Genomic DNA, 144,179 nt, shown 5'->3' with positions numbered 1-144,179 from the left:
TTTTTGTCTAAAAGTAATGTTATTCATCGACTGAGACTTTCCGTGTAGAGAAGTCACAAAGTTACAAGACCAAATTTAAACATTTTACGGCGAATTTTGTGTACATTGGATGATTGTTTCGCTTCCTTTAGTTGGTATACTTCTGCTCGCATTTGACTTCTCGTTTCGGTCATGCAAAGGTGCGCATTCATACATATACATGCGTACAATTTCTCTTTGTGTTCATTTGCGATTACTTCGCCAGAGTGTGAGTACAATCTCGGCTGTTCAGTTTGACCGGTAATGGCTAACGGCATACAAAGCCCTATCATAAATACCCCGGGGGTTCGTTCAATCTTGCATGTAACTTTTGGATCAGTCGAAAACACCAGGGGTTGACATAGAGAAGATTCAAAATGTCTAATACAAACGCATCTCGAAAGCATCTCGAACAGGTCACATAGTACTGAACAGTTCCTCACCTCTAAGAGTCTTAACAAAACCAGCCAATTGCATTGCGCACAGCACATTTCGCACAGGTAATACTGGTACTTTGCTTTCAAATGCAAATTAGATGATGAAGACACACTTGCTGAATGATGTATATACAAGTATTATTGACCATGGACTAAAACTGGATGTACAAGTCGTTAGATTGAAAAATATAAGTTACACGTCATTGTAAATGACACAGTCCCCCACCTGTAATGGTAGTAGATTGCATTAGACATAATTGAATAAAAGTTAAAATAATGTAGCCTTTACAATGTGTGACTAGTAAGTATATAGGTATATTAGTCATAGCTGTATGTCATCGCATCTTGCCTTTGTGCCATTGGTCTTGACATATCTGAGTAATGGCTCCAGCCAGACAAAAATTAAAACAAACTGATCGCCAGGCGGCCATACTGGAATCATATCACATAAACCAATCGGTTAAACCCAAAATTCGAATATACCACAATGTAACGTATGCAAAAGCGCACAGAAATAAGTATATTTCCATACGCGCTTGTACACTTGGGTCAATTTGTCCTGCCATCATGTGATATTTTGGGGGTGCTGAGTCTGTAGACCACCGCGCCTCCTTATCTGTATTTCCTGGTACTTTGCCCTAGTCAAACTCCCTCCCCAAATTGTGAAGGGACCGTGCCCTGGTGCAAAGTTTTATTGAAATCGATCCTAGAATTTCTTTGTGCCTTGCAAAAGGGTACACAGAGAATCAAGACCTGGAACACTGCCGCCATCTTGTAATACAACGAAGACATTATTGGCATGATATGATTAATACATAGCACATGTTCGGTAAAACCATTGCCCCAGTATTGCTAGCTGTATGGCCTATTTAATTACAGCATAGGTAGACCTATTAAATGATGATCAATGTTATATGTCTTAATTTCAGAAATTCATTAAATATGCAAATGAGCTCATGGATATATCATTATGTTGTGCTTATCAAACTTACAGAATAGGTGGGCCTTAGTATGATTAATAAATAGCATGAGTTTAGTCAAAATCAATGCCTCAAGTATTGTTATAGTGCCTGGTTACTGAAATTCATTAGATATGCAAATAAGTTTATAATCAGAGTGTTGTGCTTACCAAACTTACAGCATATGTACACCTAAGTATGACCAACATACAGTAGGGATCTGGTCAAAATCGATACATTACTTGTACTGATATGTGGTTTAACCCTTTAAGTGCTGTAATTTTTCCCACCAAAATTTTACTGCCACATTTTGCCAATTTTTATGAATTTTTGTGCAATTTTTTGATAACTTTGGACCAAATGGACGTCACATTTCATCGGCTACAGTTTGTTATCAAAATTTTGACCAAAATCTGACAAAAATCGACTGGAGTATATTTTCTGAAGGTGACAAAAATTGACTTGTGGCGCTCAAAGGGTTTTAATTAGAGAAATAATTGAATATGCCAGTGAACAAATAATCACACTTATCAAACATTTTGCATACTGTAACATGTACATAAGCCCAACACACCTCACGTCCGATGAAATTTAGTGCATAGAATGTTGATATACACCCCTTTTCCAAACATTTAGCATAGTAACATCATAGAACAGCTTGAGTGCCTGGACAATTACATCAAATTTCGTTTGGCATTTCTTGCGATTTAGCTAATTGCACGAATTCATTAATTTTGCAACCAACACACCCAAAACTAATGAGATCCAGATCTTCCCGTGGATATGCTATGAACCAATTTCCATGACATTCTGACCGTTTTCAAGTTATGACTTCGAACAAAATGGCAATTGGATTGGATGACAAAATAAATTGATGTGCATTTGTATACTTTCCACACTAGCATGTCCACCCTTGGATGTACCTGTATGTCAAATACTAAAATAGTAGGTGGTGCGTCAGTTTTCAAGTATTAGATGTCGATGGACAAACATACATACATATCACAGACGCCACAAGCTGACCATACACAAGCCCACTTTGAACATACACCAAATGTGAGCTCAAAAAAGAAAAGAAAGCAAAATTTTTTTCAAGTATTTACATGATGAAACTTTTATTGTATCTAATAGTAAACCAAGAAGTTTCCCAATCTCATTTGTGGAAAAATAGAGGTAATTTATGGTATGCTGTGACAGTGTCATTGGTGTGTCCGTTTAACAATTTAAAATTTACATATATTGGAAATTAATACTGATGCTGTGTTTGTAGGAGTCGTACAAAATAATCCATCACTTAGTGTCCAAATTGAGTTTAAGAAATTACAATGCAAAATTTCTTCGTTTCAAAACATACACAAAGACCTTGTTTTCATGGGTCAATATCTTTAACCCATTTGTGCGCCATGATAATTTCTACAAAACTTTTGAGATCAAATCTTTTAAGGCTAGGATTACTTTCCTCTGAACGATTCAGAATGGAAAGCGAATTTCACAGTTTAATGGTTTGATACGTAACACATGGCAAATGTCACAAGATGAAAAACACTGCAGTGGATAAAGTTTACATTTGACATTGTAGCTGCATTACAGTTTTCTGTTTCAGAGACTGAAGTTAGAATGTCAAAAGCAAATACTCTACAAATAATGATTTCACTACAAAATATGTTTTCATTTTGTTCAACATGGTCAACTTGTGTGACATATCTTGGAAGATGTTAATAATCTTGGAATGGTGATTTTTATATCCAGTTTCAGATGATGAAGTCACAAATGCCCCTTTGTGTTCTTGTATATTGGATAACCCCAAAATGTCATGGCAGGTTGTCTTGAACCTACTATCTGACACACACAATAAATAGTCGAAGTCTTATCAAGCTATTTCATATAAAGTACACAGAATTCAATTCAAATATTTACATCAATGCCTATATTTGTAGGATCTACAGCAATTGAAGGTTCATGTCAAAAAGTGTTAACTACTGTGTGGTGCAGTAAAATTAAAAATATTCTTACTACATATACATGTTTTCACTACTAAATGCCGTTTTCAATAACTTTAACTGCAAATAAAAAATAAAACGCAAAGAAAGGCCTTCTAGTATACTGGCTGAAACCACAAAAGCTATGGCAACAAAGAAAATCCCATAATGCATCTACAAAGTGGGTTAAATTATTAGACACAGTATTTATGCGTCAATATCGAGAACAGAAAAAAAAAGAAATAAACAACATGGCAGTACAAAGGTTGAAACAAAAATAGAAACAAACAGTTGACCAGACATTTGTTCCTGCCACGTGTTCAAAACTGTCACTAGAAACTACATTTTGAATCGGCACAACATACAATTTTCTATCTCTATGCCATACCCTCCCGTTGCATTGAAAGTTTGCAATTTATAAAGCAGCACTCAAGAAACCAACTTCCTTAAAAAAACAGGTATTGAAGTTGGATACGATGTGACACAGACGACTCTGAAACGCACATATTTGTTGCATTGAAATGTTCGGTTCCCATTTTACAATTTGCATTGGCAATTGCATGTAATCATTCAACCAACATGACAGAGAACAAATCACAACACACAGCGACTAAACGAAGGATTTACAGTTCTTCAGACAGATTCAACATAGTGTCTCCCCATCCCATTAAAAAACTTCACTTTATAGTACAAATACATCATATTCCGATATGGTTTATGGCAGAGTAACAAAATACAACAATGTATAATGCCTCGGCTTTGGCTTAAACAATGAGCACAAAGACTGAATGGCGGGCTCCAACTCAATACTAGCTTCATATACTTGTGCGTCTGTGTTCTACCACTTGCAAGCACTGTTCTCATGTCACCTAACAGACATGCTTTGGCTAATGCCAGCGTTGGAAGAAATTCGCAGAACTTGCATGAATTATGACCTCTGCGAAACTTTGAACCAGAAAAGCTGCTAATATTCACCAAATAATTTGCTCCTCTGGCAGTCTCGCGGTGGAGTGATAATGGCAGAAGCAGCCATACGTTTTCAGGCTTGAGACTGAGACAAAGCCGGCAATTCCACAGCTTTCATAAATTCACAAGTTACCGATAAACCTTCATCAGATTATTCTTCCTGTTCACAAGCAGTGTGTTATCTTGGCAGTGGTTCAGAACGCCGCGATGAAACAATGCATGGTATATCCAACCCGCGCAGATGAACACACACATCTCTCGGTGTGAAATTCTCAGATCACGTCAGAACTTTGAAGCAGAAAACTACGACAGAATATGCTTCAGTACTTTTGAGATTTTTAAACATATAAAGATGCCACTGGTGTGATGTGAAAGAATTTTATGATTCACTTGAACTACCCTGTCATTGCATATTTTTGAACTTGCTTAACTCATGAAATTTTCACGACCAATGTTTTATTTTGTTTAATCTGGGCATTTTGAGAAGGCAAGTAAGATAATTTAACATATTAAAAAAATTGACAATGGCTACTTTTCTTGTCTTTGTCCGACATTTGAATCAGTCTCAATTTTTTAAATGTCAAAAGTATTATCATACTGTTTTTTGAATGGGGCAATAGTTTCAACAGTTTAACAATAAACTACTCTTCAGGTATTTTGTGGAAAAAGAACTTCAATACGTGATCACGTTTTATGTGAATCCATCTCTCTTTTGACATAAATAAAAATATTTTTTACTTCTCCAAGGTAAGACATTTTCAGGACCTGATCTGAGCAGTAACTCTTCACAAAATGCGTCCTTACTTGAAAGGTCAACAACATAATTTAGACCCATTATGAAAAACTTCGATTTTTAAAAGACAGTTCGGAAAAAAATTTTTTGTTCTTTTTCAGATAAATTACAGAATATAGACTTCATGTAGTTTGTTATATCTCTTTCCTGCAATCTTGCGGTCACAATCCTTAAGAGGACCCCAATCTTTGGTTGGCTTGAGGGAATTCTTTAATCTCTGAAATTGAGGAAGAACGAAAGAAAATTAACATCTGAAATGCTGACACATGACATCATTTTCAGTACAGAGTTACATTGAGCATGCAATCTGGTTATCCATTGAAGGTGATTAATGATGAGACCAAATTTTACATGAACCTTTCCTTACACTTGTCCTTTTTTACACAATAAAATATTCGTAATTTCTGAGGCCAACCAGTCTTAGTAACATGGCACCAACCCACCCATCGTTAAAGGTTGTATGACGATTTTAGAATACATTTCAGGCAGAGAGATGTAAGTGTTGGCAAATACTTACTTCAATAAATGATCCTGATTCTTTGATGATAAGGTGATAAACCATGTAGAAGAAAATGCATGACACTGAGGCGAAGGTCATTAACCAGGCGATACCGGGGTCAGCCCAACTTGGGTAGATGTAGTCTCCATGGGTGATTGGTTTGTAGTCCACCAGGAAATAGAACAGGATAAACTGTAACAGACACAGATGTCTCAATTTTATTCAAATGAAAGTTTAAATTCCAATGATTTGCTACAATGTATGGATGTCTGCACATACAAAGGTGCAAAACTACTGTCATCCTTGTCTACATGAAGAAAACTTATTACAAATCGTGTTTGAAAACTGGATTGTGCCATCCTCCCCATTGATCATCTAAATTCAACGAAGAAATACAGAGTAATGTCATTTTTTACACAAAATTTTCATTACAAACAGGTTTTTACTGTGGATTTAAATCTGATTGTGAATCACTGTGAGAAGACATGAAAACTGGCTCTACTAAACAAAGTATTAGTACTTGCATTTAACATATTGACCTCCTTTAGAGAAATTGACAAAATGTGCAAAACTAATTTTTAAACATTTGACTCACCACGAGCAGAACAGGTGCAATAAACATGGGAATGACAGCTGTGATATAAACCATTCTCCAGAACAGGGGTGACCTGTCACCAACCATTATCCTTACATCATCCAGCAAGTTTTTGTAACCTGTTGGCAGAAAAAATAAAATAGTGAGTTTTGGTCAGTGTTTCTCATGTACATTTAAAGCGTTTCCAGTTCACATTGTGGTAAATACTTGGATTAAGATTTCATCAATGAACAATATATTCCACTATAAACCAAGATACATGAAGTCAGAAACATGGAGTGATGATTTGGCATTGTGTAAAAACAGCCATTGGCTCAACACGACAACAGTCTATCAAGTTGAAAAAAAAGACTTGCTGGTATAAATAATAGCAATAATATTTTACTTAGTATACTTTTGGGAATAACAAATAGATCTCAAAACAGGCTGTCAGCACATTCAACCCCCTTCCCTTAAATTTGCTTTTTTTCAATATTGCACTATTTTTCCCTCAAATTTACACCTTTTATGCTGCCGACTTGCATGTCCATGCAGCTACGATTAAATTTTTTTTTATTTTTGCTCTTTGAATTTCCCCAAGTTTTGACCACCACATTCAAAAATGCTGTTAAGCTGTCCCTTATTAATACAATATTATTGCTTTGAAAGAATAACTCATGTCTTATTCTTCCAATACAGACCCACAGAGTTAAGCAAACTTTTCTTCATGGCTTTCGTGGTGAGTAGTGTTACGTACAGAATACACAAAAGCAGTCTCGGCATTGGATATTCTATTGCTAGTCAAGACTGTGGAAGGCAGAGGATAATCAATGCTTACCATAAATGTATGTGATGGCAAGGAGTTCTACAAGACCAAGAATTATCATAGACAAACCAGCAGCATAGGAATCCTGTAGCAACAACCAGTAGATACCACCCTAAAATATGGATAAAGACAAAGAATGCAACGTTAAAAATCACGTAACACGCATGGTTGAGGAAATGAATGGATATAAAAAGACGTAATCTGTTGGAAATATTCCACATCGCAGTTTATATCATAGAACAATTTTGTTTGAAACTGGCAATACATTTGGTTTTATATTTACCTCGGTAACGTGTGGAAGTCCAAGCAGGAAGAATACGAGAACAATAGTGCCGGTTAAGATCCATCTGCGATCCTTGATAAATTTACGGATGACAGCTAAGTCATCGTTGAGTGAAGTTGCCACGGTTTCAACCATTACAACCTACAGAGAGAAAACGCTCGTCATTCACCGACTAAAAGCAGTGCATAATACTGAATAGTTCAAATCTGGTGTGGGAGGTAGTTTGTGGTACAGATTCCAAATCAAACTGACGTAATAAATCTAGAGGTTTTTACAGGTATTTCACTTGTCATGGATTCTTTTAATTTTTTTGTGAGAAGAGACAGTCACTTCAACTTACCAGTGAACCAAGACCAAGGGTCATCAACATGATGAAGAACATGATAGCCCAGAATGGAGATGCTGGTAGTCTTGACAACGCTTCTGGGTATGCAATGAAGGCTAAGCCAGCACCTGTAATGCAAGACCAGATGTCACAACATGAACATGAAGTAAAGACACGTTGTTTGTCAACTTCCAGGATGTCTTGGAAGGGGCAGGTTAGTTATCGACTTCATCTACAAACCAAAATAACCAACTTGTTGCAAATTTGTCACGTAGGAATAGCACTCTATGAATACTGAATGTCAACAAGGACAGATGATAGGACCAGGGGATTGACTACTGCCCTTTTAATCACACACTCTGCCTACTGAATGACAAAGGGGAATTCTTGCTGCTTCCAAGTATCACTTGTGCCGTTACACGATTTGTGTAATTTTATTTAATTTTGCTGAATGGGATTCCTTGCAAGTTTTCCCAATCATTCTAAAACTAATTCCTGGAGTACACCTTCAAATGAATGGAATGTCACTCTCCCACTAATGAGTACTTCCATGGACAAACATGATGGCAGTATAAACATATGCATGAATATACTTTCCAATGGAATTTTACCCTCATACAATTTCATTTCGGATTTCATTCTTAGGAATGCAGTTTGACCTTCAAAGTATTAGAAGGGGAACTGACCTGAGGTAGCCACTTCACTGACTTTCTTGCCGGTTTCGTGGGCCATGAAACCGAGGATGGAGAAGATAGCAAACCCAGCAAAGACACTAGTGCCGCAGTTCATCAGTGGAATAATAACTGCATCCCTAGAGAGAGATAAACGGAGAAAGTTAGGTCAGGCTGTAATACGGGGGGAGACAGACGCTCACCGTTATGGTAATGTTACTGAAACACTGCTTTCAGTTGGTTGACAGTTTGTTACAGTAGGAAGTACTTAGCGGACTGCAAAGTTTGACAATTTCAGAAACCGTCAATTGGAATGTACCAGTATCAGCAATGTCTTTAACTAAATAATGCCATATTTAACCCTGTTCCTGCCACACAAGATCACTTCCCCATCTGCACAGTCAGCAAACAGCAGTATTGCGCCAAAATAATACACATTTTCACCGGTTTGGTTTGGTATGTTACAGCAGCTTTTGTTTGTTAAAAATAATATTTACAGCATCTCAATTATTCAGGGCCTTCAAATCTTCAATTTCTGGTTACAATGCAGCATACCCGACTAGACATGTTACGCTTCACTAGTTTTAACTAACTTGACCTGAAGGTGACATATGAACTTGGCAGGAAAAGGGTTGACACCGCAATATGTGGAAGTTGTCACCAGATCTCATTGGAGAAGTTTGGATTTATGTTGCAACTTCCACTTCTGCTTCGTAACTATGATGTCAACTTCCTTCTTCCATCCCTCTAACATTTACAATTTACAGAATGATTTTCAAAAAGTAAAATATTTAGTTTAGTCTGATCAGAGGGGACAGTGGTCTGATAAATTGGGAGCGTAGCTGGATTTTACTCACATGTACACATTGTTCTTAAATTTGTTATAGCTTGAGACGACATGAAGTCCACCGTTGGCTGCACTCAATGAGAAGAAGATCTGGGCAGCAGCATCCTTCCACACCTGATGACAAAGAAAACATGCAATTAAAAAACTTTCAGCCACAACAATGGATAATATAGAAACTTGTCTCATCCAGTGAAAGAAGAAAAGATATTGGAAAGCATGCTTTCAGAAAGTATGCTTTCTCTTTAGAAGAGGAATTTCACAGAAAATTGTAAATTATACAGTAAAACTGAACCGTTAAGGGACTGAGAAAATTGTTCAGTTTGGAGAGGTGTTTGGTTTATAGAGATCTTTTTAACATTGAGTTCTATTGGAATGGGACTGGGAAAAAGGGTTCAGTTTAGACAGGGTTCAGTTTAGACAGGTTTCACTGTATCAAGAATTGGCATTAGCACAACCAGAAACTCACCCTGGCATTTCGGAGGCTGGACCAATCAGGTTGCATGTAAAACTTGATACCTTCGGAGGCACCCGGAAGAGTCACTCCCCGTATAAATAAGATGAACAGCACCATGTAGGGGAAAGTTGCAGTGAAATACACAACCTGTCAAACACATCACGGGAAGAAAAATATGATATCATTAAAAGAGAAAAATAATTCTATTTTGGCACTGTCAGATTTACGAAATATCAAAACTACTACAAAATATTGGAATGCAAACTTTGTTTTCATCAAAACTACTGAATAGAATTTGTATACTAAGTACTGCATACTGACATTTGTGACATTGAGCAATTGTTACAAAATGTTTGAATTTGCAGCAATTGCGAATTTCCTTTCTCTGTAACACTCACACTATTTTTTTAAAACCATGATTGATTTCCGTTCCCAATCAATGTACTCACCTTTCCGACAGACTTCACACCCTTGACGAGAGACAAGAACGCCAACAGCCAGGCAAAGAGAAGGCACAGACACAGGAACCACACAATGGAACCAGATTCTCCAATATCGGGCGATTGGTGGAGGACAAAGCGTCTGTAAAGGAGAGAGAGTACAGGGATAGAACATGTCAGTTGACACGCCATCGACAAATATCTCTAACAGGAGGCTGCCGAGAGAGCTACATAAAAGTATGTAATATAACTAGTCATGGGTATAGCGAGTGCCTACCAAAATGTGCAATTTACATATATAACATTTTACTCTGTTCGGCTATAGTGGTTTACCAGTTGTCAATATACTGTTATATTTTAAGTGATACATACGTGTAATATTCTTCGCTGGCACTGGTGACTGTGATATTTGTATCATTTACAGAGGGCAAGGTTGCGTTGATGTCTCTATCGTCGTAGCAATTCTCAGTGTTCCATGTATGTCCACACCCGACCCAGGGAAGACTGGGCAGTGCGGAGAAGGAAGCAAAGGTGTAGAATCACTGCCCAGGCCATGATGACATTGTAGTAGATAGCAACCATGCCGCTCAGTATCACCATACCATAACCAATTCCTGAAAAGGGTTGGGTAAGAACAGATTCTTTATATTTATGATTCGTTTACAAACTCTGCAAGCAGAAATAACAAGCAGTACATTGTCGCAAAGATAGGTGTTTTTTATCATTTTCGTCACCATACTCTAGAAACCCCTGCTTGATAAAATGGATGAACCTTTATGCAGGGCCAGGGGAGGGGGCTGAAAAGATTTACAAGGTGGGTAAGACCCTGCCACAGCAATGCAATTTATTCACATGGGACTCGAAAACATGAGTTCACCAATATACGTGTGACATTGCTCAAAGAAAACAAACCCAAAAAACAAATTCTTGTATCAGGAAAAAAGTCACAATTCAACCAGAACTGAAGGATATAGATTCTTTGCTTTTTAGCTTACCTTTGAACAGGGGGCAACATTTCCAGACTCCGATACAGCCCTGACTGGCAAACTGTCCCAAGCTCAATTCCATGAAAAATACTGGCATACCGACAAAGAATAACATGATGGCATATGGTATAAGGAATGCCCCTGTGGTAAGAAAAATGCAGAAATGGCATGTTAGGGTGGAAAAACAGAAATCACTGCAAGTACATTTACAGATGAAATAATAAAATTCAAATAAGTCCTTAAATTAAGTTCTATCACCTAGTCTGTTTTGGCAAGTGTCCTACATTCCATTGAAGACCATCAAATGTACAGTCAGTGAAGAAAAGAAACAAAACAGTATTTTAACTCGTATTCATGTTATTCAATGGCCCAACCAAACATACAAACTGTGTATGCATGTTATCTGAGATGTGCTCCATAGACCTGGTCTTCCCAAAATGAAGCCACTGAATTATAAACAGAGTTGCTGTCAGTATTATGCAATTACTTACCACCTCCATTGGTATAGCAGAGGTACGGAAATCTCCACAGATTACCTAAACCAACTGCATATCCCAAACAGGAGCAGATAAATTCTGCCTTGCGACCCCAGCTTCCTCTTTCCGGCTCTTCACTTGACTGACTGACTTTACTGGCATCAAGGAGGTTGTTCAATTCTACACTATCCTTACTCTTGTCCTAAAGAAATAGAAAATACGTAAATGCATATTGGATAAGTTTTCTACCACAGTACTGTGAATACACAACTAGTCGAACTCGCTGGTTTGTGCGCCCTCAACGGTATGTAATGGCTCCCTAAAGACTGTACTTATGTACATGTCAAGGATAGCAATCATTTCAAGTTGGATATAACCGATCCCATAAGTACTTAAGTCTCGTCTGTAGCCCTTGCCGTCTTTGCAACTGTATGTGCGTTCGTCAGTAAAATTACTAGTTTATTGTAACAGATCACGGCGTGTTTTTCCATTCAAGAAACAAATAAACTATGCATCGTGACAAGGAATGTGTTGTGTTCGTTGTAAATTTCATTGTACAGGGTGAATGAGACGATATGTTAGCGTATGGGGAAGTAGAAAATTCATGAAAAAACCAAGAGTTAAAATAACTCGTAACCCAGACTAAATTGTTATCATTTCGTGTCAGCAACGGTTTAAATAAAATGTGATCGAAACCATGGAGGTAGTAGCTGTAAGCTGCCACGGTTTTACTGCTGAGAGGGGCCGGGCCGACTCCCAAAGTAAAACATAACTAGGTGAACTCCCTTGAACGGGGCCTGTCTGCCATCGCGATCATGAAATGTGAGAGCATTATATATACCGCTAGACTGCCAACACAGCCGTCCTACTTTTGTTCGGGGGCTTGTAGTGGGTATGCGTGGCAATCAACCCATGAAATAATACCCTTTCTCAGCAACGCCTTAAAGAGACCATTTTGACCTTCCAAACGACCGCACGGTTGGATGAAAGTAGGTCAAGTCAACGTGTCACTATCATTCCTTTTTGGACTCTATAATAGAATGAATCGTATCTCAATGCCATGCCGACGTGTCTCGTAGGTAGCAAAACGGCAGTGAACAAGCGTTGCATTATTTCCACTCAACTGAATAAGCCTCTTCTTTCATTGAAGATGAGAATTATGTTAGAAATTCGTGCACCTAAACTAGTACACGCCTTGTCGGCTATATCGACCAGTATATATCGCGTTGCTGCTATAGATCAGAGGAGCTAACTTCAATACTAGTGACACTAGTATTGAAGCTAGCTCCATGCTAGTAACAATATTACATGATATTCGCTGTGACAACAATACTACGGTGGAAATACGACGGTGATTACGACTCCGTTAAATGCAAATACCGGCATTCTTCTAAGCGTTCATGTCCGGTCGTTGAGACAAAGTGAAAGCACCGCTATGCTAATTGGCACAGATCTCCACAACGCTTTCATTCGCATGAGGCGTGACTGAGCACGTGGCCGAGCCGGGCGGGACCGGGTTAGGAAAAAAAACGAGTCCGCCATTCCAAAAGATTTTCCAAACTTGGAATTGACCGAAGCGTCCGGTACATCTGGCAAAACACCAACAATTATTGACAAGTCGAGGGACGCGTTCAGAGCATCGAAAAATAATTTCACAGCATTTCTGCTATGGAGCCATGCATATACAGTCAAACTTTACTCAAAGGGCGTAGATTATTTAAAACTAGAGTGTTTTTTTAAGTTCTGGAATATGAAAAGCAGACGGGTGCCAGACCCAACATGAACTTTAGCACACAGGCTCAGGCGGACCCACAGGACGGCAATAAATTACACTATCCATGGCATTTCTTCGCAGCATCCAAAGTATCCTGCTGGCCAGACAAGGATTCAATCGGCATTTCAAGGTCGAACTCACACGGCATTGCACCCAGTGTAACTTACCATACATATATCTCGTGAACTAACTTGCAAGTTCTCCCGACATTTTTGAGGTTTTACTTTTTTCCAACTTGCAAGGCCATGCATAAAAAAGATTTTTGTTTTTGGAGCGAACCTGGGCGACAAATCTCGACGGACGGGCAAGTACAGATATTTCCAATCCACTTTACATGTAAAAGTTTTCATAAATTTCGAATATTATTAGGGCGACGAGATAACAGCCATAAAATCCTCTCAAACCTGTATTATTTAAAGGAAGGGAGAAAGGTCCTCGCATAACAATTTGAAAAAAATAAATGTCTGACGAACACATGCCTATATTTGGCGGTGATGACACTTGGGATTGGCGAAAAGTTTCCCTTGGCTCTACGGAGGCAAATCAGCTTGATTCATAGAGGGGCCGGTCTGTATCCAGCGGGCCGGCTAGGAAGCAAACCCGGGGGTTTTCGCCGAGCTATTGAAGCTTTATTAAATTACAATGACAACTGAACACTATCGTGGTTCCTTCAAGCTGGTCGAGGAAGGCCAACTAAATTTGATGCTTGTTTGTGGAAAATTTCATTCACATTCCTGAGTCACGGATTTACGCAGGGTATTTCAGGCCTGCAGGAGTTCACGGCAGAAGTAAACGCACTAAAATGATCTGTATTTTGATCACGTTCACGAGGGACCGATCGAGGTTCACACACAGTGATACCCATAATGTGCACAGGCCTCCGCTATTGAACTTTAGGCCAAACCTTTTGTGATGCGACTGAATTCTACAACACAGCAGCTTAGTTTGTGCCAAACAAGGGTTAAATTTTTTCTTCAGTCGCTTCTATTGAATGTGCACAATACAGCCCTTCTCTGGCAGGCAAAGAAGAACCCGAACTGGCCATTTTTTGAAACATGTCGCATATCTATCTCACAATATTCTTATCGACACCATGATTGGCTAGTACATCTTTGTGACCGCTGATTTCAAGGACACCGTTGTTAGTTCTCACAACAGGTGTAACATACTCGATGGCTAAAGCTTCGTTTTCACGCGTTTGTACTGTCAGTGGAGCGCTTAACGGACACGTTAAGCGGGAAACTTTCCCACGCTGTCTTTTATGGCAGCGACATAATTTTACCTCTAGCTTTCTTCCTTCATCCGTGAGATTGACTAAATCTCCGTTCATCATGTCGCCAAGTTCCGGAAACAGTAATCGGCTACTTCTATTCTTCAAAATAGAGTTGGCACAGAAAGCGCATAGGATATTTTCCTTCCAAGAACAAAACCAACGGATGTCTCCGCGTGTCTAGCGTCTTGTACGGAAAACGGCCTACTGAGTCGGGTCAATGCGTCGTATCATAGCCGGATCAGGCAAAAAACTTTGTGATAGTACGAAAAGGCACTTTTTTTTCCATTTGCTTTTATGACTCGATAAAATAAGCTTTGTTAATTTTTTACGTGAAATAAAAAGCTGTTCAACATTAGATAAGAGCAAAACCGCAGTAAATTTTACTTCATACCCCTCCCCATTGAATTCCTCACCCATCTATTTGTGATGCAAAGAAGCCCTTTTATCACTGGGTTGCGGGGTTCTTGTTTTGGTTTTAACTAAAGTGCCCCCACCCATTTGAGAGAGGGTGAATCATCAGCGTTTTGAGTTTGAACTTTTTACATTCATTTTAGATATTATGAGTACTTACTGATCAATCTTGCTGAAATAACAGAATACCAAAACGTGAACTTTGAGAATGCACCTGGAGTTTGTTTACTTTTACATTTTCTCATCTGTAAATGGCCGGCTGTCGTTTGTTGTTGTTGTTGGGTAAATAAAGAATTCACACCTATTCAACTAAGTATGTGGTTATAAAATAAATAGATTTTGTTGTTTCTTGTGAAACACTTTAGTACGGGAGTCACGTGGACTCGGGAGTACAAACCTTGAACTTGAGCAGGTAAGTTTTTGCGATGTAAAGCAGCTATATATATGTAATTAGTGTAAATAGCCTATTTCATGTCATTTGACCCACCTTACGAGCAAATTAACATCATCCTCGGTCCGGTACATTTGAATATGAAGTGAATTTTATTTCACCATAAATATTAGACAAAATGTATACATGTGCGAAAGAGAAGACAAAAATAAGCTTAAATCTGGTGAGGATTACAGAAATAGTTCTCGGGGAACTATTCGAGTCCGTGACCCTAAAACCCTAAACAATTTGTGTTCTTCTAGTTTTTTTTTATTTTCGATTGAGCTGTTTCGAATAAATCACTTGTGCCGTTTATTTATTTATTTATTATTATTATTTTTTTTTGGGGGGGGGGGCATCTACAGTAATTATGTATCTATCCATGAAGTTACAACCTTACGTACGGAAAAGCTGATGCAATATCATAATTTTATATCTCACCCTTGACAGCCAGCTTGGCCAACATGAGATATGCGAACTATGCCAAGGTCTATAGATGCATACCAAAGTTTCTTATGAGACCGCATATCGGAGTTCAGTGTCCGGCTTCAGTATATCGTTGAGCAACTTGTACTAAGCGGCAACTCGGTATCTTTGGTAGAAGTATTTTGGAACACGTGAGTATACAAAACTGGCTAACATTGATGAACCCACGCAGAGTGACCGTACACCCTGAAAAGCCAAACGTCTGTCATCAATGTTTAATATTATTGACTTGTCAAAAAGTATTGACATCTTCGTGACCACGGTTTCCCTTGGTTTCAATTAAACCTTTGCGAAAACATTATTGACATATTAACGAAAACATACAAATTGTCGAATCAACAAGGCTAATATGTGAGACAAGCTTCAAGTTTTACACGGAGCAGACGATTTCCATAGCCGGTGAGCCATTGCTCGTGATCTTGGCAGCGTGCCATTATTTTGTTTCTTAGCAATAATACAAGCACTGCACGTCTGACCTTTGGCAGTCAAGTCTAGGCATTTTGGGAGCCACATGGTAGTAAAAAGGGCCGGACCATATGGGCAACGCACTTTTTAAAAATAACGGCAGACATTTATTGAATTACAGATGTTTCGACCTTTTCTTGACCAAGAACGGTAAAAATTTGTCTTTTGGACAGTTATACGTAAGGACGGGCGTCCTTGTCTCAAAACATATCAGTATGCCCTCTGTGCTGGTATATGGTATAAAATTAGATGAGACCTACAAAAATAGAGAGTTGCGAGTGCAGAACTGAAATATTTGAGTTGGCAGGTCGTAACTTGAATCAAAACATACTTGAACAGACCACTGAGCGACACACGAGACACCCTGTCATCGATAATTCATTTAGGAAATAACATGAAATTTTATCCTTCCTACACATCCTCATCCTGGTTATATTCCACGAATACCTGACATCAGTTACATGAGAAGATGCGTGATAAAAACTTCCTGTTACGTTGCTCAAAATTTTCCCATGACAATAATGGACGCCCAAGCGAACAGCAACAAAGTGTCACTGTCCATGAGAGAAGCACGTGTGCATGGTAATGTTTATTTACAAACATTCCGTATAATCGTCTAGCTATTGGATGGTACATTTCTGACAGCTGAGCCCCGCCCATCAATGTGGGCGCCGTTCGGTCACATGACAACTATACATACATAATGATGGGCCATGGCCACCGCATGGTTTTCCTTTCTATCGGAAAAAGGTTGTAATTTTTTTTCCTGTAGAAATGTTTCAAATTTCAAATTCACGACACTTATACGTTCGAAACATCCAACATTGACAAAATGCATTGCTATATCTGAAAGACTACAACAATTACATTTGTAAACAATGGTTTCTCATTTCGTGAACATTTTTGTCAAACGTAATGTAACATAACAAAGTACACACTGCGATTTTTCTGAAATTGAAGCATATGGGAACGTTTTACAATAAAATCTTCCCAAAGACCACATGGTTTTACTGAAAGCTGAAAATAACACATGACGGCAAAAGGGCAGCCCTCGGTAGACAGCGACGGGTGCTGGAGAGAACTAAATTAGGTCCATAGGCTAGTATTTATGTTGGGAGCCGGTCAACTATGGCGGGGCCGGGTGAACATTCCCCAGTCGGCATTCCATGCGGCGTTTTCCATTCCATGTATGTCGTTTGCCGTAGAAGGTAAAGTGAGACTGAGAGAATGTCTAAGAATACTTACAAAATCGTTCCCGATTTTTTTCTCTTCAGTGAAAGTATCAGGGTTGTCAAACTGAATTGATTTAACCATCGTAGCTATGGATGAAAACACCGGCAATGTTGTCTCGTTGAGAGTGTATACACAAATTGTCGAAATCGCGCCAAACACGAACCACAACAAAGTGGGGTGCAATTTGCAAATTAAATGAGTCAGTGTCATTTGAGAGGTAATTTACCTATTCAACGCTCATTGGCTGCCCCGGCCGTAATGAGCTTAGTCATCAATCAATGTCAGCGGCAAGGTTTCGCGCGTATATGGTCAGACACCGCCCCCTTCCTTTCATCGAGTGACGTAACTAATGACTCGCCAATCACACGAAGCAAAAAAGAAGCGGGAACGTTTTCACGGAAACAAGCTACTCGAAAAATGTGTGCTGGCGCGGTGTGATGAAAGAACGCGCGAACGCGTACAGTATTGGGTAAGACACACGCGCAGTGTTCGCAAGAAGAAGTGTTTCTGTTGTTGTAATTTAGGTCACCACGCGAGGCGTTTCAATACCTATCTCGAAATTTAATGTTATTTTAGTGTCTGTACTGTCACAACGGTTGCTTCCGAACGCGATTGTTGGGTGCCAGCAGCATGATCACGATAAGCGCTGCCGCAGATACCTCTTAAATTGCTTGTAAATGCTTTTTCAATACAAGTTACAGGTGCAGACAACGTTCAATGAAAGTTAAATAATAAACCTTTTGTGGAAAAAACAAAGACCCTTTCAAAAAGAATGTTGCGGGCTTTTTTTTTAATCAGTGAACTGTCAGCGTATTCAGCAAGATCAGCCACAGAATGCGTGATCACCATAATATTAACCATTGTCTGATTTGCATATGCGTGACGCAGTTAGCGCCGTGATGTAAAATATATGTTAAAATGTATCAACAATGTTTTTAATAATTCAATGCATTGACGTCGTCTATGACTTCACAACATTAGCTATACACAAAGCATCATGCAAGAACATATACGAAACGTTTCGACCTATTTCACGAAATTAAGAATAAGGAATGAACTGTTCGTCAGATTTTCGGTGTAAGGTATCCAAGTCCTTGTCTAGTACCATGTATACACAATATCGACTTACACACTTGTTCATTATTAACCACAATAGGAGTTTGCTTTCATATTTTTATTTGAACGTCATGCAGTGTATAACTTCATATGGGTGTAAAAAAGAGATCCATGATGATAACCCCGCAGAAACTGCAATATACCACAATAAGAACTACGTTTTTCTCGAGGGTCTATGGTTCAAGGTTGTGCATGCTCCCCACTCACACATACACATAGACTTGGTTCAAGTCGGCGAATTAAAAAAATATCACTTGTAATAGTTTCTCTTGTGTCTCTCTTATTTCATACAAACCTATTTGGAATTTCGCACCCCGGGCCAGGTTTTCTTTGCGATCGCGACTGAACGCGGTACCTTCGAGTCTGCGCAATATAGTGAGTAAGTCCGGGAGAAACTCCCCTGTATAGCATTCACCCCACTCATCGCGTTCGCCCCACTCACGTCTTTCACATGAAAACAGAACACAAATCATCGCGTTCATCCCACTCAAACATTCACAAATCACAGACTTGAACCAAGTCTAACATACAAACGGCAATCCGGTGAGTAGAGATACGGAATCGTTCTGTGCATTGCTATAAATCACAATTTCTCTATTTTCAACAACATGATATAAATAAGTGACTTTTATAAAAATTCGAAACTACTGAAAGGAAATGAGTTAAGAGGTAAACTGATTTTTTTCTCGCAGAATGGAATAGGTATTCACAGTTTTGTGGGGACTGAGATAATCATATGTTTGCAAGTCTAAAGCTGACCTGATATCACAGTCCCTGTGATATCACACATACACATATGGAATATGTTTGAATTTTTAATCGTTTTGATAAACACACAAATTTGCATCACGCTAATCGTATCTGCTAGAGCTGGATTATAACTTAGGAGGTGTTACGAGCAACGGTTTCCTATGTGTCTGCTTGCAATAGTTGTTAAGATCAGTATTAGATATCGAAAGTAGATCAAACCCGTACAATATTCAATCCATTCAGTTGGATGACCGCAAAATTTACTTTTTCCATGGCTGGAGTTGCCATCCGACAGTTAAAATGCTCATAATTTAATTGCGACTACTTGCGAATTGCGGCGACAGCTCGAGACAGGATTTTTTTCACATATAGACTATTATTTCTGACCTAGCTCGTGGCTACACGTCATCACTGTGTCCACTGATTACGTAATGAGTTTTGCGACTGACGTTTTTCACACCTACGCAATTCTCATTTCGCAATTTATTCTCCATCTTTCGTATTTCTGCTTCCTTGCATTTTCGGATGATCATTTTTTCCACAGTTGACCGCCCCAAGTGTTTAGGGCTAGGACGTGTTAAAACAGTACTGGTCTCTGCCGCAGAGTGCAATAATTCAATATTTCGTTTCAGAGTAAAATCGAACACACAGTGACCGGTTGTCATGGTAGTTCTCGAACTTCATTATACCGACCGCACCATCATCATTCCGAGCATGTCGTCATGGAAACGTGGCTTTTCAAGTCGACTGTCAACACAGTGGCATTTGCGTAATTTTAGATCTGTGTGCATGGATGAGTATGTAAACAGGCTAAAGATGCGCGCTAAATGTAGACCTACACGTGATCCGCAGTGAGGGAAAATTAAACATGATTAGCCTAAAGCTGTCCACACATAAGATATGCGAGTTAAAACTTAAGAGGATTACTGAATTCGCAAAAGTTTAATCATTTAAATCGTAAACTATTATTACTAATCTTCATTTTATCAAATTAATAATTCCTCGAGTCACACCTGTTTGCATGTCAGCGGAGGGACTGAGGCGGTACATAATGATGGTGCTTGAAGACCTATTTATGGTCTATATGCTTTTCCCAGGAAAGGATTTTGAAAGAAACTAAAACAGATGCGTAGTGCAAACTAAAACATTCTAAAGAAATGGCTCGATAAAAAGAGGAAAATACATTTTCCTCAATAGGATAGCTCAAAGTGCCACCACCATTTTTACGTTTCAAGTTCACCGATGTCTCAGAAAGATGTATACAAGTGAAGCTCACTTGCTTTGCAACATCGCACACCAAGAATATGTATTCACTCCATTAAAAGAAAGGCACCCTCTACATGACGAAAAACATAATGAATTCATTTATATAAATTCAAATTCCATCAGAGACAAAAATCCTTCGAATCACTACTCCCCACACGCTGACGGCTACTTTTGTTTTTCCTTGTTGGAAGCTATTAACGATTTTCCATTGTCATTTGTCAACAAAATATGACAACCGGATATCGACAGGAAATCAAATTGTTTCTACTTTGAAAGATTTTTCTTATGTAAACCAATGTAATTTACCCATTGAAACCCTTTTACACGCCCGGAAAGAGAAAATAAAAGCAGAACAAAACAAAACAAAAAAAGTTTTGTTACGTAATTTAATAATTGTATTCAAAGATAATGACACACATTGTGGAAATTGAGGTTTAGGGCAATGACCCCTTCGACGTGTATGTATACACAGTAGCCGTGCGGGCAAAGTGCCGAAGGACAGTGGCGATGGAATCCACGCAACAATTGAATAACCGCAGTTCCCAAGCAAAACAACAAACTGGGTTTTCTGTCGTCAGGTAATCGTGTCCGACCACTGGCAGCAGATCAATTAAAGCATCAACCCAAGGACTATCGCCAGTTTCGCCACAAAAACTGTTTGGAAAGCTTACGGCCCCCGACTTAAAAATATGGTTCAGCGAAATGGGAACAACCTGTCTGTTTCAGTTTATGCGATTGGCCAATAGCCAAAGATTCAGAAAGCGTACACAATTTGATATGGGGGGGGGGGGGTTTCAAAAAAAATCACTGGCCAAAAGTGAGAACATAGCAGTAGATCCTGAAAAAATTGAAGGGTGAAAAAAATTGTTTTGATGCACATATTATCCCCTCAGGATCGGTAGAGTTTGGATTCAGCAGGCTATCACCTGTGGGGAGTTGCCGCCAAAAGCAAAGTAAACATTAAAGGGAAACGGTGGTCGGAACTGCGCCTGTGCGAGTTTCTTGTTTACAAACAATGTATTTCGTGCACGATATCTAGATGCACCTCATCATCATAGCTGCACTTGTACAATGTAGAAATGTAGATTATGACAGACATGTTTTAACTTTCATCAATTTCCATCATACCTTTGATACAATGTTTGCATTGATCGTATGGGTCCCATACTACCTCTGAGCGCAGTTCCGACGACTGTTACCCTTTAAAGTATACTCGATTGAACAGTACATGTTTCATCCTTTTCATCCTTATGGCCTGACTCTCAGGAACCAGTTCATATAACGATGTATGTCATGAATGGATGTATGAAAACATAATAAGTAATTTGTCATCTGTATTTGCAGATTGGTAGAAGTGTGGAACTTTTGACACTATCCTGTTGATCGAATGAATTATGTCATTTATAAAGTAAGGTATCACGTTCCCGAGAAAAATCTAATGGTAAATTCAAGACTCCACAAAAGTACAATGAAGAATGGCATTTTCTCAACTGAAAATTTTGAACTTTATTGCATATATACAGAAGCTGTTGGCGCCAACTCCATGCATGTATGTTACAACAGCAAAAAATCAGTTTCCAAACAGCATAGGCATGCAGCAGTGAATAGCGCATCAAATTAGACTGAGCTTGGTATTCTTTTGTATTATGATTGCGAACACATTTGAACCAATTTCTTTAATTAAACTTTTGCCATGGCTCTACTGAACAAGTGCTTCAAAGGAGAAATTTGAAAAGAAATAATGCCGTCAAATATGTAAAAGAAAATGTTAGATGGGACCACTTCCCCAGGATATGCAATGTTTAGTGTTGCCTGGACGTGGTAACTCTAACAGGATTTGCCCTCAAGCACAGCTCTACTGCATATTCTGGTCTATCTTGAGCTTAGAAATGCTTTCACAATAAAAGCCTGCATGAGTTCATAAACCTATGGTTTCGACAGACAAATTGACATCAATAGTGTACCCATGCACCTGAAAGCAGCCTTTTTTCTGATTGTTCAAGAGGCAGAGTTAGTTTTACGTTTAGTTTTAGAGTTAATTAGAAAAAAAGAACATTTTCCATCGCTGGCTATTTACTGACAAGATCACGTGCTTTCTTTGCAGATCAAAATCCATGCCCTTCATCTATAGCTGTTAACCTTGTACACATGAGTTCATCGGAATACAGGGAGCGGGTTATGACTTGCTTGTATCTCAAGAATTCCACAACTAGACTAGACCTACATATTACATACAAAGTGTCTTCAAGGACAGGTCTCGCATTGCTTTAAAAGAAAATAAATTCTGCGTAGACTTTTAAGGTTACTGACTGTACTGTTAGCAAACAATGAGCTAGAATCCATGGTCAAGTAGGTCAACAGACATGGCCAAGCATACGAAGTAGAAATGGTCAAAGTAAATATTCATGGCCATATTGGTTTTCTTGCGATCGTGAACAGTGAAGGCGGATTAGGCAACATGCAAATAGAGAGTTACGCGTCCCATATTGACGTGGGAATTTTCTCTTCGAGATAAATATGTTGGTAGGATGCGGTCACTGCTAATCGTTTTCACCGACCATCTTTGTTGTTGAGTGTTTTAAATATACATAGCTATTGGGTAATGTCAGTGAAATGCACGTTTTATATGCGTTTCTTAAACCAACGTGCTCTGGGCATCTTTGTAGGCTTGTCATGATTACTATTATTATACCAAAACTTTGTTGGACCATAAGCATTTCGCAAAACTGACAACATACAAATAGTTTTGTGGCACGGTACTAACACCTGTTCGTTTAATTTAATTGGTGAAATCCGGAATTGGAGTAAAACAAACAACACCACGTGCGAAATATACACATATCACATGTATCCGTTTAATTTCTATTGCCATCACGTGGTTTCTCTTTTAATATGTTTGTCCACAGAACGCTGCGATTCACGGAAGCTGTGTATATTTTACAATATTGTACAGTCAGTCAATTCAAGTGCATCGAAGAAATGCCTTGCAAGAATCTCACACTTCTTGAAGAGTACAAGAAAGAGTAAAGACAAAAGCTACTCGTACTGTCTGATCAACCTCGCTTCTACCGCCATATCTATTCTAGTTTGACCATCTTTTTTTGGCTCAATGGTTTGACCTTACGTTCTCGAACTCACTATAGCCAGCACAAGTAAAGGTCAATGGGTCAATGACTTCAGGTGCCATCTGGACCGAATACATGTACAACGTTACCCATCAGGCTTTGAACAGACTACGTCGCGTTGGAGCATACGTAGGCAGTATGGTTGGAGGCGTGAAACATTGCAGTCCTCATTTAAATTTCAAATGTCATCGGGCAACAGAGTGTGTGCAAACATTCAATATTTGTTTGCCTAGTGAGCCACGCAATGTACAGCACCAAAAGTCACAGTGACACAGCAGTAAATCATCTGACTTTAGGTACACATTTTTTTTAATTTTTAAACTGTATTAATACAATATATTCGGATTTTCTGTCGTTAATTTCTACAACAAAACACGGAAAGACGGTGAAGAACTCTATGTTTTCATTCGCCGATCGGAACACTAAAAAAACTGACGATAAAAATACCAACCAATGGCAAGACCTCAAGTGGCGACCGGAAAATGGGAGTGGTGGCGTTACCCTTGGCTGGGCTATTCAGGTCCTACGGATCGGAAATCATCGGGATTGAAACGTAAAACGGTTCTGTACGCCACGAAATACACTGGACTCGTATGTCTTGACGTAATAGGACTTCACATTTCACAACGAGGCAAATATGTGACGCGAAGTGAGAAAGCGTGTATGAAATTTTCACAACAGTGAGTGTTCACAAAGGTCAAGCACGCCCACACAGTCACATGACCATAATATTGACAAAATTTAATGTATGCTAGTCAAATACTGATCAGTATTTACATTCTCTATCGCAGTTCGTGTATTTCATGATGCGAAACTGGGATAGGTACGATTTTATATCGCTATTAGATTAAATCGGTCATTGAAAGTGAGTGTTCTCGCGTGACAATACAAGTCTGAACTCATCACCATCATGTTGTGCGGAAGTCCTCCATTTCGCTGGTATACAACTGGTTGTGTGAGACCTTCATGTTAAATATAAACAAATGTGACCGCTGGATACCCTCAACAGGAGAAACAAACGGTACATCGGATTGAACCACACGGAGAGAGAGAGAGAGAGAGAGAGAGAGAGAGAGAGAGAGAGAGAGAGAGATATGCATAAGATCGGTAGCTGTATTACATGATGAAATTAGGCCATAAGAAGCCATAGTAAATCATTCAAGATGGCCGTGTCGGTAGATTTGACCAAGTGGTCATGAATGTATCTGAAAGAAATCTGAATCTAACCTTCAGCGAGCATTTGGTTTCACATATCATGCATATGTTCAACGGTGAGCTTGAGGTCACATAAGTAAAATACCTAACATTTTTAATGATCGCTTAATAGCAATATGACTTCCTTCAACGCTGTTCATTTTACAGAAAATCGACTGAAAGTTTTGTCACATTGAAACAGATTCAAAACTGGAAAGGAACAGTCCTTCCTTTTCGAATAATTTAGAAATATATACCACTGCGTGTATCATCCGTTGCTAGGTTTTCATGACACAAACATTTATTTAGATCCTGCTCTTGATCGTAACTTGTTTTTATTCAATAATAGACCGTCAGGGGATGAACAACACAAGATAACTATGAGAAATATCCCTTGTACAGAATGGCAAGCGGACACCTTGAAAGTATGGCGGAGAAACGTTAACTGGACAGTCAAAGATAAACAAACCTGAAAAAAATTTGGATCAACGTGATAAACTTGAAACGACAGGGCTATTTTCAACGCCTTTTCGTCCTGCATGCAATCGCGATGATACATACGCTGAAAATATTTAAAGTATGTCAACGAAGAACATATGATCGTTATGAAGTTTGAATTTAGACCGAAATTGCGGACATATAGGAATGATATATGCATGTTCCGTACGTCTTTTGTCCTATGACCAATCAGTGTTGGCCTTTCGTTCGGTTGACCATAGCACAGTAGAACCGAGACTGCTTTATACTTCTACCTCCATTTGACATAGAGAACTAAAGGGAAATGAAATTTTTCTGAAAATCTTTCTACTGATAAAGTACGCTTTCGGCCTCCAAGGGAGAACACTTTCACTTCAGTTTTTGCCAGTATATGGAATCATTGGGCAAACTCTGACCCGTACTCTAACCGCCAAAAAACATGAAAGCCCGCGGTCGCCATGATATAAAGAAATGAAATATACCGGTTGGTTCCAGCTATAAAAAGACTGTGGTGCTGGCCTTGTTAAAATAATAAATCCTAGAGTTAAATTTATGCAAAATGGTTGCCACTGTTCCAGTGTCTCCAGTTTGTGTCCCCCTTTGGAGTTTCTGCCTTTGAAAGATAGACAGACGTATCAGTTCGGTGCTTTCATGTTTGGCGATGCATGGGCGCATCGCATTGAAACTTATCAGTGGACTGATTTTACGAGTTGCCCCTTTGAAAAAAGTAGGAGGTTACCTGTGAGTATTGATGAAATATTTCGTATGTAAATAGTAGGTACTCGGCGATAAACCCATAAATTCACATTCACTAATAAATAAAGGTATAGTGTATTCTTCATTATCACAGGAAGACATTTCTGAAGCTTGGTAAAAGACTGATTCTTGAGATATGCTGTATGCCCTATACTACACCTATCGAATGGCAACATGCGGGCTGCATACAAGGATGGTCCATGACAGCTCATGTGACAGTATCGACAATTTCAAGTTGCTTGACTCCAAAGGCAAACTTTCTAGTTCTTCCCTTTGAACCAGACTCCATGAGCGAAACCTGTCATACTCGCATCGATAAAGACTACTTTAATATGAGAGGGAAATGAAGATTCTTACAACCCATTCGTCATTATTTGTAATTATTTGAGTCAAGAGCAACAAATCAACGAGTGAGGGTGAAGAGTGGGAGAAGGGCCAGCCGAATTGGTCATGACTACGTCGTGGCATCATAGACGAAATGTGCTCAAACAACACAGTGATTGCCCAAGACTGTACGAGACTGTAGGCCTACTGTACGATTGCCGTAAAATGGTCAATGGTCTGTGCGCATGCAGCTATTGGCTGTCCTGCAAGCCTATATTTATTCAGTCTCTGCTACTTGAATATTGTCGGGATACCTTGCATTTACTGCCAAAATTCTGTCATTTCTAAAGAGCAATGGTTTTACAAGGTTTATAATATCATATACAGAGATGCGGGTCCACACAACTAAGCTGTTTACCCTATACCTGCACGGCGAACTTTGCTACGATAAAAGTGATTGTCTACGAGAAAATTGATGTGATTCAGCGACCTTACGGTGGATGGTTATCACAGACAAGAAAGTAGAGCAGCAAAATGTCAGATGCAAATGAGCCATTTGAAGAAGTTCCAGACAGAAAATTATAGTTAGTTTGTCAACAGTTTTAAGACACCTGGATTTTTACACAGACAAGTGTTAAATCATCTTGTAAGTTGTAATGTTAAAAATACAAAATGTGGACTAGTCTACAGTGCTTAACAATTGTAGCTTTCCAGCAAATCTTGGATTCTTCACTTTCAGCGCACAATTTGCTTTTTCTTTGTCAACTTGGCAACTGTCAAAAAGCGGGTACCACATACGTTATCTAATGATCAAGATTGTTATCGACTCCTTGCTGTTTTCATTTGCACATTATCCAACCCCTGACATTTAAGATATAAAAAAAAACTCGAATAATGTTTTTGCCATGAGTTGGACCACAAGAAAGGCGAAAACATGGAGGTGGTTACTAGACATGTCCGAGGCGAGGCCAACCTCAACCGTCAGGTCACACCATGCACGCGGTTGTACCAAAGCATTCACATGAAAGCCAAACAAAACATTCCAAACGATACTCTATCGTATAATACTATGATGTCCCTAGCTATAAAATGAAAAGAGTGGGGAGAAAGTTCGAAATGGGCCACTTGCCATGATTATTGAATGTATCGTAACTGACAATCCGATAGCATGGCTGAAATAGGCGACAAGATTCTTGTTCAGCATTACCTTGACATTACCGCAGTAGAGCAAGTTCAACGAACTTTAAAGACAAATTCCCGATCCTTTCCCGTCCTTTCCGTTTGCCGAAGACTGTACAAGGTCATACGGAATGAACGTCGCTATAACTTTGTAACACCAAAAAAAGAAATCAAACGTGTTGCCACCAGGATACTTTACCGATAAAATTGAAATGGTCATGCTTACATGAATCGCGATACAGAGACTAAACCTGGATTACCTGATTCATCTTTGCCTCGTATACGACCTGCACTTTCTTCGTCGACTCTCGGCGATGAAATGAATAGACGCCCTCAGACGTAAGACAATTTAATTGCATAAAACCTGTCTTTTAGTTTACCTTGGATAATATCTCACCAACGAGCCGAAAAATGATTGATTTACGGATTTGTGAGGCAGCTTGGCGAGTATTTTTCTGACGACCGGGACTTGTTACCACGAGCAACCCCACCTTTACGTAATTCGATTTCAACGTGAAGTTTCTTACTACATAGAATGTATGAGCAAATGAGGGGAGAGGATGGCATAATTCGGAATGTATGCAGGCTCCGACAAAAGTGCTTTCGATAAATCAAATGTGTCTGCTTTGTTTTTGTCATTAGTCACTGCATCACAAAGTCCATTTGCCAACTCCTGTCTAATATTTTTTATTCACTTGACACGCTATAAAAAACCACACATTTGATCTAGTTACAGCATCAGTGAACCTAACAAGGATCTTAAGGGCAGTGAGACAGAAAATGCATTCTACCTGCGCAGCGGCAGTTACGGTGGCAATTCTCCTTTTACTATCGAATGCTAATTTTGTAAATTTGCCAGAAATCATAACGCCATCTTACATCATAATTAACATGTCATCGAACTTAGCTCCCTTACTGCCATGTGTACGCCATTGTGTTAAACTGGAACATTGGATTTAGATTTTAGCGTCATTCATTTTATCGAATGACTAATGACAACGTTCGAAACTGAGAAAGAATGAAACTATTTGAATACCACGGTCGGCCACAGAGTAACATACACAGAGTGGCAACACCTATTGTTTAAGGCGTGAAGCGGTTACGTAAGCAATCCATGTTTGCCTCGCCTCACGAAGCTCTTGGCTCTCTTTTCCGAAGAGTGCCGACCATGCACCCTTCGGTAATTTTCGGATTTTCACCAATTGTTAAGCGAAAGTATGTTCGACAAAGTTTGTGTTGTTGTTGTCGTGTGGTGCTGATCGGAATTGATGTGCTGGCAAAAACGGGAATGTTTTGAGCTTCAGGAAAGTGGGTTTTACCGTTTTAAAAATTCCTCTCATATTTTTATGAATATATAATGAGTGTGTTTGAACCAAATTTGAAAGTCTTTTATCGATACTGTCTGGTTTTACTCAATGGCTTACGGTCAGTCATACCGTCTTTTACACGTGCGTCAAGAAAGGACTGTTTATGAAACTGCTGGCGTGTTATGTTTTGATTGGCGTGAAGCAGTGTTTCTGGCCTGAGAGCTCACAAAGTAACTATGGTTGCTACGCGACTGGCAGTACGATGCCATCTCGTCGTATGTTTCGCATAATCTCGTGTAATTATCAACCACAAACAAAGCCTCCAAAAAGTTTAACACCTTTGAAGCTCATTTTAATATGAAAAGCCAATAGTCTACCGAGACGACCATGGAACAAAAGGCATGCAAGTGTTGCCACTCTGTCTATGATACTCTGTGGGTCGGCCAACATCGCAACTTATATGCTCGATTTTCTTCCATTCTTGCATGTAACATGAACATGACTTTTTGGCCTCTCCATGTTGTCCTCACAACTATAAGTCGAGAAAGTTTCGCAAATTTTGGGAAATCGGAAAATGATGACGTCTTATTTATCGGGCTGGACGAATAACAACAACCCTTTCTCGTTATTTCTTAAATGTAGTACAAACATATTTTATTTTGCCTGCAAACACTATAGATACACATAAACTTTGCAGATACATAATTTCATGCGCACGAGTATGATGACATGTAGCGTCAAAATGTCGATACTGTGACCTGCTTTCGTCTATGCTCTGTGTGGAACTATGGGAATCTCGTGCGTAAAATAGAGAACAGCGGGACAAATTGTATGATGAGAACTTTAGCTTGTGACGCCAAATAATGTGATTGTTAAGTATCAGTTACTGTAATTAACAATGTTCTCATCTTCTATTCGTTTAAAGAAAATAAAAAGGTTCTATAAGCAAAACTACTTAAACATTAAAGTTTAAGATCCCAAGCAGGGTAAGAATCCTTATCGTCTTTCTCTCAGCAGTTTCCATAACCAGTTGGCGATCCCATGATGTGGCAGCATCATGATGTCCAGAGTGCGCATGCGTCGCTGGTCACTTCTGATTCCATAAAGTACAGATCAGGAAGGTCACTACTATGAGATATAAGTCTTCAACAATACAAGTATGTAAGGAAAAACTGGTTATTAAATAGGTAACTGTTCAGGGTAGTGAGTGAGTGAATCTCCTGAGAGAGAGAGAGAGAGAGAGAGAGAGAGAGAGAGAGAGAGAGGGGGGGGGTAGAGGTTACATCATGAAAAAAACCCTTTATCATCAGGTTAAAGTTTTAGAGCAAGATACATGTATGCCTATATCTGACAGAAAACATATTTGTGGAATACGTCATGCCATAACATCGGTTGGGAATATTTTCTGTCATTCCTGACTGATCTAAGTTGTGTAAGTTGAGGGGATAAACTTACGATTCATTGGGAGTGAAATAAACTTTGCGGGGGAGGGGTCTAGTGGACGACGTAAGATTTTATAATCACAACTTCACCGTTGAGTAAGGTTTACCATAATAACTGCATAATAACACGTGTGACAATCACGAAGCTGTTTTCGTAACTATCTTTTCTTAATTTGAGAGACAAAGGAAACGCGAATGTCTGACTAACTCAACTTCATCCAGGAACTACGACCATCTACATAGCCTACTCTGTCAACAGACTCTAAATTTCGCCGTAGGCCGATCTCGAATCTCGATCAACGACCTTGTCTAAGGTCGCAGAGTGTCCATAACGCCAGCCAAAACATTCGCGATAACGCTGTGACGCAAACAGTCGGAAGCGAGATGCCTGCATGTTATTTGCATTACTACTTAACCTTGCCTATTGATATTTATGCAGGGTAATTCACATGAATGTCCAAGTTCGCCTTGGAAATTTAAACATTTCTGTGATTTGAAAAGGCCTAAATTATATATCATTTGTCCCTATAGTTTCGTGATGGTTCACAGAGAACTTGTCTCGCACTGCATAGAATGTATGGCGCAATCTGCAATCCTATAGAATTTGGTACGAAAGTGACGTCACTATGAGGTGAAATACTTTTAATAAAGGTCACTGTAAATACAATTTTGATCACTCTGAGAAACTGAATAAATATAGGAAACAAGTTACCTTCATATATCACTCTATATCATGTGAAAATTCCCAGCCCGTGTCGCATTATTCTTGTAAGCCTACACCCTGTATGCATGTCAGGATAAATTACTGATTGGTGTGAGTCAGGTAACTCCACCCCACGGATAGACTAACCGTGGTATAAAGTGCATAGCATCATGCAGCATGGTGAACATAATAACCCCTCTGTGCGATTCATTCAGCCAGCTCACATCATACTGGAGACTCATTATGCATACAAACGTCAAACACACAAATATTCTGATGCAATCAAATCCTGCCCCGATCAGTACATGTACATGCCGGTACGGTCAACGAAATGGCGACATTCGTGATCTCTCGAATACCGACAAGGACATTTGCATAACACGGCTTTCGAAGCAATCGAGCAGTTCCTTCGTTTTTATCCTCCGCCTTGCGACAGAATCGTCAGAAACTTGTAAAAAATGGGGTCAGCAAATGAACTAATAACAGGGCAATCGACAAGCATGTCCTTCGATAACCTAACTTGTTGTCAAATAAATCTTAGATTGACAACACTGATAAATGCAGGATGATATCCTGAGTTGTACCACAGTTCGATGGGTCGATTACGTACACTCACTGAATACTGGTCAATCCCTATGTTACAGTGTGTGTGTGTATGTATGTATGTATGTATGTATGTATGTATGTATGTATGTATGTATGTATGTATGTATGTATGTATGTGTGTATGTATGTATGTATGTATGTATGTATGTATACACACATACATACACACACTGTAACAGAGGGATTGACAAGTATTCAATAAATGTGTGTATATATGCCTATATATATAATTATGTATACAAATATATACTAATATATATATATATATATATATATATATATATATATATATATATATATATATACACACACACACATACATAAATATACACACACATGTAACTATACCCTGTATTGGGTTACGTCGTAGTTTATAGGATAGTTTATTATAAACATTCTTAGGAACAGTCTTTTGATATTGTGCATAGAGACATGGTATTAAGAATAGACATAGCTATTTCATCACATCATATGGACAGACTGGCCGTTCAATGACCTCTGTACAATTATAGAAACCCTATTCCAACCATGCCAGACTGCTACATGCATGATTACCATAACTGTGTTTTCATGATCTTCAGTTTTATATTCCTCGCCCGCCCTATAGCCTCAAACCTACATCCTCTCCCCCTCTTTCATTTCTCTTCCCTCTCTATCCACTAAAATCTATATCTATCAATCTATAATATTAATAATATATAATATAAAATTCTTACATATTAGTATACACAACAGAGAAACCTGTTGTTTAATACATCTGATTCATGTTTATTAGCTGCAGAAATCAACACAAACCCCGACACGCGGTGTCGGGACCATGCCTGACAAACCTATACGGCAGGATATTCCAAGTTTGTTTGTTTTTTTCTTTTGAGATCTCGAACTGTTTCCATGAGGCAGGTCCTGAAAACGGTTTTGCTTTTATCAGAATCAACACTGATACGGATGGTGGCGTTACTCAACATACGTTTGAATTAGACTACAAGAATATTATAAGTACAAATGTATGTCCTGATAGACGTACAGGCATTGCCTGCTTCTGCCCCGGTCCAAGCTGGGTTACTCCTGAAAACGACATAGAGTATGTAACATGGTCGATTTCAATGTACAGCTGTCATAAAGACCGTCACTGATGTCAAATGAAACGTAAAAATACCGCCATCATAATATCAATATAGTAACCATGTATTTACCATGTATGGAATTCATGCGCTGGCGAGGTCACCTGTTGAAAGGGATTTCCGAATTGATAGTTTTAGTGCAATGACTTCATCAAGGCTGAAACATGGGATAGGGATTAACTGACTGGATTATTTACTTAACCCGGTTTTTCTGTTCGTGCCAATTTCCATTTGTTGTTGTTTTTTAAGGTACACATAAAAGGCGTGCACTGAAGCTGACCTTTTCATATAATTCCATACGCAATAAAACATGAAAAAAAAGATACCAATTTAGAACATCTGTTTCCCTGCTGTGCACATAAAGACATCAAAACTATGTTATCTAAATTTAGTATTTTAAGGAGATAAACCAAACCACAACTTCTCGTCATTTTTCATGAAATAATTCCTTCTAGTGATGCCATATGGTAGGGGGAACACGCTGACGAGTTCAGTACAGAACCATAGTTTCGCTGTTCGTTCAGGAAATTCATGAGAGCATGCGCCGCACAGAGGAGTGATTATTTTCGCATTCATCATAACTTTGGATCTATGCCAATTATGTGTCATTTGACTTCCGTCTATAGATAGCCATTCTTTTGTTTTACGTGTGGTCCAAGCAAGATAGTAGTATAGAGCTTTTTAAATACATAAGAAGTGTCCATCGTACAAGTCAATTTTTAAACTCAAATTTTGATAATATGACAAATGAAAAATCGCAATTAGGCTTAATCTAGACACTGAAGTTAGACGAAAAACGAAAATTAAATTAATGTCATCCCATGTAAGTAGATCTATAAATAAATACACAACTGTTACAGTGAAGATAGTTTGCTGTGCTCAAAACGTTATGCATCCGCACGAATATCCTTTACTGTCTCAGAGAGAGAGAGAGAGAGAGAGAGAGAGAGAGAGAGAGAGAGAGAGAGAGAGAGAGAGAGAGAGAGAGAGAGAGAGAACAGAAGGTTTGAGCGGCACAAATGCTCCAGACAGGACAAGGGGTGAGATGGGGGTGGGGTGAGGTGGTGACAGAATGGAGGTGGATTGATGTTGATGTTGCCATACACTGACCGGGACTCGGAGACATCGGGGTGGGATTTGCTTGAACGATATAATACCATTATGATTATAAATATATCCTTTCATCCCGAAGTTATTCTGATTGCCAAATCCAATCAAATATTGCCTGGTCAACCACTCGGAATGTAAGCTGGTCTTAAAATGTATCTACACAATTATAGAATACACCAATGTGTTTAATGACGTCAGCTCAAACATTCATAATTCTTTCAACGTATCACTATATTCGTCTGTCTGTCAATTATGGGTTTAAAAGAATATGTTTTGTCATATAAGTAGCAGAGAAGGACTGTTTGCTGGTATCAAATTTGTATAAAACGTTTTCCTTGTCAATGAATATTCCTACTTGGGACATTCACATTTGACCTCGTGAAAGTTAACATATGTTTGAGAGAAGGCGTTCGCAGCAGCACCATGAAACAAAGCACGGCAATCAACCTATCGCTGGCTATTAAATAAAAAAATCACAAATTCCTAAATATGGCAGACCGTGATCATCGTCATAATAACAATATGGAAATCAGCATGACAATAAATTTTACTTATCGACATGGATTATATGTATTTTGCATCTGCGTATTGGGCTGGTGACATAACAGATGAACAATCACCCTTTTTGGATCACGAGTAGACTTAAAGCCCCTGTAGCTGTAACTCTTGAAATTTGTCGACCTGAAAAAGGCTTTCTTTTTTCTCTGATTTTCTTTAAATTCTGCAGATTTAAAGGATATAGTCTTTTACCAGTGAAAAATTGGACAAGTAAATTTGAATTTTAACCGTTATTTTGATTTCCCTCCATTTTTAAAAATCGGTAATATTACAAAGAAAACATAGCACATGGTGTCTCAGTGGAAAACATTCAGCACTATGCATTATATTGGACTACTCTGTTGTTTCTGTGAAGATTCCAATGCATATATGCACTGCATACTGTGTTTTTGCTTTATTTGCATGAGGGCGCCATTTTATGTTTGGGCAAACATTTATTATTTATCTTGCTCAAAATTGCACATATAGTCCAAGTGGACAGTTTCTTCAACCTGTATAAACACCCCTCAATAAGTACATTCCCATGAACTTGTTTTAGTTTGGAAGTAAAATCACAAAAATAATGCGAAAAAGATACAGCTATCGGGCCTTTAAATGTCATTATTGTGGGAAAAGAACGGCCTCTGCTAATAATTAAACATTAGGCTGTTGCGGAAGCGAGTAATAATATGCTTATTGACAATTATGATATATTTTCATAGCATAGCAATGGTTGACCGAGATAACATTTCGGCGCATGCGTATAGCGTGTGGATTATATGTCATTCCCTAACCGCATTCTTTACATGCTTGTGACTCTTCAGTGGCATGTTTCCATTGAATTGTCTTCTTTCTATATGGAGTTGAAAGACTGTGATACGTGTAATAAACTCAAAGCAGCTAGAGAACGCGATGATTTGTTGTAATAGGCCAACGTATGAGTTGGTCGAATGAGACGAATTATATCCTAGAAAAAATAAATTACACATTCCCCAAGTTGTACTACCATGGTACAAATGTTAACTCAGTCCAAGTACGTCTATCACTAAATCACTCAGTGGAAACGCGTATTTACTAAATTCGTTTTGCCAATAATTACATTCGCTATGGTTTTTGTAACTTGTGGGACAGTCGACACATAGTTCTTCAGAGCAGAGGGGACGTTTACATTGGCTTCGCTCCAGTGTTTACAAACATTGAACAGTTGTCAAGAAGGAGCGAGTATCACAGTGTCTTTTGTTGCTGATTTTCATGTTCCGGCTTGTTTCACCCGATGTGTAGGCGGGTTTCTCAATAAGTTGAGTTGACGAGAGAGAGAGAGAGAGAGAGAGAGAGAGAGAGAGAGAGAGAGAGAGAGAGAGAGAGAGAGAGAGAGAGGCGGCGCCATTTTAGCAGGGCTTGTTGCAGATCAGTTACTTTCATAATTTATGTCAAATATTCGTACAGTCGATGCACACTTCAAAAATTGTTGAACAGTTTTGTTATCAACACCAGTTTATGTTGTCATGTAGCAAACGGACATAGGTGTAACCATGGAGGTCTTTTAATTTGGTACCTCCATGATATAACTAATGACCAAACACACGATAGAGAAGCTACTCGGTATTTGAACTCGAAAAATACACGTTTATATGACTAAATTTGAAAATTTGGGTTACCAATAACTTATCTTCACGCTTGAAGAAGCAGACGGAGACATGTTCCTATAATCCCCTCCAGAACGACATGGGAAATTCGTCTTGTGTCAGCATGAAAGCCGTCACAAGTGTCACGGAATCACCATGAGTGGCTTACGGGAGACTAAACGTGGCTAGAGGGACGGTGATCCCAATCAATCACTAATTACACGTCAGACAATTTCTTCTTGTTGTCCGAGGTGTTAAATTTGTTACCTCATAGAGAATGGCTACTGTCTATGGTTTCTGTCACCACAATAATAAATGACATACACTGCGGCCATGTTTAGCATGTAACGGTGTCACGATATAAACGTTCAAAACTGGTTTTGCGACATCGCGATCGACACAGTCACGCAATCGAAGGCAATTCATTTCTTTCGTACACAACTAACAATTTTGAATTTTTTGACGATTGTACGAGGAAGTCAGTCGTCATGGTATATTTTATTACGAGTAATACGACCGAGTATGTCTCGGGGGCTCCGGGAGAAGGTCACTGTAAACCAGAGTGCATTCCATTCAGCGCTCAAGCAAATATGTTGATAGTTCCCAAGGATGCGCCTTTAAAACCTTGACCCAATCCAATCATAGACCCTCTTTTTTAGGATCTATGATCCAATTGAGCAAAAGAAAACCCTTCAACATGATCTAAAATCATTCTTAACAGGCACCCCTAACATTAAGTGCAGTATGGGTAAGAACAATGCCCGAAATTCGCAGAAAGTTTAATTTATTGCAAATACCAGACATTTCGGTACGCGCCATCATAGATCCACGTCCTTTAGTGTTACGTAATTTTTCAGTGATGATAGCGGCGGGAGATTTCCGAGGTCGAATTGTATGAATGGAAGCAGCACTAATGCCACGAATGGTCACGTCCGCACTTACAATTTTGCCCCGCCCCTATTCTACCTATTGAATATTTAAATTAATTAATGTTTGCGCAAGCACCATTACGCAGGTAGGCGTTGGCCAGCGTTTAACCAATCATGTCCAACCTCATTTACAACCCCCGATACAGTGAATCCGCTTTGTTTTGATCCTATGTTTGGCGGGTTTTCAACGTCCGGCACCGTACCGATATACGCAAACATATTGTTGCTAGAAACTGTGTACCTATCTGAACGACAATGCCAAAGAAATCCATAGATTTTTCCGAAACCAGTCGAAGCGGGGAGAAGCACTTCGGAAACAATATAGTAAGTATCTAAATGCCATTCATTTCACAGGTTCCAACTTTCTGGAGAGAGAGAGTTATTCACAAATTCAGTGGTAGTCTCACTGAAAGCGAAGGGGAAGCTTGCCGAGTTGCCGGTATGTTCAGCGTACTTGACCCGTCCATTTAATCATGATTGTCCGGCATGTCATTCGATAGACACAGCTTGTCAGTTTCTGTACTGAATACAACTGTTAATATTTTCTCGGGAACTTTCCGGGAAAACTGGTATTTCACACTTCGACTTTTGTATATTCAACGTATAGAACATTTGCCCTTGCTCGCACTCTTATACGTTAAACGTCGTGACACGCTTCCTCATGAATAGCTGATGTATAACAGTCTTGTAAATGAATGATGTTCTTGGCGCGCGGCGCTGTCATGTTGTTCATGTTGAGGCGGACTAGCTTGCTGTGCTGTGCCGAATCAGTGTAACTCAAGACATCAAATAAACGAAGGTATTTGAACGCCGCCGAGCTGTAAACATAATGCTTAAAATGCTGTCACTGTGCACTATTGTCTGTTTGTAGGATTGTTTGATGTAGAATCAAGTGAGATTCTCAAATACTGCATTATTCTCTGGCGCACGTGTTTTCTTCGTGAATAGTGGATTGTTGCGTGCATGGCCAGGCAATAGGGCCATCTCAGAATGGTTTAGCCTGATTTGTAGGTTTACTGGCGCGGCGTGTCGCTAGCGCTATGGGCCAACGACAGCGTCGCATGGCCAAATCGGTTTCCATGGAGGAGAACAGACACCGAATTTAAAGTTGAAACTTCGAATATTTGTAAAGAGATCATATATTCGGCGTTTGTTAGTTACCATTCTTCACCCTGTACTAACCCTAGTAAAACAACAATGACAGACAGACAACACCGGTTCAGCATCGCCGGGGCTCAATGCTCAGCTGAACCTGAAGGTGTCTTCTCGACCTCCTTCCAAAAATCGAAATTTCAAATAAAAATGATAAATTATCAGACTCAGTAGCGTCACGACCAAATCGTTCAACAGCTTATATCATGAGAATCGCTGTTAAATGACATCCCGTTATGTCATACAGTCCGCTCAGGGTATTCTCGCTCGGACTCCCCTCCCCAACATCTTGGAATAGTCTTGATCGAAATGCAAAACACAGTCTTGCAGACAGAACATGAGTTCAAGGCATGACTTGTCGCCTGTCGTTGGCCGACATAAGAATCTAGAAGTTGGTCATCTCATTCAAGATTATTCCGAGGCAGGAATGAGGACTGAGAAGAATTTTCATTGTAAAATGTACTCAGACACGCAGAGGCAATCAGTAAAATGTATCTGAATGCTTTGCGAATAATATTTTTATAATGGTGTGTTATTGATATTTTTATAGAGATTAATTTCATATTCTCTATTAGAAAAATTACGTTTAGTTATTATTTGGGCCGAGAAAGGAAAACTTATTGTTTTGATGTTTCAACTGAATCAAAATGTGTAGTCCCAACCTGTCCTCTTCCGTATATTAACTTTACCTGTGAAACTTTTAAAAGTAAAGCTACTGAAAACAATCTTCTTCATTTACGATAAAAATGAATTCCAAACAAGCTGTTTCATGTTTGCCATAACGAAACAAATGTCCTTTGTCCTTTCTTACATAAAGTTTCATTCATTATGCCGATTTAGATAGTCATATAATATGCTAATGATACCTATTAGAATCCTTTCTTCAGTCGACCTTGAATTGTTTTAATGATTCTAACTCAGAAAATTCGGCTCTTTTAGCTATTTATCGATTCCAGACTGACATATATGATTTAAGGAAAAAAACTGTTTAACTGTCTTCAGAAATACTAGGCTGCCCTTAAAATACAAACAATGAATTGTGAATGATACCAGCATTTTGCATAGCAGTGACAATATGAAAATACATTCAACCGGGTATGACAGAATATATGGGAACGAGCATTATTAGCGGGGGGGGGGGTGAAGAGAAAATATTTCATCGGCTTTTTTCCCCGCGCCTCCTCCATATCTTTATCTAGATAAAGACTCATCTTTATCTAGACAAAGACATGTATGGATGTATGTATATATGATGGATGGATGTATTACACAGACACACAACAGTAGCTTATAAAGCTGTTCATACACATGGAATTAGCATATATATATATATATATATATATATATATATATATATATATATATATATATATATATATTTATGAGATCACCGAATTTCACCTGAAAGTGTAATAAGTGTAATTTTATTTTGTGTGGTAATATATATATATATATACATATATATATATATATATATATATATATATATATATATATATATATATATATATATAGATAGATAGATAGATAGATAGATAGATAGATAGATAGATAGAAGATATTATATATATATATATATATATATATATATATATATATATATATGAGATCACTGAATTTCACCTGAAAGTGTAATTTCATTGTGTGTGGTAGTCTATAGTGAAATCTATGACTTGTGTTAAAACAAAACAGGCAAAATCTGTGTAGTTATGTGTCTTTGAAAACTGATATGAATGTACTATACTAGAGTATAGTGATTGAAGGGGCAATTGGCGAACTTTGATTTCGGAATTTCTCATACACACAAACCATAAATGACCAGCAATTGAAATACAGCTGTTTTATTGGATAACCTAAGAAAACCCAGAAAACTGGTTTCTGAAAGATTTGTGTTATGTCTTGTTTAGATTGATTTATTTTGAGTGAAAAGTTGGAGGCCCGCTTATGGTACTCTGGAATTTTCAAGCCTCCCCCCAAATACCCTACTTTTTCCGTGCCCCACCCCATTTTCTCTTCCTTCTCCCCCGTCGTAAACAATGCTTGTCCCCCAAATAAACTATCCACGTCTTACACAATGATAAGAGGACTTGCTCTTCCCATAGAAGATTACAGGAACTTGTTCTGTTTAGATCACATGATATATCTTCTTCTACAATCAAACGAACAACATATTCTGTCGAGTTCACCCTTTCAAGTCCCTTATAAAAAAGTCGGATTTTCTTGAGAATTTAAATTCACACGCACGTAGATGACAGGAAAAGAGCTGCTACGTGTCACTTCGACAGATGTACTTTAAGTGAGATGTGTGTGAGTTGTTTTCCTCTTAAGAAACTATCAATCTTTTGCTCTTTTGCATTTATTTCACGCCTCATGTAATTGTGCTGAGTCTGAAAAACTTACCTGTCTGGGCAAATTCACTTCGAATGCGACGAAATTGGCCTACACACACAAACACACATACAAATTTTAACTTAACCAACTAGCCAACTAAATGTGATATTATATATATATATATATATATATATATATATATATATATATATATATATATATATATATATATATATATATGTATGTATAGACACACATACATTTTAACATAACCAAACTATATCTGTCTTATATGACAGTGTCAGAAATGGCCCTGGACAACAGGCATAATAATGCTTCATATTTAGTGACAATCATCGTACATAGCATAAAGAATTGTCAGAATGCAGCACGACATGCTGCAAGAAGGACATTCAAATTGAATAGCAACGGGTTCATCAGGTGTTTACAATGACGACTAGTTCAGGGATTTAAAATAAATATAATCAGATTTTCCTGGTTCCTGAGCAGTGCTGATCTGACTCCACCACAGCTTACTTCAAGCCAGCGCTGAATTTCTGATGATATCGATACATATTTACTCACTGACATACAGACAACACTCTGATTGATTTCGACTATAGATTTAGTCACAGCACTGTCCCTCCGCCCACTGGGGTCACAGAGACCAAACGGTCCCCAGGGATGGGTTATCAAGATTGTCGCAAATTTAAGTCTTTTTAAAGCAAATATGAGAGTTGATTAGGGGAGCATAGCAAAGAATAATTGGAAATAAAATGTTGAAAAAAATAAAAAAAGAAAACAAATATGTAAATGAATTCACATATAAAATAAAAATAAATAGAAATAAATAAAGTACTGTTAGTTGACAGCGTACTTCCTTTTAAGGCATTGACAATTTCGCAATCTTATTGAATAAGTTTAAAAGATGCAACTGCTGTAGACATACACCCACACTGAAGCCAAGTTCTTTTCTTGGCTTGGTGTAAGCGGAAATGTCAATCTTGAAACCAAAATCCGCAATTAACGGTTATGAGGATTCACCTTTTTGAGCTGGTTATTGACACATGGTTGCATTTTATCGATCCAAAGTGCATTTTAACCGTTCCACGAATTAATTCCACTTCACATCTTGATGACGTCACTATTGGCTGATACACTGGTTTACCGATGTCGTTAAGGTTTGATGATCGGCAATCGGCGCAGATTCGTCAATCTATGTCTCACATTTCTGCTTATAAATATTTCATTATACGTACTCAGTCAAGGAAAAGCTAATTCTTTACGCCATCGATATTTCGAAATATCAAAATCAAAGCCATATAAGGGAGTTATATTGATTCGATTGTGACGTTTTAACATTAAAATTGCCGTCATAAAACCTTTACTGTTCTTAGAAAGGTTTTTACATTAATAAATAATCAAAAGTAGTGGCAGACATTGAGAAGTGGGACAAAAGATGCTTAGATGTTGATATGAAGAGTAATTTGCTATTTCCCTGTTCTCCCATTTTCCATTTCTTACAAGAAAATTGTTTAAAAATACGGAAGCAGGATCGTGGTCTTAGATACTCTTGTAGTCGACCGAATGACAAAAAGCCCCTCAATTCAGTGCTTCCCACGGTTTACCTGTGGCACTGGGAGAACATAGTTTTGAAAATCGGCGGGCCTAGAATTTTCATTTCTTTGAAATTTTTTTATTAATTAAAATTATAATATTTTAGGTTTAATCAAATCTCATGGTGCATGTGATAAAGAGGATAGCAATACTTGAATATTTATATAAAGTCTGCAATATTTGTTATTTCCCAGTTCACCGATTTCCTTGAACTTACTTACTACTGATAAGAAAACTACTTAAAACTACGAAAGCCAGATCACGACTTTACATGTTCTGTTCAATAGTGGTTGGAATGAGAAAAATATTCAAGCCGGTAGTTCTTGCATACGCCTTAGAAAATCGGAGAACTCATTTCTGAAAAAATCGGTAGGCCTACACTGAATTTTGAAATTGTTTTCTTGTTGTCACTGAAAATAAAGTAAATGCAACTCCAAGTACATATTCGGTCATCAGGGGATGTGACGTAATCGACAGTGATACCATGGAGACGAGCATGAATGTGGATGTCAATTATAATGATATGATGCGGAACGGATGGAGGGAGTGTGGGTAACGGTTAATATTCCATTATGCATGTGCATGTATGCATATTTGCTTAAATTTAAGTGTGTTCGAACTGCGTAAGATGTATATTTCAACACTCTGAATGGCAAGAACACCAAAAGTTCAGTGTGGGATTAAAAAAATATTCCTCAAGTTTCCCCTCAAACTCACCAGTCCTTTTCCAAACTTAGTCTTTCTTTCCCATGTCTCCTTTCGTTTTGACTTTGAAATCTGTTCTCACGGAATCTAGAAAATCAGTTTTGTTTCACAGAATCTAAAACTTCTTAAGGTTAATCGGTGCTCTCACAATCAAAGCAATCTATTACCTGTACTGTTGTTTCTTTTGAATATTAAAGATGTTGCAGAAGAAAAGGATCTTTTGACGTCAATCCTGAGAAGCAGTGTAAGCTCAGGCTGGTTTTCATCATTTATGTATGCGCAGCAAGCATGTCTCAGACGATGCCCTTGATACCGTGTGGATGTGTCCTTTTGCACGTCTACGTCTACCCAAAGTCCATCAATGCGAATTTTGATTTTTCTCGAATTAGAGCTACCTATAGAATTTTATGCCCCATCTATTTTCTACCTTCTAGATATTGAAAACTACAATCGGCTGTGGACAGTAAATTTTATTCACATACAGTTTCATTGTATTGAGCATTGGCAACATCTTGCTTTTTGTATTGTATAAGCTTATATCTGTACCTTTAACGTACGCGCCGACGGTTCTCATGCATTATGGCTTGAAGTCAAGACGGTCGTTTGCGCAGCGGTGTCACTCTGTCGCCAATGTACCTTGAAGATTTGTCTGATTTTAAGGATTTTTCTTTCGGTGTATTCATCTATGTTAGTACACCACGTAAAAAGCAGCAGTCTTTGTCTTATGTGACTTCTATGAATAAATTTCTAATCAACTTCATCCCTTTGCGAATTGCAATATCACCCACGCAGCATACATAGCGCGCTCAGTTGAATGACCCAGACATTTCGCGCGCCTTTTGTGCGACTCAACCATATTTTGTGGGGTGTGTCGTGTACAACAAGAGGAAGAAAATATACCTTATATTTGATTAAATGCAAGTAGATTATACTATTTGTATTAGTATTTTCCATGAACACAGCATCTTCATGTAAAAGAATTTTAAATATGTTAATATTATAAATACGAATCGCACTGGTTATTCCAACGAGCATACGAATATCACGCCCAAAATGGTTTCGTCCAGCGAGTGCATTGCCGGCCATAACTTGCACTTTGACATGCGCAAAGACTATGCATAGAAGACGTTGATAATTATACATGGAATCAATCGTAATATACGTGTTCTTGTTTGAGATGTCTAACAGAAGTGATCGATGAATTTGATAGACTTGGCGTTATTGCCTGTCAACCATGAATCCTCCAGAGTCAATACACACAGATGATGAAGAACCTTACGAACAGGTATGTCTCGTGATAGTCGACGGTACTCAGATCGATAATCGATCATATGCAAATCATTAGGATGAACTTGAGCTCGAAAGACCTATGACAGCACAAATCATTTGTTTGACGAATTTCGTCAGGACGTGTCTTTCACTCACAGAAATGGCATCTTTTGCGACACCCAATAGTCAATCCGATCGGAGTCGGAAAATTGAACGTGATCAAAGCTAGCAAACAGCGATGTCTAGGCTTTCCAATGCCGTAGGACGCGTCGTAATGTACCTCCCCAGCCCTCTTGCATGTCTTGGGACTTGTCTAAAAATGAAAAACAAAACAAAACAAAAACACAGGCTTCTGTTGGGTTTACTTTTGCCAACCGTTCTGTCACATGCATCGGGCATGATTTCTTCAAATTTTCTATATCATACTACAACTACTAGCATGCATTCAATGATATGCTGCACAGAACAGCCCAGCCTGCAGAATGTATTGCCACCAAGTTCACTTTAGGTCGATCATAATAAAAACAATCTCAAGTGCTCAGTTTTTAACATGTTGTTTTTACACCTGAATTTTACCATACCACACTCTGTTAGTGTACGTTGAGTAATAAAGAGATTGATTGTTTTTGCATATGCATGGACTGCAGTGCAGCTTGTGCAATATCGCACGGCATCGTCACTGGATTTCGTCATTGGCGTCGTCGATCGACCTTGTCAATGAGCATGCGTAGACGTATTAGATTGAGTCTGTTGGATCACAGGGCACGATCATGACGATGAGTTACTGGAGAGAGGGTTGGTTTGTCGAACTCTGTCGTTAGAATCGCAGCGAATGTGACAAAAGTATGATAACCGTATTACACACTTGTAATCCGCTGCTATTGTCGGTTTTACACTTCATGAATTTACCCCCATTTGGCAGTTCGTATACTGTTACAGTCCATACCTGGAGTCAGTTCATCGTGAACTGCCGAAGATTACCGAGTTGGCCTATATCCGAACTTCTATACAAATGTACAGTGTACTTCTATCCTTAAGCCCAGTCGGTAGAAAGTGATGTTCAGTTTAATTTTGCAACATTTTTATTTCACCTCACCCCAGCGCCTGGTAAACAAATTAAGTTTGCCGTAAAGTAGGAGGTAGGAAGAAAGAAGAAGTTGAAATCTGCAATGTTTTCTGCAATGTTGGCATCTTTCCTATACTTCCGTCTTTCTGAAGAATTTTTGGTTATAAGCGGTTGGTTAAATCGTTCATTTGGAAATCCATAGTTGACTCTTGAGTTAGCTTTCTCTTGTGATTGAAAGATGATCTAATAATGATTTAGCCTTACTTTCCAAAAACACATGTAACTGAAGCATCTTGCATAATTGCGGACAACGGAGCATCTACAATCTACGTTTAAATGGTGTCAGATCTTATGTCGTCTTTGCTGAAGTCTGTTGAGTCAACGCATTTCTTCGGATATTTTATCAAATGTAAATCAAATTACAGCGTCGACGCGTCGTGTTATTTTTACATGCATTTCAAAAACGCCAGGCTAGGTATGACTGTAGGGTACTTTGATGTATACAGAGGGTGCCCTATAGAATAGATATGTCACCCCGTTCCATGTACTCAGGAGTTCATTACCCGGTAAAAAGTGAAATGTAAAATGCTTTCCGGGTAGTTTCATTCCTTGCACAGCTTCCCAATTTTCTGGACGGACTCGCTCAAGCACGAAGGGTTTTGACTTCCCCTTAAAAGGGTAACCGGCGTCGATTTCCCCCCGAAGGCCGCACACGAGGGCCGGACGCAGCTAAGTCCGCCAGTCTAACGGATGCCAGATCTTCATATTTCACTGTTAATGGGCCAATTAACGATATCCTTCTGCTTCTCAGAAAACGGCCTTCGAGTGAAGGAAATACACACGATGAAGAATGCAAACTGGAAAGTCGACACGAAATAATTTAATCTGCAAATTTTGAGTTTTACTCCATTAACTTCCATTGTTTTGATGGCTCAACCACCCTCCCCCCCCCCCGAAAACTATCGAGCAGAATCTTAACGTCAACGATATTTTAAATCTTTTTAACTTAATTTATATGATTTTTATTGAACGCAAACACGTTTCTGTCTGTATATTTTTCTTACATGAATGTACATAAATGTGTTCGGTGTAACAGTTACGCACTAGCGTATGTGCATGTGCAGTTTCGAGCAAAATAACAAAGCAAGTCTTCAAAGGAATTGGTGATCGTCAGACTAATGATCATATCGATTTGGCAAATGAGACATTAACTACAACCGGTAATGACGTGGGTGTACGTGGCTGTATTGATGTCCGCGTTTAATTAAAGTATCCTCGGGGGCAAAACGATGCTTGTTTTTCTTATTGATAATGAGGACCGGGAAATTTAATTCTGTCACCAATACAGTAACCCGTGAAGACAGGTGTAGTGCGATGACTTTAACATCACAAATTACGTTTCGGAACAATCTGATTACCCAAACCTCGCCACATAAATTGATTATTGTGGTCTAATAGCATGTCTCCCCAAGGCTTTTTGAAGGGAGGCGAATGTTTACTCTGTTTGATTGTTGCTTTCGGGATCATTTACAACTTTGCACCTCTTGTAACAGTACACAATGTCCATTTGACAAACGTTTAATTACATTACATTGAAGTAGGTACACCACTACACTCAGGCTGGTCATGTAATTGTTCAAGTGTGATGCAGTCAGAAATTCTACTTGTACAAAGACACAACCAACAACAAACACTTCGATGACCAGAGGTGTAGTTAAACCATACTTTGAGTTCTTGATATAAAACTGAAGATAAAGTCTCCCTTATTTCGCTCATGAACTTTTTGCTCTCTTTCTATTTGGTCGTTGTTTGCCCGCGCACGCGCAATGCAGTACGTGTACCACACGTCTCCGACAATTTGTTTACGTGTATAACCATGAAACCTTTCACCGTGTTGCGAACGATGTAGCTCGTCATACATATACGTCTGTCCATCGTCGATTGACATGTCTTTGTTCAACTTTGTTCTCTTTTTTGGCTATTATTTTTGTTCCTTCTCCGCCATCTCTCGACCTCGTCCACTACATCTTTACGGCCCCTTTCCCTTCGTCGTCTTTCTCTAACTACATCTTTGACAAAGATCATCTTCCTGGTAGCCCATATCTGATCAGTGTCTTTGTCTGTCTACCCTTTGAGTGGCCCTTAAAGTTGCCATCTCTTCAGCTTGTCGGTTACGCAGTGAACCAATCTAACATTGAATGACGAAACTTTGACGTCACGGTATACTTGTAACAAATCTGATTATATGACAAGATTAGTGTTTCTATTTTGGGAGTTTGAAAGCCGTCTCCTGTTTGTCTTCGAACATTGAATGGAATATTATCATGCAGGGCGTAAAGTCCGACTGCAAATAAAGCGAATCGATCGTTGGTTTATAGATTTGCGCGCGCAATAAAATGTGCTACCCCATACGGATTTATTCAGCGATAAGCTATAATGACGTTTTAACAGAAATGGACGTGATGAAAATTTGTTTTCAATGAAAATGCTAGCTGTTTGTAATGGAATCGTGAGTTTTTGCTTTTCAAATGTCCGTTCAAAGACATCAACGTTATTCGACAATACTTTCATGCATGCCACGAAGCCGTAAGACTGTAAATCACAGTCGCCGGTTTTCTTAATTCCGCTCTGCGCCTACTGATCATACGTGTGTACAAACGTCTGTACACATGTCTATGGGGCGCGTAGGCGCAGAGCCGATTTTTAGGGAACAGCGACTGTGTTGAAGGTTTACTGTGTTGTAAATGTAATCACGGCAGTGATTACAGCAAGCCAGAATGACTTTCTATCTCGTGATTTCAACGCTAGAACTAGGCGTGGTATCAATCCAGTGTTTTTTGAAGAACCTATTAAAACACGACCGGATTCCAGACTACGTCTACTATCACACTCTTCTGGCCAATCCAAAGACCACACGTACATTCGGGGGAGTCATAACAACAGAGAAGCAAGGCCAAGTACACTAGAACTTGAAGATAGTTTCTTGACCATGTTCTCTTCAAGATTACACTGGTTTCATGAAAATATATATCGTGCCCCTGCCAATTTATCTTTACGAAGCTTCAGCCAGTTTCCTCCCCGGCCTAAACTTGCTCTAAGTGTGTGAATAAATATTTACTAAATGCGATGTGGTAGACTACTCGCCCCTGTTTTTCTGATCACAATGTAGTGTAGTTATCGCAAGATTCCGGCCAAGATTCCGGATATGAGATTCCAGGAGAAACTTACCGCCATGCCGATCGCGTTCACTCCACGCATGCGCAAAACCACTACTCAAAAGTTCACTCCTCAGAAACGTGAAGACGGCATGATGAGGATCGTACTGCTCAATCTTATTTCAAATAAAAGTAACATTCATGCATCAACACTTGCTGAAATGACTTTATTTTTTACACAATCACCGACTTGAACCAAGTCTAACCCCGGCTCTTCGTGACTGTAAAAACCACATAGGTCATATACATTGCTAGTTGGTCCCGACGGAACACATCTTCTTAACTCCCACGTATAGAAAGTACAAAATTGAACATTTCTGTGGATTTGATGAGTGGGAGTTACCTGCGCATGTTTACAAAAAGCGAAATTTAACTTTAAATTTTTACGCCCCCCGCTTTTGACGCGTTGTAAAGTTACTTCATGACAACAGCTTGTCTGATCAGACAAACGTCAACTGATTGTTCAATTGTTTCTAATTTTACGGCTGCTGTCACATCTGAGCGCCAGAGTCTCTTATGACTATTGCGAGACCCTTGCGATACAGATAGCCTTGGGATACCGTTGTAGGCTCGTATTTTCTTCTTTGAACGCAATTTAGCACAGAAAACTATCGTGTTGTCACTGGCATTCACATTACAATATTATTGTGAGATATAGTGTTTACAAAGCGAGAGAGAGAGAGAGAGAGAGAGAGAGAGAGAGAGAGAGAGAGAGAGACTTCGTCTGCTGAAAACATCTGAAAATGTTGATTTATTTGGTGTGACGATATATGCATATATCTAGAGCCAAAAATAAAATGTCAGAGTACAGAAAATGCTGTGTTGTTTTATTTTTGACAAAACTTCAGATATCGTGGTAGTTTAGGGTTTATTTTTACCCAACTTATGCGTTATGTGGGCATTATTAATTTTCATGTTCAATTTTTAACAGAAGTCATTTGTGCACTTTCACGATTCGTACATAGCCAAATTCTCTACAAATTATCACATATACCATAGAGAAACAGTCTATGGTTATCATTGCGTATATATTCAATTCAAATTACCCTTAATGAAACATGCACAAATGGAAAATTTTCCCTAGGCACCACAAAGCTCCTGACTTACAATAAACAAATATAGTAGGGAAAATGTGGATTTAGATAGAGAACCGGCCTTCTAGTTGCGTCATTCTTATTTAGACTAGGAGGATACAACTTTTTATGTGATAATTTCAGCGTTTTGTTATTCGATTTATATGAAATCAGAATTTGAACTTTCTCTGACTTAACACGATATTTTGCACTCTTTCTACTCCTGTTTCTTCTGTCAGACGCATGGCGACTCTCACGAAATAGCGGTGGATAAACTCGCCGGGGCTATTACTAATACCAAAGATGAAAATCCTGCACGCGGTAACTGGAGCAATAAGCTTGACTTCACTCTTTCCTGCATCGGATATGCTGTGGGACTTGGAAACGTGTGGAGGTTCCCCTACCTATGCTATTCAAATGGAGGAGGTAAGTGGATACAAATAGGCTGAGAGAGAGAGAGAGAGAGAGAGAGAGAGAGAGAGCACACACTCGGTGGAGGGGCTTAATTTAACTTGGCAAGGTCTGACTGCGACGCTGAAAGTTGCGAGGTACTGTAAAGCAGAAAACGGCATTCAACTGTTGATGAGAGGATCAATAAATTTTGTCCGATGTTTGATGTAGTTACGCTGTCATGGTATTCAAATACGAAATGACCGATCCATATGTGTTAAAAGATTGTGCATATTTGGGTTGCACCGACCAGTTGCTTCAGTACGTTTGTACAAGCAGAATCCATTCCGGATGTCAATCCGGAAATGAACCATGTCAAAGGTGTATAATTTACTGATTCCGAGAAATACCGCCAGTCTAGTTCTCAGACCAGTATATCGAACATAAACAGTTCCCAGCGGGCCAGAGGTCGATGTTCTCTAATTAATAACAAACATTGAAACCGGACATGCATATGATCCACATCTGCTCTCGGACAGTTGATGACGTGTCCGGGGCTGGCAGACTGATTCGGTCACTGCAAACTGGTGCAATATTGATCTCAGTGACGCAGTTGTCACAAAAGACATAATCTGATTATTGATATTCCCCGTCATGGCATTAAAAATAACAGAAAGTAGAGATAATTCCTATCGTAACCGATGGTCGAACACTTTGAGACACGGTGCAGCAAATATCGCGCTTTCGAAATACAACTCGAAGACAGTCCGATCAAGTCCAGTATATTAACAATATATTTTAAAAATGCTCAAGTAAGAGTCGTTGGCAAAACCTCAATTGTACCACGCATAAATTCAAGCAAGAGAATAAACATATGGTGACGTTCAAACGACCTACTTATAATCATAACATTGCGTGCAACGGTGACCTGTCATGTGACTTGTAGCAGGCGGTCCCTCCTCTCTGACGTCTCGTGATCGCTCAAATATTACCGACGTTCAAGCAGTTTTCATGATATGAATTCTGCACTTGCAGTTTTAGAACCAAAGCTTTGAAAATGGCATACGTCGTCTTGTAATTAAAATCAAATTTACAGTGTGTATATGAGAGAGAGAGAGAGAGAGAGAGAGAGAGAGAGAGAGAGAGAGAGAGAGAGAGAGGATTCGCTCATTTTCTTTATTTTTCTTTTTTCACAACCAGGGGCCTTCCTGATACCATATATAATAATGTTGACAGTAGCTGGCCTACCTCTATTTTACCTTGAATTATCGGTCGGACAATTTGCAAGTCTCGGTTGTATCAGTATTTGGCGGATGTCTCCGATCTTCAAAGGTAAGGTGATGACTGAATGAACAGAACTGCAATAATTAACCAAACAAAATAGGTTAACTTGTCCATTACAATATTTTTTCCGTCGATATTTGTTCGTTTGTTTGTTGTTTATTCTCACCTTAGAATTACAGGAAAAGTGTGTTTTATCGAAGTCACCAGAATATGCAGCGTTCTAGACATGCGTGCGATTGCATTTACATATGAGAATATATGTCTGTTCGTCCCGTTTTAACTGCGTACTACTCGACAAATCGATGCAATGCTGTCTGCGTTTTTATATAAAGACGCCTGTTTCATCGTTATAAATTCGGTGCATCATTGTTAAAAGAAACGAGTTCAATGAGAATTAAATGAGAATTCAAAGCATGTTTATGGGATTCAGACGACTGTCTCGCTACAAGAAACGCCTAACGATGCGACTATACGTGTGACGCAGGACGAAATTCAATCCGTGCCTTCCGTGGTTGAAACATTTTACGTTGTCAGTAATGCCCATAAATCCGGATTATCGGATTACACGATTTGTTGAATCATTATGTATTTTATTCTGCGCATCAAAGGAATTGGAAATCTGTTCAAGGAAACCTTCCTCCGTCTGGCATTATTTCTGCCCCGGTCACTCTTGTAACAAATCAATTCGGTTATAATGACTTCGCAGTGGTCTCGTAGGACGGCTGCCAATGTTTAAAAATCACTGATGCTGGGATGGGACGCGTTCTGACTGGATGATCTGGTCTCCAAGTATCGGCCGGAGGTGGTTTTATTTCAGGTTTTTTCAGGTTTTTACAATCTCTGCTCCCCCGACTAGAATGGCATATTGAATTTGTTTCCTTCATGACTTGGTCGCCAGACATCAGGCGAGCTTTGAAGGATGCACTTTGAATTCAAAATCAGTTACGGTACTCACAGTATAACACGGTTCAACCTCTAGAAAAGAAGCAGTAGACGTTAAAATGTTAACGATTGATATTATGATGACGTAAGCAGACCCGCTAAGCGCCACCTCGAGTCAAAAAGATGATTTGACCACGTCACAGGCATTGGAGTCTAGTATCTCGTATTTCTATTACTAGATGAGCTGTTAAAAATCGATCAATGCGATATGATACCATCCTCTTATTACGTGTAACTCTGCACTTTCAAGGGTTAATGATATTCTTTCTGGAAAATATCGACTCCCCAATCTTTCGTTATTAAAATTCTAATTGTAGGCAGTGGCAGTGTATCGTCGTTTTGACAGGGACAATCGATTGCTTAAATTATTATTCATATCATAGTTAACTCAGCACTTCTCAGCCACAGACATAATTACACTTGAAATATACTACAAGTCAAGTGTACACGTACAAGAACCACTCAAAGCACTGTTAGGCTGATGATGTAGTGGATGAAGACAGGGTGTACTTGTGTATTCTTGAATGTAAATCCCGCACAAGTGATGCAACCACGTTGAAACAGCTTTAATATGAGCTGAAATTTCAGAGCGAGTGCTAGAATTTCGTAAAAAATCATGTTTACTATATATATATATATATATATATATATATATATATATATATATTATATATATGCATCATAAATTTTGATATGATACGTACAAATAATTTATGTGCATATGTCGTTTGTATTGCTCTATATGTGGCGCTGTTCCGACAGTGTTATTCTTTCGAATTATTTTCCCCGTTTATTGAAAATTGCAATCCCGTTTTGTCATACTATAAATGCTATATGCGTATGGACAAGTTAAAATGTTAATTGATAATTTGATTGATTGTAGTCAATTGCATAGTTATAGCCTGGCCGGGGCCATAGTTCAGATTTTTATGAATGGCTCCTGTCGTTCGAGCATCTACTTAAAACGCACAACAGCCTGAACATACGTCACCATGAAATTAATACAAATAAATGTAAATCATTTTCAACAAGAAAGAGCACCTTAATAGCATCATTAATAGTATCATTTTAATCCCTTGGTCATCTAATTGCGTAGTTTGTGAATATCATGCCGCGATATTGTGAACTGACAGCGGGGAGATGGTACCAGGGAGTGACATTGGACCCCGTCTGTCGTCTCGACTCTCATGCATGAATAATTGTACACGTTTTCTTATAGCCATGGGCACGGTCCCGCCACAAACCGTTTGTGGAGGGACCGTGCCCATGGGGTTAGAGGATGGCGAGTGCAGTGATCGACTGAAAAAAATAAGTCACACGTGATTATCGCTTTAAATCAGAAGACGCTTATGTTAGACATAATTTGCACATATGAATACCTGTAGACGAGAGAGAGAGAGAGAGAGAGAGAGAGAGAGAGAGAGAGAGAGAGAGAGAGAGAGAGAGAGAGAGAGAGAGAGAGAGAGAGAGAGAGGGGGGGGGAGGGAGGCAAGCGGGCGGAGCGACACATCATACCAATACTGAAACGAGGGACTGAATTTTGCATAGTTAGCTTCTGGCCAGCATATCCAATCTTTTTCAATTTCTTGGCTAAACTCTTGTGTGTCTTACCCACTTCTTCGCTATTGAAAATGCCTCTTTCCATCGCACATGGTGGTACGTTGTACGGTTTTTAATACCCTATAAAGTTTTAGCGTCTCCCCCGTACAAGCGACCACTTTCTGCATTTCGCAGTTGTCGCGATAAGAAAGTCAAAAGTCTGCATCAAAATTATCAAAATTATCAATCATCGCAGACAGGGTGAGTAGAAAGTAAATTTGAAGGGGTTAAAAGAGCAGGCAAAGGGGGGAGTTGGCGCTGAGAATGCCTGGCACAGAGTGTTCGACCCAGTTACAACGTGTCAGTGTTTTATTGAAACAGAGACGTTGCTGTTTGTAGACGTGTCCGATACATCAGTTTACTTGATACGGCCAGACTACATATCTTGTCGGATTAGCTCCCGGAAAACTCAGTCACCGACCTGAACGTGTTGCCAAGCAATACAGAGGTTTACTTACACGAAAAAAAAAGACTTGATTCTGTCTAGGTCAACCGGATTTAATTTCGCCCCTAACAACATTCTTACAATGTTTACTTGAATGTTCAGCTATTTATCTGCTTATCTACCTCTGTATCTACTATTTCTATCTATTTATCTATATATCTAGTATCTAGCTATCTATCTGTCTGTCTGTCTGTCTATCTACCGATCTATCGATCTATCTATAAAATATATTTAGCAAGTTATTCATTAATCTGTCCATCTACATACATCTGTCCGTCTATCTATCCATGTATGTTTATCTATCCGTCTGTCCCTACATCTTTCTGTCAGCCCGTATTTTATCTATAAATCTGCCTGTCTATCTGTATCTATGTCTGTCGCTCTATCTGTATATCTTTATTTTCTGTCAATCTTTGTGTCAATCTGTCTGTCTATTATCTTATGTCCATTTGTTGACCGATCTATCAACATGTGGTTACCTGTCTGCCTCTGTCTCCCTCCGCCAGTCAGTAAAATATTCTCTGTCTGTCTGTCTCCTTGGTAAGTTGATATTTGGCCTCTCAGTTTTTCCTAACACTTTGTTGGTCTACCATTTGTATGGGCTCAATTTTGAGGATCTTGGCATAAATACAATTTTAATAGTCTTATTTTTGTTGAAATCTGAAATTTATTTTTACCAAGGGGACGGCTTCCATTGACCTACCACTAGTTGGGGCTCACTTTGAAGCTCTTGAAGTAACTTATCCAGCTTATCTTTGTGAAAATCGAAAATGTTCTTTTTCCCATGACACATACAGGGATGGCGGCCATTTTGAATTTCATATATGGGTAAATTCAACAAAATGGCAGCCATCCATGGTCTGTGTCAATTGTACATGTAAAATAATTTCTTGATTTTCACAAAAATGAAGCCTTTAGTTACCCCTTGAACTTTAAAATGATCCGAAACGAGTGTTTGGTCAAAAATATTGTGAACGTTTGAGAGTCTGCATGTCTGTCCCCGAGCGACGCGTTCTACCTTTAATGGCGAAATTATTGTTTTTTTCATTTTTCAGGAATTGGTTATGCCATGGTTGTAATCACTGGCTTGGTATGTATGTATTACAACGTCATTATTACATGGACAATTTTCTACATATTCGCGTCCTTGTCGGCGATTCCGGGGGTGCCATGGACAGACTGTGACAATTCATGGAACACGGAGTACTGCCTGCACTACACGAGCGACAGTGCCGCCGATAACACCACCACAGCCGGATACGACGTCGTAATCGACGGCGATAGGGCCGGCCCAGCCGCCGCCTCCGTCTTCGATGCAGTGATGGGAATGACGGGTCTTGCCAACTATACGGGAGCCGAATACCAACCGATGCAAAACATGTCAACGTATGAAAATGGCTCCAGTTACCACATGTCAAATGTAACCTCAAATGCCACTGAAAGAATCGTCAAGAGACCGAGCGAGGAATACTGGAAGTACGTACCCTCATCATTCCCTATGAAAATATTTTCTGAAACAAATATTACAGGATTAGTAAACAATCGTATTCAGTTAATGAGATTTAATTTTCAAAACGACTGATATACAAATCAGCAAAACTGAAAATGAATCATTTGGTCCGGTACTTGACACTGCAAATAGGAGCACGCTTTTCTTTCAATATCGTTGTCAAAAGCCACACAATCAGTGACAAATTACTACATAAAAGTGAATGTATTGACCTGCATGTTCATTGTACACATGGTCATAACGTCAGGCGTCCTTTTGATGCCTTGATAAGAAAGTTTACCTTTTATTGATGACTTTTCTCCTATTCTCACTTAATTTCCAGCAATTACGTCTTAGAATTAACAGACGGCATTGACAACCTCGGTAGTATGAGATGGGAGTTGGTCGGCTGTCTAGGACTGGCATGGATTGTCGTCTTTTTGTGTATTATACGAGGTGTTAAATCGTCAGGCAAGGTATAAACGCATAATATTGATTCTCAGAGCGTTGCCGTTTACGTCAAAATCACATGATGTCTCGTTCTGTAACCGTGACCAGACATGTCCCATGCATATCCACCGTAAACACCCGGTGTTTCCCTACTTATAACAAAAAGCTAGGTCGAAAAGGTCATGAAGAGAGTTGAAAAACAGGAAGTCCGTGAGATAAAGAACACCTTGAAATGATAATCTCAAAAAAAAAAAAAAAAAATGATGCACGCGTTTTGTCACTTTGCCAACGTCAGTAAAAACCGACATAAGTGCCTGGTGTACGTTTAAGTGTTTCTTTCATTGCGTCAATGATGGCGCCGATGATGAGGAAAAGACAGGTTATGCAGTGAAGATAATTGTAATTTGGAAGACCTGCAGATTCACACAATATCGCGTCCGTACAGTTTCCACAGAAGTGAAAATGATATTTCCTTATTAGATAATTAGAATAGTATCGCAAAGGCTGTATTAACTTAATCCATGACCTTTTTCACAGTCAGGCAAGGCATGTTCTCATATGATGATATAAATTTCTATTTTGTCCCCACCCAGGTTGTCTATTTCACTGCATTGTTTCCATACTGCGTACTTTTTGTACTCCTGATCCGAGGGGCCACATTGCCAGGATCCATGGACGGTGTCTTATTTTACATCACACCTAAGTGGCATATCTTAAAGAAAGCCAGAGTAAGTTCATACCGTTACGTAAGGTATTTTATCTCGCCGCTGTACAAAAGAACTGCAAAAGACATTTGCACTTGAACAAGAGACAATGGCTCATCTTCCGCGCATTGTTTTTTGGCATGGCATGTTTCGGATTCTCGCCATACCTGAGTCCCTTTTGCTTTCGGGCGGCGTCGCTGGAAGGCGTGTGCACGTGAGATGAATGTCCGAGTTTGAAGTGCGCCATCATTGTCATTAGTTGGAGTGCATGTGCCGAAAAGATTCGCACATACTCCTGTGTGATGTGGCAGAATTACATGGTGCAGTATGTTTAATTTAGGCTTCAAGTGGCTGACAATGTTATTCACGTTGTCGATGAGTGGTCTGACGTCACTTATTACTTCCTGATGTGTAGAGAGATAAACTGATACCATCCAATTCTATGACCTTGTTTGCAGCAGTAATTCGAGTGTGCCGTGTAATGATTTACTCAATTCTCTGAAATGTCTGCTTAGAGTTCTGAAGATGGCTTGCTGATGTTTTGTCGGGTCTGCTCGACGAAAACACCCTAAAAAACAAGTTGGACGAAAATAAAATTTAATGATATCAGATAACAAACCGTCTCCGTGTACAGAGACAGAGATCAAATACCGCATAAAATGCATTTAGCCAACTTAAAATACGTTTCCGGTGACCACACCTCCAACCGGACCTTGAAACCCTAAAGTTTCACATTGTAAACATCTGTCAAGATTTTCCCATTTCCCTATGCACCATTCATTTAGAAAGAAAAATAAATAAATGTAAAAGTTCCTTACCGTCCATTTGAGTGTCATCAATGAGAAAGGCGGAGTATGTGACTTCATAGTTGACTAATGTCAGTCAGTGAGCACCTTAGTCCTTTCTGTATTTTGAGAGTTGGCTTACATTGTAGATGAGAGAGAGAGAGAGAGAGAGAGAGAGAGAGAGAGAGAGAGAGAGGCAGAGGGAGAGATGCAGATGCTAAGAATTGAATCGTTTTTGTCAAATTCTACAGGTATGGAAAGATGCTGCTGCACAGATATTTTATTCCCTTGGTATCGCTTGGGGTGGCCTACCAACACTCGGCAGTTACAATAAATTCCACAATAACTGTCATCGGGACTCGCTCATCGTCGCTTTATGCAACTGTGGCACCAGTGTCTTCGCTGGATTCGTCATCTTCTCTGTGATTGGTTTCATGGCCTACGACACTCAAGTACCAATCGAAAAGGTGGCAGATGAAGGTGATGTGCACATTTTATTATTTAAATTGTTTTTTTTTTAATTGTCCACCCTTTCTACAGTGTTATGACCGATATTTGTGATATTTCACGCTACGAATTTTGTCATTAAGGGTTGCAACCCCATGGTAGAATGACAACAAACCTTTGACTCCGTTGTTTGTCTTTTGTTTTTCGATTGATAGGTGCTGGTTTAGCGTTTGTAGCTTACCCAGAAGCAGTTGCCCGCCTGCCGATATCTCCACTTTGGGCAATCCTCTTCTTTTTCATGTTGTTTACGCTGGGTCTAGACAGCCAGGTAATACCATCTTACCTCTACTGATACATGCAAACCCGTCCATCCATTTTGAGTCCGTTGGGACTGACGCAAGAACGAGAGAGAGAGAGAGAGAGAGAGAGAGAGAGAGAGAGAGAGAGAGAGAGAGAGAGAGAGAGAGAGAGATGCTTTTAATACTGCCATACAATTGATTCGGCGCTCGGAGAAAGGTCTACCTATTTTACAAGAGGTGTAGGCTAATGCCTGGCTCTCCGGGGACCATGGACAGTGGCACTGGCCCATTCAAAGAATGTAACAAAGTAAGCAAGAAAGAAATAAAGAAAATCTTCTGATATTGCTTCTTCGACGAAACGATGACTCCCAAGAGTTCCAAAAAATGTGTTCTCTGAACACTGTTGTATTGTCCAGGTCATTGACCTTTGTCTGGTATGCTTTCGTTTTGAAAGCGAAAGTTGTTTTACCACCACGTTTTCTATAGAAACTTTTCAGATATAGATGGAGATCGTTGTAATATAGTGTATTTCATGCATTTTGTGATATTTCTCTTCTCTCACCAGTTTGTTATGATGGAGACGCTTATCACGGGTCTTATGGACGAACTTTCCAGCATGGGAAGCAAACTTCGGAAGCACAAAACGAAGATTACGTTGGCCACGTGTATTGTATGGTTCCTCCTGGGATTGCCAATGGTCACCAGGGTGAGACAATGTTCTAACTACAGTACTCGATGACTCCTGAGCTCGGTGAAGTTATTGTCTCCCGTCCACTCTCACGACATCATAATCACGGTCAACCCCCCCCCCCTTTAACAGCTTAACCCTTTCAGGCCGAAACCCCTGTATGCAGGGGTAACTGGTAAGATACCAGAAACATGAGAAAGTCAAATCAGAAAGGATTAAAGTTCGACGCCCGGCCGATGAAAATAAATTAAGCTATGAAAACACAGACCTCCATCACGTTGAACGTCCCGTGCTTGGACGGACTATGTGATGGAAATGACGTAATGCGCTGGCTCAGACGGCAGATTGCCTGTGGAGTGAGAAACAGAGCGGGGCATACATGTGACGCAAGCCGTGACAGCCTTTATATGGTGTAAATTCAATTAAATATTGTAGTAGAAATGACCGTTTTCACGACGAAATCAAAATAAAACTGAATGATGGCAGAACCAAGATGTAACAAATGATAATGGTAACGCATAAAATTGAAAATGTAATAAATGAACACGACTTGTTTATTTCTTTTACGATGAGTACTCGTGAGAGAGTAATCGTACTGTTTCTGATGTTGTTAAATCTTTGCTTTCAGGGTGGTATGTATGTGTTACAATTAATGGACTGGTATGCTGCCGGCTTTTCGCTTTGCTTTGTCGGGTTAATGGAGTGCATTGTCATTTCTTACGTCTACGGTAGGTCCAGTTACGAAGCACATTTGCATGATTATCGCCCAGGTCATTAACCTTTGCGGCCTTCTGTCTAATATCTTGGGAAACAATTGGACACGCTCTTTAAGCTCCACAAGCTGTCTTCATGCATATTAAAATGTTGTTTTTGTTGCAATGTCCATCGCGCATTTCTTTTTCCTCCACCAAAAGTGTTAAAAAAACTTATGAAGCGATACAAAAGTAATGGTTCTACTAGTTCTAGTCAACTTGGCAGCGGCTCAATATTCAAAAAGAGCTCTCTCAAAATCGACAAACGCCAATAAAATTTCGCATCAATTAGTCGTTCATTGTGTTAAGTATTCTCTGGCCGATTCTGCCAACCTTTATCGGGATTATCTAACTTTGGTATATCACCGCTTATGCTAGAATGCGCCTCGGTGACGCATATTCGGACTCTCAAATTTTTACTGTTATTTAACGATCTACTTCCTGTAGGGCTCATTTTAATCAACTTGGAGTAAGAAGTTAGTTTTTTTTTTCGAAACTTGAAAATTTCGTATTTTGACCTAGAGGTAACACAGGGATGGCGGCCATTTTGAATGTCAAATATCAGTATTATTGTTCAGTGGTAATGTTTGTAGTACCAATTGTACGGTGACCCCTGATTTGTACCCATTTTTTTGTGAGGGGATGGTTGAAACTTTTATTTAAGAGAGTTTTCGTAAAAGTTTACGTTTTTCACTTTCGAGACTCATACTGCCTAAATACATCTGTTCGTCACACCTCACGACGGTGAAACCGAATGAAATGTGATTTTTATCGATGACAGGTATTGACAAATATTGCGATGATCTGGAGGCCATGGTCGGATTCCGTCCAAATATCTACTGGAGAATATCGTGGAAATTTGGAGCCCCGGGTATTCTTGGTGTAAGTATTGTTGTTTATCTGTAAAATCAAATATTCATTCATGAAGCAGTCCCTGTGATGACGATGTTCCCGGATGTGCTCGTTCTTGTCAGCTATCATGCTCGGGTCAGTGCAATTATTATATTCCCAAGAAAAGTTATGATTTTACTTTCGTGGTAACGTAATCATTATGATAACTTGATAGGGTATTATAGTGCTCTAACTCCTAGTTTGTTTACCGTTGATGACGTTTATTGTTTTGAGCCACGGCTGTTGCTAATGCCTTGGGTGTCAGCGTGACACACTTTCCAGACTTTGCCAGACATCAATCAGTTCACAGTGTCCCGCCCACAGGTGTGGTCACTCGATTTGCCACCGCACCTTTTCGAGAGTCTCAATATTTACAACTGGCGCCAAAACTGTACGACGCTTGATCACCAATTCAATTTTCTGCTGGTACATGTATGACGACCCAATTACCATTTTAAGACCATGCTTGCTGCCCTTCACTGCATGTACCGCGTAGCGACTTTGTCACTCGGACTGTTCAGAAACTTGATCCTGTAGGTTCTCCCGCATATATTTCTGCTTTACCATTCTGGTGGCGGGAAACCAGACAGAGTTGGCAAGTTTCCAGAAATCTATGAATGAAGAGTAGTACATTCCAATCTTTTCATGTACCGCGCAACTATAATAAAAAGCAGTTTGTAGTTAACGATCGATATGTTGTCGTCGAGAAAAGTAGTGGAGACAAACTCCCAAACGACCTTGCCAGAACTGGTAAAAACATGGCCGCAACAACGAGAGCCGAAATTTTGATGAGTAAGCAAAATAAAAAGGCATGTAGATGAATTCTTGAGGCTGGCTATAATAAGCAACTAACGGAACAGCACGGCATTGGATTATCTCAGGGAGGTCTCTCTGCTGTCGGACCATGATGATTTGTTTGAAAGTGAAAAGCAAACGATCTGAACAAAGAATGAAAAAATCCTAACATATGTCGTTAGTGAAACGTCGACGTGGACACGAAAGTTTGATTTGTAAGCTTATAGGATGACCCGATAAATTTATTCATCGAGGTAACTATGTACATTGAAATGACGCCAAAACGTTAGTTAATCATAAACACTAAGATGCTATGTCTACAACCTGTTCTGCGTAAAGCTTTCCAGTCTAAACCGGTTTAATAGTACAAAAAATGCGAAACGATGAGTTTCCATGGCTATGTGCCAAGACCTCCAGCACAGCGAGAAGGCTGTGGTACCTATACCGATTACGTATTGATTCCCTTTATTGTATTGTTGTGACTCAATCGATCCTCTACCGGCTGTTAACAGATGTTTGTGCGGCAATGTTATGGTTTGAGCTCACGTGCTCTCTGGTAAGGGGTTTGTTTACAAACACACAGTCTGCTGCGTGAATTATCACTGCGTCACGTCCGTTACCAGCAAGGACCGGGATCTGTCCGTATTAATCAAATATTTTCAATATAATCATTCTCTCCATATTAAAAACATGATAGCATTGGCACGAAGCTAGTGTTGATGTTTCTCCAACCTCGTAACATGCATAAATTTTCATCAATTTTCATTAGACATGGAATACCGCGGGTGTTCGGGGAAAACTTGTACAATGAACGTAAACTGTTTATAGGGGAAATACGCCTTCGGAAAAAAAATAGATTTTAAGCAAGAAGTTCGGTGTGAAATAAATTAATGGTGAAAACTAAAAAGGGGTGGTAGAATTTAAAAAGAGTACAGTGAAATCTTCAATTTAAAATTCTCGCTGATTTAGTTGCCGTTTTCATTAATTGGTTTTCATTTCTTCATCTTTCATCAGTTTATTCTTATGTTCAGTCTGGTGTCCTACACACCATGTCAGTACGGTGCTTACGTGTACCCAGCCTGGGCAGATGCCATCGGTTGGATGATTGCAATGCTTTCCGTTCTTCTCATTCCCACATACGCAGTCTATTACCTTGTCTTTGTTCAGAAGGGATCAATACTTGAGGTAGGTCCGGTCTGGTTAACGTTGATGCCAAGTTTCATTTTTTTACCAGTCTTTGTTGTTGAATAATGAGTGGGTGTACAATATGAGACATTTTAGCAGTGACCTCGCTGTGATGTTTTGATGGTGCATCATTGAAGAAGACTTAGGTATTTTGGCACGAAGCCAAGCTCGAGCAAGCTGATGGCAAATTATATAATTTTGCCGTCAATCCTTTCTTTTCTTGTACAATATTACACCATTCACAAACGCAAAATCTGACAGCGAACATATGTTCATAATTTGTTATAGGACTCATCTCCGTAGTCGGGCTTTAGATGTTTTCTATTAAATGTTGTCATACTTAGTATCAACTTGACCAAAATTATATTCGTTAATCGGAAGAGGCTATAGATCTAAAAACATCGAAAATATTTCGAATTCAGCTCCCCCTTGTACGACGCCTCGTTCTACTATTTTTCTCTAAAAATTTAAATTGGACAAATTTGTTTCAATCACATATTCGTCACTCTTACTTCAGCGGCTACGTCACGGGGCGAAACCACTGCCAGAGTGGGGACCAGCGCTTCCAGAGCACCGATTCCAGGCGGGCTACGCTCCGATTAAGGGACAGTCTCCGCCGACGTACGAACAAGTTGTGTACTCCCCCGTCAACGACATCAGACTCGACGACAGGATCACCAAGGGAGAAGATAACGAGGAAACAAGAGTGTAGATCCGATGTTGACCTTGACTGTTTACATGCTGTTGCCAAGCAGTGGTAAAATAAACAATAAATAAATTACGAAATAAGCAATGTCAAAAGCCACATAAAGTGACTTCTGTCCAGGTATTCGTACGTGTACTTGTACTGCGCCCTCAATATTCAGTGGTAAACTTTACAAAAGTAGTTCTCTAAGCCCATTAGGTACGCTAGAAAGTTTCTGCCCTTCAAAGGAAGTCGAGATGATATATGGGAAAAAAATTGGCATTTTGTTCTTCGAACTTCGTTGAGTTTAGGAACGTCACATGATCGTTTGACCGTCTGAACCATTTTTCCTGCACAGAAATCAAATTGTGCCAGGTAAGAGAATAGCGTTCAACAACGATTTACAGCAGTGTTGTCTCAGTGAAATCTCAATTTTTTTTTGCAGGCAGTCATGGTCTTCCATAACATTGGTGCACTTTTCGTAGTTTTTTTTTCATAAACACAAAGTTGGATTTAGCTGGGCAGTCCATTTAATTCTCTACAAAGTGTTATTGGATTTGGAACTCATTATTGCTAACCAGAATACCCTCTTAGCTCAGTAAAAAACCAACTTTGAGTTGGATTGATAGAATCGTTATCTCAAGAGTGACAAAAAGTCTCATAGGGAAAAGGGTGACATGTATGTCTCACTTTATTTGGAACTTGGAAATTTTGTGGCATGACTTTTTTTTCTGATCTGATCACATGCCATTGAATCTGAAGCCGATTTTGTTGCAAGAATGACTTTCAACAATTCGTCCAAAAGTGAATCTATATAAAGTCTAAACCTGGTGATGTGAACACAGTTGGTAGACTTGTGTGTCATTCTGAACATAAGTAATGAGTTTCATGTCAATAACACTTTTGATGAATGTCATCAAGTTTGTTTTTTTAATGCAGATCAGGAATTCATAGAAACAAACTTTTAATCAACGATTTTTCTAAAAAACGTAATTGCCCATCACACTTGAATATATTTGCAATAAGGGATTTTATATTTTGACTCTTCCCTCTTTCTCCACCATGGTTTGATCCAAACTCATCATCATCAACGGTGATGTTGGAGCTGTTTACAGTGATTCAATAGGGTCGATCAGGTTAAGGAGCTGTTTGTCCTTTTTTTGAAATTGCATTGCTAACAATACCCAGTCCCTCTGTCAAACTTTGCATATCAGTGATAGATTGACCTGTATCTCATCATTTAACATCTCAGTTGTATTCTCTTGATTAGACCACTTCTGCCCTTCCAAACCAAGAAATGGACAACTAGCTAGTACTTTATATTATTTACAGCATATCAGGGAGTAGAGGGATATCCAGGTATTTTGCAAAAATTGTATATAAATGGATTTATTTCCTCTTCTGAATGGTGCTGAGGATTTTTTCTGACAAAATAGAAAACTTTTAACGGGAAAGTAGAAGTTATTGAAGATAATTCAGTTGGTGAATTCTGTTGTGTAATAATCCAGCTGAGTTTAACAACACATTTTATGAGTTACTTTACACCTCCACTCTACAATCAATTTTTTGGCACAAAGCAACTACCTCCAGAGACATAGCCAGACCATATGACGGACTTTATTGGGGGGGGGGGGTGAAATGTAAGCTGTGTCACCAGAAATTCAGGGTGCATCGTGAATCACAATCATACTTATTTTGATGCTTAGCAATAACTTATTGTTATCCCCTATTTGAATTAATCCTGAATTTATTAGCAGTACAACATGCGGCGTGGGCATTTTAAACTTCAGAACTACTTTTTTGTCTTATTTTAGCTTTACGAGGGCATCTTAGTGTTTGGTCTTTCCTCATACAATGTTTGCAATGGCGACAAATCAATGCAAAATCTACGCTGCCGATGGTAAACTTTTAAATAATCACATTCAATTGTGTTTCCCGACACACAATGCAACTTGGCTGAACTTTCAAAATTATGTATTATAATTTTGTTTCCCATGCACAACGCAACTTTTCTGAACTTGAAAAAAAAATTGTAGTTATGGTTTTGTTTCCTGCACCCAATGCAATTGTATTTAAAAATCTCTGCTGCTAAAACAAATTGTATTTCTGGATGTTTAATAACAAGGCACAAAATCCATTTTGCTGTTACTGAGTGTTTAAGATTCTGAAACTTGAATTTTGAGACTCATTTTGCTTGTTGAAATTAAGGTTTAGTTTTTTCTTGCTTGGGAACATTGTACAGTTTATTTGCAGAAGTATGATATATATATATATATATATATATATATATATATATATATATATATATGTGTGTGTGTGTGTGTGTGTGTGTGTGTGTGTGTGTGTGTGTGTGTGTGTGTGTGTGTGTGTGTGTTTACTGTTTACTTAAACTTTGTTATGTTGGTCTTCTGAACTACAATGCAAATTTCACCTCATAATGCTAGATAAATTAATTTATTGAAATTCACAACAAACGGCTTATTTAAGCATCAAATTCAATGCAAATTTGCCAACTTTATTTTAATGGCTGTTTCAATGCAAATTCAGTATCAGAAACTGACGATTCCAAAGTTTAAATCCGATTCACATTTCAATTGAGAAGAAAAGGATGGAAGTAAACTTGAATAGAGATTTATGAACATAGTGTGTCAGATATGTAGGCACTATAGAGGGCGCAATTGCAAACTAGTGAATCCATTGGTATGAACATCTTTGTCTGGCAGACTTGTTCATCATTACCATACAAAACATATCTTCCAAAAGTTATGTTGAACTCTTATATTGCAACAGTTTACCGGGTAGCTTCAGTTTTTGCCTTGTAAAAACTGCTAAAGTCTAGATGTAGATTTATGATATGAATTTATTTTACCACCCCATCCCCTCGACAGGGGTAAAATTCTGTTCGCTCAATGGCAAAACAGCAATTACATGGCTAGGACACTGAATACATCCTGGTTTGCTTTGTTTTGTAATTCTTTTCACACAGACGATGTGGCTATGAAAATCTGAGACTTATCATGAAATATTGGGAAATATCATTCATAACACTGCCTCAAAACGATAGAACATTTTCTATTTGGTATCAAAATTATATTTTCATAAGGTATAAGATGGTTTATTTATTATTTTATGTGTACTAGCATTGGATTAATTTCTTGTTAATCTGTTTTCCATCTTTCTGTTGACCAATCATTCCGTCATGTATCAACTCAACTCAGCCCAACGTGGCAGACTAGATTACAGCTGATCTGTGTCTTTGTGAAATAGAGTGCAAAGTATTGCTATTTGCACTGGGTCTCTGACGAATGTCAGTTCTCGTGTCCATTCTTTCTGTTATGTCACTTTGTGATTCAGCTGCTCTGTACGGGTAGATTCAAACTGTAGCATAGCAGCCTTAGGTCACATTTGTATAATCAGGTAAAGTTTACAGATGTGCAGAATGTACAGAATGCAGACATCGATGAATTTTATGCGTATCAGTGCCAGTTATAGCAGAAAGGTGGCGTACGGTGTCGCAAAGTTTAAGTCATCACTGCACTAAATAGATTTGATGTCAACTTTGAGTCAGACAAAGATCAAAGTTTTAAAAAGGAAATCTTGCCAATTCACATGTTACTGTGAGATTATTGCTGCATCTGTTTGAGCTATACTGACAATTATGGCAATACGATAGATAAATGAATACAATGCATTCAATTTTTAAGTTGATTTGATCAAAGAGAGTTTTTCTGATGATTTTAAGTTTACTAAATTCCCTTCTTGTTTTAAATCAGCGGTGTAATTTTTTTCCATATATAAACAGTATTATAAATTTCCTTTCTGATTTTCTTATAAATTTTTTGTCAGCAATTTGCTGAAATTGTAAATGTGTATATACGAAAGGATTCACGTCTTTGATTAAGCTGAATCGCATGCAACGATATATGGCTAAAATTGCACCTGTTAGGTATGGCTGCAAAACCTGTACTGTAAAAATGTTTGCCGGTCTTTCCAACTTTCAGAGTCAGAGCGCCACCTACGGCAGGTTTTCAGCCCCCCTTTTTTAACAGGCGTGTTGAATAAGGAATGAATCACTTGATGTGGAAGGGGGAAGCCAGATAATGCATGGCCTTGGGGACATTTTTGAAAGTATTCAGGGCAGCTGCAGTGCCTTTATACTAAAAGAGAAATGTTTATCTGTATTTTTCTATATTTTCCCCTGAAATTTTTATCTTACATGTTTGAACACGCCCCAAAAACTTCTATCACAGCAATACTTTTTGATCTTCTGTTCTTTAGCTACAAAACCCTCCTATAAATGAAAGTTATCGTTATAAATGACGGTAAACACATATTCTGTTCTTTGACTCAACAATCTGACTGGCTTCCCCTCTGTATATCAAGGGGTTCTCCTTTGAAAACCATTTCGCAATGATGTCAATATCTGACTTGCTTATTGTAGTGGTTTATCTTTTTTAAATCTTTGGTTTAAAAATGTACATTGGATATTTTTAATCAGGAAATGGAAAGGTTTATTAGAGTTGTGGTTTTAAAGCAAGAATTATTTTTCAATTTTTATGGCTGAAGAACAAGGAAAATCTTAACTTTATTCCAATGGCAAGCAAGCAAATACTTTCCGTACTTTCATGTAAAAATTTTCATTTTAATATTCAAGAGATCCATTTGTTGATGGATTTGGCAATTGGTGGCATAGAATTGATTGTTTTCATTGATTGATGGACAAGCTTTGTCAGTTATAATGCCTTTACAATGAAGTAATAAAGCTGTATTTCTGTACACAGATGTAAATGAATATGATTGTGTTGTCCATGATTGTATAACATGAGTTGTGTATGTGTGTGATTATATTTTACTGTGTCTTGGGTAGTTATTGGCTTCATGAAGGGCTGGCTCCACATAGGATATGCGCTGGAATAAATAAGTAATCACAGGGGAAAGATATTTCAGTCTTTTTTTTGGCAAGCCAAAACGTACAGGGGTTAGATCTGAGAAGCAAGACTGGTAGTTTTGTGACTTGTGAAACTTACCAGCCCACACACCACATGGACCAGGACATGTAAATGAAGTTGTATTCTACGAGAGTGTGTGCACGCCTGCCAAACTTGACTGCCAAACTGGCTATATATGCAGTGTGGCTGATCAGATTAATGACTGATATAAACTAAATGGATTTATTCACTTCGGATGTCTTTCTCTGAACAAGTACCACGGGTGCTTGTGTATTGCGTTAACTAATTGCACTGTCACAAATTTAGGAGATATTTTATTAATGCTGTTACAGATGAAGTCTTGAACCTCTGCAACTTGACTTTAATCTCTGCACCGTTTCCATGGTTACATTACGAGCTTTCCCGTCCACATGCCTTTATTCTTACTTCAGGTCTTTACTGGTCTTACTCCTATACAACATGCTGAAACACACGTAAAATGTGTCAATTTTGATTCTTCTATTGATGTGAATTTTGCCAAAATGTTACATGCAAATACAGGACAGTATAGCATTTGTGCATAGATATTTGAAAGGTCTTTATAGTTTTTGAGATAAGCTGTTGAAAATCTTTCCCACTTTAATGATATTACAACAAGGGCGTCTGTTGTTTGAAAAAGGGGTTAATATGATGGCCATTAAAATTCATAGTTCAGAATTTAGAGGGGTACATGTGCTCAACTCCTCAAAAACACTTTATGATTTGTACACAACTACCACTCCATATGTGACATCTTTTGATTGATGCATACTTTTTGAACGAATGAAGCTTTTCTGCGAAGACCTGATTAATGTATGGGCATGCATACTTAGAGACAGACGCGACACACAAGCACACAGACGCTAGTACATGGTGTTGGCATAGGCTCCCTGGGGGTATGTGACAAAGTCGCCAAGTGCCAAAAGGACACTATCATGACTAGAACTTGGAGGACCATGACAATAAAAGACTCTAAAAAAACCCTTGTTCAGAAAATGGTTTTGTTTATTGTAACATGTAATATACAATCGTTTTAAATCACAAATCAAGATTATTGTCAAAAGATAAGTCATAATTAGCTAACTGAACATTCAAAGTTTTTGTCAAATTAATACAATCCTAAAATATCAATATAGCCTTTGAAAGAATACATAAATGCAGTATGTAAGTATTGCATTTATAAAAAAAGATAAACATTACTTTTTGTTGTAAGAGAACATCATTTTACCCTCTCACATCCCTCCCTTTGGTTTCATCTTCATCATTTTTGGACTTGTACATACCAAAGTGAAAGGGTGGGAGGGGAGGGGTGACATGGGTCAATAATTGCCAGACGAGGCCTGAAATGATAGCACTATTGTAAAAGGGGAAATCATTGAGTGAGCGCAATCTCTAGCTCTGAATAAGAAACACTGTTTTCCCTCTAAAAGTGTTTAGTTGCCGTATAAATTTAAATACATGTATGGTTCTGGTTTGGCATACACAACACATTGAAAACCTGGAAGATTTATTTCTTATATAAAATGGTATCATCTGTGGAAACTAACCCCCACCTCTACCTTACAAAATCAATAACTTGGCTTATGGCTTTTAGAAAGTACAGTTGAAGGTCTAGTTCACAAATGTACAGACTGTGATTAGGTTAGAAAATACTACAACACATCTGTTTTCCCTGTGATGTCTGACAGTTTGTGATTTCTCCATGTTAACTTTTGTAAATTTGGTGTCATAAAAATAGTTTGAGAGAAAGAGACATTCAAACTTCGAAACCAGATTAACTAATGATGGTTGGTAGCATCTCCCAGGCAATTACAATTGTTGTTGGTACACCTGTCTTGACAAAGTCAAGCTGTAGGGGTGAACTGTACCCACCAAAACTCTAGTTGTGGTATCTATGGTACAACTTACATACAGATATTGCAGAGTCTGTACTTGGCTACATTCCACAACAACTCTCTGGATTCATAGCTGCCTCTCTGAATTCTGATCCACAATAATCTTGTTCAAAATGCCAATTACAATAATATTTGAGAGTTTATGAAGGTGAAGTGTCCATATCCAATCCAGAGCATGAGGCCAGTCTGAAGTATATAAGTATCACGTTTGAAACAATGGCTTGTTATGTTATAAGCCACTGGACAGATATGGACAATTCTGGTACAAATACATGATATGAATGAACAAAAAGCAGTAGATATGGGCAACTATTAAATTATGTTCAAAGTAATGCATAAAAGCCTGTGTTGTATGTAACAGTCTTTTTTTTCAACACGTTCCAAAAACTTAGTTTGACCAAGTGGAAAGGATGGCAGCTAACCTTGGCAAGCGTTGGTAGATGTAGCCATCTGGCGGTGAAACATAGAAAATAGCATACACACTGGCAAGCTTTTTTTGTTCGTTTGTCTTCCATTCAAGGCTCATTCTAGCAAATCATTTGTAATCATTCATTCTGCTCTGATACAGATTAAAATTAAACCACAAGTTATGGTGGCAATTTTGAAAAGGAAAAAATACAATTCTTCAATTCTACAAATTTTATAGACGATAACAGCACAATAATAAAGGTTAACATGTATCATTGCCATGGTGACTAGTTACCATAGAAACTGCTCTATCCTTCGTATCATTACTCAGATACTCTACTAATAGTTACAGTGTACAAAAATACCCCTCTTCCCTCTTTTTATCTCTCAAGGTATGAAAAGCTCCTGATAAAAAACAACTAAACCCCCCATCTCAATGAAACCTTCAGCAATTTTGCGAGAACAGCAGCTAGCTACAAGAAAACTTGTGAAGAAAGCTAGAGACAATATGTCGTTACATTTACCATTAAAATAAATACTCTGTTAATAAAACCACAAAAAAGTATTATAAGTGATAAAAAGAAAGCTAGTTTTGGTGTGCAGTGCACATACAAATAATGGACACAACAAAATGACAGTGAGGCAGTGTTAGTAATGAGAAAAGTAGAAAAAGTCTTCTGTCTTCTCAAAGATGTAATTGTATGGTATTAGAAATGAATGCTTTGTATGAAAAAGCCGTTATGTTGATGGATATGAAAGCATTAAACTTTAAACTCAAATTCCCGCAATACAGCACTCCTACACGTTTGCTCACAAGTGAGATAACTAGCTTGATTGGTGAGAACATAGCATTGTGATCGTCAGTACATTCACTCAATGAAGAAGACATCACACTATACCTGTAACAGTCAGCTAGTGACAGATAGTATCTCAGTTGAAATGATGGAAAATCTTATGACCCAGCAGTTTTGACCTTTGACCCCTGAATTCTCTATGCTCTGTCACAACTTGTTCCAGCACTTATTCTTTTTCCAGCAACAATTACACAATGTCAATTTTTCAAATTTGGAGCACAGACTTCAGTGAAAGCATGACAGTTAGTGTGAATGGCACTCGTTACAAATGACAACCTACTTTTCTCAAGAGAACATACATTATGTTCTAAACATATGGCTACTGCAAAAAAAAGGAACAATGCTGCACTGCATCCAGGAAACATCAGTCTTTTTCAGTGTCTACAAGTACAGATGAAAACCTTTCTGGGAACCAAATTTTTGTTATACAGTAGATTGTAACATCTCTGATGATCCTAAACAAGCATCTTCCTTCAGGAAAGTCTCTTTCCATCCACAGGGGGTGCGGAGAAGATCTTGGCAATTTATGTGCTCTCCTTTGCCTTTTCAATCTTTATAAAACATCTGACTTATTTCCCTGAACTCATTGTGAACACACAGACTTGAGAGTACCTTGAAAGCCAACCATCTACTTCAATGTTAGTATGCTACAACATCCGAAACAATAATTTGTTCACAAAGCAAGCAAAACTTCACATACCTAGAAACATAAGATATCAAAACTGTCTACTAATATACAAGCTCGACAGAATAAATTCATAAATACTGAAACCAAAACAAGCCTACAATGAATGCCATCTTTTTAGTAAACTTGATATTTTAAGTGCTCATGTTAGAAAAAAACAAAACTGTTAAGCACTGAATGATTCAATAATTGGCAATAACTTGACATGGCCTTTCTGTTGACCCATGACAGATACAAGTCTCAAAGTTCAAGACCGTCACATTCTGAAATTTGCATATCCATGAGAAGAAAATGCGTATGCGTGTAAATATCCAAGCGACACTTTCAAAAATAAACTGGGACATAACCAAAAGGGTTTACATGATTGGAGAGAAGAATGTTGAATATGCAAATTGCCCAAGGTGACCAATGAACAATTGGCTTTCATGGATCACTTCTATTGCTGATATGCAAATCCCCCGTCCATAATAATACTGATTCTGATCACATTTGTCTCCTGTCCAGAACGGTGTTGTTCCGGTGAATGATTCACAATTCACTTGTCAAAATCAAGCTGAAAGTCAATGCACTCGCAATGAATGCATTATTCTTTCCTATTTGCACTGACTGACTGTCCAGTCTCCATTTTCATCCACTGAGCCAATCAGAACCTACGATACAGTGCTTGAAAATTCTTGATGGATTATTTCTTGTTAATCAAAGGAAAATAAATAACATTGAAATTATGAGCGGGAATGATTAAACAATCTTTAAGCGATAATCTTACAGCAAAGCCTGTTTTTCAAAAACGCTTATTTTGTTCTGATCATAAAAATTTTGTATCATAATTTTGCAAACTTTATGTCTTCAACTTTCAAAATGTTTCAGCACGAACACAATTCAAAATAAATTTTGGTTTCACTTACTTTGGTGTTATAGGCAAATGTGTAAAGAGCTGATATCTTGAACAGTTTCCAGGGCATGTGAATCAATATCACTGCCCAACATAAAACAGACCAATACTAATAAAATGCTGGAACTTTAAGGATGGCAAAGAATGGTGGTTAGAAGCTGCCCTGTCCTGTGCTGCATGAGACATTAATTCCAGGTTTGATGACTCATTCAGGGCATGTTCCCAGTGATGCTCTGCACCCAGACGCTCCATCAGCTATGAAGAGTTTGCCATTGGCACATGAGCAGAGTTCATAGGCTTCACTGTAGGACGATGCTCCTGATTGGCTGGTTGGCAGGTTCTTGAATTCTATGTTCTTGGTGTCTAGCATGATCTGTGATGACAGAGGAAGAAATGATGAAATGCCATGGTGTGATATATCCATGATTACATTGTCGGTTGTTGCATTCAAATATTATCTTGAGAGTGACTCAACACAACTGGAATAACTGAAGGGAGTTTTTCTTCTCTGAATATCAGGGTAAGGCTAAATAAATTATCACAGTTTACATCATACCATGATATCGTGAGGGGAAACAGTTGGTTGCAGTTCTGGAATAGTCTAATGTACACCATCAATCACACGTTTACAATTGACGTGTAAAAGGGCTGCTTGGATAAATTTATGCTGCACTGAGTTTTCTGTTACCTTAGAAATGAATTGTTGATAATTACAAATTAAAAAGTGGCTTGCTATGCGTATGCTGGTGCTGCAGTGAAGTACATTATGTTCAATTCAATATTCAAATCACACTGACTTTACGTGCCTATTAGTTAAGGTAATGAATGCTTGTTTGTACATGAATATTTACAACTAGAGAAATAGTTTAAATCATTTCAATGTTAAAATCCTACCCTATACATTTTGCATTCATCTATGTAGATGTAAAATAAACAATTTAAAATTAGTGAAAGGCAATAAAACATTCTCTGCCAAATTTTGGATCTGTGTTTTTGTTTTTTCCACGGTACACTTGGACCACTACAGAAGGTAATGGACTAAAGGATAGCAATGAATGGTGGTATACATACTGAGCCTTGTTTTGATTGTAGCCTGAGATCTGTCCTACACTTGGCAGTAAAATCACCACCCTCAGCATCTAGAAGTATACCCTCAGGTGCCTGCATGTATAAAGACCGTGTGGTGGATTCCAATCTGTTGGGAAAAAAAATTGACACACAAAAAATACATCAAACAAATTTTACATACAAAGAATGGGACAACACATTAATATATGGAATTGCTTTTAAAGTAACGAGAAACTGGGATGATATTTAAGCCACGATGTGCCATTTCTGTATGGCACACACACAGTTCTTGTCACCCTTTGACATTGATAAGGCAAATACATCATTTCCTATATGACTTTCAGAGTTTGATTTCCAGGACTGCTACCCCTTTGCACAACACAGCAACACAGCTATCTGCACAAAAGATCCATTTGAAAATTAACTGCTCTACTGTAACAACAGCACATACACATATTGGAGGCTGACTGAGTAGTTTCTGCTTTCATGCTAAGAATGTCTGACCCAGGCAATTCATTTCAACTTTCACTAAACGTAATGAGTAATTTACATTAACTCCTTGACAACCTGGACATTTCCTATGCCATATTGAATGACTTAAAACCTCAAGTGCTGGAAAATTCTGACAAGATCAACTCACATCATCTTTGCTATATAAGGTAACATTGGCTAGCATGCATGCACGAAGTAATGAGAAAATCCCATTGTGTATGCTTTCTGTAATACATGTACTGAATAAACTTCTGTATATACACAGAGGATGTAAGAGTGGTCTAAATAGTAAGGCAGTAGATGTTTTAGAGACTATGTTAGAGTTCTGATGTGAATTCATTATAATCCTGAATATGAATGATTTGTCATACCTGAGTTCTTCCCTGGCTTCAGCTCTGATATGTGGTGTTTGTACTGAACCTTCAAAGACAACCCCTTCAGCACCTGTTATTGAGTCAGGGACAGAAATCAAAGCCAGAAATGAATGAGATACTCATGAGAACTCATGCCTGTGAATTGTTGAACATGCCATGTGTATGCTTGGTTTTGTTTGCCAAGTAAGGGACACCGGCACAGTGGTATGAATCATTTACCATGGCAACCATTTCTGCTATCCCCCTTAAGTGTGTCTAAATATAATGACGGAGGTATAGCTGGGTAGTGGGAATGAGAGTTACCACGGTACAACTTGTCTTCTGCAAAAACATCAAAACCAAGTGTTCATTTCCAAAGATAATATCATCATTGTGGTTTTTTCAATCTTATCTAAGGTCAAATGTAATCTATACATACTAAGTTACTCTACTTTCCATTCTGTGGAAACAAGCAAGGATAACACACAAATTAACACCTGTATATGCCACCTCCTGTTTTAGTTCAGAAACATTCCTCAATGATAGAAAACACCTTGAGGCTTTAAAAATACTTTTCAGTTTATGTTTGAAAACTGACACGTATCTGTTACTTGCATAAAGCTCAATGAAGGTGACGAAAACCAAAAAGTCAAAACACAGTCATGAGGTTAAGAAAGAAATAGTCAAATAATTATTAAAATTTTTCTGGCCAAATAGCAATCACTAAAATGTACATGTGTTCACTCTGAATGTCTTTTCAAATGAAAATTTTCAGGAAATCAGTTGAAAATAACCTTGTCTCATTATCGTTTTCACAAAATGACCTTAAGCAAATTAGGCAGCAAATAAACGGAAAAATTTGGACCAATTATCTACCCCTGCAGAGCACTTTCCAAAACTCTTTCATTACAATAATTTAAATTAAATTTTTTTCTGACATGTTTTGACTGCTACTAATTGAACGAATGAGTGGGCGGGAGGTTGGAAAGTCTCTCCATTCTACATACCTGTGACACGAAATCTGTCAGCGCCAACGACTACTTCATCTTCATTAGCAAGGAGGAGAACTTTGCCCTGTGGTGTCTCAACTAGAAACTCCTTGTGATGTGACACTAGGTCTCTTGACCCTGTACAGGTGGCAAGAAGTGAAATTGTTGGAAATACGCTGATCACTGCATTTCACGCAATTTTCCTGAAAGAACCCTGTCTGCAGTCTAAGCCTGGCCAATAATTCTTTAATCAGAATAGCCGATATTTGCAAACGTGGTGTGTGTACATGTCATCATAGATTGGAAAACCACTATTTTCTGAGAATTAATCCATCTATTGCTAGCAGGCATATGCCATGTCATGTAAATTTTAATCCTAAGTGTCATGGAAACAAATTAAAAGTGATTATGGAAGAATAGCACTAAATTGTGGAAAGATGAATTTAGAGCTAATCACATCATGTGACTTTTTAGGATCTGAATAGGCAAGTGTAGTCTTGGGAAGATTACATGTACACATTTACACACATTTTTGTTGATATGGTCGCTGTTTTCTTGAAACGGCCAAATTTGGGCAGTGTACTATTATGAAGTCCGTAATGTTAAACAGAATATCACTGCGGCTGTGGCTTCAGCAGTGTCACATATCCACATGTATAAGCCCAACACACAAGTATGTATGAAATATCAATCCGATCAAAATGATATGATCTGTAATGTATGTGAGGAAACCAACACAACCCTGACACATGTTTGGCGCCCCAAATCACACGCCTTGGCATCATCTTAGACTTTCTGCCATACAATGAAAGTGCTAAATATGCATCAGAGCTGAGAAGATTGGAACAGATTATTAAACACCACTTACCTACAAGAAGCTTGCCTGACACATTTCCTTCTGTATTGCGGGCATTGAGAGAAATGTTCCTGGCTGATTCCAATACTAACGGTTGATCCTGAAACAAGGCAGAGTCACAACATAGCTTACTTACACACTCTAAATAAAATCAGTAGCATAGCTGTCTAAGACACGCCAAGAACCATGTGATACAGTGAGCATTGGATGATCATGAACCACAAAATTATCTGCAAGTGCTAACTTTCAATAATCCCATCATTTTGATGAAACCAGTACCAGTAAAAACTAGTGTGTGCCGTGAACAGTGGCTGTAGACACCACTGTTCTTAGCAATAGATTTTGATGACTTTTTCAAATACGTGTCATGGATATTGCAAAGGGTTATGTCAATGTTCACAGCATGGATCTGGGATTTAAATATTTCTTCCCGGTCCCTCTACAAGGGACCATGATTTCTTGTTTAATTTCAGCTATCACTGTCTTAGTGGTTGGTACCATAGGTAATACTAATTCAAAGACACTTTCTTCTCTAATGCCAAATCTGAAGACCGTTCACACTGTCATTTCATTCTCAGTAATTTTCAGGTACTATTGATGAGAGAAATCAAAATCTTTAACACTGAAAGTGCACTCGAAATCCTGAATTCCTAACTCTTTGTCATTGTATCTTCAACTTCCCTGTATTGACATTCCGTAGCACCGATGATAACAATAAGAAGGATAAATACACAACAGTACAGTCAACATGATTGAAAAGATCTGAATCCAGCAAACAAAAGAAGACTTTTGTGTGAGCCAAGTCCAACACTGAACCCTTTGACCAGTACTAAACTGTAAACAGGTCCAACTTTGGTTTGGGACAAATCAGGGCTGTGACAACTGGAGTTATTGATATTTACCACAGTAATTTGTGTAGTTACTCTTTGAAAAGCATAACAAACAGCATTCTGTATTGCTAAATGAAAAACTTTATTTTCTTCTTCCCTAAACAGTCATGCAGAATGTTACTTTAAACTTCATCACATGGGTAAATAACAGCTATGCTATTAGCATTAGATATTACCTGCCACTTCACTAACACACATTCCTTTCTTTGTTTTAGTATTGAATCATTTAAGCCAAGGAAAGGTGATCAGCAAAACACTGTATTTATAGCATCAACACATCTTCTGAGAATTGCACACCCAGCATGGCAAAGCATATACTTACAGTACTGAACATATGAAATACAAGTTACTAATAACTTGAAAGCAAACATATATAGCTGTGAGCAATTTGTCACTTTAAAATCTGCCAGAGTTACCAGAGCAGGGTTTTGATAATGGCTATCCATCAACCATGACCTAAGCACATTAACCTTGACAGAAACGAGGAACATTGCTCATTTCACTGCGTCTCCTATGGAAACAGTTATCTCCAGACATGAATAATAACAGCTTTGCTTGGGAGGATAGACTGTATGCTTGTTTGGTGTAAACTGTTTATCCGTTCTTTTACATGTTTTCACTCAGATAATGCTTATCTAACACAGTTGCTTAGAAGGAGCCAGAATAATCTTAACTGACTGTAGATTGACAGCTTTGGGTGTGGAGACACTGGAAAAATGGCAGATAACTGAAAAAAACTTTTTCTCAGGACAGAAAACGCACTGACCTGATGAACATTTTATCTTTGAGACTTTGTGATAAGAAGCAGACTTACATACTGAGGTTTCGAGTATTTAAATCTTTACAAATTATTTTAGAAATAGACTGAGGCAAGCTTGGAGGAATGCATGGCAGTATTCTCATGACTGTATTAAAATTGTTCTGAGAATAACATAGCAGTTTTTATTTCAATATCAACTCTACAGACAGAAAGGCTGGAAACAAGAAATTTTACTGTTCATTTTACTCCATTGTCATATAGAAAAATGCTGAGAATCGTGTGAAGTGATGATTAGCAATACATTTGTGGACATCATGGTTTGAAATTCCCCTCTCTTCTTTGCTGCTTTATCACTATGTCATCCGGAAAATGGTGGTTTAATGGATTATGCCACTATTTTCCAATGGCACGTCGGGCTGTTCCACTCAGAAGAGAGGGGTTATGTACATGTGCCTTTTATTCAATCAATCATTTTCCACATAATCTGAAAGCCATCACTCGCAGATTGGCCTGAAAATTGAACCGAAACATATATCATGTTGGCAAGCAGTTTGCCATGTCCTGTGGGTGTAAACACCCGTGATAAATAGGCTATCTATGTTTAAAACAATGAACACAGCAAATGTGTGAAATGTTGCTGTGTGTATTGCTAGAGTTATGATTGCTTCACTGAGTTCAATCATAGGCTATACAAGCTGACTTGTAATAACCATGGAGGTAATAACCTACACTGACCTGATCAGGCTGGAGGAGACTTGAATAACCTTGACAGAAATCTCTCCAAGTTAAATGTCATTTTAACTATCTTTCAAATACGTTATTTTTATAATAATACAACAAAAACTGCCTGCAAAATTGAGCAATGGCAAACATTATCTGTAGTTTGATACTTTAAGTGAAAAACACGAAAGGAAAAGTGATAAATAATGATTCAAATTCAAAATGGCCCAAAACAAAATATCATTCTTAATATCTATATTCATTACATACAATGCAAAAGACTTTTGCTCATCATTAAATTCCCATTTCTCCAAAGATCCAAAGGTTATCATTGCGACTGACTAAACTGTCATCTATCACTAACAGATGGTTTTATGGTGACAATATTCACTATGATCATGCTAGAAAGATGATGGATTGACTCTTTTCCTACAACACATGGTTATTATACAACTGCTTGTAAAATGTATATATACAGTACCAGCCTGCTTGACATCAGATAGTCTTCAAATAGCATACCTGATTCAGAAGAGAATATTGATAAAAACTATTTTCAGAGGCTGGACAAAGTAAAGTGTCATCTAGTCATGCAGATTAATTGTTGATTTTATTTTCAAATTCTCGAAAAGTCCTTGTACTGTTATCAATATCATTAATCAATTCCCTGTGTCACGTTTAACTTCTCATGACAAAATGTTCGTTACTGTAATTATTGTAATATGAAATTTGTTCACGATACAAAATAACATAGTCTCATCCTATAAATTTTAGGGAAACCTCTAAAATAAATACAAACATGATCCATGGAAAATAAATATAAATCTGATGTGCTGCCTGCTTCTACAACACCAGGGGAAATATTGAAATTTTCTGCAAAATTGTCAACTTGTAACTTTTCATTAAATTTATCAACAGATATGCCTGTACATTTTTAGGGAAGAGGTAAAAAGACATATTTTGTTTTACTTTTTGTGTTGATTTGTGTTTTTGCTGTGCCTGGAAATGGAATACTTATCCTCTGGATCAAGCATATCTGTTGGTTACACAGACGGATATTGGTATTACCATGCAGTATAGGTGTGGCATCTGTTGTGGTAAAGACTCGGTAGATGAAGTACAACCATGAAGCAAAACACGTAAGTGACTTCACTAAGCCATAGATGGGAAACCTGAACCTTTACCAATGGATGTTCAATGGCATACAATAACTTACAACAGCTGATCACCAATTTCCTATTCACATCTTGACAGTACCACTTTGTAAATGCTTGTATGAACACTGATACTCTTCAAGCCACCAATATCTTCTCTGGCTTCACATTTGATGACCCTTCAACTGATGACTTGAAATCTCTGAAAACACCACTTTTTGAGCTGACTAATACATTGCAAGAGTTTTTTGGTGAGTGGTTTTTGACCAGTTTTGCTATGCAGCATTGAAGGAGCCAGTAGCTTTTCTAACAACCGCTGATGATTTTTTTCACTATTTTTGCTCTGCAATGTCAATTGAGAGTTCTTGCTCAACTGCTTAAAGTGTGTTAAAACACAAACTATTTAGCTTATCAACACAGCGTCTACATGTATACATGTAAAATGCACTATATCGTTAACATTTGAATATTCTGGTTGGGACTAGAATTTACCTACATATATCAACAATAACAATGCAGTCTACACATGCATATGTACAGGCTGAGCTGACAAGCTGTGTTTCTCAACATGCTTCAGGCAGTAAATCAAGAAAGTGTAGTTGATATTAAATACAAAAGAGTGAAAAAAAAAAACATCAAAAGTATAGCTACAGGCACATTAACATCTCTTTTCCAGATACATGGATTTATGAGAACTATGGAGACTGTCATCATGTCATATTTCATATCATGTAAAATCACATCCAATAACCCACTTTCCATTTATCATCATTAATCATAATGATGAATTAAACTCAAAATTAATAGGGCATGTTCATTTGATGCAAACCATAAAAACATTATAGCACTCTTAAAAAGACGACCTACTAGACCTAAGGAACTGTTGGAAATTTTTTTATGAAAGGGGCAACAGATGTAACTTTTGGTGAATTTTTTTACTATTTTTGTTTTTTATGTCAACCATAGTTTCTTATTCTACTCCCCACAGCATGTTGAGATACACAGTATTCAGCTTGTCAACTCAGCTTGTACATGTGTAGACTGCATTGTCATTGTTGACAAGTGAATTCTTGTTGTGACTAGAATTCAAAACAGTGCCTTTTGCATGTGCTTTGTGTGGACAAGCTAAAATAGTGGTCCTTTCAACATGCTCTTCAGAGTAGAACAAGAATGTGTGATTGACATAAAAAACGAAAATAGTGAAAAAATCATCAAAATGCTGCTCTGACCCTATTACTTTCCATGCCGTATTTGTTAACATGACTGATTGGCTTTTTGACACAGATTACAATAACATCCATGATGTATGCTCCTCCTCTGCTAGCCGTGAAATGAATAAACATGTAATGAGACTGTATAATCCATTTATAGGTCATCCTTTACTGACTATTCCAATGTATTGATGACTTCAAGAGCCTGGTGTAAAAATATACTCCAGGAATAATCGACCAACTGTGAGAAGTGCACCCACCTACTGGCTGACAAGGGTGACACCATTACTCAGTTTGCAATGCTAAGCCACTGTGAAATATACACATAAATGGTTGACACTTTTGCCGTGGTTAAAATAAATGTCGGTATACTATGGTGAAAGTGCACTCACGGGTCAATAAACGTATCTTTCTGATTCATTTTAAAAAGCAATTTACCATATTTGGCATATATGCAGAATGCAACCTTACTGAAGTAGCTCATACATCAGGGTGTTTTTGTTCAAGGTACTTGACCTGTACTGATGATTTCTCACACTTTTGGAACTACTTTTGTAAACCATGAATCTTTTTTTAACATCAATTGATACCATGGTAACAAAATAAATACACTCATTTATTCACATTTTCATTTTGAATTTTACAACATACAGTGACTGTTGGTTACAGTACCAATGTTGGGGCGTGTCCTCAACTTTGAAACCAGTTCAAGTACTGTAGCTCTGACGTCAACCACTCAGCCACATAAAGTACTTATAAATCATAATACTGAAGTGACACTACAATTTAGCATTGCACAGCTCTTTTAATAGGTCACTGAGACAGAACACTCTACTCCCTTATTCCACAGGGATCAACGGTGAGCACTTTGACCCTGTGGACACATGACGGCTACAGTAAAGAAATGTCGCTTACAAGTAGATGATGTTTCAGGAAATATCCCTGAATGACATCAAATAAACAACGAATGGAAGATGTATCAATGCTCTGAATGTTCAGCTACAGCTACATTGTTGCATCTCATCAATGGGGATGAAATTCTTTGAGATTAATGATTTCAACTTGGCTGCGATGGTTGCTATTTTGTCAACTTTATACATCAACTATTTTTGAAGGATTTGCTCTTCATTTTTTGGAATGCACAGCATACAGATCAGTTAGAAAATACACCTGCACAGAGTTCAGATATGTACTGTATTCACAGCATCTAATAAGGTACCCTGAACTCTGGCTTTACTTGATCTATGCAATTCTGCTCAATTAAGAATGTACAATACATGTGGTTGCTAAGAACACCGCTTCCGTTGCTCTTTCAGACACAACCTTCATGAATATTACACTCAAGTAAAGGGCATGTCCGTAAATAAAATTGTATCATACCGGAGATAAGGAAATCAGATTTCGAGAGATAATAAAATTGTGTCTCTGGGGACTTGTGCTATGATGGGATGGTAATTCATCATGTCCAAGATAACAGCAGAATTTTAAGTCATGTCTCTCCTCATTTGAAGAAGCAAAAAAAATGTAATAAAACTGCAGCAATTGCTCATCTTTTGATGTAATTCGGTTGCACGGTTTACAGCTGGCTGTTATTCATAACCTTCTTGAGTGACAAAAGCCAAATCTCAGTATTACACTGGAACTCTCATCAATGCACACAGTTTGAATCATGGAACTTGCTAGTCTAGTATCTAGCCTTAGTTTCAAGCACTTTCATATTCTCAACCAAGTAATTCCCTGTTTGAAAGAGCTGAAAGGAGGGTTAGATACTGGACATGGAACTTGCATCCTTCATCTGTCTATAATCAAGCATAGGTACAAACCTAGCAAAGTTCTATATACAGATATGAAATAGTGTGGACATTATCGACCAGTAGTACCGTACTAAAACTTTCAACTATATCAGCTATGTCCTCAATTAAACAAATATGTGATATCTGATGTAAACTAGTACACATCAACTGTTCTTCCAATGACACTTACTTTTCTAGAAATAATTTCTGCTGCATAAAGTGGCCTAAGGAATTCACTTTGCCCTTCAAGTCGAAGTCCTTTCTTTGTTATTCTAAGCTGACCCATGCCATCCTGCAATACAATGAATATTACACAATCAGTACCCAGATAAAATCGGAAATTCCCTTTATTTCAAAATTGTCCTAGCAATTCTGTTATTATTATGAATTCTAATTTCAGTCATAGGGCTCATACTACAAGAATGAGTGTTCATAGGTATTTCATGTAGACAATCACTGAGAATATTGAACACATACATGTATTGATGAGGTGATTCTGTTCAGCCGATCAAAGGATAGTATCAGAAAGTGGCCAAACAGTTTTGGAATGAAAGAAAGCATGTAAGACATGTTATGAAATCCTCAGTATTTTGGTTTGAAAAATAAACAGGTTACTGGTACCAGTGATAGATGTTATGTAATGCATTGTATCTTGCTGATTTGTGTAAAATATAAAACAACAGTTTTGTTACAAGTGACATATGATGGAGAGAGAGAGAGAGAGAGAGAGAGAGAGAGAGAGAGAGAGAGAGAGAGAGAGAGAGAGAGAGAGAGAGATGGAAAACTACAACAATTTTGGAAATGATGGTGAACACATAATACCCAATATCATGGTCATAATGTACAATTTATAGGGTTGTGTACAGCTTGACAACAATATTGACTGATTACTGTGAAATTCTACACCAAGTAAAAACCATCAAATAATTACTGGCAATGTGAACAGCTCATGGCCCAAAACAATTATTCTTGAGAAGTTGGAGCACTTCAGAAATACCATAGTACGGGTGATTCACTTGCTACAAGATAGTATGTACATATACAGTAAGAGTGCCTCTTTAACGGTATGGTCACACTATTTACACAGGCACTGAGTTTTTGTCAAGTCCTTGTGTGACACAGCCACTATAAAATAATCAAATTACAGAAACCTAGTGATGGCAGTACAAATTTCAAATTATTTCATAGAATATATTCTCTAAATTTGTAACAACTACTCAATATTGGTGTGTATTTTACCATTGCTCTACATTGTCCAGCATGTATTTAGATGCCATGATGACACTGTGTTAATTTCTGAGGTATGCCTTGAACCAAAACGATAACATGGCAATATATGTGTGTACGTGCAGTCAATCACTGCTGCAGGGAAGGTTCATGATATTGCAACCTTTTCAGTTGTCTATGGTAAATCTGCAAAACCACTGAACACTGACACAGGGATGGACATATTAAACTATAATTTTGAAATTTTATCCAAATTTGTCAAGGGTATGACAATTTCTGATCAAACTGACTAATGCTATTATGAGAAAAGCTATTTTTTGTAAATGATAAATTGAACAAAAACCTTGCAAAACTGACACTGATGGACAAACATTTAGATACAGATGGATAGATTATATACACAATGGGTCACAATGCATTACGGTAGGTTGACTTGTCACTAAGTAGCTGAATGTAGTATAGTCTGAACACATGCAGTCACCTGTGCAGGAACTAAATTCCCATGTTGAGTTTAGCAAATTCTTAAAGTCACTTTGCGTAACATGACCTTTGCTAATGTCTGGTGATAGGGACACTCAGCTGGATGCTTTTGTCACCTTTCTGTGTCATTAGACTTGTACATAAACATTAACTGGGTTCAATAATTGCCTTTTCATCAATAAAAGACAGGAAGCTATCCCAGTCAATTGTTTTCTGCCTGACTGACGCCAGACCTTAATGAATGTGAAAGGTGCCAATTTCTGTTCTGCATTCACTGTGATTTGCAGTAGCCTTGCATAAAACATGTTTTGAATATGGGCTTATGTAACGGCGCTGTCTGCTGATAAATGCGGCATTGAACTGCCACTGATCAGAACTGAACTGAATCACCATCTCTTTTTCATTGTAAAAGCATGGCATGATCCCCATGGTTTAAAATGACATGTTGGACTTGTACACTATGGAATGAGAAAATGGTGAGGTGGGATAGAGGCTAGAAGGGTTATTCCATGACGGAATAATTCTCCAAGATTGAAACAAACTAGAAATCACTATACTGGGCAATGATTTTCTGTGCTGATAATATTGCATGATGGAGATTATACACACAGTTGACATTAAATTGTGAAGATCAACATGTAAAATCAAACATTTCCACTGTACATTTGTGGCATATATTCTTTTTTGTTTGGTTTAGTCTATCCAATTTTTTCATCAAGACCCTAGGATATAATTCTGGCAAACCATATGCACAGACACTGAACAACCTCAAAGAACTACAGGCGCCATGCAATGTGATTTCCCTCAGGACTTTGACATGTCAAGCAAAGAAATGACAACATGTCAGCCTCAGAGAAGAAAAACCTTCAGATCAAAATCTGAGCCACTATGCTTTCAATCCGGTTCTAAGGTTTATTTGATGTTGACAAGAATTGCCAGGCCTCAAAAGCTGTCAAAGCCACATGGTTGCAATTGAAGAGTGACTTGGCTGATAATACTGGTTAACTCTAGAGACAAAATATGTTTCTTGATTTCCCACTTCACTTACAAGTGACTACAGTGATGTTATCAAAATCAATGCTACCTGATGCTATCAGCTCCTACATGTGATAAACATCTGTTCAAAACATAAATATCCCCTCTCTGGTATTATACCATACTCAGATACTGTACTTTGTTGATTGTGGCCAATGCATTTTAAATGGAATGAGGGCAAATGTCTCTTCTGGCATACACCTGGTTTTAAACAGCGCAAATACAGAAATAACACAGACTGTACAAAGCTGCTGTTATCGTTTCATTATACATGAGGTCACATTCACTGTTTAAAATAAGCTGCCTGGGAACAGATAGGGTATCTGATTTTTTCACCACTGTAAAAAGCTGGAAGCTATCTGGGAATGTATTAAAGATCTGATGACTAAAAACAGCCTCATTAAAAAGTAAGTACATGTATAGCTAAACTTAAAGATACCATAAAGAACGCTGGTAACAGATCTACATTTCGCGACAAGAAATTTGCATAAAGAACTGAATGTGAAATCACATGGAGCGAGAGGATTTCAGCCAAGTATTTGAAGCTATTTTCACTTGTTTCAGGTAGAGAATAGTAACACTGTTTTTGTAAATCTTTATCTCCACAGACTTTGTAAACTGGACTTGTGGAATGTAAATCTGCTGTACTGGTGGATTATCTTTCCTCTAACAGAAACACTGACCTATTGATAGGATACTTTCTTTAGAAACACTGAAACATATCAGAAATTCCAAAGCAGTGACCCATTCACATCTGGCACACTTCAAGTCATGTTCAAACTATGCCTGTGTATTGCTGTGGGTCTGTGCTACGCAGTGGTAAATCTTTTGTACAGAGCATGTCTGCCTCATTAATTTACACTCATTCTAATACTTTTACTGTCTCCAGTTAGTTACTTAATAGAGTGTAAATGGATTGTGAAATTGCTGGCCTGCCGTGAAAATATGACATTTATCAAACCACTGGCAGTCTGAAATTCACACACCACACCCACAAGGCAATGATTGGAAGGGTATACATGTATACTTTGAAATTATGTGCTACACCCTTACACAGCTCTGAACACACATGGGGGATGGATGTACAAATATGTGTTTGCTTTTCAGCACGTCTTTATCCGAGAAACTCTAGAATAAATATAATATGAATGTTTTAATCACAATATAACCCTTTTCCTGCCAGACAGTATCACTTCCCCATCAGCCAACTCAGTAAAAAGCGGTATTGCCTATTGTGCCAAAACATGACGTATTTTCACCCACTTGGCTTGGTCTGTTATAGCATCTTTAGTCCAAAAAAAATCAACTTTACAGTATTTATGTTTTCAACAGCTTTCAAATGTACAGTGTTATATTAAAATACACCATATGGAATATGTTGTGTTTCATTAATTTTAACCATCTTGACCTGGTGGTGAAATATGGACTTGGCAAGAAAAGGGATACCGTAATATTTATTTCTACTTTTTAAAATTCTGCACGCATCCAGTATGGCTACTTTTTTGCAACAAGATTGATATGTACCAGCCTTTTGGTAACCATGGAAAACTTGCAAGTTTTTTATGTAACCCAGCGCATTATTATGAGGTGAATCATTCAAAGTCAATGGAGAATTAATATAAATACTACATGTTAACTGCAGATGTCAAACCAAGACAATCCTTCTAAGTGGCCGCCAGTTTCTTCATTACATCTTCATTTAAGTACTGTTCTTTTTTTTTATAAAATATGTAATAGATTTAGAGTAGTTGCATACTCGTCGCTGTATGTGGCAAAGATTGATGGGAATATGGATTCCACTGTTACCAGTAGCATTTATTTTCAGATGAAACAAACACCACATCAATTTGTTATGAATCCACCAGAAATACAAATTTCTTTGCAGCATATTTTCATTCTGATTATCCGAGACACTGAAAATAATGAAACTGGTTGGATTACTTTGTGTGATACGAGTGTCTAGGAACATTTTTATCCTGTTCTGTGTGATTGTATAGTGTTGCCCTACAGGTGAGATTGTGAGTTTTCGGTTTAGACATGGCTGTGACACACAAAGACCAAGAGGTTGGGGGTTGTGTAGCCATAGTTCTGGAGATAAAACTGAAGTGTAGTTTGTGAACGGCCATGTTTAAAGGTCGCGGTTGTCTAAAGAAATGACTGCAGGGGTGAGCGATTGAACATCTTTTCATTTCAGAGTAAAGTGAAATTTATGGGCTCTGTGCCTGCATGTGTGATGGACGGTTGGACTGACTGTTGATTGGGTGTGCAATGGGTGTACATGTATACAGTATGGGCCTGTACTTGTAGATACATATATATCACTTTACGTCACGGTCTGTGGATTGTGCATTGAGGTGTGATGGTTGTGCAAATAGTATGTGTACAGAATTACATACATTATGTTCATGTTGTATTAATTAATTAATCAACACATACGAGACTTGGAATTTTTGTATCGATTGATTACACCTACAAGACTGTCAACAGACACTTGTGTTGTTTTGGCTGTATGATTTCACTCAGCCGAAGGGCATCATTAACCCTCTGAGCGCAAAAGTCAATATTTGTCGCCTTTATAAAATGTACCCCAGTAAAAAATTTTCAGATCTTTGCTACAAGTTTGATGAAAAACTGTAGCAAATGAAATGTGATGTCTGGTTGGTCAAAAATTATCAAAAAATTTACAGAAAAATTCAAACAACTTGGTAAAATGTTGCACTAAAATTTTGGTGGGAAAAAATTACAGCACTCAAAGGGTTAAGAGTAAATGTTGGCCCTCTCCCCTGCATCACTTGGTCGTGCAAGAATCCACTGAGTACAACACTCAATTTATTATCAGCAATACTAGACAGGTATATTGGGACTTTCGATGATGTAGTACATGTATGTATTTATTGATACACCACCTTACTCAGAATCTCAGTATATTTGCAAAGGCAGTATAGATCTATGAGCTTTGAAAATCACATACAGTGTAAATCAGTGCATCTACTTGATGATATTTACAATACTTACTATGGAGAAATCCATGACTTTGAGTATCCATATTGTCAGGGCAAGGTTTACGATAACTGTGACCATAAGTATAAGCACTAAAAGGTACAGGCACCTCTTCCTCCAACCATAGATGCCAATTTTATACACAACCGCCGTCTCACTGTGATTTGGTGTTACAGGAGTGTAACTACTCCCACTGGCTCCGCCCTTTCCACCCATTCTGAAAGATCAAAAGGAAAGCATAAAGTTAATTGAGTGATCTGATGAGCAAGTATCACCTTGAATGCTAAGGGCTCTCTGGTCACAAGTGAAATTTACACAATTTTCTTTTCATATATCCTGCGAAGTGTATACGTATATAAGAAAGGTCTCTTTGATCAAACACCACTCTTGTGTTAAAGCCCTGGGTACAGAATCTGTCTTTTGTGCATTTTTCCTTTCAAAAGCTGTCATCCAATTTACTCTAACTGCCTCTTAATTACATCTACTTAGTTCAAGCTGTGTCATGTCCATCCTACGGTGACCTTGGAGTAACATGAAAACAGAGGCAAGTTCAAATTGTAATAGCTCCTTTAACAGCTGTGCCACCATCAGAATTTAACTGTGCTTCTATTTTACATAAATACATGTAGCTCCCTAAACATCAAACTTTATTGAAGTGTTTGTAGGGGAATATTGAGTTTATCACATTATACATGTAGATTCTCGGTTATTTCACTGAGAAGGCTTATACATGTAATATCTAGATTTATATCAGAAGTAAAAGCCATATTCTTGTGTGCATCGCAAGATATTGCTTGTACACTGTATATCCAAATATAGCCTTGCATCACTTCTACCAGGCAGACACATTTCTCTTCATAAATGCAACAACGTGTCTTAAAACTTTTGACTGCTGTATTTTTTCCCACTTAAATTTTAGTGCAACATTTCACCAATTTTTATGAATTTTTCTGTAACAGTTTTGATAATTTTGGACCAAACAGACATAAATTTGCATTTGCTATTGTTTTTTATCAAAATGTTGGGAAAAATCTGAAAGGAAATTGTCTCGATCTATGTTATATTTCATAAGGGCAACAAAATTGACTTGAGCACTATTAGTTTGGAAATAAGGCCATGAGAATATTGTTAAAAGTGACAGATTGGGGCTTTAATTGCCCATATGGCACACCAGTTGACATACGTTGAACTTTATGGTATATGTGTTACAGTAAGCCTTTCACAGTAAAAATCTGGTAATGAACTTGATAACAGTTTGTAATCAGCATGTTCAACAAGGCATGAATTCGGTAGAGGTCACTTTCCCACACAACAACAGTTCCCCTTTCTGAACAGTGGTGGGAAAAGCTTAATGCTCAGAGGTTGGCCTTATCAACTGATGGCTTTGATTACAACTACACTATAAGCTGTGAATATATCTAGCATATGGGGCAAGGTACAGAAGTTAGGTTTCAATGACAGAAAGTGATAAATTCTGCCCATAAAATCTTACTCTCTCTTAAAAGCTCACTCTTTAAAATTTTTTGTATACATCTATATGAAATACATGTAAACAGCAAAGGGTAAATGGCAAAGATGACAAACAGATTGGAGATATATAAAAAGTCATGTGAATGGTTACAAGTGTGGAAAGAATAGCCTTTTAATAGATAGTGAGAAAATGAAAATCCATCCATGTAGAACTATTTAAAAATTTTCGTAATGAAAAATATTATGAAGTCATGCAATAAATCTACTGGAGAGAGAGGGAGGGAGTGACATGAATTCACAATGCAAAATGCAAATGACAATCTTTGGTTGTAAATTTATATCAAGCAATTTAAATATTTTGATTTTGGTAGACTATGAAATAACATTTACATTAACTACATAAACTGCAGCATAAGAAAGAAAAGAACCTTGTGTTTATTCTTTGGCTGAGAAGCACATTATTTAATCTATTTTTAAATGTTACAGCCGGAAATTCATGCAGGCATGTTTTGCTAAAGTTCCGGCAAGCCTTTGGCTATTTGTTACCTTACAGGGACCTTCAGCCCTTTGACAAACAGTAAAATTTCAACTGATTTTATCATTGCTCCTTTATTGGATACTAACTCTACACATATTGAAAGCAGCAATCTGCTGTAAAGTCACATGACAAACTCAATATGTACTTCATATATAATAAAATGCAGTATAATTTCATTTAATTTTTGCCTGGCAGAACAGACAGCCTAACATGATTTATTCAATCCAATGCTTCAACCAAATCTAATTAAATACGGTTGGAGTGCTGACCTAGAAAGTTCAGCACTCGAGTTAATCTGTGCATAATAATTTCTGCATTTTAAAAGATATTCTCATCATTAATTATTATATATTGCATATTTCATACTGAATATGTCATGATGCAAGTAAATCATTCTGATCAGACTTGGTCGTACCACGGTGTGTATAAATTTGTTTCCCCTCATTTTGAAACACAGTATCAGATTTATCAAGTATAAAGGCACAGCAAAATGTCCTGTGGGTTCAACTTCATGAAGCGGACTGCACTGTAGGTCTAGAGTACACAGCTGTGACTTGAGGCAACCCGTGTGGCATGTACATGAGTCGGTACCACACAGGCCAGGTCTGGAGTCAGTTAAAGTGATTTACAGAGAAAGTCTGAGAATGACATCTGTGTGGATATTTCTTGTAACCAGTCACTACCTTTTTGAACCTTACTTATGCATCATTTTTGAACACTGGGCGACTGATTGCAGTTAGTATATGATGTTAGAAGGTCCCTTCTTCCTCAGTAAGTGATAGACAATCACAACACTGTGTACAAAACACTCAGTTTTATACTTGATCCTGAGGACTGAAAATCTGCTGCACATTGGATGTGTAAACACATTTCAAACGCCCAAGATTTAATAATTATTATGTGAAAAGTTTTAATATTACACGATGAATTTTGCTCATGTGATTTTCTGTGCCATACACATGATTGTGCCATAAACAACTGACAGGATGGACGGACACGGTAGTTGCATTGATCTTGTAACCCCTGGTAACTTGATCCAACAAATGCAAACATTTGGATTTAAACTACATGTATTCCAATCTATGTGGGATATATCGGAAAAGTGGCATGGGTGTGAACATTATAATTTCCTCACATAAAAGTCCAAAGCTCAATGTTGAAATGAGTGATATAATAAAACATTGGACATTGGCACCATGCTACACCCTTGTCTCTCTGGACATACCGTAGTTTACAGCAGTTTAAATCATGCCCTGAATCAATTACTGAATCAATAGCACTTGATTGTAGACAAAGTAGAACCATAGACCCTGGAGTTAGTTGCTCCAGGGTCTATGGTAGAACTAGCAAGTGAAATGCTATCTTTCCCTTTGACATGTACACAATAAATGTACATGTATATGTATTGCAATTGAAATTAATAGTGTTTACTAGGTTCTAAAAGACAGCTGGTCATTATCTCTGTCAATCAGCTCCAAACCAAAGTGAATGTGGAAGTCACTGAATACAAAATACCAAAAGCATGCAAATTCTTGAACACATATACCTTTCTATGTACTTGAATAGATAAAAATCATTGCAAATCACTAGTACACTTCAATATCTATAAATATTACCTTTCCCTCATGGCAAATTCCGTGACAGAACCACTTTCCTCCAACTACAAGACTCTTTCTAGCGATGCAAAGTACTGCATGCGTTGTATGTCTCTGGTAAATGTGCCATTATGAGAAAGATCTGTAGATGTCATCGACAGCAGTTTTCACATTAAAAGCTAGTCTGCCTCTAATGGTGATCAATACAAGCTCTGAAGATTTATGGGACCACTTCACTTTTGAACCTGCCTCTCCTCTATACATGTACTGGTACCTGGTGGTACTTTTAAAATGTCACAGAATGTACCAGACTGGCGGCACAAATTTACCAGGGCAACTACATATATGTATGAGTCTTTACTGATACATATGTGACACATAATGGTACAATATGTATGTACCATGCTCCGACTACAGTACCCCTCAACAAGATTATTACTTGCAGTGTATCTTTCTGGCTGTTTGTATTACTCTGTGCAACGAACAGAAAATGCACTTGTGTGTGCCATCTTAATTCTGCAAAGTCACATCTCTAAATCTCTCCAGGGCAAAACATATGTACAGTACCATGAAGGCATGTGATGCCTGCATGGTGATAATCAGCCGAGGTTGACTGCAACAGGAATTTCTACCAGTTCACCCCAATGCCCTATTAACAGATCCACACTTACCATTGACAACAATGGGTTTGGGTGAAACCAATGTGGTAAAAAGGTTAGGAGTCAGCTAGATTTGTAAATTTAACTAGGCCCAAATCTTTTGATTTCTCCTGGGATACAGTACATCTGTAGTATATCTCTACTTATAATGCTTTGTATAACATGTTTCCGGTGACGTGAAAACATACACACTAAATTTAACCCATACTGCTTAACTCTTTTAAACAAAATTGTTTTCTAAGTGAAGGCAAAGTTATAATAATAAAGCCTTAGAAAGTTATGACAGCTAGTGGAGTGTGTTCACAAAATTAATGAAATTAGGCCTTTAACCTCATAAAATTCTTCAAACTTGAAGTCTTGCTTCTGTTGGGACAGTTTATTATTTTATCATCCTTTTCAGCCATACACTAAGCACATGGAAGCCCTATCATCTGGTACATCTGAAGACATGTACAATGTTGAAATATCACAGTATAGATATGTATCTAAAAGACTGTCATTGTCTGTTTAGTTGTTTGATGGAGGAGGTCCTCCCAGCTGTGGCTGTGCATATGGGACCCACACAATAGGTCTGTTGCTATGCACAACATATCCCAATATCTCTTGTACATATCCAAAATTTTGAAATGGCAGGTGCACTGAAACTGACGACTGCAGCCGAAGCAGCTTTGTACAAATGAATACAACCAAAGTTTATTTGGTAAAGTCTTGCAGAGATTGGAAAGCTACAAAACTGGTGAACTATGATGTATAAAATGTTGAATTAGCTTTACATTTGCTGGATATTCATTGCCAATGTCTCAGAAGAGGCAGTGTTTATCAACAAGAACCGACAGCAGACGGGACAACCCCTTCCCTTTCATTGTCTCACAAAAAGCAAGTAACATTGCAAGACATTGTGGTATTTATAAACTGATATAATCATTGAATTACAACACCTGTTGAACAATAGGTTATGGAATTTGTTCTGACAATGTCTACAAAGTGATCAACAAAACATGAATTTTTTTATTGTAATTTGTAAACTGACATGCTACTCAGTGGAAGACAGAACTGCAGGATGTCATGTGAATGCTGCATTGTAAATAAAATGCATCCTAGAACATGGTTAAAGAGCAACTTGTCTGTTCAAGACAGAGATTGTCAGGCAATGTGAATCACTTTCACTGCAGTAATGCCCAGGAGTTCATAGACATACATGAGGTCATAAATAACATGAAACAAGCCTGAAAATTATATCTCAAAGCGTTTGAAATACAATAATCTAATTTGCAACAAATAAAATTGTACTATGGTATGATGTATATGGCAGAACTGTAACTGACATTAATAATCTCTGTTAACTCCACCAGTAATCATGTATGTACACACAGTCACTGCAATGAGCCAAGTACCAACAAATAAAAATCCTGTCAGTGGAATACAAATCTACAAGTTCTGTATCAAAACAAACTAACATTATGTATGGTAGATATAATATTGAATATCTTAAGGTAGTATGCACCTCGAAAGTCAAAGACTTAAACTTTTGCTCTAACTTTCCTCAAGGAATCTTTCAATCATTCTCTTTCAAAATCAAGAATAAAAATAGGTGGTCACCGTGCAAATTTTGGTACTAGAGAAACAAATAACCCAAGATTTACCGATACTAGAAATTCAAAATGGCCGCCATCCCTGTGTTTACTCTATGAAGAAAAATAAAAATTTTCGAATTTCGAAAAACTAAGCCGGTGAAAAGTTTTTTTTCACCAAGAGCTTTAAAATGAACCCCCACATGTGGTATATCAGAAGAGAATTGTAAAAGTTTGAGAGTCCGAATATCTGTCCCCGAGGTGCGTTCTACCTTAAAGTTGTGGTGAAATCTTAAATTTCAGAAATCTTGGTAGGAATAGAACTTTCTGCCTGGGCTCACTTCATATCGTTTTGCTGACAATAACATTTTGGAAGGGACATTTCTTACAATCATGAAAAACTTGTGCATAAAATTTACAGCAATACATGTATCGCTGAACAATGTGTAAAAACTAAACATTGATCTAATTTGAACATGCCTTCAGTTGCTTTAACAAAATATAAATATTTGAAAGTAACCATATATCAAAAACAATATGTTTTTCAATGATTACAAGACACACGTTTGTTTGAAGTAAAGTAAACAATGTCTTTTGAATCAATCCTCAATGCAATACTTCAAAACGTATTAAAAAGAAAATTATGTATCTGTTGCCTTACTTTCGCTTTTTAAGGTCTGTCATTTTCCTCCCAATCAAATTTTGCTATCTCTAAGAAACAAACTCAAGCGCTAACCATGTATGTTGTCTTGTAGAAAATGGGGATTTTACCAAGCCAGACTTGGTCACTTATTGCAGATCAGACATGCAATATCTAGGAGAGCCTAGCCTGAGGTACTTTTTCTTCACATGTCGCTTTTTAAAATACAATGATGACTGAAATGCATACATGTACAGAAAATGTGTATAATTCTCTGTAAGATGGGGTTAAGCTGTTGTGTATGCAGGAGTGTCAATTACAATTCAGATGTTTGTCAGTGGCTATGGGAATCTCCCATATTGTCCTTTGCCCTGAAAACCTGTCTACCATTTAATGGATTTGACAAGATCTTAGCTCCTCTAGCTTGCCTACATTACTCAGGGGCCCTGTCTGCTTTGTATCATCCAGAAAACTCACTTTTCATGTTTTCCCTAAACTTGAGCAGAGAGAGTTTGACTATTCTGCTCCATACAATGCAAATTTGAGGTGTCTGTTTAGCTCAGTAACAAGAGAGCACATACGCTTACATGTAATAATTTAAGTATTTTTTTTTGTACTGTCTGCCTTCAGTTGAGATAATCATGTAAACTGATAACAAATGTTTAATCAATAAGGGGCCATCGATAATAAAAGCTGACGCACGACAAACGTAATTCTTTCATTTAGGGGGGAGGGGGTTAAAGCTCATTTCGTTTTGTGTGCGTCAAAATCACGTAAGGATTTTCGTCTATTGTTTTTGAGGTGCGACTTTGCAGCAAGAACGCAATACTACCTTCGTGTTCATCGAGAACAAAATGACCACAAAATACGGAGACAGAAAAGACAACAAAAAGACATCAATGTGAAGTAAAACTTGTATGCTTTTTCAACGTGAAACATGTACGTGAAACATTTTCCTACGTGCGAAATACATTAAAATGTTGTGTGTCTTAAAATGAGATACAGGTAAAGTGGAGGTTTATCAAATAATGTACACTTCCGGTATTTTTTCATGGGCGTGTGGATAGGAGAGGTGCGAGGGGGTTTGTCAAAAACAGCATCATAATACGAAAATTGATTTCACATAAGAACTTTTGTTTTGAGGGGGGAGGGAAAGGGTTTCAAGTAAAACGAAGGAATTACCTTTCTTGTGCGTCAGCTTTTATTATCGACGGCCCCTAAATTTACTCTGATTGTAATTACGCTGTTAATCAGCATTTATAAGACGATCAAGTTTTCCCCTTAAGTGAAAGTCAGACGAATTGCTTTCCATGATGTAACATTGTCAACAGCAGTCTGCTCCTTTTTGTCATTTTGTAGCAATGCTCTACAGAGCAACACGCTATCTGTAAAATGACTGTACATAACTAAAACACTTGGCATTTGATACTGATCAGTAATATCCCCACTTAATCAACATACCTGATGTATTATGTTGTTTGAACAACACTTCAACGCAGCACAGAATTAGCTTGTTCAGCTCCTACATACATGTACTCCTACACAGCATCAGGAGACTGGATATTGATTGTCAGGTTCCTGATCTCAGACAACTCAGAATTAATTGCTAGGAGATGCTCAATTCATATTTAATAATCAGAGACGCTTCAGAAAGACACTAGCTCAAGGCTACATAGAACATGGACAGATGAGTCACGAATTGATGAAACTGACAAGAGAAAATGCTGTCCACTCTAAATGTCTTCAATTTGAAGAAAAGTGGCATTAATTGGGAATGAGCAAAACAAACCTTGTCACCTACGAGTTTGAAAATAACATTTCATATTCTATCAGCTGTCTAGAAAATCGCTATTGAAATTACCTGGTATTCAATCAGTTGCTACATACAGTCATTTTCCGCAAACACTTCGTCTGTAAGCAAATAATGCATTATTCCAAATTTCTTATACTTTTTTTATAAATTCTGTCAGCAACTTAATGGCTGGTTTATTGAAATCTCTGAAGTGATCTAACTTGTACACTTTCTGAAATGCTGTTCTTTGTTTCCATTCTGGACATAAATACTGACGAATAGCTATTGAAATACTGTTTGAGTGAAAGATTTGTCTCAAGAGTTAGTTTTAATGTACAATTTTTGCACAAATCTGCATAGAAAATTCTGTTCTGTACTCCTTTACCAGCTCTTCATAAGAAAATCTACATTCACTTTTGCAACAGTGTCACATTCACACAGTTTTCCCAGTTATGAATGTGTTTTGACCCATGTTCAAAGAGCAGGGTATATCTGTGACTGTAGAAATGCATGATAGACAGAATGAAGATTGAATGGCGGTTTCAGAGGCTGGCATTTTTAACTTAGCACAAATTATGTAGTTTGGAAGGAGGGATATTATGCTCCAATACTTTATCAGAGACAACAAGTACAGACTTCAGTAATATGGAGTTCAGCGGTTACAACACAACACTTTAACCATAGATGGATTGGCAACAACTTGTGAATATTCATAAAATGCTTGATAACTAAACTTCCTGTGATCAAAAAGTCCTTCCCATTTACCATTTTGCATCATTTGATATTTAAAGGTATACTGTCACCTGTTCCATTTTGCCACAGTTACCATGGAAAGAGAAAATCTAACCAATCACAGATTTTAAGCGGATGGCCGCTTTTTAAAAACAGAGCCCTCACATGGGCATTTTGAATACCAAGGAACGCCCCTTTGACCATATATGGGCATATTTAGATTACAGGTGACTGTATCATTATCTGAATTCTGCACATTGATTTTGAAAGATTCACAAAGTCCTACAATTTTAGTTGAACAAGAGAATATCTTGTAGCATACAAGATTTCCTAACAATGCCTGCATTTTTAGGTTACTGAGGACAATGACTTCCTTCATGATTTTGTTCAGCAAACTGTGAGTTCATATATGCAATGAAGTAATCTGAACTTTCGAAGGCAATTCTTCCTTCTTCCGGTAACAGTTCAGTAAGGAGAGTATTAAATGCCTGTGACATAAAAATTAGGTTAGCTACCACCATAAAAAGACACATAAAACTAGCCTTAAAGCAGAGCTTACTAGTTACCATGTCAGTATTCCAAAAGTGAATACAGTCAAACCTCTGTACAGTGGTCACCAAAGGGAATGAGAAAAAGTAACCACTATATGGAAGTGGCCTTTCTATACAGGGTGGGAGAGGCATTACTTTCAGTGTAGGTGGTGTGCTGAGTTATGAATTAGGAATAGATAACAGCAGTAATAAAGTTCAATATCATAGATCTCTTGAAAATTATGATACAAGCATTTAATTTTGGAAAGAATCATTTTGCAGCTAGTAAATCAGTTAATAAAATATGCGCATTTCTTGCTTTCCACTCAATGCATTTTTTGGTTGAGGTCATTCAAAGTCAGATATACTGACCATTATACACAGATTTTGTTAAAAATTGGAGCAGTTGTATGTGACCAGTGACCACACAAGAGAGGTGGCTGTTAGAGGGCCTTTAACATGTAAAATGCCACAGGGTGATTGTGGCCAATATAAAGACGACACCACTTGTTAGGTTTGACTGTACTTTGCAAAGATCAAGAAAATGCATTATGGTGAACTGCAGGATTGGTATATCAGATATGCCATATAAAGAAACACAAAGACATTCTCCTGTTTTTTTCCCATCACCAACTCTAGCTTGTATCTGGAATAACCTCGGAGACAGATATTCTGACTCTCAGACTCACTGTTACACTGTTTTTTTTGGCCTACCACTTGTTGGGGCTCATTTTAAAACTAATGGAATAAATACAATTTTAGGCGGCTCAGTTTAGTGAAAATTGGGAATATTACTTTTCCCAATAGAGGGATGACACAGGGATGGCAGCCATTTTGAATTTAAAATATCAGTAAATATTGGATGATTTGTTTCTCTAGTACCAAACTTTGCACAGCGACCCCAAATTTTCATTCTTGATTTTGAAACAGAATGGTTGAAAGTTTGCTTGAGAAACGTTTGAGCAGGGCGTGAACAACCTTAAAACTCATTATTTACCATGATTTGATTGGGTCTCTACATACTGGAGTTGAAGGCCTTTTGGAATCTAACCATACCACTGCAAGGCAAATCAAGCTTTTCCATTACACATTCATAAATGACATAATTACACAATTCAGCAAGTCAAACAGCTCTTTACTTATTTATGACAAGACTTCCTACACAACACATGAAATACAGCAACAGGAAATTACATGTTTAGTCATCCTGGCTACTTTAACCCACAAAACGGCCTATTCCTGAATAAGTCTGCACTTTGTATGCAAGTGTAACTCTTCAACATTAAATATTACTGACACATTTTCAACAATTCACTCAGCCTACCAAACTTCCCACTCACTTATTCTCCAAGCAGTTACTTCTCTAGGTCAGAATTAGTAGTTGACATCTGAGCTGACAAGTGTACAGAAATACTATTTATATAAGCAATAAAATCTCACAGACAGTCACACTGGTATCTCCTGAAGAGAAGGAAACATAGAAACACACAAATCCACACCATTACTTCTAAACTGACAAAATGATGTAAAGCTTAGATCTGATTGAAATGTTTAGCCGTTCGTCCCCATCTCCAAGGACTTACTGTAGGTCCATGCTACATGATGTACACAATTCAAAAAAGCAGGGATAATCAAAGTACTAAAGCAATGAAAGTGTAAAACCAGTACTTTCTCAAACTGTAACTCATTGTGGGTGTCAATTATGCGTCAAGTTCAAGGTATTGTCATTTCTTTGGCGATGAGAATTTTTATCCGCATTGTCCATGTGTGGGTATGTGTAGATTTCCAAAGCCAAACAGTTTGTAAAAGGATACATTATCTCTGGCAGGAATGATGGCAAAATTTAAAAATCTATTCCTTGTTTCAACTTTACTACTCAGAATTTATATTGAAGTTATTGAGTCAAATATCAACAACTGTAGTATAGGCAAGCTCTTTGCAGAATTTTAGTCCAGGTAGATGACTATATATGCAGGTCAACGTATACATTCCACTGGGTTTCCTTATAAAATTCAATCAAGTGATTTAAAAGTTTCACAGAATGCTCACATTAAACCAGATTTATTTTAATGTTTATTTTGAGCATATTCAGAACTGCACAGGTAGAATAATGGCAATTAAAAAAATATCTCGGTGACATTTGAACAAAAATAAAAGGCATGACAACAATGCACTACCAGTAAAATTGCAAATTTAACCCAAATCAAATATGATATCGAGAATGCTTGCTTTCTCAGGAAACCTACATGTTACATTGCATAGACATGATTATGTTTTGATTACTTAGACTAGAGTGATTTGTCATGGTACTAGGGCTCTTCAAACTACAGTGACACAGTGCTATCTATGGCTGCCAGAGAAACAAATGCTGATTTTTCTACAATATACCCTAGGTAATTACTGCCATGAAATGATGTAACAATTGAATCACTTGTGTGACTAAGGACTCTCTGGTCTACAGCATACACACTGAGTTCAGCTGTTCTTATTACATCACACCCTGCAATTAATGTATGATCACGGACAGTGTCTATGATTGTTACATTTTTGTCACGCACAGACTGGGCTAATACCGGTCTACTGTCTGGACACACCTCACTGCAATGTATATGTAAGCTGGCAAGGATATCATCTACCCCGCGCTTTCACTATCATTTACCAATACTTCACTAAATATGAGATGTACTGTCAATAATAGAACTAAGCTGGAAGATCGAGTTTTATCCTGAAAAATTCCAACAGATATTTTGCATGCACTGTGCTAAATTATGGGCACTATACACAGAAAAACAACATTGCCATGTTCTCCTTCATTATTGTTTGTATCAAATGTAGATTACAGATGCAATCCAAACCTACACAACTTCCTGTTGAGACATCTCTGAAAAGACAACATATCGAATTTACTGTATATGCCAACTTCCCTTTGTCTAAAAGAAGTTTTGAAATTGTACCTCTAAGTTCTACTGAAATTTTTAAAAATCTGTACATAAACAATCATCATTAGTACATGTATGGCAAATTACGCACCATATTGGATGAGTATATACATTAGCCTTCGTGTATTTCAGAGGTGGATCCTATATACTGCTTCCATCAGTTAGCTTTCATCCAGGCTTGAGAGTTAATCAATTTTACACAAGAAGGACTTTTAATATCTCTCTCTCTATGAAACGTAATGAGCTATCTACAATGCATGTCACGTTGGTATATTTTCTCAAGCATGTCAGCAATATAATCCGGATTTACTTAGATTTGAAAAGCATATGGGCAGATGTCAGATTTGGTTACAAGACTATGATTTGTCAAAGGAAAGGTTTGCAGCGACGGATCAAACTAGATATATGTACTAGTGATTATGATTCCTACATATGTAAGAAATTAATTTCTTATTCCTGCTTAATGAGTTTAGAAATTTAAGTATCAGTGTTTTTGCTAGGGTTTGGGAACATGTTTATTGTTTGGAGATTCCTGGAATCTTTTCAGGTTTCTCTTAATACAATTCAGAATGTGCACATGGTCATACCTCTTCAGGTCCTATGAAACTGTGTTTAGGATAGATTTGTATGGTTTTCAAGTATCAAGCTCTAAGAAAGTTTTGAACTCAAAAGTCAAGAACTTTCCATTCAAGGAACCAACTTTGCAACACAGCCCTGTTTCAATATTGGAAATTGCATAAAATACTGAACAATCAAACAATCCTAGACAGTGCACTCTAGTCTGTCTGCGATTTCTTTTTATCAAATTTGAATAAAAAACCTTGCTTCTGAATGGCTTTAAGCTGAACCATGGTTGTACTGGTCGTGGTTGTTACATAAGAGAATTTAGCGTGGAATGCACCCGATTTGTAAAAGAAAAAACTTAAAATCTGAAAAAGTGTCCGAGTAACAGAAAAATGAAATCAGACAGCCAAATCTGTTCTCACGTGGAATTTTCTCAGCTTAATTAAATCAAGCACTTTCTCCAGACAGATTTTGATGAGCTTATCTATCAGTCACACTCTAAATGCACTCAGCCAGGGCTAAGCACTTCAACAAAAGAAGTATTACCTTCGAGAAAATGGGATGACTTTGGTGAACTGGCCTGCAACTCACCTTAATACCACTAACAGACAAAAAAGTAGCGAGGAGCAATTTCATTACAATCCTGATCAAACACACTAATACTTTTGACCTAAATGTAATCTCAACAGCTACTTCCCACTTCCTATCTTGCCAAATGACCCACAATGTTGTGAATTCCACACACACCCAGATCTAGACAGTTATTCCTAGCTGTGCCTATCAACAAAAGAACTCTATTTGCATTTGCAAATGGCTTCGTTTTTTTCACAACGTTGCAAAGGCTGGCAACATTGACAACTGACACAGTCCAGTGAACCGCTGTGTTAACTATTCTGCTTTTAAAGCCACTAGTAGTATTAACTTTGATTTCTTTACATCCCTCAAATTTCTACATTTTTACAGTCTACTGTTAAAATACTTTGTTTATCGCATTCACAGAATGCACCACAGACTGACTGTTTTTTATGATACTGTGTAGCTGCAGTACTGTAGCTCGAGGTTTTGCCTGGGTATTTGGGTCAGACGGCAAAACCATACCCAGGCAAAACCATGGCAAAGTCCTACGTTCAGACTCCAGCTGCAGGCTGTAGCCTGAACGTAGGACTTTGCCATTTTATTACAAATTTTACTTTTGTCCCAGCGTGGAAACATGTTTCTATGTATTTACACCACGGTTACTTTAATGCGTCCTTCGACAAATACAAACTCGACAGAATTTGGTTGCGTCCACTCCAGGAATATTGCAGACAGGACAGAATAGAATGTAACAAAACAAACTGTTTCAAGCATAGACCCAGAATTTGTTTTTAATTCTAACATGAAACTTTCATTGCTTGAATACCAACTTCAAAGCACTGTGTAAACGATGCGATAGGTGGGGTAAAAGCGCGAAGTAATCAAGCGCAATTTGGGGTTTCCAGTTAATAGACACAACGGGGCAACTATAGATGTACACTGATGGATGTAATATTACCTGCATGGTACACTTTATTGCAAATTGCATGCTGAATGCGAGGACGTGCACCAGACAGTCGAGCGTTAGTACAGCTCGCAACGATAGCATCTGCCCCAGCTGAGATGCATGACAAAATTTTGTGGATGTTGCGGTATTTCGCACATGGTAAGTACCAATCACGCGAATTATAACCGGTGACACAGGACAGCCAGACCGGCTCAAACAGCTGCGTGAGTTGCAAAGCTGACGAACGTAAACACCACACAAAATTCCTGACATATTCAACCATACAACGCAGAGACTCAACAGAAGCTGGACTAGATAGGCAACTATATTAACTGCGCTGGATGTACGTAACGTCGGTACGTATCGCGACGAAACATTAAAATACGAGGCATGAAACAGTTGTGGATTAGAACAGCTGAAAAAATCTCACTTGAACGGTAAAAAGTGGCTTAAAAGGGATAAAAATGAGGATAAAAACTTCACTGACCTGATGTACAGTTCAACCAATACAGCCCTCTCACAAAGACTTCTTGAATAGTATGCGAAGATATGATGTATTTGATTGGACTGGATATCCAGGTCAACTCAAAACTGCCCAATTACAAGTCCGCTTTTGTCGACGACGAAGATTTCGAGTCTGCGCAAAACGCAGGAGAGAAAACATGGCGGAACCCGGAGGTGTCTTGCAATGGAGCGTGCTGTTTTTATTCGTTTTCCTCAATTTTATCGCCACTAACACGCCAGTTGTAGATGCCAAGAAAAAAGAGGTACCGAGAGATTTTATAGTGCCTTAGTGTGCTGCGTTTTTGGAGAACAGAATTTTCTACATATATATTTTTTTATTTGCAGCTCAACTCTCTACGTTCACTCGCACGGTCTTACTCTCATAAATAAGTGCCACATCAGATATGGTGATCATACGCGCAATAAATGTTGGAAAAATCGCATTTAAAATTCAAATACTCATCAGTGATGCCATATTAATTAACAGTCCAGGTAATTCTCAGGAGAGGGCGTTATTGTGCGAAACACTCGTTATTTCCTTTTCATACCCAATGTGTTGCATGACATTGTATCTCATGTTTCGTGTAATTTGTAAATTGTGGTGGTTGCTAACATGATGTCAATTGATGTCGTTCAGAATGTTGAAAGTGAACAGCATATGGCATGTATGGGCTGGCACGATCTTGCTTGCGATTGACATCAAAAGAAAATGAGCAGTGTTCGCTTGCTGATTTGTAAAAAGTTGTCATTGTTGTTGATTATGTTTCACTATTATCAAAGGTTCAGATATGAGAAAATTGGATGCTGTGTATTGGGGAAGGGGGCGGGGGACGGGGGACTTCCTACAGCTCCCCCTCCCAACCTAAAATAGTTTTTGAGGGGATGCATAATTTTTCAGAGTTGTCATAATGTAACCCATACCAAATTTACTAGGGGGGAACCCAACAGAATAACATTCTACCTTTTCATTTGTAAGTATGGAAGATGTCCCCCCTCTAAGCACAGACTGCCCTCATGGTTATGCCTGGCCATCATGTTGAAATAATTTCATTGGTAGGGTCTTCAAGGAAATAATGCGTCACCTTCTTGCATATCAACAGTCAATTAAAACAATCTTAAAGATTGCATTATCCCATTATCTATGCCTATTTTTTGTACATAACGTGTCAACGAGAGACTAGATTACATTGATTCAGAAACAGTCCAGGACTGTGATTCAGAATCCATAAAACTGCCTTAACCCCCTCATGCATGGTTCTAAGAATACACTTACGAAAATTTGCTGATAGTTGTTCAGAATGTTGTTTATCCTTATGTTTCATAAATTCCAAAGAATGATATTGGACTTGAATGTCAGGTATTGGGATGAAAATGTTCAGGTGAAGATGAGGGAGCCTATTGATGTATTGGTCATCTTTTTTGGAGTTCTTGTAAAATTCACACTTTTCTCCCTTTGATACATTTGTAGCAAGTTCTTGGTGACCGTGTAAAGCAGCTTATGGATTGGAACTCGAAGCGTTCTGTGATCCGACTGAATGGTGATAAGTTCCGTCAGTATGTGAAAGCTACCCCTCGTAACTACTCGGTAGTTGTCATGTTTACAGCCCTGCAACCTCAGAGACAGTGCACAGTATGCAGGTAAGATTTCACAACTTTCAAATCTGTCTCAAAGTAGAGGTGTTCTTGTACTTTCTCTAGATACTCAAAGTTGAGGGAAAGGAGTGCGGTGCAGTAGTCTAGTATTCACAGGCTGATAGCCATAAAATATACATGTATTCATCTAGACTCTTTGAGAAGTCTGTGAAATGAGGCATATGTGCAACGGAAACTGGTTAGAGGCTTGAAGCCCTGTTTGACTTTAACATCAATAGCTTCTGCAGAGTGAAGTTCTATTGAAGGTAGAAAAAAATTTCAGTGTCAACCTACATTGTGTCATCAGAGATGGTAGGAATCTGCATTGAATCATTAAGTTGACAAAAAAATCAACAGCACTTTTGCTGTTTTCTGTAATTTGATGCAGTATTTAAGCAATAATGTACCCACCACTGGCCCATAATGGACGAAATCAAACTTTGCACTCCGTAATGAAAGAGGCGGAGCCGAGTACATTATGGAGTGCAAAGTTTGCTTGAGTCCATTATGGGCTAGAAGGGAAGTACATTATTGCTATTATTTTATAGTTTCAGCGATGCCAGTGAATTTGTAAATGTAGAAAACATCTGAGGCCACAATGCTGGATAATCGGATGAATTATCAGTAATTATCTGGGGTATGACGTCACAAAATTCACTGGTATTGACAAAGCTATAATATGATAGTAGTTATGGCAAACAATTGAAAGTTGTACAGTAAAGTAGCAGCTGAGTGCTAGCAAGTATGCAATCATAACAATTAAAATCAAGACTTTTTAATAAAATTGAAAGTCGGCCTAATCTGATTGTATAGCACCCACCATAATTTCTTGATGATTATTCCATGCCTCACACTACCTTTTTTTCTACCCGTGCAGACAAGTAAACGATGAGTTTCAAATACTGGCAAATTCCTGGCGATATTCCCAGTCCTATAGCAATAAGCTGTTCTTTGCCAGTGTTGATTATGATGATGGACATGATGTCTTTGCTGCAGTAAGTACTTCTATCCAGCTACTATGTGTTCAATATTCAACTGGTGCAGGGTTCTCCACAAGGGGATTTTTAGGGATGGGCCACCCCTCTGTTTTTGGAGCAATCTATTCATATGTTAATAACTGCACAAAAGAATACATTTTCACAACAAAAGAATATGCAAATTGTGTATTGTTATGTAAATTGGCCGCCCCTCTGATTTTCTAAGCTGTGGAGAACATTGTGGTGTGTGCCAGAATCAGGGCGTGTGCACCCAACTTATCAAGTTAGTTGAATAAGATACTGAGTGATGTGCATTGAAGTGCGACTGATCCATGTAAAAAAAAAAGACGTTTCAATGTGTTGATGTGAAAAGCATTTTCACAAATGTCAGTTTACTTTGATGATTGACTACTTAAATCAAAACATGCCAGAATTGATATTAATTTCGTTGCAGCCCCTTTTTGCTGATGATTTAGAATATGTTTAAATTTTCTGAGTCAAAAAATACGTCATAAAATGTAAAGTTATTCACACAGGTTTGGCCAAATCATGTGTTAACCCTTAGTATATTCAGTCATATTGCTTTCCTATGAGTATTTTTATTGATTGGAGATTTCATCTGTTTTGAATCGTAGCTTAAGATGCACTCAGCTCCTGCAGTAATGCATTTCCCACCCAAGGGCAAACCTAAAAAAGGTGATACTTATGACATCCAGAGGTAAGATTAACAGTAGAATGGCTTTGTTCCTTTCCCAAATCTTGTTGAAACTCCATTGTGTTCTATGCTAGTGTCTGACCTCTACAGAGGGAAGTTCAACCCTTACGCTGCCAAGTTCATTTGTCATCATTAGGTCATGCTGGTTGAAACCAGTGAGGCATACTGTATCCCATATGTCACATTTCAACAAAAACTTAAACACTGAAGGTCCCTGAAAACATAATACTGTAAACATCATTTTTACTGACAAAATCTGCTGTAACATACCGTGCCAAGTCGATGAAAATGCGTATAAGTTTTGGTTTAATAAAAACTGACTTTGCAGGTGAAGAAGTAATAGGCCAGGCAGGATAGAGTTAAAGTATGAACGGTATTGAATGTTTGATTTAAAATTAAACACCAGTAAATGTGTGCTTGTATTGGGCAAAGGGCAATTTTCAGCAAACATGTTTCCAACAAAGTCAGTTTCTTTGTTACGGCTGATACTCACGTAAATTTTACCATATCAGTGCAATGCTATGAGGGACAAAAGAAATGGTACTGATCTTCCCATGCCATTTTATTTTACCTAACCTTGGCAAAAACCATGAAAGTGAAATTTTTCACATGAACAAGTTCATGAACACCGTGCTTCCATCTGAATGAGACTTCTGCTCAATGTTATATTTTCTGTGATGGGGAGGGGTGAGATGAGAAGGAAGGGGGACAAGAGAGGAAATGGTTGAGTGTGTTTGAGTGTAAGCACGGGAGTTTTGCCAAAATTGTTCAGTCTGGCTAACACATAACTACAAAAGTTTAAAAATGAAATATTGTGTGTTTCAGAGTGGGATATGCCTCAGAAGCAATTGCCAAGTGGGTCGGTGAGAGAACTGACATAGTGGTAAGTGAAGAACTCAATGAGATGTGAACGCAAAGAGTGTAACACAGTGATGCACAGCCAGCCGTGTAAACACATCACTGAAGACTAGAGTTTGTATGGTGACTGACACATTTCACAACGTATCTATTCCTATCAGCATAGGGAGGCTGACAATTAGCATGGAATAGATTGGATCAACTGTATTGCTGTACATTATGCATACTGCCACAGTCATGATCAAAACTAGAGAGTTTTGAAAACACTATTGTATCAAGTCATTTTGAGCTATCTGATAGCTTCTCGTTGCAACCAAAATTTAAGAGGTAGGTTTAGTATAATCTGGCACTCACAGATTCAAGATCTGTTTTGCAATGTAATCCATTGTCATGATAGAGAGATGATTATACATGGAATGATTCGTTTTCAGATCCGCGTGTTCCGACCACCAAACTACTCCGGAACCATAGCACTCGGCTTGTTGTTCTCTCTGATATGTGGTCTTCTCTATCTGAGACGTAACAACTTGGAATTCCTCTACAACAAGACCATGTGGGGAGTTGGGGCTCTGGTAAGGAGAATTCTATTCAAAGACCTTGTTCTCACAAAAAACGTTGTTTTCAAATTATCTCCCATCTCTGCATTGGGAACTTATATCCCTAACACATCAGAAAGCCTTTAGAAAAATTGGACATTTTGTTCTTTTATTTGTAAGACACAGCAGATAGTTACCGTTGATTAGGATTTTTTCAAGTCATGTCATACAAAATCAGCTAAAAAATAAGGGTACCCACAAGGTGACTGTCCACAAGCAACTTTGATACACTCTGTATTAAAAGTGAGAAGATATCACCATGTTTATGTACGTCTTAGCAAGATAGGTGCAGTTGATGGTAATTGTGTGAATGTATCAAGTATTTATGGACCTTCAAATGGTCAAGTCTGTGAAAAATATGTAGGGCATATTATGGTATAGTGGTTTTATGTGTAAATACCAGGATGTCATGGTGACGCATGAACCTGATAGGACAATGGTTAAACAATTATGTGTACTGAGCATAGAAATCTAGATACACTAGTGTCATCACATCAATGCAATTAAAAACCAGTTAACACAGTGCAGTGATTTGTTCTGTGGATGCGTAAAGAAGCATGATACTGACTGATTAAACATTATATGTGGTCTGGTTTGCCATTCTTGTTCAAGAATTCACAGCGTATTAATGTTTCTTTTGCTATCATCAGTGTATTGTCTTTGCCATGACGTCAGGACAAATGTGGAATCACATCAGAGGTCCACCGTATGCACATAAAAATCCACAGACTGGACAGATGGTAAGCACTTCCGTCATGTTGTATGTATTGAATATAAAAAATCTAATGCTTTCCGGTTTTTTTTCATCAAATAACATTAAAAAGGCAAAATGTACAAATGTTGATATTTTGATGACACATATATTATAAAACAAGAATTGGGTAAAATTGTGATTTTGTTTCCCTCATGTAACAATAACTGCAGAGGTCATGCAACATGCACAGTCGTTTTATTCACTGCAAGAAGAAACTGTATGTTGCTTAAAATTATCTTTTAATCATTTTCGTATGAAAGGCATGGTAGATGGCACACAAAGTCAGATTCATACTGTTTATGAATGTGTTTTTTACACAGCTGGTGTAACATGTGGTTTCTCAGTTGTCATGCAAAAATTGAAGGAAGTTTGATATCACTCACTGGGATCTCATTCATTTGTAATAAATGACTACAGACATCCTGTTTTGAAGTTAAAAAACTTACCATCGAATTGTAGAGTAGAATTTACAGTACTACTGCATGGGTGTGTGCGTGCTTTTTGTGTGAGTGTGTATAAGTGTCGTTTGTATGTTCAAATATTTGTAAATTCAGAGTAATGTAGCGATCTCAAATCAGATGCATTCATTGATAAACATGTTATGATGTAGTTGTCTGCATTTCCTACAGTTCCTATTACAGATGTTTATTTCACTCAATATGCAAATCACGCTACAAACACATCTCACAGCAATAAACTTTACTAAGTCTTGCAGCATATGACAGTGCTGTTAAACAACACTGCTGTCCTCAAGAGCAATTTGGATCACTATATGTTAAAGTTATAGCACAGCAATTTCTGTTAAGTATTTGGTGCAACGTTTTCCACTGTGACGGCTGGAATTCATAGCCTGGTCATGTACAGATAAACACTGTCAACACAGTCTCTCACTGCTCTCATCTAACCATTATGAGCATGGCTTATTTCACAACTTGTTTCATCACTTTGTAAAATGTCATTCATTTAGAAGTACCTTCTTTACAATAAGGTGATAAGGTGATATGTATTGGTGAAAACACTGCCAGAATCAGTTCATACCTTAGATTTATTTGATCTTGTAACAGACCTGGGTACTGGCTTGCTTGTGTAATGTGTGCTTGAACTTGCTTGAATCTTTAAATCATCTGTATAAGTATTCCTTTGGCAGGTGAAAAAAAAATTGTTAATGTCATTTTCATTTTGATTGTAGAGTTATATTCATGGCAGTAGAAACGGCCAATTTGTTGCAGAGACACACATAGTCCTTCTACTGAGTATCCTTTATGGTCTGTGAATGCTGCTCACGCAGATACGCACATGAATGAAAGCGCTGAATCTTGTAGTCTTTCATCCAAATATGACCCTTCCATGCATCTTTGAAATGTTGGCTGGTCTCTCAGACTTTCACAGTTCAGAGCTGCTCATATCTGTGGCAGCTACATTCGAAAATTTTGTGGATTAATCTTTTGTGAAATTTGCCTGAAAGGAAAATATGAACTGTAGAGGGCGCTGTGCTAGTCTCTCTTTTTCACTCTCTCTGAGAGGCAAGTTTGCCTGGAAAGGTCATATTTGCCTGCTTCTTCCTAAGATACTAAAATCAGCATGATTTTTTTACATCTTCAGCAACATGCTGTAGCATCTCAGCTCAAAATCTTGCTTCTATTTTTGTTTTCTTTCTTTTCCTAATCATATCACGTAGAATTACATACATGGTAGCAGCCAGGCGCAGTTCATCGGTGAGACACACATTGTTATGTTACTCTGTATCCTTTATTTTACATTTACGTGTCATTATTTAATCATTTTGTCTCCATAACAGCTGACTGGGGCAGTCGTCAAATCATAATCTCACTAATATCTTCAAAATTAAACCATGACATGGGTGTATGTTTTCATGCTGATATACAGTGAAAGCTGTCATCAGAAATCACACACAAATGAAGAACCCAATAAATTCTATCCAGTTCAAACTTTAAAATTAGACAGCAAAGATCTGTAATAATTCTTTTGTTATACAGATGAGTTTTTTTACGAGTTTCTAAAGATGGTATTTGTGAAACTGACGGGCATCAGGTTCACTGTATATGGGCAAACTTCAGTACTTCAAACTGTCTCTTTTCATGTCACATAACATCTCAGAGTCTACCAGTCCAGTTCAGAAAAGCCAACCAATATTGGTGTACGTTTCTCTGCTGTTCAATGGTACCTGCACAGACTGTACCTCACCACTCCAGCAACCAAACCAGAGATGTTTCATATAAGTTTTCCCCTCACGTGTGCAGTATTCATGTGGTAGTCAGACCTTCTGACCAATCACTTCACTCAAGCTACACTCCAGATTTCTCCGCCCCACACGTCAAATCACATCAGCCTTTGTATTCAGGAGACAGCACTCCCTGGTTTCCTTTGTCAGAACATGCCAACATGTCCACTCAAAATACTGCCCTCATTAGTCAAAGACCACAACATCCTCTATAATTGGAATGAAATTGTCTGTTGTTAGAGGAGACCAACTTTGTTCATCATGGCACCACCTTCTGTAGTTTGAACACAATGTGTATAGTCCCAATAGTACCCTTTGTATTGAAAACACCAACCCTTGCTGTTATCCATGACTGTTGATACTCTCTCACATCCCTGCATAGTCAGAAAAACCTACTGTCAGTAAACTAAACCTTGAATTTGAATGGACCACGGTACAAGCAAAACCACTGATATATGTGTATTTCTGTACCCGTTCTTTCATATGGATTTGTTTATACTGGCATTACCTGATCTCTTGGGTTTACTGAGTCTGTAGAACACATTGCATCCTGTTTACTCCAGAATAGAACTATTACTGTTTTGTTTACCATTTACATGTACTTTACTTAGGCATTAATTATTCATTCTATAAACCACACTCAAGGTGATGGCAGAGCCTCTGCAGTATTTGTATTCAATATGAATTGTGAGTATATCACCTGAAGAATGCTGGGTCCAGTCTCCACAGGTTTTCATAGGGCCCCCCCCCCCCCCCTTATAGTTTGTGAAGCAATGCACTCTGTAGGATTATGTTGTTTTGTAAAATTCTTCTGTGAAGCCAAGTCATTCATCTGTCTTTACTGTCTTCACTGTTGATTTAATGCACACTCATTTTAGGAATCCTTAACCACACACAATATTACCTTCACCACCCATTAAAGTATCCCACACATCACCTACGACATCAACTTTGACATCACCTGTGACCTCACTACCCATGGTGCCCCACACCACCCATTAAAGTATCTCACATCACCTATGACCTCACTACCCGTGGTGCCCCACACCACCCATTAAAGTATCCCTCACATCACCTATGACCTCACTACCCATGGTGCCCCACACCACCCATTAAAGTATCCCTTACATCACCTATGACATCAACTTTGACATCAATTATGACCTCATGACCCATGATGTCCCACAACACCCATCAAAGTAGCCCCTGTATCACCTAAACATCAACTTTGACATCACCTATGACCTCAAGACCTATGATGTCCCACAACACCCATCAAGATAGCCCCTTCATCACCTATGACATCAACTTTGACATCACCTATGACCTCACTACCAATGATGTCCCACAACACCCATCAAGATAGTCCAAAAACACCAGTTTGAGCACCATTTTATGCAAATTACAACCTGTTTCAATTTCAGCCCAACTGTCTTTTTATTCTTTCAAGCTCCACAATGATAACTGTTCAAAACGTGGTATGAAGCCCTCAATGTAATTTGTACAGGTTCTGGCAGTGGACCGTGTTGTGTTGTGCATGTCATGTATTCACTCACACAGTTTTCACAGAGTTCACCCTCATCAACATCAGCTCTCAAGAATTAGTGTCAACACAACAACAAACCAAAGTAAAAATTCAACAGCTGTAGGAAAAGCATGCATACAAATGTATCACATGTTGGATCTGAAAAATGTCTCTCATATTATATCAGAAAAAAACAAAGAACTTTCAGAGCACATTTTTGCATGTGCATTCATGAATGTTTATGTGGGTTTTCAGTGTTCAGCACATAGACTGTGTAAAATTGCATGATTTGTTGTCAACCAGCACATACATATATTTCATTTCAGCATTTTCATTGAAATCGTCATCACAGTCCGTGATGCATGCAGAGGATATGGAATGTGACAGCACTGCATTGCCTGGTATACACACTTCACAATATTTAATATCACATGTTACATTGATAGTTTCTGTGTTTGTCTGCTGGGTCACATCTTACTTGCATGATACTCTTCATTTTTCCGAATTCTTTATTGTCACTGTTGTCATCATCAATGTTATCAGCCTTGACCAGTTCTCAGATGCTGCCATTACGTTTGGCATCGTCCTTCTCAATGAGAGCGCCACTCAGAAAGGCGACGTAGGAAAGCGAAGAAGTAAGTACATTGATAAGCTAATAAAATGAAAGGAAGAAATATTTGTACTGTGGAGCCTTACTTATAATCAAATTCACTATTATTGTATTTGCTTGTGTCAAGTCATTGATGAGTATACATGTCTTGCTAAGCTTTGGGAAATATTGGCAAATGGCTTTGAGAAGCCTCTTCGATACAAGACAACATTAATGAGAACTCTGGTAAAATGATTCAATTTGAACTTTCTATCTGTGCATACTTTCTGTATATTCAATTGTTGAAGTGTTTCTAGTTTTCATGCTGTTTAACCCTTCTCATATGAGACCTGTCACTTTCCCATCTGCCAAGTGAGTACAAAGCAGCATTGAGCCAAAACCCATGCATTTTCACCTCCTTGACATGGAATGTTATAGCAGGTTTAGTCAGTAAAAATTATGGCTCAAGTACAGTATCTCTGTTTTCAAGGGCCTTCAAATATTCAATTTTTTGTTTAAATGCAACACATGGACACCTCACTGGTTTATACCAACTTCACCTGATGAATATGGCACAATAAGGGCTGATGATGACACTGCTGTCATTGTATTTGTTTTCAGTTGTGACAATTCTAGGTCTTGCAACTGTAGTGGTGTTCTTCAGCATTCTCTTATCTGTGTTCAGATCTAAATACCATGGTTATCCCTACAGGTAAGTCTATTATTTCTAGCCACACAGTGAACTGTGTGACCATTTGGTTTTGGGTTCTGAGGACTTTTATTTCATTTTGCTCTGAAATTTGCAATTTTCGACATGAAGTATCTTTTATGTTTGACATTTCCAGATTATTCATATAAAGCGGTCTGCAGTTCTTGCAGCTCTGATCAGCAGGTAAAATTTCCAATGCAAATTTGATGAGCTGGTTTGCGGTTTAGGGGTTTAGTGTTATCGTAACAACAGAGTTGTGTTGATGGCAACTGCGAATGTTTGGACCAACAAACATCAGTTCAGCATTGATATTTCAAGCAAAGTTTCTTTGACTATAATTTTCACTTTTTCTACAGACTTTTCATATTCACAATTTCAGTAATATGTTTTTTTCTGTCCAGTTTTCTTATCAGGTAAAGGTAACACTGTTTAATAAGTCCTGGCAGAAGAAACGAAGCAGTCGCCACTGCAGTCATAAATCAGTATGCTTGGAAAATGTACTTCTTTAGCTAATTCATTCATTCATTCATTCATTCATTCATTCATTCATTCATTCATTCACTCATGCATTGAATCATCTGACTATTTAAAAAATTATTATTTTATACCCAAGTCATTATATGAGGTTTTCTCAATTTCAGCGTCTAAATTCATTTCAATTCTGCTGAGTCAAATGAATAAATTTTGATTACCTAGGATAGCCAAAGGGTAGATGTCTGTGCAGAGGTTTTCATCTGCTATAGAAAACAATAGAGTGGTGCTTTAATTCTGTTACAAGGTCAAGCTGACCTTGAGGCAATTGTTATCTTATCTGTGAATCAAGAATTCTGTTAATCTCTCTGTATTGCACTCCGTACCAATGTTTGCAGGATAAAAAGTGTGAAACGAAGATCTATATCTTTGTCAAAACTGTGAAGGCAATGATTTTGCCGTTATTCTAGCTTTAATGCTGTAAACATTACAGTAGACTGTCACGGGTGTTATCGCCAAGCATATCAACAGGGTTAGTGCTTTTGAGAAAAATTATGTATTTTTAACTTTGCAACCCTCTTTGCCTAAATTTTATATCTTCTGTCAATTTCATGAGTGTTGATTGTGTCAACCTGGCATTATGTCATCACAATTTTGAATGTTGTAGTTATGATGTCAGTAGTGCAAGTGTCGTACTGATAGTTTTTAAAAAAATTATTTGTTTTGCATAACATTATTCAGATAACAGTGTGGTTGTAGAGAGTAGTGTAAACTGCTTCTGCATGATTTTCCTTTCAACTGAAATACAAATTCTGTTACTTATGACTTTAATTTATAACACATCCCAACCACCTGGCAACACTAGGACTCTCATTTCAATAAGATGTTACTGCTTTCTATGTGTCCTGACCAAAATGACTATCAAACAAAATAAAAAATGATAGAACATTGTGTTGTCAGATAGTGGTTTATAGTTGTAAGTGCTTGTTCTTTTCTGTGAGTGTCTTTTGTCTGTATCGCTCTGTAATAGTGTGTATCATCACATTCATTGCCGAGTGAAACACGATTCAAATTACCGATAATGTCATCTCAACACAAAACAATGGTAAGTCCAAAAATGTGCCGATTGGTTCTCACACCCTGAGAAGTAAACTATACTATACATTTATTCAGGTTTGAAATTGAGGATCAAAATGATGTTTGTGAATGGAGCGGAGCATGCAAGTGTTTGCCTTATGTATAAACATCAATGCATAATAAAGTGAGGTCTCGGAGCCCAATAACTTGGACGATATTAGAAAGTGACGGACTACCTGTATAGATATGAATCCTACCTGTGGTATTGAAGTCTTCAAAAATTGATTGTGTATAAAAAATGAGATGGCATATGCAGACGGATAGATAGATGTTGGTAGTTTGTATGACAACCGTGACTTTTCAATGTAAAATTTGTGTGTTCTATGCCAAGTGAAATTGATGATCACCTATAACAGATCAAAGATGGATTTGAGTTTTTCATTGTCAATGCAAAATCAAACTGATTGCAATGTACATTGGGCATTTTTACTTTGTATTTTCAAACTCTTTCTTTGTTATGCTCACATTTGACAAAGTGGCAATGCTTGATTTGTGCAATAAACTTGTAATACCAGAACATTAAGTTACGCTATAAACATTGGAAGAGACCATATACCATTTGCACCTTGAATGAGTGACATAGTTTTAAGATCAACTGGACAAACATTTTGTACACCATTACTAAGCACTGTGCCCAGACACCTTCTTGTAATATTTTGAATTAAAGTACTTTACCATTGTACAAACACTGCCTGTGTATCTTTAAAAACCTCCCATTCCAGTATCCTTACCACGTACAAACACCAAATAGAAAACTAAAACATTTTAGAAAAGTATGTCAGTAAAAGAAATACAAATACATATCTATGATCAATCTTGCTGTATTCATCAAATAAAACTAAAATGGCTTGGCAATAATGCTCTAGACAATATACAGTTGCAGTTATCATTTGCACTCTGTACAGTTTTCTGTGATTTCAAATTTCTAAGAGAGCTTGCTCTCATGTGCATTCCATCTGACCTGGTTTCACTATCAGTCTCTGCCATAGCAGTTTTCTTGTTCTCCACACTTGCATGTCAGGGATACAGAATTCTGATCAGACTGTCACATGCATCTTTTGAACTTAATTGCATTCTATCCGTTGAATAGATATTTGAATTTACGTGATTAGTTACAATCATATTTTACAGTTAAGGGAGGTACAGGTGGTCGTCGGAACAGCGCCCAAAGGTCGCTAGGGACCCCTACGAACGATATAAACACTGTATCCAAGCTATGTTGGCGATTGATGAAAGTTAAAAACATGTTTGTCTTAATGTACATGGTAAAATTTAAATGTCGCAGCTATTTTTGCATGATGCATCTATATATAGTGCATGGAATACATTGTTTGTAAACAAAAAGGTTGCACATGTGCAGTTCCGACGACAACTTCCCTTAAGATTACCAGAATTCAAACCATTTTATACCGACCAAAATCTTTATTAAATACACATATTTCTGAAGGAAGTTCCCACATTACATAGATTTCAAGTGTTTGGAGGCCACTAAGAATATTGCCAAAACAACATCTGTCACTTTTACTCGGTCTATAATGTTGAGGCTGTCAAGGGATATTTGGCTAGCGCTCTCTACGGCTGGTTCTCAACTTTGAAAACACGAAAGATTTAGCTTAGCAACTCACAGAGGGCGATAGTCAAAATGGCGACTCGCAGGAAAGAAGTGTGTCGGTCGGTACGATACTCACGTCGCCCTACATACGAAGAATCGGCATAGCATGGTAAGATAGCGTGTTCCTTAGATTATCGGTAAATGTTGCATGAGAATATGATGTACAGAAATACTGAGGAGAGCCACATCCCTGCATTGCTATAAAAGGTCTAGACACAATAAACATAACAAAAGCCGACCTGAGTATAAACAAATAACAATGTCTGGAAACGGAACTGTAGTTCACAAGAAGAGAACGGTTCATAAGAACCATTCCGACAAGATTCTAAAGAACCTACTTTCATTTTACCAAAATAAGCTTCTGACGGATGTGGTTCTCGTGGTGGAAAGTGAAGAGTTTGCCTGCCATAAAAACGTATTGGCCGCTTGCAGCCCATACTTTGAAGCCATGTTCACAGGTGGGCTGTGCGAAGCAGGCATGGACAGAGTGGAACTGAAGGAAATCGATGCAGGCTCAATGAAAGCCGTCTTAGACTACATGTACACTTCTGAAGTTTCTCTGTGCGAGGAGTCTGTCCAGGGCATTGTCCAAGCCTCCCATATGCTGCAGATCGAGCCGTTGGAAGACCATTGTGCCAGCTACTTGGAAAGGCATTTGCATGCCTCCAACTGCATCGGGGTGTACAATCTTGCCGTGATGCTGAGCCATATAGGGCTCAGGACAGCAGCATGGGATTTCTTGAACCTGAACTTCAAAGACGTTCAGAAAGAGGAGGAATTCTTGCAGGCATCCTCTGAGCTGATGGGGAAGATGCTGATGAGCAGCGCCCTCAACGTGCAAAGTGAAGAAGCCCTGTACGAGTCACTGATGAGCTGGTATGTGTATGACTCTTCTGCCAGAGAAGTAGCCCTGTGGAAGAACTTCCAGAGACTAAGGCTCGGCTTCATGAAACTGACATACCTGTGCCAGGAAGTTAAAACCAATCCAGTCATAGGCCGGTCAGCTGACTGTGTGAGGTACATTGAGGAAACCATTCATGGGAAATCAAGTCCAGAAGCCAAAGTTACCGATGACAGTGAATGTAGCCAAGCCAACGAAAAACGACTTGGCATGCTGTCAAGGGAGGTGCTGGTTATTGCCAGTAAGTCTGGCATTGACAAAGATGCCAGAACTCTCATATGCCTGGACCCGGAAACGTGTGAGTATTGTACACTTCCTTATCCATCACGGTTGTTGGACACAGGTGCTAATTTTCTAGTCAGTCAGGGGAAGGAAATCTATGCAGCGTCCAGCCACTACGAGGACAAGTCATTTTACTACTTCAACTCTCTCAGGAAAGTTTGGATAGAGAAGGCCTCCATGCTTTACAGCAGGACCAAGTTTGGTTTCTGCTACTGCAATGGTGGTATTTATGCAGTCGGTGGGGAAAGCGACTGGGAAGTTTTGGACAGTGTTGAGAGATACGACCCACTGCTGGATGAGTGGAGCTATGTTGCCTCAATGCCCAGAGATGTGATGGATATCTCTACAGCCAGCTTCAAGAATTCAATATATGTGTTCTCAGGTAGCCGGACTATGTGCTATGACACATGCACAGATACCTGGGAGGTAGACCTGCCGGCGATGGTTTATCCTCGCTTCTGCTCGGGGGTTACCGTGTACAACGATGAAATCTGGATTGTCGGAGGAGAGGACGACGACTCACGCAAGATGCATGATGTGGAAGTGTACAATCCGGCAAACAGGGAGTGGTGGCACGCTCGCGAGTTCTTCGCCCCAATGAAGCATTACTTCCCCGCAAGTTTAAAGGATGACCTTTATGTGGCTGTGCTGTCACCGGGTTTCCATAACAACAGTCATGAGCCAATCACAGACGGGAGCAAGGACTTCACAATTTTGAAACGCTACATCACAGACACAGTCACTGACATTGCCAGTGAGGATGGGGAAGAGTTTGAGTATGATATCGACGATTGGGAAACTGTTGGAAACAGCCTACTGGTAACTTATCCACTGAAAGTAGAGGCTTGTTTTACTGCAGAAGTGTTCTTTGAGAAAGGATGAATGGCTGCAGAAAGTTGAGAAGCATTCTCAAGGAATAATAGATATCTTTTCATCCATAAATATTACAATTCAAACTTGAAAAGGAAATTAAAGCTAACTGTGAATATGTACCTGTACTCTGGAACTTCTGATTACAGACACCTCTCTAATCAGGACACCTGTCTATTACGGACAAATTTTTACTCGTCCAGTGTTCTCTTAGTTTGACACTAGCTATTCTTAAATAGACAGGTGTCACCGCCAGTGGCATCATTTCTAACACCGAGAGACACTTACTGCAAAATACTTGTAACAACTGCCAGAGAAAACCCGGTCATCTTTGTCCTACAGTGTGTTTGAATACATCGTCCTGATTCAGGGGATCGACTGTGTGACGTGTTTGAATCACTGAAAGGCAAACATCATTGACAACTCAAAACACACCCACTTACATGTAGAATTTTTGGTATCACATTGGACCTCTTACATGTATGTGGCTAGACAAATTTTGATGTGCCTACCTTTGCTGATAATGACATAAGGTTAAATCACCATTTCACTGTGACTGTCACTTTTAAAATCTAAATACTGAGTTGACGTGAAGGTGTGAATTTGAAATACTGTAACTATTAATAAGTCATGTGACAAATGTGAAGCTCCAGCAATAAAAGTGGCACGCACTGTTAAGTGTCAGAAAGCTATGTGTGAGCCAACAAATGCATGTAGCTTCCCCTTATGGTACAACTGAGACTAGTACCGGTATATATGAAAGTCTCACATACCTCATGGAATATTTGTATTGCAGAGAGGATAATGGCTGGTGTGCTATTAAAAAAACCCAAATTGATTGAACACACATTGTGTCAGAGAACTGCCTGACAATCTGCAAAATATACCAATTAAACAGGAACTTCCCCTATGAAAGCCGGATTATCGTAAATCTATGCAAATGTAAAAAAGCCACACTACTGATTGGACGTGCCATGTTTGGTCCCACAATTCCATGATTTTGCCATGTTTTAGGCGTTTATTGTCATTGTGTCATTGAATATGATGTCTGTCAATATATAGCGACCAAACTTGAGTCGAAAATAAACTGAAGAAATGTTCCATTTTCTGTTGGAGAATGCAAATGTTTCAAAATGTGTTCCCTGTACGACCATTTGACCCCTCTTTGTATATGTCATGAAAGTGCCCATCATGATTATTCAAATTTATCATACAGTCAAAGCGATGCGATGAGAATTCAAAAACTCCCGCCCAGTGTATGCAAATGGAATGCGTATTCAGCAATCCCCTATCGTGTGCCCACGGTACTGTAACTTCCCGTTTAAGAAGAAGGTTCTTGAAATAATATCAACTTTTATATTGCAAACTTCTCCTTTCCCATATTTGTAAAAATGTGGACAAGATTGGAATCTGAATGAAACATATAACCTGTACTTCCATCTTTCCCCTGAACAAATCTATAGTTCAGCTTATACCTTTCCCATGAACACAGCCTGGTGTATACACGAGCATGCAGCTTTGATGTAAAGTCAATGCATTAGTGTCACTGTACAAAATCGAACATATGTTTGCATTTATCACAATTATTTTGTTTCTTGTGTTTTGTATCGGAGTTGTAATTTTGGTTTAACTTTACCAAAAGTAAAATAAGCCATGCTAGCAGGTGCAAGATAGTGACTTTGATGAAATGGTTTCAGGTACATACAGGAATTGAGTATGTTTTACAGACTGTATCTACCGTTAAGACTGAAGAATCTTGGCTTTCACTTAACCATTTCACAAATTGACATAATCTTAGGGGGTCCAATTGTTTCACAAGGTGTAGCAGGGACCCCTCAGGAAAGACATAATGTTTCCACTAGGAAGTTTTGGTCCAGTACTTTTTCAGGTGTATCTACCTACAAATTTGAGTGATAGTCAATCTTGGCAACATTTTACAAGTGGTATAGCCCAGTGTGCGAAATTAAGAGAAAATAGCTTCAGGTCATAAGGGCCTGCACCAAGCCAAAGCTTCAGGTCCTTACAGAAAACTGCCGGTCCTCAATACATGAAGTTGTTAACGAAAATTAAAGTCAACTTCTCCACCAATATTATGCTTTTGAATGTTTTAATTTTTAATTTTTCATGTCTTTTTATCAATAGAGTCAGTAGGTATTCTCTGCAAAGGACTATTGTTCACATAGATTGCAGAATAGTGTAAGTGAATGAATCATTCAGCTACATGATCTGGAATCTGAAAAAGATCACAGCCCTCATCTTCCTCACTGTCATGCGCACACATTTATCAATGTTTTCCACCACGGAGGGGGGGACTATGGGACTAACAGGCCAAGGAGAATTTGAATTTTTTTCTAGCCATGTCAAATCCCCCACTCTCGGACTATAAAATTATGTCAAACACCCAGAGGCCGGCGAATACAGGCTCATGCACTGGCTACATGTGGCTGATGAAAGCGAGAAAGTTTGTCTCTCATGACGTTCTATTGGGATGGTGTTCTCTAAATTGCTGTGTATAATTGTACACTACACCAGGGCATGTGATATTGTGATTTGAAAATGGTTGGAAAACTGAAAATCACTTCTGAAATTAGCCAACGCGAGTGGTAGAGGCGTGAGTAAATAGCTTAGTACCCTGAACACAGTCATGAGTAAGGGGAGTGTATGAATAATTTTTTTATGCAAACATTGTTCTTTTCTATTGTTATGTAAAACATAAGGGAGAAAGTACCTCGTATGTATTTTGATATGACGTATGGATTACTTTCAAAATTTTTTCAAAAAATAAATATGCTTAAATATGGCCTCTGTTGCATTCATGAAGAAACAGATGAAGTTATACTTTTAATTAAAAGGACAAGTATCGTAATTTTTCTCGATTATAGAAATTGCATGCAGACAACATGAATGGCACACGTCGCCACTCGCGGAAATGAACGCATATTTTCTGATCAAAAGTTTTGCCTGAGCGATTGTTGGGTCTCATTGCCCTTTGAAAGTGTAAAGTTATTAAAATGACTCTGAAAAGTTTGACAGACACTCGATTCTGCTGAAAACCACGATCAGTTAATGCTAACATTACCAGGGTTACGCTCATTGGACAAGTATTATTATAATATTGTATCGCATTGTTGCACCAAAATCAATCCATTCCATTGCTAGAATCTGCATGCATGGACGTAATTGACACTGATCTGAATGTAATCAGCTGCGGCACTGTGCTATGAGGGATTAGACTCTTCGTAAATGTAAAAAGTCGCGAGAAAAAAATGTTGCGACATTGTCAAACCCCACCCCCCCCCACCCCCCCCCAGTCTGGCGTACCACAGAGATTGAATTCTCCACTACCAGGACATGAAGTGAGATCAATATCCCCTGTTGCCACGCACTCCCACGGTGGAAAACATTGATAGGTGCATGACATTCAAGTCTGAATCACATGATTCAGAGTCAGTCATCATTTGCATCTGTTACAGGTCTTGACTGAGAAATTTTCATTATTTATTCGAAATTTCAGTCGGTCATACGGACCGACATGTTGCTAAAAACTTTCGGCCCGACGAGAAATCTGTCGGTCTCGGACCGTCGGACCGACGTTAATTTCGCACACTGGTATAGCCACAAACTAATGACGTCAAATCGCCATACATAGAACACAGATGCCTTGTAATTATGGCACTGTGTATTGTGTACGACGATTTGATGTCATGAGTTTGTGGCTATATCACTTGTATAGTGCCTCAATCTTAGATAGCCGATCACTACAATGCAACCAATTTTTTGAATGTACATGTTCTCATGAGAACTAAAAATGATCAAAAATAGTCACTGAGATATCAGGTTTGTCCTGTAAATTCACATAGAATTACCAATTTCAGGACAAGGTAATACCAAACATTAACTGTGACTTCTGTAAAAGAGACTGTTATATTTGTGCTCATTGACTCAATGATACAATGTGAAGGATTACTTGTGAACGATGGACGCAGAGACTCGGTAACAGTGGTTCCAGTATACAGTGTTAGAATTGTACTAATAACACACATAGCCATGAGCTGAGAACAGTAACTCTTAGTTAATAAACAGTGAGAATTTCTCACACTGTTTCTGTGCAGTCAACTCATGATGTTATTTGCATTTTTACACTGCCATTGATACTTCTATAGAAGTTTATTTGATGTTGATGATTGCAGTACTGGTCGTTTGTCCACTTTGGAGTTTCAAATTGATGTTTTGATTGTTTCCGGGGTGAAGGGTTTGTTACGAACAATTATACCCTATGTTTCTTTTCTAAGCTTCTGTAAAAATTTGTTCATTACTTCCACTTCTGGTGTAGTTGTTCAACCTGCGTTGATAGATTTCATGACAAAAAAAAGCTTGGTAGATATGTGGTTGTATTTATGGCAAAGCTTGGTAGATAAAGTAAAATGAAAACCGTGGTATAAATACCAAATTTTTAAGGGGGCAGAATCTTCAACTTTAGGTGATTTTTTGACTATTTTTGTTTTCAGTATCAATTAATAGTTCCTTGGTCTCCCAAAGCATACTGAGATACACAGTATTCAGCTTGTCCACATGCGTGTAGATGTTTACACTGCATCGTTATTGTTGACAGGTGAATTCTGGTCCAGACTAAAATTCACAATTGTAAACAATGTATGCATTTTATGCATATAAACACTGTGTTGATGAGCTAAATAGTTTTTCAACATGATTCAGGGAGTAGAACAAAAAACCTGCAATTGAAAAAAGCAAACGAAACAAAAATAGTGAAAAAAGCCATCAAAAGTTACAGGTGGTGGGCCTTTAAAAGAAAACACAACAGTGTGTGTAGACTACAGTAACCCAAATATATCTTTTGCTGGTTCTTTTCTCTTCTGGTGTTTTCTGTCTTTGTTGTGAAATTGTGGTATTTCCACAAGATTATATATGGTAAATAAAATTAACCACACAGTGGAAACTTCTGTTTGTCTCGCATCATGTGTAAGTGAGATTTGACTATGAAAAAGTCACACCAAAGTTGTCATTTTAACTTAAAATTTCCAAAAAAATGGTGCACAATTATGTATTTCTAAGAAATATTTCCTTTATGGTAGGTATTGTAGTAGCAGAAGAAAAAGTTACCGGTATAGAGCACAGACCAAGCAACTCTCAAGAAACCAAATTGGAGAAAATATTCCAAATGAGAGACAACCTGAAGATAATGTGTTGATAAACCTGTATGGATTACGATTCTTTCTTTCCACGAAATCTCTCGATTGAAAGATTTTCTCCAATTTTGTCTAGTTTGTGCGAACAGTCACTGTCATGTAGCGGAACCTATGGCTGTAAAGATGTACCGTGCCATAAATGTATGTACATTTGTTTTTCTCATTGGTTTCGATAAATAATACAACTGCAAAGTCACCATCAATGATAACGTCAGCCACTGTTGCAATTGCTTTGACAAGTTCTTTGAGGTAGAAGCAAGACCTCCATGACAAGTTCAAGACCAGACTCAGTGGCTTGTATCTGACAAGGGATTTGGATCACAACAAGGAGCCATTTCATAGTGATGGTAACCTGTTTATTACCAAATGATTACTAAAGATAAAGAAAATTGCATTACATGTTCATTTGATACTCATTTGTGCCATTGAACAGCACCGGTGGTTTCCAACTTGTGGAGTTTTTCAACTTATATGACACCCTGACACACCAATGCCAGGGTGAGCAAATCCCAACATTACGTTTCATGGTTATCATGGTAAATCCAGCTGATAGACTTTCTCGTGCAGTGCAGGAGCTCATGATGCCTAAGCATTCTATGTTGATAATGAGACTTTATCTCCAGGTCTGCAAACTTACACAATACCATTCATACTGTTTTTATAAGTGAATACTTCAAGTTTTGAGTGCTAAACAATTGCTCCAGTCATGCATGCATGGTCCACAACTAGATGAACTTATCAATTGTCTGAGCATAAACTTTAATGGTAAATGACATTCACCCTTTGTATTTATTATACTCATTTCTGGATGACACAAAATTTTCCATGGTTTTTAACTGCAAGTAGATCATTTGAAACTCCAGCTAGAGACAGGCTGTCTCTGGCCATCTTGCAAAGTTGTCTGTTATTGGCCCATTGCTTCATTTTTAATTTTTAGACCAATCAGTGAATGTGTTTGACAATTGTGTAAATCTCAAGACTGATGACAATACATTTTTTGAAGAGCTGCAGGTCAGCCTCCAAGTGATGTCGCTGTGATCACTGGAAAACGCTGTGACTTTTCTTTGTTGACATTTAGCCGATATACAGCTTCATACTCGTTGTATTGGAAACATAGCAAAGAAAGAAACTTAAGACATCAATATGGATATACATATGAATGGGTACGATTTATTGAATCATTACATTGCGACTTTTTGAAAACGGTTTTGAGGACTGGTAACTCAAATGCTGTTTGCCTGGTCAAAATTTGTGTGTTAAATCTCTTTGAAACACAGAGTTCAAACACACACACCTTGTAAACCCTGTGTATCTGCTCAGATACATAAAACATCACCTGCTGTTTAAAATTGTAAGTTCCTACAGAGGGAAAAATTATTTCAAGGATTTTGACGTGTTTCATGATTTGGTCAATTTTATCACTGTTTGCTGGTTCAAGGTCTGGGTTATTCTACTCAATATTTCAGTGTATTCTTAGAAACAAGTGCATTGTTTGTGCGTAGTATATCAATAAAAATTAAAATGCCCATCATAATATCGCTGATAAAAATTGAAAAAATATTTGAAATTTTACAAAAACTGCACTTAAACTTGCAGGTTTAAGATTTGTTATGTGGCCCAAGATATAGAGACTTGTTTCTGATCCCTGACATTTGGTAAAAATTATCTGAAGTTCTTATTTTTTCCCCTGAATAACTCCTGTAAAGACTGTATAAAGACAATAACGTTTCATTTCTCCAGCTCGCTGTAAATAGTGTTCTCTTCCTGTTTATCATATCCTGGGTTTTAAGGGGAGGCAGCTCCAAATGTGAGATCTACTAGTTTTACTGATACAACATCTGTGACCAATTTAAGATGTAAGTTAGCTGTTAGTTTGATGGGAACACCACGACGGAGACTTTCTTGAATGCACCAATGATGGAATGACGTGACAGGCAGGTCTTGAAGTGTGACCAGAAACAAATCTGATATTTTTCAGTCCTATTTAGTTTGGCTGACATTAACATCTCAAATAACTTCATTTAGTTTTGGTTGCTATCAATTCACATGATCTTGATATATTCTGAAATACTGATTCTTGTACATCATGGGTGGCAGAGTTCAAAGGATTCTGTGCAAAAGACGATTTTGTTCTTTTAATGTGGTCTACCCAAAAGGTCAAAGGTCAAAATATTTCAATAAATCCAGGGAATAATAATTTTCCTGTGGGCTGGGTAGTCTTCAAATTTCTCTTTGTACCAGGTATGGTAGGCCGACCCTGCTGCAACCTGGTTGCTGATGACAAATGCCAGAACCCACCACCAGAGGGTGTGCTGGCAACCAAGGACAACAGCTCCTCCAATGTAGATAATGATTTCAGCGAGGTAGTGTGGGTTAGAGACGTATTCAAACCAGTCACCGTACGGAATCTTGTGAGTGTTCTTATCTGCAATGAAAAAAAAAATGATGTGATGATTTAGTTTAGAAATTGTTACAACATGAGTCTCCATTCAATGAATGTGATTTTACTTTGTCCTGCAATGTACATGCCAGCTCTTTCTCCTTGCATCATTCAAAGCTCTAATGAGAAAAGAAATTCCGATCCAGAGTTTGCAATAGGGATAATAGGTGATAACGTCAGAGTTCCATCATTGATATGCAAAAAATATATCATTATACAAAAATTTTGACAAGACTTATGAAGATTAATTTTACTGTGGTTTTACGACTTATCCGGACACCAAACTTGCTAATTACCCAGCAACTTTGCTGACGATATTTAGTACGTTCAGATTGACGACTTTGCGTCGGCCCAGGTCCGGACCTGGGCCGGGACCGACGTAAAAAACCAATGTGGACACGCTGAGTCGGCCCTGGGCCGACTCAGTTTGGTCCCGGTTAGAAGGGGGGGTCAGGGCCGACTCAGGGCCGACGCAAAATTTGGTCCGACGCAAATCGCCAGTGTGGACACGTTACGTCGGCCCTGGTCCCAGTTGACCAGGCCTCCGCCATGGATCGAAGTTGAACTAGTCACCCTTTTCGCACAAAACAAACTACGTTTGAAATTAAAGTTTACACCTACGAAAGTTTTCAATCCAGTCTTTACATTTTAATATCATCCCATGTACGCTGAACTTCCCACCAACCTTTGTTCCGCAAACGAGACCATGTCATTCGATTCCACAGTGCACATAATAGACTAGAGAGGCATGTCAAAAATGCCGCGCACTGGTTATTTCTCCACCGCGGTCTTATATATACCATATGCTCATCCAATAAATAGTGAAGATCTCTCCGATGATTAAAAGGGTGAGTGGTAGTCATATTTGCCCTTCTTGTGCGTAAAAACACAGGAAAATCATGAAAAGTAGAAACAGCGTGCCATATTCAAATGCGCCATTTTGAACTTTGACAGGTCAGAGGTCACAAAGGAAGGTAAAGTTACGTCGGCCCTAATTCTGGTACCGGTAGGTGTGGACACGGACCAAATTTAATCCCAAAAGGACAATTATTTTGCGTCGGCCCAAATTTCAGTTGGGTTGCCAATGTGAACAAGATAATTGAGACTTTGATCAGTAATTACCAAAGCACTTCGGTAATTCACCTCAAACTTGATACTTGATCTGGCTGCATGAGTGCTCCATGGGGTACACAATGTGTATGCAAAGTCACTGATAAGTATCATACTAGTGCCATAAACTAATTTGTGACCAGGGGTTGGCATTCCACTGAACAGCATTCCTCAGTAAAACCAACATATGTACATGTGTGCTGTTCATCGGTGTTACTACGGAGAGGTTAGGAGAGTACAATGGGTCGTTAGAGTTTGTTAAATTACTTTTCAGAGCAGAAAAACTATTACTAACATTAAAACAAGCTGACATTGGAATTCCTGTTACAGCATTGTGAGGAAAATCCTACATTATCCAGTTTATTTAATCCTATGACCCTCCGTCTCCGTCACCTAAATAGAATATTCCCACTCCACGCATCCGCCATTGGTTTTCCTCCTCTAAAACCTGCAGTTTCATTCATTTGAAGCAATTATCCTTTCATCTGTGAAGAGTTTTTACCGGTGAATATTACAGCTTTCACTGGCAGTTGTTGTTTTCATAAGATACTGAGAACACTGGGTTGCCTTTAGGTGCAGGCAATGCAGATGCCACTTCACATACTGTGCTGTCGATCGGCAAAGTACAAGACGTCTTTGTTTCACTTTTTTTTATTTCAAGATATGATTCATGTGAAAATTTTACCAAATGTCACTGATGGGATTGTGTTTTCAATTTCATTTGATGCAGGAATATGAAATACTGTGTCAGTTTAGCTCGGAATCGTTTCTGAGTTTTGCTGCCTTTTGGCAATGGTTGTCTATCAGCATAAATGTGATCGAGGAATGCCCGTTCATGAAGATAGAGATATTGAAAATCTTTTCTGTATTCTAGCTTCCTTTACAATTTCTTCGGGTGTAAGTCGATTTAGGAAAGAGATTGAAAGTTTGTGTGGTGTTCAATAATTGTGCCTAAATCAGCACGAATTGAGCGGAAAAGTATTAAAGTAGGACTGTTCAATCAGGCATGATGTCCATTGAAGTTACAGAAATCTTTTTGGTGCAGTGGGCAGGTTTACTGCAATGCAAGTTGTATTTGTCCTGTGCCATTTTCATCACTTTGTTCAGCAATTTTTTGTATGGGTGTACTGTTGAATACTTTGAGTGCAAACTCATGTCTCAAATTGGTTTATGCTATCACTGCATGCACTGTAGATGTCAGCGTCTGTGTTTACACTTTGCCACCCATGGAGTTACTGCAGCCAGATCAAGTATCAAGTTTGAGGTGAATTACCAAAGTGCTTTGGTAATTACTGATCAAAGTCTCAATTGGTACGTTCAGACTGACGACTTTGCGTCGGCCCAGGTCCCGACCAGGGCCAGGGCCGACGTAAAAAACCAGTGTGGACACGCTGAGTCGGCCCTGGGCCGACTCAGTTTGGTCCCGGTTAGAAGGGGGGGGTTCAGGGCCGACTCAGGGCCGACGCAAAATTTGGTCCGACGCAAATCGCCAGTGTGGACACGTTACGTCGGCCCTGGTCCCAGTTGACCAGGCCTCCGCTATGGATCGAAGTTGAACTAGTCACACTATTCGCACAAAACAAACGACGTTTGAAACTAAAGTTTACACCTATCGAAAGTTTTCAATCCAGTCTTTACATTTTAATATCATCCCATGTACGCTGAACTTCCCACCAACCTTTGTTCCGCAAACGAGACCATGTCATTCGATTCCACAGTGCACGTAATAGACTAGAGAGGCATGTCAAAAATGCCGCGCACTGGTTATTTCTCCACCGCGTCTTATATATACCATATGCTCATCCAATAAATGGTGAAGATCTCTCCGATGATTAAAAGGGTGAGTGGTAGTCATATTTGCCCTTCTTGTGCGTAAAAACACAGGAAAATCATGAACAGTAGAAACAGCTTGCCATATTCAAATGCGCCATTTTGAACTTTGACAGGTCAGAGGTCACAAAGGAAGGTAAAGTTACGTCGGCCCTAATTCTGGTACCGGTAAGTGTGGACACGGACCAAATTTAATCCCAAAAGGACAATTATTTTGCGTCGGCCCAAATTTCAGTTGGGTTGCCAATGTGAACAAGATAAATATCATCAGCCAAGTTGCTGGGTAATTAGCAAGTTTGGTGTCCGAATAAGTCGTCAAACCACTGTAAAGGAACAGTACGAATGGTACATTGATACACTGATGTTCTAAATGAAACAGTACAAATAATGGACCATAGGATATAACCACAAGCATCGGTAATAAAGACAGGTGTACCAAGATAAAATGTTTTCAAACTTTTGCCAGAAGCAGCAAATCTTGTTGATGTGTTGCTATATTTGATTACAGACCTACGAGTGTAATTGCTGCTACTGAAAATCAAATGCATTATGGGAGAGAAAAAGTACTGAGCATTTCTTAAAATCAAATATGAAATAATGTCAGGTTTTTGTTAAGGGAAGTAACCTTGAAATACTGATGTATTGATGGGCTTGCCTCTCCTCACACCGATATTATTATTTTAAGTAACAATTGTAATGTTGCACCACTTCTAAAATCAAGTATGCTTTTGAACCCTAGCAACAAATCTACTATGTTTGTTTTACTTTATGACAGGTTTCTGTTCAAGACGGTCTAGATTTTTCTATTATGACTGCACTCACCTACATCTTTGCTTCTCAGATTTGCAAAGATGATGTTTATTCTGTACTGATGCCAGGATCCCCACAGAAACAGACAGATACCAAGTATGTGATACCATTCAATGTAATTCAGCACATCTGCTACATTCTTGTACGGTGCTGTTAAGTTAAAACAACAAAGGTGACCTTTTTTAGTGTTTCTATTAAAGTAACAAATTTTCCTTTTGAAAAAGAAAACTTAACATCAGTAATGTTCTAATAATGTATGCCTGTTTCAAAACAGGTTTATCTTACGTCAATCCAAACCTGAAATGGTTTCTTAGATGATCTGTTTTGTAGTATCAACTTGAATAATTTATCACAAAAAGGTACAAGATAGCTAAAACACAGTATTGCAGAATAGTCATAAGCACCAATGTCTCACTACAAGGTTATAGTTATGCGGCAATATTTAGGTACAAATTACCACCGCACAGGTTTTCTGCACTGCAAGAATTCATCAACCGTTTGAGGTTCAGTTTTAGAATGCATCATCTAACCCAGTATGGTTGAATCAACACACACTTGTCATCACTGTAATCTCAAATGTTGAATAAAATTTGGTTTTTAACTTCCTCCTTTCAGAAAGAAACTTAACAGTTATGTAGCATGAATTGAGTCATTAATATCACACATTTATGTTGACATATACGATTGACTCTCGTATGTTTTGAGGAATAAATTAGAAACAATCTGTACCTCTGCCTGACAGATCAGGTCCTTGTGACAGGATGGTTGGTCCAAGCGCCGGATAGAAGGTCATCCCAAGGAGGTAATGAATGAAGTTCATCTTGGAGTCCGAGGTCTTGGTTATCAACTGACATTCAAGAAATCTACGGGTTCCCTGAAATACCATCATGCACTGGGCTATCAAGACTGACGTATGAGAAACTGGAAGCCAAAACGTCAACATGGTGAATTACAAGACTGAACGTATGCAGCAGTTTCACTCTTAGATGTAACTATATTTTGGACAAGAAGACATGCAATAGTGTGCAAAGTCACAGGAACACTGGTACGGAGAACCATTAGTCATTATACTGTTCACAGGACTATTAGACTAGTCAGCTGTTAACATTAGTACGGTGTGAAACAGTATCCATGCAATCTGTACTGTACAGCAATATTATGTGCTACAATGTAACACTATATGAAATGCTAAATTAATTGTATAATCGACAAATTTACTAATTAATAAAGTAAATTAATTGGCTGGTACACTTGATATCATAGCAGCACCTGAAGGACATCCATGCTTTTTGTGTAAAATATGACATGGCATAAAGTCCACTTAAGTTTGTCTGACTTTGTGACACTGAGCTACAATCACAAAAAATTACTGCATGTTTGATACTTGATGCATAATTGTCAGTGGTAGTGCGCCCTCTAAATCAAGCCATTTCTAAACTCTTAGTGGCTATCAAGGAATTTTTGGAACTTTCTTTGCATCAGCACTATAAAAGTACATGTAATGTTTCATTGCATCAAAGACCATTCATTATCATAGAGGGCGCTCTGGTCAATGGAGAGCCCTTGGAGCTATAAAGCAAAATAATCTGCTTTAGAAAAGGTGATGACTTTTATATTGGTATTAAAACTTATCTTTTACCTGCATTTGTGCTTGTCTATTTGACTCTGTTGTGTGACCGATAACTCTGAAGCCATGGTCCTCAACTTAAGTAATTTTCTTTTTTTGAAAGCTCTGACTGCAGTGCGCATGATACTGACCTGTGGGATGCGATGCAGGATACTGGCTGACATTGCCTAGCAACTTGGTAAACCATGGTGGAGTCGTCTGGTTCATGAAGAATGAGCAGACGACCGTGTAAAAAATGAAACCATTGCAGATCACAGAGGTCAGGTAAAAATGTTTGAACCACCTGGCAAAAACAAACACATCCAGTATTCACAGTGTAGTACATGGTAGTTCGGTGTTTCGCAGTAGGGCTAATATAGCATTATAACACTTTACAGTACGATCAATGGAAACTCTGCCCCCTCCCCTCCCCAAATAAATACCGTGTGATGATAGTTTTGTTTATGGTGCCAATCGTGAATGGTGGAATTTGGAAGGGTATTCCTACAATTAATCCGTACCTCAACCAATCACGTAGTCACACCATGCATACCGGTTGTACTTTGCTGTTTCCAGTGAATGGTCCGTTACAGAGGTCCTTATAGTCCTTACACTTACAGAGCTCTAGTGTTATACACCCTCGAGAATATTATTCTAGGTGGAATACACTTATATGAAGATGTAATTAATATAAAATTGTCATTGACAAATTGGATTACGGAGAGTTTTGGACTATAAAAAAGTGTTTATAATCATGTTCTCACCTTTTGGGAACATCCATGTAGCGGCCAAATACATTTTGTTGGCCTTTAGTCCGAACTTTTCCATACATGAGAAACTCTCTCAGTTGTTTTGGCAACGGTACATGATAATAAAAGATGAATGCTACCACAAATCCGACCGTTGAGACTACCCAATACCACCAAAGGATGGAAGCCGCCATTTTATCACGCTGTATGTTTGATCTTTGCAGATGTTGCAGCTCTCACAAAGTACGCCCTCTTTGGCAATAATGACAAATAAACAAACGAAATACCATTCTCTGTCCATGAGGGCGGTATCGAAGCAGACTTAACTTCCACAAACAATGTTTTCATAAAAAAGTTTACTGTTTTCACGGCAGGCAGTTATTTTGACATACATTCCCATGTTGTCGGTGGATATGTCTGTCATCAAGATTCCATTTAATGAATAAACATTATCCCTTCATAAAAAGTTTATCGTTTTCAGTAAACATTCCAGTTGTAACGGCCCATTTTACAGAGTAAACTGTGGACAAGAATCGAACAATAATACTGTGTAAGACTTTATCTGGCCCGTCAATTTCAAGTATCTTGTCTTCTTTTGCGTGGCGTTCAGTTGTTGAGTTCTTCCGATGATGATAACAGTATTTAAGAGTCATAAATAACATTTAGTCGGAGAAATGCGTCTTGGAGTGGTATAAGTTAAATTCAGTCTATTTTGATGAGATCAAAGTAACAGTGCAAAGAAACCATTGCCTCAGCCCTGCTATGTAATACGATTGAACTATAGCTCACTTGTTTGGATAAATACACGTTTGTTGATACAGAATAAAAGACGTGGTTACTGAATTGTGGAGTAAGTTTTAAGCTTAGCGGAGACTGATGATCCAATATGTACTGTAATTTTCTGTTCCAAGTAACTTTGTGACAGTATAAAATCCCTTTCCTGCCTTGCAAGAACAAACAAACAAACACAAAGCAAAAGCTAAAGACATTGCTCTTACGAACTATGGTTGATTTTTACCTCTGGCTAGAATCTAGGTTACGTACTTTCATTCACAGTTATGTTGACTTGACGTTTCGTACGCTTAGAACAATCTTCACTTATCAGCGATATTGTTTCCTGAAGAGGCACAGTTGAAATGATACCGTCATGGCGGCACTTCTAGCACGGCCAATATTGTAAAAGAGGGTGCATCTCATATCATTACAGCGATTTTAAACTACAAGATGCTACGGTAAATTATAATCCGCATTGTTAGTGTGGATCAAACTGTATGGTAACAATGTCCTACCGTGACGTCATCAGAAAATCCGTCGCCTGACCCCGAAAAGCGCGCAGTGAGGACATGCCAGGTAGACTATCTTGTTTCTATCACGCACGTGATATGAACGGGACCCTCACCTTTTCACGATGTAAATAGTAAATGTCACTTAAAATGTGTCAAACTCTTCAGTAGATTTTGAAATTCCTCATATTCGACTGGCGAAATTTGATGTACACGCTTGTATTGGATCCCGGTACAGACACAAAATTCAGTTATAAATGATAACGCGATAACGTTCACACGCACATAAACTATATATGTACATGTTTGAAGATGTAACAGAACCAAATACTCCGTTTCTACACGTCACAGACTGGGCTTGAACAACATAAAGAGCTACACTAAAACTGTGGCATGACACTGTTATGACTCCGTTCTGAACAACCTGATAATGAGGCTGAGCGGCTTTGTCGAACCGATAATAACGACTGTATCAGCCTTGCCTATGACAGTTGGCAAACAAACGTAATGTTTGGAATAAAAATAGACAATTGTTATTCGGAGCTGCCCTCTCACCCAGTTTCCCCCTCTCCCCACTATGAGTCCCCGATGCAGTCTATTTGCGACAGGCTTTTCGTCCGGCAAACTCCCGAAAACAACCGAATCGTACTTCCACGTCCCCTCCACCTTTGTAAAGATGCCAGTTGAGATCGAGAAGCAAGTTAAAGTTCGCCGCTGTCAAGTGTAGTAAAAATACCATTATGTCCATTCCAAACCCACCGATACGGATAAAACTAATCACAACCTGCCAAGAAACCGCTCAGACAGACTACACATTCATCATCCAGGCGGAAATATATGGGCACCGACCATTATACGCAAAGACTTATTTGAAAACGTGGTTCTTTCGTTCGAAAGCTACATCTCTTATTGAACATATGGCAAATTAATGTGATTAACATGTTTTCGCGTGCCATAAAAAATGATAAAAAATGTGATTTACATGTTTTCGCGTGCCATAAAAAATGATATTTGACGATCAGAATACCTACTGCGCCTGCGCTATGCTATGATCGGTCTTACACTGATATTTTTCAGTTACATATTTTGACAGCGGCACAAAGTCACCGTGGGCATACATGATGTCAATAATCAATGTGGAATAAAAATTGAACTCTTTCAAATATTAACGTAATGTCGACAACAATTGAAGATCATTCGATTCCAGGGCAGGTAATATATGAATTGTTTCATTCCCTTTGGCAAAGACATGGCCTACGATTGAATAAGTAGTGGCATAGGCAGACATGTTGATGCTAACGAGAATTAACAGACGATACAATTAATCTTGGGAGGGAACCAGTGAGTACAAGCATTACAAAGATTTCAAGAGATTTTTCTTTAAATTTACACTCGCAAAATCCTATACGGAAAATAACGACACCAACAGCATTGAATTTACAGCCTCGAGAGAGAAAATGTTGGAATGTTATTGCATATATTTTGAGGTAACGTTACGATGGGAAGACTCGTAAAACCATAAATCAAATGGTTTTTCGTCAAAAAAAAATGCAGAATAATGCAAAATAAATCAAAATTGGAACAAAAAAAACATGTCAAAATAACGTTTATTAGAAACACATCGACATTGTTTATTAATTCACTTTGAATAGGAAGCAAAGAATCATGTGTTTTTAGTGGAAAATGTTCTTGGAATGAATATAGTTTTTCTGTCAGTGTGATAGTCCTTCTGTTGCTGGGTGCGTGCGCATGTCAGTGTTTCATCGAATCATGCTACTCTGTGATGTGTACCGCTAGGTACCTTGTATCGGAAGCTGGGGCACGATGCCTCAGACCTAAACTGATTTGTTAAATTGTTGTCATAACTACTCTGTAACAATTTGTTGAAGGGAACGTGATTAGCTCTAATTATCGCCGGGAAACCTTTCACTGTTTACTATTCTGAGCCTTCGCGCTAGTATGTTACTTTACGGTGCATTTTTCACTGCAAAATCAGAAAATCAGACAGATGAGGTTGACACGAAAAATTTCGATGAACGACCGAGATTTCAAAACCCTCAAAAGTCTAGAAGTCCCATCGGAATTGATGCAATGGGGTACGACCTTTGAAGATAGCGAATGTAGCATTCTGAAAGAAACACTAATGTGTGTGTGTGTGTGTGTGTGTGTGTTGTGTGTGTGTGTGTGTGTGTATAGGTGTGTGTGTGTGTGTGTTTGTTCTGTACACTTCTATCTATCAGAAGTTTCCGTCGAAACTGTTGTCGAACTTGGCTTTGGTTCCCTTGCCATATTCGCTGCATCCCCATCCCAAGAAACTTTTCTTGATGCAGACATCCTCCTCATCGAAGTCAAGACACGGCACTCTCAGCTCGTTGAAGAAAAGTTTTCCGAGGTCGCCGGAAACCATTGTGTGGGCATCTTTCAAACACTTGTAAAACTCCTCATCGCAGTCGCAATCACTCACCGTGTACGGGAAAGGATTGAACGTGTTGTAGTCGGTTGAGAAGGCTTCAATGTATCTGGGACAGTGGTCGTGTTGGCGGCAACATTTGTCGGTGGCCACGAATTCGCCAAGGTCATTTTCGTCTTCCGCCACGTCCCCTTTGCCGCACCATTTCGTTCCCGGGTAGATGTAGTTGGCCAGGTCTTTCCGCTGTCGGACTAGCTCACTTAGTTCATTCGTTGACAAGCCAGGGTCTGCAAACCAAAGAGTTGGAAGTAAATTCCGTTAAGCAGCGGATACTTTTAATAGATGAGCGTATTGAGCTTGCAGTGAAAAAGTATAAACACATTCACCAAAAACAATAAATTAAGTACTTTCAGAAAATCAGTGAATTAAATGTGTGTGGAGATATGTACAGATACCGATGGACAGTCGTTGTAATCAATAGAATACTTCATGGCAATGTTTAGATTCCCGATCGCATTTTGTCTGTACATTGCTCAAAAACGGTCGTTACAAAAGAAACATGAATATTTTGTTCCAAAAACAAGAAAGCAGATATATATTAGGTGTTAAATTTTATCCATCGATTGATTTATTATCTCTTTGTTTGAAAACATCAAGTGAAATCTATCTTGACAATTGCGGGACTTCTTTATTGATTCGTGTAGGGCAGTAGCGCGGTCTAGTTCAATTATACAAGCCTCTACTTGTAAAATATACAATTTGTTGATTGCATGTCTGTGAAACTTGTTTACAAAGTGTCTGATCTCAGGAAATATTAATCGGCACGAAGAACATTTATGACGCCTGAAATCACGCCACTTCATAAATCTCGGTACTATGGTAACAATCTGACACCACAAGTGATGTATGTGTGAAATCCGTCCGCCGGGGGGGCGATTCGGATAAAAGGTCGACAAACTATTGTGAGGTGTGTGTAGGTGGAAGGCCGGGCCCGGAGATATTGCTAGAGACCTTGGTATAGGTGGTGCTCAGAGAGGAAATATGTGTAGAAATTGTTTGAAAAGTGCAGTCGTCCTACCAATTAAAAACTAATTACTGACGAGACTGGAAACAACATGTGTGCAATTCCAGAAAAAAGAAAGAAATAGTGTTTGGTCTTGGAGCGAAAATAAATTGCATATCGTTATTCTGATAACTCTTTCCAAAGATTTAACGGTCTACCCCTCAAACATAGGATTCTGTCGAACGTGACAGTTGATGACGTGCAGAACAAAAACAAAAACATTAAGCTACAGATCTTTGCCCGTTACGCATCTTAAATTGACGAAGTGCGTTGCTTTACATAGATCTTGCGCTGCCTCTGAGGCGTCACTGCTTTTACAAAACATTGAACCTTTTTTCACAGTACACTGTATACATCGTATTCTCTCACGTGCATCTGTTTACGTCCACCGACCTGCTGAATGCAAACCAGAACTCTCGTTCAGACTACTTCATACCACAAAGACAAGGTTCAAAACGTCGTGCCATGTTTATTTTTAGAGATTCTGTTATACTGAGTGTAGTAAAAACTCACATGGCATGATCGCACCACTTTTGAAAGTCCTTATGTGTGTAGATCTGAATATTGAATCAGGAAAGACCATTGGCCTACTTCCACGATTGTATGCAGATTGCAGGGTCGCGACCTAAATAGTCAAGTCGTACCATACAAGCAACCGAACGTCACGCGTTTCAAAACTGAACTATTTGTGTATTACACGCTTTAGTGTGTTTATGTTTTCGAAACAAGTGAGGTGAAATCTGGCTTCTGTTTCTTGGTTAAAAATGTCAAGTTGTTTGCTGTGTTCCTACTGCTTCAGTGGCAGAGTTCCTTCCCGCCTCGTGTAGACTGCAAGCTGCACACAGTCAGCAAAATTGAAATATCGAATCTAGTTCTTGACCGTGACCACGCAATGAAAATATGAAAGAAATCATCTGATAGATGTTTGTGATCACGATAGACCTATTAAATTTGCCACCTAATGTATTTTGTATGCGTGGCCACAGTAAATTCAACCTCGAACTTGAGCAGAGTCAGACGATGTCAAGGCCAAATTTTAGATGTTTGTGATATGGTTATCAAACATAACCCTGTACAGGGTCCTCTAAAGGACACAGTTTTTAAACTCATTTTGAATTCAAACTCCTCTCAAATTGGGATAATAGTTCTGTAGGTAGCGGTGGAAGCTAGTGGAATTCGCCTTTCAAATGGAGAAAAACATAGTGATGACGAAGTAAGATGTACAAGAACACGTCATTTCATGTCGATTAGTTTACACCGTTCCAGGTTAAGTGTTGACGTCAATATATAACTCCACCTGATACCCTAAATACAGGGCGATGGCGTCTGGAGTACCCGACAACAAAATGCGGTGTTGGATCGGGTGCCTAGCAAAAACCAAATTAACAAAATGAAAGATACATGTGACATTAATCTATGTTATATTTGTGGCCTTTCCATTGATTTTCTAAAATCCAGTCTCGTCACTTTCATAATATCTACAAACATTTAGACTGCCTTGCATGTAATACGAACACCATCTTTGTATTCAGAACCGTAATTGGCGAACACAAATATCCAGGTGTACTTCAACATGGCGTTCAACCGCTATATGGCATTGAAATTCTCGTAAAGCCTTGTACAGATAACCACACGGTCGATAGCTTCATCACAAAAAGGCGCGTTATGTAATGGCATCGATTGCTTCTGTTCACTCACTGTCTTTCGTTTGTGCAGTGACGTCGTCAACTTGGTTATCCACTTTCACAATAGTGTTTGAAGACGTTTCCAAGATATACATGTAAGTCAATAGAAAGCGGACCAGGAATAACATGCCCCATTTTCATGAATCTCAACTCACATATACTGGCTTTGATGATTCGTTTTAAAGAGTGCATGCATACTCTCCTCCAATCAAGGTTAGGCCACCACGTTATAGAGAAGGGTCCAGAATCGATCGCTTTGCTAAAGTGTTGCACTCCTCAAGCTAAAATCAATCATCGAGTGTAAATGTTTTTATTTCTGAAAAACGCTAGCGAGCTTCATATACGCAGACAATGTTTTTTTATGGGAATTCAAGGTCCCTACATGTGATAGCAACCATGACGATAATAGTTTACGCAAAGGTTGGAACTTTGTATATTGTTACAGCAAGTCCCTCCACTAAACTTTAAGGGAGGGATTGTGGTTAGAGGTAGCAGTGAAATCTCGATAAACTATCCGTGTGTATTGTTGTGTAGCTTCGTCTGTTACGTCATGAGTAATTTGCTTTTTCAGCACTATTTTAAATACTAAAAGCACTTCTTTAAGATTCTTGCCATTATATGTTCTGGTTACGAACAAAAAACACTCTCTTTAACGCTAAAGGAACGCAATGGGCATCAGCCCCGGGTTATCAGCGTTCGTTATTTTCATTAACGTAAACTTAGAAACCATTGTTGTGGACGTTTTCTCTCGATCTGACCATGTTGCATGCCTGGCAGCCAGCCGAGTGAAGAATTCTGAAATTACGCCTACTTCAGCGGAATATTCGCCACTGTACGGAAGAGAACAAACAGAACGCTTCAACAATGGTAAGACGTAGGCTGTCCAGTGAGATTTATGTCATATGTACTTACTGCGTTTGATAGAGTTGCCTCTAACCGTCAACAACACACCGACGAACGACAGAATGAGCAAGAAGGCCGCAAGCGTATTCATCGTCTGTCCTCGCTATACAAGTCAACCCTCGACGACAGCTGCAAAGATGATGACAGATGGATGGAAGTGGGGAGACAGCGGACAAACGTTGGATGAAACCACTTATTCACTGCTGTGTGTGCAAGCCACACGTGCACCAGGTGATAACTTGGCCAAAAGTTACGCTGTACACTACTGCGTATGGTACTATCAAGTGGGCTGACGACCCCGAGATGGCGCCCTCTATAGATGTCCGTCATTAAGTCTGACAGTGAAGTCAAATGCATGTGGTCTGGGCATGCTTGTAAATAAACCCCGAGAAAATGGCGAGTTTACAAATATTGCTGTGAAAAGACGATCCTTAAGAAGGTTCAGTTTTAGTGACATTGTATTTTCAATTTCTCGCATTGGTGTTTCCGGGTGAATTCCGCTTTATGCTGACAAAGGTAGCTAAGAACAAAGTAACAGCTTGCAACTCAAATTCTTCCACGTCTTGGAGTTTGAATGAGGTCATGAGAAACACATGATGCCATCACCTTGTGTGTTTTTGGACCGTGGACATCGGCTGATGTTGTAATGGCTTCATGTAAACAAGAACGTACTCTAGAGAACTCACGGTGAAACCACGATGACTACACGACTCTTGCAGAATGAACCGCTCTCAAGGCATGCAGTCACATACCTAAAACTAATATTTTATAGCAGAATTCTTTTCAACAGAAATATATAAGGTAGAATGCACCTCGGGGAAAGACATTCGGACTCTCAAACTTTTACAATTCTTTTCTGATATACCACTTGTCGGTGTTCATTTTGAAGCTCTTTGTGTAAGAAAACTTTTCACCGGCTTAGTTTTTCGAAATTCGGAAATTGTATTTTACTCCATAGAGTTAACACAGGGATGGCGGCCATTTGAATTTTAAATATCCGTAAATCTTTGGGTATTTGTTTCTCTTGTACCGAAAGTTGGACGGCGACCCCCGATTTTTATTCTTGATTTGAAAGAGAATGGTTGAAAGATTTCTTGAGGAAAGTTTGAGCAGAAGTTTAAGTCTTTCACTTTCGAGGCGCATACTACCAGAACACAGAAAAAATGGGTTGTAGTCACGAATGATTGGTACCAATTGTGCCAGAAAGGTTCACCAATAATTTTCGCTCGATTCATAGTTGTCACGGGCGCAAGGTGTTGCCATGGATTCCGTTTGACATTCGACTCATGAGCAGAACAATCTGTTACGTCAAATCTAAGGAAACGTTCCACTTGACTTCAATTTCGGCGAATTCATTTAGGATATTTATAAATTGTATGATTATCGGATGTGTCGCTCGGTTACACTCCTGCTCTTCGCACCAAGAGTAGATCGTGTTTAACAGAGTTCGTTTTTTGCAGGCATTTCTATACTGTGCGAAATATATCCATCGGTGTGGTCCACGGTGCATTGACGAGCAAGAATGACCATGTTGCGTAAAAAAAAACTTTATTTATTGGCAGCAGCTTCGAATACCAATAAAAATAGACGTTCAGGTTTTGTTGTCCTATTTTCTGCACATCTCTAAATTGAAATTTTTGCTGTAAAGTGTACCACAGAAACTTCGAATCACTTTGATACAACTGTATGCGTATAGTTCCTGCGATCGAGCCCGGAGATAGAGCGACTTCAAAGCTCGGTCACTCTTGTTGTGGAGGAACATGTTTTATCTCACATATTTCTGTAAAAAGATGTCGAGCGTTTTCTCTGGACGTATTGTCAGTATGTCAGATAGAAGTCAAATAATTTAAGTTGAATGAAGTCAAATACGGCCCGTGTATACAAAGATTGCAAAGTCTCCCCCGATTGGACCATAGGCCAAGGTTTGCGGCCAGTAATGACCAGATCAGCCTATGACATTCGTGTCTGATATGTACCGGAAATGACGTCATCGCCTGCAATATCTATTCGGTCTGCACTGATGTGATCGTGTCTAGAGCTGTCTTCAGAACTTCTTTGCTTTGTTGATATCTTATATGTTGTACCTTCGTCGTATCCAGATATGTATTCCTCTCGGTTTTTTAATTATGGAGGAATCACGTGACACAGTAAAAGTATCCTAATTACGCTCGTTTAAAACAATATTTAAAATGTTAATTTCACGATATCAAAATGGAAATTTTAACTGTTCGTTCTTGGAGATGACATTGCTTTAAAAAGAAGTATGAGACGCAATGCTACTGTGGGAATATGTGCAAGCAAGCACTCCAGATATCTTGTAATTAAAATTAACATATTTAGGCAGGAATAATGTTTCTACAAATTATCTCCTGCTCTTCTGTGCGGGAAGCTGAAATCTTCTACAATGGTTGTTGTACGTGCGTCTTCTTTGAATAGGATACTGATGAGAGACAGCAATGATTTTTGTCTGGAGTCTTTCAGATTTCGTAATGGCATACCTTTGTTGAGGAGCGCAAACTCTAGAACAATATGATTAGACAGATGTATAATTGTTTTTAAAACTGTGATACTATTAAAATGTTTGCAAGTTCTTTTACCAAATCATGACATTTTGAAAACCTTTACTTAGTTACAAAATAAAATAGATCTAGATCCTTCGCAGAATATGTTCAATTTTTTGCTATTCATTCGTTCAATCTGTAAGGAAAAAGATTATATTTTGTAACTTAGTAAAATGAATTGTAAGACACTTGCAACAGTTAATTATCGATTGACACACTTTTTCATGGGGATGGGGGAGCATATCATGAGTTTTGTGAACGACATAGATTTTGTGAACTGTTGTTACAAATAATTAACGTGCTATGTTTGCCTTAAATAGCTAACCATCGTATAATAAGTTACGAAGGGTTCGCACCTGAAAACTAGGTCACTTTTAGAACGGGGTGAAATTTGCATCATAGGTCATTTCAGGTCATTCGACATTGGTGATACGTATTTG

At 38.3% G+C, this 144,179-nt stretch overlaps 6 protein-coding genes and 1 pseudogene across 10 annotated transcripts; 3 read left to right on the top strand and 4 right to left on the bottom strand.

The window, feature by feature from the left end:
* Positions 1-2,499: 2,499 nt before the first annotated feature.
* On the bottom strand, positions 2,500-17,822 carry LOC139131869 (sodium- and chloride-dependent glycine transporter 1-like; annotated as a pseudogene).
* A 19,475-nt stretch (positions 17,823-37,297) lies between these two features.
* Positions 37,298-68,222, top strand: LOC139131866 (sodium- and chloride-dependent glycine transporter 1-like). Its single transcript, XM_070698159.1, has 13 exons — positions 37,298-37,496; positions 49,840-50,026; positions 51,191-51,322; positions 55,316-55,736; positions 56,093-56,225; positions 56,793-56,927; positions 57,940-58,168; positions 58,351-58,463; positions 59,000-59,140; positions 59,751-59,850; positions 60,656-60,756; positions 62,575-62,745; positions 63,263-68,222. Exons 1-13 carry the CDS (start codon positions 37,428-37,430, stop codon positions 63,455-63,457), a joined length of 2,127 nt encoding a protein of 708 aa, XP_070554260.1. The 5' UTR covers positions 37,298-37,427; the 3' UTR covers positions 63,458-68,222.
* A 1,159-nt stretch (positions 68,223-69,381) lies between these two features.
* On the bottom strand, positions 69,382-104,329 carry LOC139131842 (zeta-sarcoglycan-like). The gene is made up of 8 exons (XM_070698130.1): positions 104,196-104,329; positions 89,172-89,373; positions 83,605-83,706; positions 76,902-76,989; positions 76,052-76,171; positions 75,063-75,135; positions 74,203-74,326; positions 69,382-73,504 (listed from the first exon to the last, which is right to left on the bottom strand). Exons 2-8 carry the CDS (start codon positions 89,370-89,372, stop codon positions 73,337-73,339), a joined length of 876 nt encoding a protein of 291 aa, XP_070554231.1. The 5' UTR covers position 89,373; positions 104,196-104,329; the 3' UTR covers positions 69,382-73,336.
* LOC139131840 (dolichyl-diphosphooligosaccharide--protein glycosyltransferase subunit TUSC3-like) lies at positions 104,330-117,103 on the top strand. 5 transcript variants are annotated; one of them, XM_070698129.1, is made up of 12 exons: positions 104,330-104,475; positions 105,681-105,850; positions 106,722-106,839; positions 107,457-107,539; positions 108,362-108,419; positions 108,826-108,966; positions 109,641-109,730; positions 111,423-111,486; positions 114,072-114,146; positions 114,722-114,812; positions 114,946-114,992; positions 115,211-117,103. In XM_070698129.1, exons 1-11 carry the CDS (start codon positions 104,371-104,373, stop codon positions 114,956-114,958), a joined length of 1,008 nt encoding a protein of 335 aa, XP_070554230.1. In that variant the 5' UTR covers positions 104,330-104,370; the 3' UTR covers positions 114,959-114,992; positions 115,211-117,103. The 5 variants fall into 5 exon arrangements, 4 of the variants coding, with proteins under 4 accessions (XP_070554230.1, XP_070554229.1, XP_070554228.1 ...); XM_070698128.1 differs by lacking the exon at positions 111,423-111,486 and adding an exon at positions 110,934-110,997; XR_011552200.1 differs by lacking the exon at positions 114,946-114,992 and having other exon boundaries at positions 110,934-111,486.
* Positions 117,104-118,288: 1,185 nt separating this feature from the next.
* Positions 118,289-120,094, top strand: LOC139132303 (kelch repeat and BTB domain-containing protein 8-like). The gene has a single exon (XM_070698693.1). It carries the CDS (start codon positions 118,289-118,291, stop codon positions 120,092-120,094), a length of 1,806 nt encoding a protein of 601 aa, XP_070554794.1.
* A 6,345-nt stretch (positions 120,095-126,439) lies between these two features.
* LOC139131838 (polyprenal reductase-like) lies at positions 126,440-135,586 on the bottom strand. Its single transcript, XM_070698124.1, has 5 exons — positions 133,850-135,586; positions 133,238-133,389; positions 132,209-132,400; positions 131,492-131,629; positions 126,440-127,714 (listed from the first exon to the last, which is right to left on the bottom strand). Exons 1-5 carry the CDS (start codon positions 134,026-134,028, stop codon positions 127,464-127,466), a joined length of 912 nt encoding a protein of 303 aa, XP_070554225.1. The 5' UTR covers positions 134,029-135,586; the 3' UTR covers positions 126,440-127,463.
* Positions 135,587-136,553: 967 nt separating this feature from the next.
* On the bottom strand, positions 136,554-141,483 carry LOC139131839 (phospholipase A2-like). Its single transcript, XM_070698125.1, has 2 exons — positions 141,188-141,483; positions 136,554-137,814 (listed from the first exon to the last, which is right to left on the bottom strand). Exons 1-2 carry the CDS (start codon positions 141,267-141,269, stop codon positions 137,354-137,356), a joined length of 543 nt encoding a protein of 180 aa, XP_070554226.1. The 5' UTR covers positions 141,270-141,483; the 3' UTR covers positions 136,554-137,353.
* Positions 141,484-144,179: the final 2,696 nt, after the last annotated feature.

Source organism: Ptychodera flava, chromosome 4, assembly GCF_041260155.1.
Source record: "Ptychodera flava strain L36383 chromosome 4, AS_Pfla_20210202, whole genome shotgun sequence".
Taxonomy (NCBI): Eukaryota; Metazoa; Hemichordata; class Enteropneusta; family Ptychoderidae; genus Ptychodera; species Ptychodera flava.
Note: the sequence above shows the minus strand (reverse complement) of the source record. Positions and strands in the feature narration are given on the sequence as shown.

Excerpts from the sequence above, each read along its gene's own strand:
- LOC139131866 (XM_070698159.1), top strand. The coding sequence starts at position 37,428 with ATGCCAAAGAAATCCATAGATTTTTCCGAAACCAGTCGAAGCGGGGAG. Across the intron at positions 37,497-49,839 it reads AGCACTTCGGAAACAATATA|ACGCATGGCGACTCTCACGA; the intron begins GTAAGTATCTAA and ends TTCTTCTGTCAG. Across the intron at positions 50,027-51,190 it reads ATGCTATTCAAATGGAGGAG|GGGCCTTCCTGATACCATAT; the intron begins GTAAGTGGATAC and ends TTTCACAACCAG.
- LOC139131842 (XM_070698130.1), bottom strand. The coding sequence starts at position 89,372 with ATGGGTGGAAAGGGCGGAGCCAGTGGGAGTAGTTACACTCCTGTAACA. Across the intron at positions 83,707-89,171 it reads AAGTCATGGATTTCTCCATA|GATGGCATGGGTCAGCTTAG; the intron begins GTAAGTATTGTA and ends ATTGTATTGCAG. Across the intron at positions 76,172-76,901 it reads GTCAGGCAAGCTTCTTGTAG|GGTCAAGAGACCTAGTGTCA; the intron begins GTAAGTGGTGTT and ends CCACCTGTACAG.
- LOC139131840 (XM_070698127.1), top strand. The coding sequence starts at position 104,371 with ATGGCGGAACCCGGAGGTGTCTTGCAATGGAGCGTGCTGTTTTTATTC. Across the intron at positions 105,851-106,721 it reads AGACAGTGCACAGTATGCAG|ACAAGTAAACGATGAGTTTC; the intron begins GTAAGATTTCAC and ends CTACCCGTGCAG. Across the intron at positions 114,147-114,721 it reads CGACGTAGGAAAGCGAAGAA|TTGTGACAATTCTAGGTCTT; the intron begins GTAAGTACATTG and ends ATTTGTTTTCAG.
- LOC139132303 (XM_070698693.1), top strand. The coding sequence starts at position 118,289 with ATGTCTGGAAACGGAACTGTAGTTCACAAGAAGAGAACGGTTCATAAG.
- LOC139131838 (XM_070698124.1), bottom strand. The coding sequence starts at position 134,028 with ATGGCGGCTTCCATCCTTTGGTGGTATTGGGTAGTCTCAACGGTCGGA. Across the intron at positions 133,390-133,849 it reads TACATGGATGTTCCCAAAAG|GTGGTTCAAACATTTTTACC; the intron begins GTGAGAACATGA and ends TGTTTTTGCCAG. Across the intron at positions 127,715-131,491 it reads TCTGAGAAGCAAAGATGTAG|ATAAGAACACTCACAAGATT; the intron begins GTGAGTGCAGTC and ends TTTTCATTGCAG.
- LOC139131839 (XM_070698125.1), bottom strand. The coding sequence starts at position 141,269 with ATGAATACGCTTGCGGCCTTCTTGCTCATTCTGTCGTTCGTCGGTGTG. Across the intron at positions 137,815-141,187 it reads AGGCAACTCTATCAAACGCA|ACCCTGGCTTGTCAACGAAT; the intron begins GTAAGTACATAT and ends TTTGGTTTGCAG.